Genomic DNA, 118,365 nt, shown 5'->3' with positions numbered 1-118,365 from the left:
CTCTGCTGGATGTGATACTTCATGTCTGTAATCTTCAGGAAGTTGAGGAAGAATTGTCATGAGTTCCAGAACAGCCAAGGCCACGGAGTAACATTCTGCCTTAAAAAAAGGTGGGGGGGGGTGGAGAGCTGGAAAGAGGGCTTAACAGGTAAAGGTGCTTCCACCAAGCCTGCTGACCAGCCCCTGAGAACCAGACAGTGGAAGCAGAGAAGCGATTCCTGAAAGCCGTCCTCTGATTAGTGACATGGCACAGTCCATAACCTGAAGTAAAGAAATGCGAGAAAAAAATCTCTCCTCCAAAAATTAACACCTTTTAAAGATTTATTGATCTTACGAGTGTTTTGCTCATGAGTGTGTCTGTGCTGTATGTCCACGTGTGGTGCCCGAGGCAGTCAGAAGCGGGTGTTGGATCCCGTGGAACTAGAGTTACAGATGGCTGTGAGCCACCAGTGGGTGCTGGGAAGTGAATTTAGGCTTGGAGCAAAAGGTGTGTGTGTATGTAGGTAGGTATGCATGCATTTAGGGACCTGCGAGGCAGAGGGGCTGTGCAGACAGTAGGCTAGAGAGTTGACGTCTCAGAGCTGTCAGGCAATGTCATCTGAAAACATGAAGTGAACTATAAGTAACACGAGCTACTTTCCTTCAGCCCAGTTTCTAAGCAGTTGTGTGATAGGTCACTTTAAACCCCGACTGGCTGTCTCATCCACCTTCACTTCATTTCTGCCGCCACGGCCACCTTCCGCAGGGGTGGCTTAGCTCAGCTTCAGGCTGGTAGGTCTGGCTGGGTCACTGGAGCTGGAGGAGCAGGTGGTGCACATTGGCGGCATAGGGGTTCTGTGGCTCGGTGGGCCCCTGCAGCTGCACCGGGTGAAGGCTGGGGTGCGGGGCTGTGAACTGCTGCACGGGGCAGTAGAGCTCATGCAGGAGGAGCCAGGTGGAGTCGGGGTCTACTTTCATCAGGTGGAGGAAGACACTGTGGAAAGAGGAGTTCGTGAGGAAGGGGTAGGAGAGGATGAGGGAAGGCTACTGCTTATCACAGGGGTTGTTTACTGGACTCTCTGAGAAGGAACTGATCACGATATCAAGTCACTTCAAACAACAGAGGGAACCCACTTAAGATCCTAAGACAGGGCTATTAGGATGGTTCCAAAGCCTAACAGAAACAGGCGAACAGCTTCTGGTCCCTGATGAGAAGAACAGTAATTAGTCCAAGGAGAGAAGTATTGACAACACAAGCTTTTCAGTGTAAAGCTGGAGTCTGAGAGATACGACAGGCCTAGCCCTGCATCATCAGCTCTGTCTGGGCACCTGGGCAAGCCCTAACTTTTCTTCAAGGTCCTCATGTGCCCCTAGATGAATCCATCCTGGTCACTCAGAGCCATGACTTCTCAGAGGTCTGGGGTACTGGGCCAACAGAACCTGTGTTCATCAGAGGCTGGCCACGGGCTCTTGACGCAGATAGTACTGATGTCCTGAACAAGCAGAACCTGGCGCTCAAGGGCCAAGGCCACGATATGTTGCCAGGAATGAAATCCTTTATCTTGACCTGAACTTTTAGCTGTTACCTGCTCCATTCCTGTTTCTGATCCGGGGCCACCAGAGTGGCCAGCCTCCTGTAAACCCCACACACCTGGCTGTTCACTGCCAGAATGGCTGAGGCTCCCCTGTGCTGGCCCCATCAGCCACACATTGAGTCCCCTGCCAGTGGGGCTGCCTTCCCACCCTGTCCAGGTGGTCCCCATCTTTCCCTCTCCCAGTACTCTTCTACACTTAATAGTTGCCCACTTATAGCTGTCCCAGTGCTATGGCTGTGGCTGCTGTTTCTCCTGGCTCAGCACACTGCAGTCAACACATTGCAGTCAACGAATGTCCACTGACTAACAGGCTCTCACTTGCCTGAGGACTGCGTGACGTCAGGAGGCTAGCTAATGACTTTGAGGGATGCCCCTTCCTGGAATCTTTACAATGTGGGAAAGGATCCTGGGAAAGGTCCTAACGTCATCAAGGAAGAACAGGAACTGACTTATCATGCACTGTAGCTATGCAGCCATGGAAGCTATACACCTGGTCTTGCCTCAGTTTCCCCATTGCTTTCCTTCTTCTTTGTTTTTCCCTTTGAGTCAGGGTCTCAGTAGCACATTTCATGTAGCTGACTTCAAACTTGCTCTGTAGCAAAGGTTGGCCCATCTTCCTGCCTCCATTTACCAGTGCTTGTGAGCTCCTTTAGTACAACCAACCACATCCATTTTTCGGTTTTCTCATTTCTGAGGGTTTTGCTGAGGTTTAAAATAAGGATCAGTCCCTAATGACTCCATTTACACATTTATTTATTTATCCATTCATTTATTTATTGCGTGTTCTTGGACATGTGTATACCATAGCATGTGTGTGGAGGTCAACTTGCAGGAGTGAGCTTTTTCCACCGTGTGGGTCCTGGACTGAACTCAGGTCATCAGGCTCCATGGCATGTCCCTTCACAATCTCCCTCCAATCTCCAGGTATATTTTACATTTTTTTGAAGTTAGCATATATAGTAATGGGTTTTATTACAGAGTTTTCACACACGTGTGCCATTGTATGTTGTTCTTCCCATCTCCACGTGATGTATATTTACTAGCTAAAAATGCTACCAGCCCCTGTATTAGCATTCTACCACAGATTTAACTAGTGCTGGATTAAAACAAATTCATCTGTACAGAACAAGCCCTTTGTCACCACCCCCTGAACACAATGTAACAAACATTCTCTGTTTACACACGCCAGGTGATCACCACGTGCCCAGGCTTTGCAGATATGCTGCCATTTCACAAAGGGACCTCGCACCTACAGGTCCCCACAGTTGGTCCCTCCTGTGTATCAAGAAACAAACATCCATCATCTGTCTGATGAATCAAATCTCATTCTTGTCAGTTATTTCTAGGGACCGCTAGCATACTTTTCGAGTGTCAAAAGGGAATAAAATGATTGCTAAAGAAAATTTAGTTTTTGGTTCTTAATCTCATTAATCTGAAAAACCAGTGCCCCAGGAAAAGCTGAGCCAAAAAGTTTTGCTTTTTTGCCTTGTGTGTGTGTGATAGACCTATGTCGGGGTGGGGGGGGGTGGGGGGAGGGAGCAGGTGTTGCACGCGTGCACACATACACACACACCCACACACCTGCCTATGTGTAGGAAGGCTCTGAAAATGTGCTGGGCCTGTGCTGGGCCTAAACAATTTTAGGTTTCTTAGCTTAGAATAATCTTGTGTTTATAACCTGTGCAGTGGTTGCTGAAGAAGTGATTATAATATTCTAATTCATCGTTTCCACTTCACTGCAGAAAAGAGATGGGGCCTGCGTGGGAGACAATTTTTGTTTAAAAACAAAAATATCTTTGATAATTAGAGTTGTGAGGGAAATGATAAAAAACACACCAAAAACCGGGAAGCACATTTCTGTTTACACGTGACACCGTTGACAGTTTTCCCTTGGTGCCAAAGACTGTTAGAATGCAAATGATTTCATTTGATTTTTTTTTTTTTTTTTTCTCAAGAACTGGAACAATTTCTCAAGCTGCAGCTGCTCTTCCTTCAAGGAATGCTTTTATCTGGGCAGCAGTCAGCAGAAGGTGCCATGGCCCAGCTCAGCCAAAGCTCTGCTTTGCCTACAGGCTCCAACACATCAGGCTGAATGGGATGCTGCATTCACTCTCGGAGATCTCGAAATAAAATGCTGGCAGGGAAGCAAAGAAAGCATGTACAGAGCTCACCTACTATTATTAAGCAGAGTCAAACTTTTAGGAATCATTTTGGATGTCAGTGCTTTGCTCCTGAAAGGGTAGAGAGCATGCAAGTTCCTCTTCCAGGCTCAGCAGCTAGAAGCAAATCATCCCACTTCCAGCACCTGCACTTTCTCCCAAAGATGATCACAGCCTAGCCTCCCCACGGGATTGTTCTGAGGGGAGGAAGGGCCAGGGAAGCACTCTGAGTATCTAATGAAAGCACTGTTCCAGAGACAGAGTGAGGTGGAGATAGAGAGATAGAGAAAGTGGGGAGAGGGAGAGAGGTGGGAGTCAAGGAGAGACAGAGACACAGACACATACACAGAAGCAGTGGAAGGAGAGGGGAAGAGTGGAAGTGAGGGAGAGGAGGGGAGGGGAGGAAGAGAGGGAAAGAATGAGAAAGTGAGAGATGGGGGGGCGAGTGCGCACCCGAGGAATGATTACTACTACCAACCAGCCACATCATCTGCTATGGACAATGCTCAGTCTGAAAAGGGCAAGACATTTGTCTTTTGTTTCACTCAACTCCACAGTGCCTTGGTGAGGCCCAATTCTCTACCACAGTGTTCTAGCTTTGCCCGTTATTTCAGGGACAGCAAAATGCTACAGTGTATTTTACCTTCTGCTTGCCTGAGGTGGGGATGAACCCTGTGCCATGTGAGCAGATGGCTGGCAGGCGCAGCTGTACTCTTGCTGGGTGGGAGGCATTCGGTCTGCTGAACCCTAAATACTGACAAATTCTTAACCTGAGCCCTGTCGGCTCTGTCGCTAGGAGCCGAGCTTGAGGCCAGGCAGGCTGGGTGTGAGGGCTCCAGAGGCCTGGCTTTGATTCCCAACTCTGGAGCACCTTGCTTGGGGCCACTTCCCACCCAGCCTTTCTGCATGATCAAGCACAAGACAAAGGCAAGCCCCCTTGCTTTGAGTGACCAGGACAACTGCCTGGAACACATCTCCAGCCATGGCAGGGACAGCTGTTGAACATGCCAAATGACCAGTTTCATCTTTTTTTTTTTTTTTCCAAACCCAAAGAGAAACACTTTCTAAAAAATATCCAAACACCATTTAACTCCTAAACAAAAACTCCTTTCTCCTTCCCCTAGGCCCAAATTGGTGACTCCTGGGAGCACAGTCATCAAGAGATTCCCTGGCTCCCAGAGCACAGGAAGCACTCAGCTGTGCCTCATGCTTCCACATGTCCCGAGGCAGGTGATTATCTCTCAATAACCTGTAGGGCCGTGTAGCTTAAATGATAACTTGACTTTAAAAAATTTAGAACTCACCGTTAGGCAGTTTCTAAGCAACCTCTGTTTCCATGGCAAAGAAGCCTGGTGTTTATACTGATTTTTCACTTAAAATGCGGTTTTATTGAATTTTACTTCATGCAGGCAGCCATCTCCCTTCACTTCAGCCCTATCTACAGTTGACGGTATCAGTCCGTACCTAATAAACTCCAGAGGCCAAACCAACAGAAGAAAAGCATTCCTTCAGGATCAGCGCTGGGGTGCTCCAGTGAGCCACCTGGGGTTTGGTGACCTGGGAAGGCAGGGCTAATGGAATCTAGTTAGCTGAATTGGGGCTTATCTTTGTGGTTCAGACATTTACAATTGTCCAGTCAGCACAGACGCTGTGCTGGGTCTCTGGGATGCTACAAAGGTGTGCACGACCTGTGGTGACTCCAGGGACAGACAGTTCCAAGGTGCTGTCCAGCTTCCACAGGCTACCACAGCTCTGCAACATGAGCGCTGGATTATCCCCACCCCCTCCCAGTGGCAAGACCAAAAAGAAAGGTCTGTGTTGCAGCAACACAGAGATGTCTTCACCGTCTCTGTCTAGACAGCATCTGCTCAAAGGTGACTCTAGAACACCGTCAGCCAATCAGGGTCCGGTATAGCTAAATAAACTGTAACTGACGTCCAGGCTCCCAATTCTCCTGGGTGACAGGCTATTCTTTCTCTGTCAATTACTTGCTTGAGGGATCTGATATTCCTTGTCTCCTTCTGGATCTATAAATTGTTCTCAGGAGTTGTCAGGGCAAATGCCAGAGGTAAAGAACTTGAGGCTTTGTGACCTGTTTGTTTATTCCGGGCGTCTAAGGAAGCGGTTCTAGGATATCTCCTTAGGATACTCTTTCCATATGGGCCTGAGCAAATGTGACCAAAAAGCAAACCCACTTACTGGGAAGCAGGTCTGTTTTTCTCTCTCTGGCAGAATAGCTTCTACATCCTTCTTTCTCTGGCCATCTCTTTCTCCATTACTCCGAGCATGCCAACGGTGCAAATGAGGCTGTGTGCTTCCTTTTAAACAAATGGATGCCAGAGTGTTGACTTGTCCCAGCCAGCAAGCAGTGGGGCTATGTTCCCATGCTCGGTAATTTACTCTAATGGGTCTCGGTTCATTGGTTAACCAGTATTTCAAGCTTGTCCTTTTCTGCTATTCAATTTAGCTATCTTCCTCTGCACCGAGGCTGTTTTTTGTTTCTAAATGTTGGGAATGGGGGATTATGACTGGAAGCAACAATTTACTCTCCAAATACATGCTACCAATTACCTTTTCAGCTACACTGACTTGTTAGGCCTAACTATATTTACCTGTTCAAAACTATTCATCCATCGATCGACCTCCAACACACACAGACTCCTATTAAAAATATGTAAATGCATCGAGGACAGGACTTAAAACCATAAATATCAGTAGAAAGCTAATCATGGCTTTCAAGTACCACAAGACAGAGTAGCACAAATGCAGTAGAATGCTTACATTGCTTCATGCATATTAAAAGGACAAGACACAGAAGAGGCCCAATCTATTAGAGATGATTCAAAAGAAAGCCAGAACGTAGAAGGGTCTAAGTCCTGCTGGGTGGGTTTTAAGTGCAGCTCTTTCCATCTGGTTGGCTCTTCTACCTCTCTGCCCCCAGGCTATGAGGGTCCCATGACAGTGCTGCTGGCCACTGGCTTCAAAGCTGGTCTCAGCACTGGCTGGCATATTCAGGCCATGTGCAGTGTTTCCTGCCCCTATGGGAAATATGACACTTTTTGTGACAATCTACATGTCTTGCCTTCGCCTACTCAAATTATTTTTCTGTGACCCATGCTTTGGTACTAGGCCAGCTGCTCCTACCCATGGGCACCATAAGTAGCTCTAGAAATGTTATTTCTGCCGTGGCATGATGACAAATGCCTGTGATCTTGGCACTTGGCCTCTGTGTGCACCTGTACAAGCAAGCATACCACACACATACACACACACACACACACACACACACACACACACACACACACACTGGGCAAACTAGCAGGTTAGCAATCCCATGACACACTACAGGACTGGCAACACATGGTTTCAGTAGTAAAGATATCTGTGCTTTCATATCAGAAACCCAGTAACCTGCTTTGTTTGTAATCTGCATGGCAGATGTCTCTTATCTCTGACACCATGAAATCATGCCTCTATGTGCACAGTGAACAGCTTCAGATCTGAGTGTATTTTTAGAACAATGGCCTTGAAAAGAAAAGCAGCAGTGCCTGTCAAAAGATGGATAATAGGAAAGCTAACTACTTGGGTCTGGATTTGTCAACTATTAATCAAATGTCAAAAGGAAAAATATGAGGAGTGTCTTCATTTCCATGCTGGGTGCAGTTGCGGGGAGGGAAGAAAACAGCTTTGTAATCAGGCCTTAAATGAGCTGCCCACCCCTTTCAGGGGACCAGCTATTCATTCTGAGCTAGCCAAACTAGTGGATCACCTCTGTGGCTCCTGATCTGTTCAAACAGACAGGCCTGTGTGTGGTGTAAAGAGGAGTCGGGCTCTGGTGGGGATGAAATGAAGGAGCCTGTGCTAGTCTGTGTTGTCCAGGGTTGGAAGGCACCAGCTAGTTCTTTGATGGGCTGAAATCCTACTGCTAGAGAGATAGCAGGGAAGTCGGTTGATAATGAACCTTCAAACCTGGTCCTGAGTTCCCTGACAAATGGAGGTGGGGAGAGGTGCCCCAATTAACATGAAAAAGACCCTTTTGAGAAGAAAGCCCTGTTCAGATTTCAGTGACAAGTAGATGCATCCAGATGTATACCTGTGACACATGCATTTCCTACATGTGTACATACATATAGAAACATGTTTTAAAGCACATGCATCACGAGGGCAGAGACCTCCTGTCTTCTCTCCTGTTTTCAGCACTCAGAACAGTACTTAGAATATAGGGGTTCACCACACAATTTTCAGAGTTTGACTTTCTGCCCACATAAAAATAACTCATCTGTACAAAGACCCTGTGAGGAGGGCATTACCATCATTCCCCTCAGAGTGGGAGGAAATGGAAAGGAATAGATCCTATGCAGCCACATGTTACAGGATGTAGGATCTAAACCCAGGTTTGTCCAACTGGTGCTACTTGCTCTCACACAGAGGCCAGGTGAAGGAAGGAGAATGAGCACTGTGCTGCCCCTCCCCCCCAAGCAATAACAGCACCAGCACTTGCATGGTGGCTACCTGCATCCCTAGCTAGGGCCTGGGGTTGGCAGATGTGGGCAGAGTCAGACCAAGCAGCCTGGGAGCTTTGTTCAACCATGAAAATTATTGGACACAGGCTTCATGTTTTCACCAGTGGATATTGCCTAGTTTTATTTGCTGTTGGTCCAGAGTGATATCAGACCTCACTGCAGGAAAGAGAGCCTTAGAGGCTAGTAGCTGGCCCACCGAGTGCACATACTCAAGGGAAAACTGAAACTGGGACAGGGCAGTGGGAGGAGGGTTGCTCTCCTCTAGAATCTTTTCAGTATGAAATTGCAAAGCCCCAGTGGTCAGAAGGGCACAGAACTGCATGCTTGGGGGTATCCTGGAGGCTTCTGGACTGCCTGGGAATTTAGATCAGTTAAGTTTGCCTCTGCCTTGGGGTGGGGCCAGACTGATCCAGGGTTTACTCTTACTGACACTGCTCTCGTTACTGCCCTAGGTTCCCTGGCCACTCTTCCCACACCCTAAATATGATTTACTTGTCTATCATCCATTGAAGTTACTTAATTACATGGGATCTGAAGAACCCCTCCCCCATCCCCAGTTAACAGTGACATCTGGTGGTAATAAGCAGCAAGGCTATCTCCTACCCCCACCCGTCCCCCAAGTTTTAAGATTTATGCCCCTCCTTACAAGGCACATTTGCCAGATAAAAGCATTAAACTGAAATGGCATCTCCACTCTTAGCATTTACAGCCTCGGTTATATCAACCATCCCCTGATCAATTTCCATTTCCAGAGTTTACAACCTAGATGTAAAAGCCTGCCACGAAGGCTATATTTAATATGACAAATTAAAAAAGCAAACAGAGGCTTGGTCATTCTTTGGAACCAGGAAAAGCAAACAGGAGGAAAGAAAGCCCAGCTGTGATGTGGATGAAAGGAATATTCACCATATGGAAAACTCTTGTCTGTTTTCCATATCACAATGGCTCTGAGGCCCACAAAAGCACCTACTTGGAGGGCATGTTGTACAAGGTAGGGGGCTCAGAGCAGTCCTTGGCCCTCAAAGCTTCCCTTACTAGCTCTCTGGCAGACAGAAGAGCAGGGTAGGGAGCTCACCTGTTCTGAAGGGAGCTGGGCCATCTGTGGACCCTGTTACTTCTCGAGTCTACACTGAGGTTCATAAAACCTGCTACAAGCTCCCTAAACACAACAGCTTTCCCTTCCCCCAGAAGAGTGTATTGTGTTACTCTGACAACTATGTGGTGAATACTGAGTGGCAGAGGTGGAGGCAGTAGCTGAAACGGAGGCTTTTGTGATGGCTCAGGTCATGGGGTACGGTGCCCTGACTCTACTGGTATTTGGAGCGGAAGAGGAACAGCAAGCTTTCCAAGCGGGAAGATAGTCATTCTCTTATTAAGGGGAATAGGAGTTAAGGAAAGAGAAGTAAGGACAAACCAGCTGGGCCTGAGGCTTCCATCTCACTCTCTCCTCAGGATGACCATGACGACTTGAGGATCATCAGCCCCACCAGGGTGCTCACTCCACATGATGGGTGACTCAGGACACCAGGCCTACCTGCTGTCTTGGGCAACGCTTCCCATTTAGAGAGCTCATTAATGTCTGAATCAAGATGCCAAATCAGCTCCTGATCAAGGACAACACTGATTCCCACCCCCAGCCCCTTAAAAATAAGTTTGCAGATGAAGTGTGAGTGAAGCAACCAGACTGTACTTCCTGTCCCGCCCACAAGGCAGGGAGAGACAGGCCATCTGACTTAACCCCTGGTGGAAGAGAAGGTGCTGGAGCAAACAAAGGGAGCCAAGTGGTCAGGCTGGAGTCTCCTCCAGCCACCTTGAACACCAACTTAAGATTCAGCAAAGTCCAAATCCGGGTTTAATTGCTTTTAGTGGCAAAAGGAATTAGAAATGAAAAGATAAATGTATTATAACTATTAGCTTATTTGGTGGCTCTAAACTTGAAGGATGGAATGCAGTGGATGTAGGAAAATCAGATTTTTATAACTCAAAAGAATTTATTCCAAGATAAAGTCATCATGTCCTTGGGTTGCACCTTGAGTCACATCACAACCAGCTACAGCTTTGGCCCAGGGAGGACCACTTTTACCTCAGGAGTGCCCGAGGATAAGGAGCTCCTTGGGATGCACCTCCATGCTCCAGAAACCATGACTGATTCTGGGTCTAAGTGATCTGACAGGAAAGGGACAGAAGGAAACAAAGCTACCAAGGAAATCAAGAGCAAAGAATTGCAAAGACAATAAATCAATTCCAAAAGATATTCCTTTCACTGGTAGGGAGTGCAAGGTTTATAAGGGAGCAAGCTGCTCTCCTCATTCTACAGTCAGAGAAGCCTTCCCAGCTCCTTGAGTGGAATGAGTAGTGGCTTGTCTCCCACCCCAGCATGGATGATCAGGGCTAATGCCAGATACCGGAAGGAGGGGCTCTGGCCACATGAAGTTGGCAGGCCAGGCAGAGCTGGCAGCAGGTGTCCAGGGGCAGGTGGCTGCAGAGCACAGGCTGTTCCCAGCAGGCAGGAGTGCTGGGCAAAGGAGGCCAGGGTGCACTTTGGTCTCAGGTTAAGGATGCTGCTGTGCTCAGTTTCAGCTTATGAGAATAATCACTCAGTCCTTGAGGAACCGAAACAGCTTGTGTTAAAGGCATAGCTGTTCTCTAACAGGAATGGCCAAAATTCTGGGAAACTAGATTCATGTAATTTTGGAGTCAAAAGGTTTATCAAGTTGTTCTTTGGGTCAGCTTCTGCCAGAAGCAGCATGGGCTCTAGAAAGAGGCACACATCTGCCTGCATTGCACCTAGTTTTGCACACTATCTTCTACCATGTGAGACTGTGGAGTTAGTCACACCTACTGCTTTCCTTTGGCTTTGCTATGGAGGGAGCAGAGACAAAGAAAGGTGCTGGGTCACTAATCACAAGGAACAGAAGAAGTGTGGAAGCCCTCCAGCACCAGCCTTTCTGCTTTGTGCCCCTCTAGAACTGCTGCTGACATTGCAGCACAGAAAAAGGTCTCGTGCAAAGAGAAAGCATGTAGTCAAAATACCATCTTTGGAGTTGGCACAGCTAAAGAAATCATCTTAACTTGGCAAGGAGAGAGGAAAGAGAGCAGAGATTGCCTCAACTCTGCCTGCCATTAGCAAATCATCTATAATTTAAAACAAACGTAAAGAGATGCGGGTGATGAAGCAGACGTACCTCTTGGCAGCCTCTTGTAATTTCATGGGCTGTTTGGTGCTGAGGTAAATCAAGCAGGCATCAGCCACTTTATTCAGGTCACCCTCACCTGCAGGGTGAAAAAAACAAAACAAGCCTCAGGCCTTTAAACTGCATTTGGGACAAGCGATAACCAACCATTGTCTAGGGACTTAAGATTAGCCATGCAAGGTTACTCTGTCCAGCAACCAGGAATACCCTAAAGTGAAAGGACAGATAGGGGGCCAGGGTAGACCAGAGAAGGTGTTCAAGAAGGGAAGTAAGGGACACAAATACCATTAGGCACAGGATGCAAAGCAGGGGCAGAGTGCAGGCTCTCTGGCCAAGAGACCCATGTGGTACCTACCTAAGTCAAGACTCTCACAGAGGGGACCCAGACCCTGCAAGACAGCCAGTTGCAGCTTGAAGGCCAGTGTGTGAGAATAAACTGGCCCAGCCCTGGCACTGATGGGGGCCTGGGTGATTAAGGAGCTGGCCAATTTTGGCAGGACATCTTTGCAGAACCGGCTTCGTAGAAAATCACCACATCGGCTTCCAAGCGTCTGTAAAACCTGCAGAAACAGTCCCCACCTTGGTGACTGCACACTGCTAAAGCAGCAAGAGGGCTGAAACATGCTTGGTAATTCAATTCTATCTAGGTCTCTTCTTAGGGAAAAAACAGAATTACTGCTGTTAATTCCTTGCCCATGGTTTGTGATTCTGACAGTTATGAATTCAGAGGTCTCTCCTTCCAAGGCATGGATGCTTCTATTCATAAATACAGATTACATGGAGAGTAATTCAGAGGGAGCTTGGTTTGGATGAATAATGTGATTAATACCTTGATTTCCTTTCCTTTTTTGAATAAGAGAGCAAGAGAGAGAGCGAGACAAAGAGTGAGAGAGGAGTCCTTAAAGCAGGTCACATAGATCATCTCTGGAAATCTTCCTAACATCCCTGGAGAAGGCTGGGGCTTTTAACTCTCACTAGCTGAGCAAACATGAACTCAAGGCTCAGCAGCTGCCATGTGCAGGCATCAGGAGGATGCCTGGCTAAGCCAAGGCTGGTCCTTGTGGCTGGAGCCATCTCTGTATTCGACTGCATAATCTCTCATGTACATCACCCCCTTTCAATCTTTTACAACAGGCAGTCTCTTTGCATGTGTGGTTTAAACTTTCTGTAGCAGAACATATTGAAATGTTTTGCCCCGCTGCACAAGACTGAATGAACAGGACAGGAATTTCTTTAAGAATCAGCAAACAAGGCATAATGGGCACTCAGCCAGTCCAGCCTGCAGAGTAAGGTCCTCATCTCTGGGTCCTTAGTTGTATCACATGACCTCAGGTAAAGCACTACAAACATGTCTGCATGTGGAAAAGCAGCCTCGCTTGCAGTGTACACATCTTTGTACGTTTTCATTTTTCTGCACTGGCTGTCATTTCAAATAACCTATTAATTTTCATAAAGGGAAACAGTACATCTGAATAAGATTTAGTAATACCTCCCTCCTTCCCTCTCTGCCTCCCTCAGGCTCTCTCTTCCTTCCTCTACACACACACACACACACACACACACACACACCCTTTCATGTGTTTTGCTTTGGAATTAATGTTAACAAGTATGTCATTTGAATATAAGCTGGTATTCTGGCTTAGTATCTGTTGGAGAATCTTACAGAAAGCAGACTACTTCTGCTGGGCATACTGACTATGTTCCCAGCTGCCATCTGCTGCCCCTCCACATATCCTCCCTCTGTCTCATCTTGCTCATCCACTTCTAATTTATGCTGTTTTGCATGGTAAACGTATCTCTGTAGGATGATGTTAAGTGCTTTTTAGAACAAGGGAGGATATAAATAAATAAGTGAGAATTCATGTGCTAATATAAGACAACCTAACCAGGGAGAGTGACATCTCTACAGAGCTGTAGCTTTTTCAAAGGCCTTCACCAAAGTTCTATTTTATCCTTGAGAAAACTGTACCTAAGACCCTCCTGGAAATGGCTGACTGTGGGCTTGGGCTAGGCAGAAGTGGGCCCTACCACCCTGATTCTCAAACTGTTCACCCGAGCATGAGCCTGACTTGGGTTCTAGCCCTTACTAGAAGTACAGTCCCAAGGTATGTTATCATCTCTGAACTTGTTTCCTTCTTGGCCAAAAATTAAGGTAGTTAGCGCCTTGCAGGTTACTATAAGTTTCCATGTGGGCAGTGCCAAGATTGCTGCCTGGCACACAAGAGATGCTCAGTAAATACTGGTGGCCTTTGCTTTACAAGATCACTAAGCTTTAAACTCTAAAGACAGTGTCACTTAGTCTCTTCTGTGCTTTTCTTTTTTCTTTTTCTCTTCTGTATTTTCTTTAAGGTCTGTGCCCAGAGGTCAGAGAAAGACAAGTGATGGAGCGGACGGAGCGAACTCTGTGCTTGGGATCTGTATCCTGTGCCAGATGGGGTGCTGGTACCTTGAAGGCTCTGAGCACTGCTAGGGGGTCATCACTTGTGAGTCGGTGCACGAGTGAAGGCCAGGCCCGATGAGCCAGGGGAAGGAGCTGGTTCTTGTGGGTCTGTAGAACCACCACACACAAACCCAGTACATCCAAGACCTGAAAGAAAAGACAGGATTTCAACAGGCAACAGAGCTAGAAGCCAGATGCCTGGGACCAAGTCACAGTTCAACAGAGTGAGCCTGAGAAATGCATTAAGATGGTAATTGAAACTAGATAGACTTTTTGGTTCCGAAATAACATGAACCTAATTTCTCATACTTTTGGCCACTCTTGTTGACCTCGGTCCAGGCTAGGTATTAGAGAACACAGTACACAAGGACACAATACACATGCTTCCTCACCGTTTTGGAGTTTAGAATTAGCTGGGAAAGACTTTGGATAACATTCAATACAGAAAAGGTATTCCATTCTATCCATGAGGCAGAGCCGTACCAAGAAAGACTGAAAGGGTGCAAGGCAAAGAAATGAAGAGACACCTCTAAAGCACAGACTTGGCTTCTAAAAGGAGACACAAATGGTTAAGCAGGCACTCAGCACACAGGGAGAGTTCCTACAGCTAATCGCAACAAAGAAGACCCTGGGGCTAGGATGGACCTTAATGGCAAGGTGCTTATTGAGCATGTGCAGTGCCCTGGGTTCCATTCCTAGCACCAAAAAACCCCAAACCAAACTAAAAAAGACCCAGAGTTTGCCCTGCTTAAGGAATGAGAGTAGACACAAGAAGAATGAGACAGGGCTGGACAATAAAAGGGCACGTTAAGACTCTCTCATTGCTAAGTGTACTGGGGCATTTCCAAGTGTCTTAGCAGGGAAATGACATGACATAGCCATGTTTTCTGAAGGTCATCCTAGCTGCTGAGTAAAGAAGGCATTTGAAGGGAGCTAGGAAGAAGTGATGAGGCACTTAGACCACAGCAAAGACGTGCAGTCATATGATGCTGGCAGAACCATGAAAGGATTTGAATCTGTTCTGGAAAGGATTTGAACCCTGTCTGACTTCAGCAGAACTTTGTGACAACTGAGCTGCTTAGTCAGGTGTAGGAAATGAGTAGCAGTGCCACTGAAGGAGACAGGAAGCAAGGAGGAGCAGGCTGGGAAGCTGGTGGTGTTGAGTCTTGCTGCTGCTATCAGGAAAAGCAGGCAGGAAGCCGAGGGCAAGCCAGTTTAGGCTAGCCTGGATGTATACTGACTTTTAGTCTACTACTGAACACGAACAACCAGCATCAACTGTAGGCACTTGATATAGGAGACTACACAGGCTTTGCAAGGATGGGGGCCCCAGAGAACACAGAAGATGGAAGCCCTCAAGTCAGAAAGGCAGGCTGAAGCTGGCCAATGGAACAGCTTTTGCTTTGTTTCAAAGATTTTATTTATTTATTTATTTATTACATATATAGTGTCCTGCCTGCATACCAGCAGAGGGTACCAGATCTCGTTATAGATGGTTGTGAGCCACCACGTGGTTGCTGGGAATTGAACTCAGGACCTCTGGAAGAGCAAGCAGTGCTCTTAACCTCTGAGCCATCTCCCCAGCCCTTAAAGGGAATCATTTTTCCAGGTCATTTTTTCTTTATTCTTCCCTCATTTCTTTTCTTTTCTTTCAATAGTTTATTTTTATTTGATGTGCACTGGTGGTTTGTCTGAGTGTTCGTCTATATGAGAGCGATAGATCTTGGAGTTACAGACAGTTGTGAGCCAATGGGGTCTTACTAGGAGTTTCCTACAACCAGCTGACCCCACAGCGAAGGCACAGACTAGAAGAGGCCATGGCCCTGGAGGAAACAGTTGGCAGGTAGAAGAGAAAGCTTAACAGGACCCAAGAGAGAGGTGCAGCACCAATGGCTGCATTTGTCTTAGACAAGCTACATCTTATTTCGTGGATTCAAAAATGCCCATTTCCCCCTCTGCCTGTTCCCCACAATGCTCTCCTTGCCTTTGTCCCTTTGCATACAGTTCTTCAACCTTTAGAAATGCTGCTGCCTCAGAGGCCTGCTTGGCTGGCTAGTTGGACCCAGAAGACATGGATACATTACCCTTTCTATCACAGTGCCTGTTAATTATCTCACTAGCACCTCCCAAGCTTGGATATGTTATTGCCCTCACTCCAAAACAGATAGAAAGCTCTATGAAGTCAGGGCTCACATCTGTACCTGTCTTCTGCGTGCCCTGCATAAGGGCTCAGTTGAGGGAAGGAATGAATCAGCGTACATGCCATACATCAGGATCTTTTATCTTTTTAAAATTGTTTTTGTTTTTCGAGACAGGGTTTTTCTGTGAAGCCTTGGCTGTCCTGGACTAGTTTTACAGATCAGGCTGGCCTTGAACTCAGAGATCCACCTGCCTCTGCCTCCCCGAGCACTGGGATTACAGGCGTGTGCCACCACACCTGGCTGAGGTTTTCATATCTTTGTATGAACAATCTTGTGAGGGTAACATCCTTGTCCCCATTTTCCTCATGCTGATGTGAAGGCTCACTCAAGGTCACACGACTAGTAAAGGGCAGAGGTATCGTGTTAACTCAGCTATGTGGGTCTATTGTAAGGCTTCTAAAAGATTTATTTATTATTATTGTGTGTGCATCTGTGTACCAGAGTATGTGTGCCACAGCATTAATATAGAGGTCTTGAGAGTTGGGTCTAATGTATGGCAAGTAGCTTGACCTGTTGAGCCATCTTGCTAGCCTAACTGATACTCTTCTGGAACTTGCTTTGTAGACCAGGCTGGCCTCGAACTCATGTAGATCCATCTGTCTCTGCTTCCTAAGTTCTGGGGCTAAAGGCATGTGGCACCAACTGATACTGTTGTTAACTGCAGTGTGTATATAGCAGCCACAAAGATGAAGAGTGTATAGAAGGCTGCCAAACAGTGACTAGACACCAAAACTGAAGCTGTGCAAGTCACATGTGCCCTGCTCCAGAGGCTTGTGGAATGTGGAATGGGAAGACGCCTCAGAAGACTAAAAAAGGTCGGTTTCACAGACCCCAACAGTGCTGCTAACATGCAGTCAGGGTTCCCTGCCTTTGCCCACACCGTTTAACAAGGCCACTGGGCAGCTAAGGCAGTTGTTTGTCCTCCTGCTTGGGGTGAGGAGAAGTGGTGTTTTGGCGCTTTTCTTTAGCTTCAGAACTTTTCTGGAGTGCGTATGTGATTCCCCCTCTTCACTGTTCTTTCACTGAATCACTTTTGTGGTTCAGTCCTTATGATGGGGGCTTGCCTGGGAACTGCTGACATATGAGGAAGTCAAATTACAGAAAACGCTAGAGTTTTTCCTATGATGAAAACAGAAACAGAAACAGAGATAAGGGTCAGGCTCAGAAGTTACTAAAAGCTGCATCCTGCATTAAGGCAGCACAGAAATGATAGCCTTTCAAAGCACATGGTATTTCTTGCCTTGGAGACCTGTCAGGCTCCACAGTTTTCAATGTAGGGGACTCAGTTCCTCTTGGCATTCGAGCTGTGATACAGAAAGATGTTAAAACTGATGTCCCACAAGAAAACTCCTCTTGCTGCTTCTCATGGACAAGGAGATGAGGGAATCTGCTTGCTTATCTTGTCACCACTGACCATAACACTTCTCAGACCTGCATGATGGGCCACACACTGACCTTCAGGCGGATTTTTAGATTTTTATCTGCTGACAAGTGGATGCATCGCTCCATCACATCCTTGGCTATCTGGATGTGCATTGGCAGTGCTGGTTCCACATCTGGAAGGGTGTCATTCTCATCCACTTTGGAAGGGGCTGACTGTTCCTCTGAAATGACAGAATTGGAAACAATGCTTTAGAAAGGTATCCTACCCAGCTTGACTGCCAGCTTCAGACTCCAGAATAATACTTAGAGGCTAAGCTGTCCAAATCAAAAGTTTGCCTGGTGTTGTGGTACACACCTAAGATCCCAAGAGCTCAGGAGGCAGGTGGATATCAGAGTCTGAGGTCAGCCAAGGCTACACAGTGAGTGGTACCCCATCCTCCCTGCCCCATCTCCCCACATTTGCAGATACAGCACAGACTCCATGATATGAATTTCTGCATGGGAGGAAGAATAATGGATAGGTAATGAGATAATGTGGCTGTCTGGACTTGCTTGTAGATCAGGTTGGCCTTGAACTCACAGAGATCCTCTGCCTGCCTCTGCCTCCCTGAGTGCTAGGATTAAAGGTGTGTGCCACCACACCCAGCTTGACTTAAAACCTTTCTTAGAGATAGTTCTGACTTGAAGCCCCAGCTGGGCAGTGTGGTCGGTGGCCTTGTCTCTGTTTTTTTCCTTTCTCTTTGATTCATCCTTTGACCACAGATGGCCAAAGCTTATCAACTCTACTAGCTTGCAAGATCTTTGGGGATGGCTAGCACCAAACACTTACTTATCTTTGTTTGAGAGCTGACATTATAGGGCACCTGGTACAGTACACACGTGGGGCTTGGCCAGGTGACTCCACAACTGTTAGTACTTCCTTCCACTGTACATCACTGGCACCAAAGGGATAAGGCACTTGCTGCTTAGAGAGTGAGGGAGGACATCACAACTCTTGTCATTTCTCCCTGCCTGAGACCCAGGCCAACCCCATCCTGCAGGACCTTCCTGTCTCTACAGTGGCCCTGTCCTGACCCACTATCCCATCAACATCTGTGAGTAAGCATTCCCACTGAGCTGGATACTGCTTCCGTAACTTTTTCTGGGTTCAGATTCCTCTGCCGGAAAACCTGAACCTTCGAATAGAGGCCGTACTAGTCTCCATTGGAAGCTGAGACTGTTTGGCTTTCTCAGAGAAAGAGAACTTGGATGTATAAGGTGCCTGTATGTGGTGAAACAGAATGTTCTTGTCAAACCTGTTTCAAAACAATCTCATAAACTCAAGGAAACCAAATACCCATGAAATTATAACTGCAAGAGTGATAGGGCTAGACTGCTTTTCCTCAGAGGAGGGTCTACTCTTTGAAATTTGCCTGATGTGAGGTGCTGTTTCAGGGATGTGAGCTTCTGTTTTTTTGAAGACTGATTCATTCCATCTGATCCCAGCAACTAGACACTAGAACCAGATCTTTGCATGTTTATATATGCCCATGTGGGTGCACGTGTGTGTGTGTGTGTGTGTGTAAACATGCATGTAAAGGCTAGAAGTCAAACTTGGGTTTTGTTCTTTAAAAGTTATCCAGTTGTTGCCTGTGTCATGGAGACCCTGTAGTTTTAGATCTCTAAGATCAGCTGTTGCATGGATCTGAGCCTGAGCTGGTCGGCCTGCTGGCTCTTCTGCTCATAGGGACACACTCACCAGCAGCCAGGGCCCCTCCCAAACTAGGGCCAGCTCTAGTCTGCTGCCCTGGTGAGGGTCTGTTCTCCCCAGTATTGCAGCTGGTGAGGGACATGGCCAGTTTTCCCATGCTCATGACCCTGGGACCAGCTCTCCTACCTTCCATAGATGATGAGAAAGGAGGAAGGGGAAGAGGGCATCTCTCCCTTGTCTGTGCCACCCCTCAGTAGACAAGAAGCAGGGCCGTTTCTCCTATGCTTATGCCCATGGGACTGGCTCGCCTGGCTAGCTCTATTGTGCTGTCCAGGTGAAGTGCAAGGCCTACTCTTCCAGGTGCTACAGCAGGTGAGGGGCAGGGCCAGCTCTCCTCTTGTCATGACCCGTACGGCCAGCTCTCTTGCCAACACTGCTACACAGCAGACAAGTGGTCGAGTTATGGGGCCAACTCTCCCACATTCATACCCTCAATGCCAGCTCACCTGTGGCCCCTGTCTCCTGCTCTCATGACCCTGTTAGGGCCAATTCCTACCCACTTCTAGTGGTAAAAGCAAAACAGAAGAAAGGGGATCTGTCCCTAGTTAGTTCCAGTATTGATAGAGTAGCAGAAGCCAGAGGCATCATACCAACCCAACAAGTCATTGTCATGAACATTTACAAGCAAAGAAATGTGGATTAAAGGGTATACTCTGGGATACATTGTGATACACCACATCTTCCACAATGAGATCTTTTTTTCTTTGTTGGGGAGGAGGTTGCAAGGGAGGGAGCAATGAGTGGGAATGAGATACATGATGTGAAATTCACAAAGAGTTAAAATGTTAAAACAAAACCAGAAGTTATCCACCTTGTTTTCTTGAAATAGGATTTCTCTTCTGGTCTGGAGCTCACTAAATAGACTAGGCCAGCTGGCTAGAGAGCTCTGGGACTTGCCTGTCTTTACAAGCCCATGCCACCATGCCAGGCTTGTTATATGAATTGAGGATATGAAACCCTGGTCCTCATGCTTGCACTTTATTGGCTGAATTATTTCACCAGCCCCAGAACCAGAGATCTTAATCACAAAAGAGCAAGTTTATTGATGGGGCTTGGATTTTGGGCAAAATGGCAACCTTCATCATGAAAGGTCCAGTCACCCCCAATCTTCAGAGCTGTAGGTTTAGGTGAGGTTGGAGTATGGTTCATAGAAAGGTTTGAGTTGGCTCAGCAAAGAAACAGAAGACAAAGCCTCGCAGGTTACAACCAGAGCACTTTGTCCATGGCAACCGGCTCAACTGCATGAGCCTTGTTTGGATCTGTGCTGCTTCCCACTGCTCAGAAGGAAATCTGTTGCATTCACTGCAGCGAGCTATCCTTTCCTGTTTTCCTGGATGTGTTGGCTCCAGCTCACTGGAACCAGAGCACAGATGGGAAAAATGAAAAAGAAAAAAGGAATCTGCTCACTTCCAACCTAACAAACTAATTTGGGACTCAGTTCGATTTAGGATAGTCCTGGGACCACCAAGCTCATTATGACTTGGCATTTTATATTTGCAGAGGCGATTCTAATAATTTATTAATCCTTCCGTGACCTGAAGCTCCAGATTGAGTTTGTGAATAAAACAAGAGGCCAGAGCTGCTCCTGGCTTGAACTCTCTTTTTCCCCTCTCATATAAATAGGTAAGAAAAACACTGCAATCTTTCTCTACCAATAAAGAAAGATGAAGCCTATGAATAGACAATGGATCTAAGGGGAAAAAAATGCTAGGAAGGAGCATAAAGAAGTATGTTCAACTTGCATTAATCAAAGACATAAAAACTGAAATAATAAGTCATTTTTAACTTGGTAACATAGGAAAAAGTGAAATAGGTAATTTTTGCACCTTTGTCATTGCTGGGAAGGTGCAGGTATGACTGTCTGGAAGGCAATCGGGTCAGCATTACACGATGCTCATATCTTGGACAGAGAAACCCCACTTGCAGGAATTTATAGATATGCATGTAGGAGGAAGGGGTCACCCACCCAGAATCATCTCTTGCTACAGTTTATCACAGAAAGGCTGGAGGCAACTCTAGCCTCACATGGGGGATGGACTCTCTGTAGCTGCCTCTCCAACACTGATGATGAAAACTCAGTGTCCTTTATAACTGAACACAGGAAGGACATGGTACATTTAGACTCTGGTGCAGGGCACAGGGTATAGACCAGTGGTAGAGTGTCCTAGGGTCAGTCCTCATCAACACAGATAGACAGATAGACACACAGACAGACACACACACACACAGCTGTGTGCACAGGGTGAGTTTTGGGACAACCTTTCTTTCACTTTCTGGAATGATATTTTGTGGTTTTCACAATGTTTCAAGATGGAACCAGTGAAACAAAAATAAATAGCAATTACCTTCTTCAGTGTCAAGGTCAGAAACATTGCCCTCTGCCACATCCTTCTCTTTGAGGTAGTTCAGCACAAACTGCTCGATGTCCTCAGCTGTGGTACCAGCCTCGAGATCTGCTGCTGTTTGCCTTCCCTCCTCTCCTAAACAGCACTGCTGGCGTTGCCCCGTAGAACCTGAGTCTGGGAACCAGTGGGCTGAAAGAAAACATCATCACAATGACCCTGCTCGTTAGTGACAGCACTAGCACTTCATAAGTAGAATGAGCTCTTTGGCACGGATGGTACAGCCCTATGCTATACAGACACTACTGCTCGAGTGAGTTGCCTGACAACTTCCCCTATTCCAGAGGCGCTCGTGTGGGGCATTTTCCTTCCTCAGAACTCTTAAACGTGCTACTCTCGAATGTCCTGAACACTTTTTCCCACTTTACACCTGGCTGACTCCAAATCGCTTCACATCTCAGAAACAATCAGAGCTTTCCCGGTAAACCCATCCCTTGCACAATATAGTACTCTTCCCTTCGTATTTTGTGCTGTATTTGTGTACTGTTTGGTACGAGAATCTTCACCATGGAACTCTTGACTCAAATATGCCCACAGCATAGGGTGGGAACTCGAAACATATGCAGATTGAGTACCACGAAGACTTAACGGGCAAATACAAATGTGACTCTGAGGACAAGACACACAGTTTATTATAAGCCGAGCTCTGCGCAGCTGCGAGAATGAGCACTCTTGCACATGGGTCTCTAACAGAAAATGCCTAAGCCAACTGTGCCTCTGCAGGGATCCCCATGGAAAAACCAGGAGGCAGGAGGTCAGGGTGAATACGGAGTGTTAACCAGGGTCCAAAATCCTTATTCAACTACAGAAGTTCTAATCTCAACCCCTCTTGGATATTGAGGCCCTTTGAAGTCTTTAATTAAAAAAATGTCTGACAAAACAAAACAAACCAACCCAGGTTGGGCAGTGGTGGTGCACGCCTTTAATATCAGCCCTTGGGAGGCAGAGGCAGGGAGATCTCTGTGAGTTCAATGACAGCCTGGTCTACAGAGCAAGTTCCAGGACAGACAGGGCCACACAGAAATCCTGTCTTGAAAGAAAAAAAAAAAAAAAAAGGTTCTGAATACTTAACAAAAAAAGCAGTAACACCTCTAATGCCATAGCTCTGGTCCAGTGTTCTCCCTTTTGTAGACAGCAAGACAAGACTTGTCACTTTTAGTACCTGCTAATCTCCTTTCTATTAAGAAGCAACTGTCCAGAGCCAGAAGAATGGCAGAAGGCAGGTGACAGGTTCAAGCAACTGGGACTATCACAAGGCAAATGCTTGAGATGAGTTTCCTAGCCACTCCCTAGATGTTCTTACACGTGGAGTTAAGCATCCTTTTAATTTTTTTATGACAAGGCAGAGACCTATCTGCCTCTGCTTCCTGAGTGCTAGGAGTAAAGGCCTGCTAAATAATGTCATTTCTTCAGTGCCCCATCCCCTGGTACAAATTAGGCCCTGGGTACATTCTAAGGTGTTGGTCCCCAAGTAGTTAAAGCCCAGCCCCAGCATTTTCACTGCTGGGAGTCTACACACTGCAGATTATTTCTACTTTCAAAGCTGGTGTCAGATTGGAAAATGTCTTTGCTCACAAATGGGCTTTAAAGGTATGAAAAGCTCAAACTCACTCTTAATGCAAATTATAACTATAATAAGGTGCTATTTTTCTCCTATTCGATTAGCAAAGATCAAAAGCTCAGTAATAAAGTATGGGTGAGGGTGTGGCAAAATTGGCACTTTTATATTGCTGATGGAGCTTAAATTGGTACAGCCTCTTAGGAGAGCAATTTGATACTCTCAATCAAAAATTTAAATGTAAAACTCTTTGAACAAGTATTTCTTGTAGGAATTTATGCTACTGACGCACAGAAGGCAGAAGACAATGCAGCAATTTTTAAAGTTTTCTGCAGTGGTGGCAAAGGACGAGAAAGAACTGAAATGTCAACCAAGAAGGGTCTGGTTAAAATCAGTGCTACGATGACAGCGGGATGTGAGGCAGCCGTGGGAACACCACAGCCCCGTGCATACGGGGCACATTCCCCCAGTGTGGAGTGGGGTAGGAACACTTCCTGATTTGTCCTCACTGGGCACCTGCTGTTTTTTAGTCAATGCATAGAAACTGTGGCCTAAAACATGGACCTGATTTGTCTGCGACTTTTCGGAAGTCCTTTGAAAGCAAACCTCCAGTCCCATCTTCAAAGGCCATTCATTATGCAATGTGATGACAAACAGCATCAAGTGCTTCTGATAGGTGAGTGAGTGGTAATTTCATTACTTTTCAAAATGCAGCTATGTATCTGGGTTGTTTCAAAACTTTCAAAGTTTTTTCAAATTTTGCTTCACTGGCCCCCTCCCCGCAATGTTCTAGTCCCTCTTAACCATCCTTATTTTCCCTTTTGCAATGGAGTCCCACTCTTGTACTTCAATTTTAAAAAGTGCTACATAGGACTTTTGTTTTGACTTTTCCTCTTTCAGATGACCAAAGACATTAGGAATCCAAGAAAATTCAATTTCAAAATCCAAATGAGCTATTTCCTGAAAAGACACATTTCCTATGCTTTTAAATTTGTTATCTTATGTGTATGAGTGTTGTGCTTGCATGTATGTATCTGTATACCATGTGTGTACCTGGTGCCTGTGTTAGTCAGGAGAGCATCAGATACCCTGGGACTGGAGTTACAGATGCTTGTGACCTACTGTGACTGCTGGGAGTTGAGCTTGGGTTGTCTTCAAGAGCTAAAAGTACTCAAGCACTGAGCTATCTCTGCAGCTTCCTAAGCCTTTTTGTAAAATGTTTAAATTTCAAGCTGCAAAGTTCTCCAGTGTAGCGGAGATGGGACATCTAGCCCACAGAGGCTGGTCCCAGCCTGCAATGTCTAAGCAGGTAGCCGTCTTAGTAGGAGGTCCAAGCCAGTCTAGACTTGGGTGGGTCTTGTTCACAACTGCTTTGCCAGTGACTATGAGCCACAGATCAGTGTTATGGTTAGGATCTGAAATGCCCCCCAAAGCCATGCCCCTTAGCTGGTGGTGCTATTGGAAGCTAGTGGCAACTGTGAGAGCTGGGAGCTGGGTGGAAGAAGTAACCAATCACTGTAGGTATACCCAGGAAAGCTGTCTCTTTGTTACCAGCCCCTTTTCGCTCTGCCTATGTGTCTTGATTGCCATGATACAAATAGCTTTTTTCCATCATGGCCCTTGGCCAAAACGCTTCTACATTATCACAGCCCTAAGAAGCGCAGAACAAGCTGACTCTGGATTGAAACTTCTGAAGCCGCACGCCAGATAAACCTTTCCTTCTTTTGGATGTTTTAGCTTCAGCTACTTTGTCATGGTGCTGAGTGACTGCAGTAAAGCCAAACTTCTTCTCTGGCCTATGTGCCCCATAGGATTGCCCATTTCCTATTTAATCCTACTGCACTCTCTACAACACTTTCTCCAAACACCTCTTCCCTGCGTGTCTGTCCTTGGAGCATTCACATCACACCCCTCTGCCAATAGTGTTCTCAGAATCTCGGGAGAAGTGCCGCGGCCAGCCTGGCAGCCTCCTCTGCCTTCAGGTCTCAGCTTTAGTGGTACTTCCCAAAGAGGCCCTCCCTCACCATGCAACTTAGAGTAGCCTATCCCTGTTTCTCCCTTGCATGAGGTTTTCATTTCCTTCAAAGTGCTTATCAGTGGCTCCCTGAGCTTGCTTAATGCTTTCATTACTTGTTTATCATTTCTCTCTCAGTAGCAGAAAAGCTCCACGAGTTTATCTTGTTCACTGCCGTATCCTCACTACTTAGTGCAGCACCTGACGTACAGCAGGCTTTATGAGTGAAGAGAGCATTCATGCTGCATGTGAATGCTCATGAATGAGTAAGTGAACACTGGAAATATCACCTCAGAGCAGAGCACAGTCCTTGTCCCAGTCACCTCTCCTGAGAAAGTTTCTCACATGATCCTGTCCTTTCAGCCTGACAGAATGAGGTCAAGGACCTTTTCTTTGCCTCAGAGGCTATTAAGAGCACTGGAGATACATTCTTTGGGTAAAGGCAACAGTATATAGTCCATTGTTTTTAATTTAATAATTAACTGTTCAGTTGAGGGATTTATTTATTGACTAGACATGGTCTTGCTATGTTGCTCAGGCTGGCCTTGAAACTCCTCCTGATTGAGTTTCCTGGCAGCTGGGATTACAGGTATAATCTTACCAAGTGTGGCATTTTTTCATGGTCCAAAATTGTGCCGTGCTAATGGTGGCTAATACTCCTAGCAGGCACTCAACAGGATCAAAACAGAGATGAGACAATCAAGTCAACGTGTACAATTAAAAGGTTAAAAGGAAGGGCTGGTGAAATGGCTCAGTGGTTAAGAACACTGGCTACTTTCCCAAAGGACCCAGGTTCAATTCCTAGCACCAACATGGTGGTTCACAGATACTTGTAGGTCCTGTTCCAGGAGACCTGATGCTCTCTTCTGGCCTTTGAGAGCACTGCATGCATGTGGTGCACAGGCACATGCAGGACCCCCCCCCCAAACAAACAAACAAATCTTAAAAAAAAAAAAAAAAAGATAGGCATAGTGGAGCACGCCTTTAATCCCAGTACTCAGGAGGCAGAGAGAGGCAGATCTCTGTGAGTCTGAGGCCAGCCTGTTGTATAGAGCAAGTTCCACAACAACCAGAGCCACACAGAGAAATCCTGCCTCAAAAAGTAAAATAAAATAAAACAAAGGGCAAAAGGCTGGAGAGATGGCACAGCAGGTTAAGAACACTGGCTGTTCTCCCAGAGAGCCCAGGTCCAATTTCCAGTACCCATATGGCGGCTCACAAGCAACTGTAACTCAAGTTCTGGGAGATAGAGTGCCCTCTTCTGGCTTCTGCAGGCACCAAGCACACGAGTAGACATACAAACACATGCAGGCAGAGCACTCACACACATAAAATATAAACAAATGGTTTTTTAAGCTTCTAGATTACTGCTGACCAGTATGGTCCATGTGGCTATAAAAGTTGAAACAATTAAAATTTTAATCCCCTGCTAGGCATAATGGATTACACCTGTAAATTCAGCATTTGGGAAGCTGAGGCAGAAAGAATGCTGCCAAGTTCCAAGTTTAGGATATATAGTGAATACCAGGGTAGCCTGGCTTACAGAATGAGACCCCACCCTTAAAACAAACAAATAGCCCCAAACCAAAGTAATGAGTTCCCAGAAGTTTTAGCCACACATGGCTACTGGCTATTGCTTGGGCAAAAGAAACAGCATTACCATCATCAGACAGCCTATTAGAGGACTGAAGATGGAGCTCAGTGGGAGAATACCTGCTTAGCATATGTAGCCCTGAGTTCAATTCCCAGAAGCAACTCCCAACCCAAGGAAAAGAAAACAAAGGTCCTATCTGCTGCTCCAGCTCTCTGTGGCTGAGCAGCAACTGCCTTCCACCAGCACAGATACTGCCAGCTCTGAGAAGCACCAGCATTGGCGTGGGAAGAATAAACTTGCCACAAATCCAACTTTATCCCTTATTAATAGTATGACCCTGGCTGAGCAGGATTTCATTGAGCCTTGGTTTTTTCTTATTTGTAAAATAAAAAATGCTGTTTCTACCTGGTCTGTGTGGCTTATATCCCTCACATAGAGCAGGGCTCAATAGATGGCAGAGATATTTAAAGCATAAAAAATAAACAATGGAGCCGGACAATCCCCTGTGGGGTTGGAGAGACAACCTTTCCAATGTCCACCATAGCACATTCACGAACATGGGATAAAAGTAAGAACAGGGAAACCAGGATCCTCGGTCCTATCTCAACTGGCATCAAAAAGGGCTTTTAATGTACCTAATGCTGCCAGCAGAGCATGTAGAACGCTGACAAAGGAAGCAGCTCTCTTATCATAAAACTGGTCCAGGGTGGCCAAGACATCTTGAACCACATCTGCTACCAAAGGAAGTAGGCTAGCATCTGAGTTCCGAAGCATGACTTCCAAGACTTTTGGGGTATGAGGGTGCAGAGCGAGGTGACGCAGATTTAAAGAGATGCCATTTACCAAATAGTCTGAATTTTGATTGATCAGGTGCTGTACGGAGTTATAGCCACAAGCATGGCAAATATCTACCATGGTGTTAGTAGCCACTTGACTAATGAGCAAGGTTTGGTCTCCAGCCTTCTCCAGTACCGGATAGAGAGCTGACATCAAAAGCAAACGAAAGTCTTTTCCTAAGGCATAAGCAAACTGGCCAATCCCTTCCAACTGAATGCATATCTGCCAGATGTTACTGTTCATGGAGCAGATAGTGGGGCTTGGCTTTGACAAGGCTGGAAAAGATACAACTTGGCAGGTGTGGGCACCAGATGTGATGGCCTGGAGGCCTTGCTGCTTCATCGTCACCTCCTCCCCCTCCTCAGCTTCAATACAAGTAATCAAGTACCAGTTTTCTTGGCTTGTGTATTCCTCCAGGATAGACTTTACAATCTCTCTCAATTCCTCTGGGCCCGTGCTTGTACATTTGTTATGAATATCTTCTACATCCAGCCCAGCAGCCCCTACAACCAGTTCATTGAGGATCATGGCAGCTTGCTTCCGGTAAACGACAGATGCCTGGTACAGTTCCATAAAGTGATCCACAAGCAAATATAGGTCTCCATAGTAACCCAGGAGCTGGCAGATCTGCCGCAGGAGCAGGAAGACCCTCTCATCAGTGAAGCAGCGGAAGTACCTCCTCTGGACTCTGCTCCATGGCCGTGCAGCTGAGGCCTCTGACGTAGCACTCAGGCTATCAGAGTTCCAGCGCCGCTCTTCCACCATCTTGACGTCAGCCACCTCTAGCTCCAGCACTTGAACGAGTGCTCTGGAGAGACGCTGCATATGGGCCACAGAATTGAGAATCACATGTACTTTGGGGCCTAACAGTTTTAGATACCCCAGTAACAAGGAAAGGGTAGAGAATTTGCCCTGATCATCTTGTGTGTTCATCAGGCGGGGAAGAGACGTGGCCAGTGAATGCAGGCTTTCTGACAAGATGTCAGCCAAGGCTCTGCTGCCCACCACCACTTTCTGATCTGCAAGACACCTTAACACTGTACTGCACTGGGCCTGGACTTCAGGACTTGCATCATTCACTAGGCCAACTAACACCTTCAGAAGGGGACCCGTGGATTCAACCAGGGACTGAGTGCACTTCATGAGCAGGACCTCCACAAACTCCACCAGCTCCAGCCTTGCCTTCCAGTGCGGGTGAACAGAGACACAATCCATTATTTTTTTAATCAGAATCTGCAACTTGTCGCCAGTACTCTTTACCCAGCCTGCTTCCCTGTGAATCATCAGTTGAGCCACTCTGTGTTCAACCGCAGGCTTTGCTTGGGCCTTTGGGATCCTTCTGAGCTGTTCATCAGCCATGATGAAGCTCACTGTCTTGTAAAAAACCTTTAGGGAAGACACGACAATGCTGTGACCTTGTTTAAAGTCTCCTGTGATGATTCTGGTCAGTGCAGTTGAGATTCCGGGTAAGAAAGATGCCAGCAAGTCCCCTAGCTGCTGCTGCTCCAGTCCATCCAAGGGCCTCGAATGGTCCTGACAATCGCATTGAAGGAGGAGAACCTGTAGACACTGTAAGGCAGCAATTTTAATCTGTTTTGATTTCTCCTGCTCTGCCAAGCCCAACAGTAAAGACACAGCAAATCCTAAACGAGGCAGAATAGAGGGCTCATAAAAAGTCAGAATGATGTCCCTGTAAGCTGAGTGCATTAAGGTGTTAAGTCCCTGGATCACAGCCAATTTCAACTCCTCTGATACAGCTGCGGGTTTCTGGGAGTTGGGAGAATACAGACAGGCTGAAAGCTCTGAGAAGAGTTCCTGGAGAAGCTCTTGCTCTCTCACACATGTTGAAGAGAGGACAAAGGTGAGGCACTCCACCACACTCTGGATTAGTCGCTCTCTTTTGGGTCCTGGGGTCTTCAGGGCAAATCGCAAGGGGAAGAGGATGTATTGCTGTAGTTCCTGAAGGGCAGCGTCACTTATGGCTTGTAACTGTGTCTGCAGATGTTCCACATTCTCCACTGTCTGGGTCTTTGTGAGCTGAACACAGACTGGCCGTAAGACGCCAAAGGCCTCCTCAGGAGTATCAAACACCGCCATTGCACAACCACCTTCCCCTCACCGAGGAAACATCCTGCAGGCTAGAGCAGGGAAGCTTCTCAGTAAAAAAGGTCAAGCTCAAAGCAGATATAAAGTGAAGGTCCATCTACCCACCCACCCACCCACCATCTACCTGTCCACCCACCCATCTATCCAGCATTTATGGGGCTCCATAAATGAGCTCAGCCATTGCAAAGGGAAGAAAGGAAACTGCAAATAACTGACTCCTATTCTTGGGAGTATCTCTAGTGTGGTGAGGGATGTAAGCATACACTACAGTCTCTAGGGATTAGGATAGACCTAAATTTAGGTTCTAAGTGAGCAGGGAGGAGTCACATCCCAGAGGAAGCCAGAGTTTCACAATAGCATGCCTGAACCATGACCTGGGGGCAAATTCATAAGGTTCTGGGCTGGGCTAGAGTTTGGGTTCTAACCCTGGGCTGCTGAAAGAAGAGGCATATACAGAGCAAAACACAGTCTTGGTGCACAGGTCAGTGAGGATGTACAGACCTACTCGGAGCAAGACAATGTTTCTACCACCTGAGAAAGCTCTCTCATGTCCCTTTTGAACTGATTCCTTTTTCCTCTGCAACTCAGACTTCTCTCTCAAGATTCCCTTTGTCTGTGCTTGTCACTGAGAGGTTTCAAGTGTGTGTGTGTGTGTGTGTGTGTGTGTGTGTGTGTGTGGCATTGGGATCAACTTTATATGGATGGTAAAATGGAGGAAACATCAGAGCTGGGTGAGACTGATAGCAATACAAAAGGAAAAAGGGCGTGCCCAGAGAGAAGGAAAAGCAGGAGTGCACACTGCCACAGACATCATGGGAGAAAAGATTTCAGCAGCACACAAAGCTGGATGGCACACAGGAAAGCAAAGGAGACAGGTTTAGAGGTAACAAAGAGGCTGAGCATCTGAAAGCTTTTCTTTTCTGTGAGGAGAAATTCAAATTTAGAGACTGACAGTGAACAAAAATGAGGATAAACACAGAGCTTAAAGAGAGAAATAAAAGTTGCAAGCAAAATCCTTGTGGGAAAACAAAGCATGCTGGGAAGATACAAAACTGTGGCCCAAGGGTACTAAGGATTGACCTGAAGCTGGAGACTGTAAGTATGTAACACTGTAAATGATGGCATTGGATAAGTGATCACCCCTCGCTGCATTAGTGATCATCCAATGTGGTGGGCTTGCTCTTTTCTCCTTGGCTGTGCATCTTTATCTGCATGAGTGAGTACCCCTAAATCCAGTGGCCATAGAAGCATGGTGTATATATGGGCCAAGACCTGGCCATTCCAGAGAGCTGTGCTGGATTGTGCCTATGAACCAAGAGAGGGCTCCAGTGCACAGATACCAAGGAGAGTCTGGCCTTTGGGGTCCCACAAACCCTGTGAGGAAGTCACTAATAGTCTTTTTATATATACTCTCTAACATACAAGATGATGCTTCTTAGCATGTGAAGAAACAAGACCATATAACTGACACTCCACAGGAAAGACAGTAAAAGCAGACCCCCAGACAACCTCAATAGCCAAGGTCTTTAAAAAACAAAATTAGGCAGGCAGTGGTGCACACACCATTAGTCTCAGCACTTGGGAGGCAGAGGCAGATTAGCCTGGCCTACAATGTGAGTTCTAGCACAACCAGGGATACTCAGAAAAACCCTCTCTTGGAAAAAACAAATATAAAATAAATTAAAAAAATAGAGATTAATATATAATCAAGAAACAGAAGATGCCTCTTTTCCTTTCTTCCTTTTTTAATTAAAAAGATAGGTAGGTAGGTTGAATAGATAGATAAACACAGGGGATGCATGCCTGTGTGCACGTGTGCACGTCAGTCAGGGGGCAACCTGGAAGAGCTGCTTCCCTCCTTCAACCTCTGGCAGCAAGCACATTTACCACTAAACCATCTTGCTGGACTAACTTTCCTGAGGTAGCTTCTCTGTTTATCTGAAGGCATTACTTACTGCTGCCTTCTTTTTAGTAAGTGACTTGAAGATATTAAGGCTAGAGCTAGAATTTAAAAAGTTCTGTGAATGCAAGAAATTTTGTTTACTAGAAGCTAAATTGAACTCATTTAAATATACTTAAAAGTTGACTGCACAGTTATTAAATCCCAGGATATATTTTATTTTAGGTAGACTTTTAAACATACTCAATAAGAACTTTTTGGTTCTTGACTCACACATCTTAACTCCTTTTAATTTTATATAAAATGTCCTCTGAATACAAATATTATTCTTTGTTTGTTTTGAGAAAGGGTTTCCAATGTAGTTCTGGCTGTCCTGCAACTTATTCTGTAGACCAGGCTGCCCCTGACTCACAAAAATCCACTGGCCTCTGCCTCCCAAGTGCTGGGATTTAAGGTGTATGCCACTATGCCTGGCTAAATTACTGCTTTTACTTAAAAAATAATTTTCTGCTGGCATATTCTTATAGGACTGCAATCTCAGTACTTGTGATGATTAGACAGGAAAGTTATGAGTTCAAGTCTACCCTGGGCTACACAGTGACACCTCACAAACATCACCAATGCTTTAATGTAAATCTTTCTTTTTTGAGAAAATGTTCCCCTCCCCCCACCAGAGGGACATATAGAGCTAAGAAATACAGTACTTATACACACTGGACGATTTAGTAGCAAATGAAGAAGACAAGATTAATTATGTAAATCAATAAAAACTGCCTAAACTCAAGCCAAGAGAGAAAAAAGAATGGTAAGCAAGGCAATAAAGGTACCTGGGAGATCCTGAAAGTTCTCATGTGTGATAAAGTCCCAGAAGGAAGAACATAAAAAGTATGACTGAAAGGTCCAAAACAAAGAAATTGACCCACAGATTCAGGAAACTCAGCAAATCCCAGGTTGATTGGGGCAAGAGGAGCATATACAAACCCATCACAGTCATTCTGCTGAAAACCAAGGGGCAGAGAAACAAACTTTTTCTTGTAGTGGGATAGGAGCAAGAGCCGGTCTCCCTGTGTAGCTTAGTCTGGGCTCTTGACTATGAGCCTCCTGCTTCTGCCTCCTAGTGCTGGGGTCACAGGTGTGTATCACCATGCCTAGCCAACAAAGAAAATCGTAAAAGAATGACAGATGGCTTCAGACAGCATGACAAAAACTAGAAGTGACTAGGGTAATATCTTTAATGGGCCAGAACACAACTACCGACCTTGAATTTTATGCAATACAAAAATGCTTCAAAGAATGAGGGTATACCCAAGCCACAGTTCAGTGGTAGAGTACCTGCAGGCTCAAGGCCTCGGGTTTTAGACCAAAGATTGAGAGAATCCATCACTGTGAGGATGCACGAAAGGAAAAAGTAGAGTGGGAAAAGGAACCTAGAAAGAAGCACGGAAAGTAGGTAGAATGAAGAAAATGGAGCTCATCAACATAAAATATGTTAAATGGACACATCAGTCATCATCAAGTCTTGTAGTTTACGCAGATATGAAACTAAAATAGGGGTGGGATTAAGTGTTTTAGAAGCCTACAAGTGCCAAGAAATGGTAGATAATTTGTACCAGATATACTGTGTCAAGATGTCAAACACGTGTGGAAATCTGGAAGATGTGCTCTTAAAAGAAGTATAAACAATTGTCTTCTTTACCACAGCAGTAGAAATGGGAGAATACAAATTCATGATTCACCTAAAAGAAGGTGAGAATGGCCAGGTGGAGGTGGTGCACGCCTTTAATCTCAGCACTTGGAGGGTGGAGGCAGGCAGATTCCCTTGAGTTCGAGGCCAGCTTAGCCTACAGAGTTCCAGAACTATATAGTAAACTATATAGGGCTATATAGTAAAATCCTGTTTCAAACAAACAAACAGAGGTGAAAATGAAAAATAAAAGCAACCAGTGAACCACTTAGAAAACAAGAGTAAGATGGCAGACAGGACTCAACTAGAGCATGTTCCTTCAGAGCTTCCTACAGCAGTGCTACCAACATTTCAGCTGGGTGATAATTTGTTAATGGAGGGCTGCCCTGAGCATTGCTGGGTACTTAGCAGCTTTCTTGGCCTTTTGATTTTAGATGCTATTAACATTCTCACTGCTATGACAACCAAAAATGTCTCTAGCTATTGCCAACTGTCTTGTGGAGGCCAAAAATCACTCTTGGATGAGAACCACTAGGAAAATCCACATGATCCCAATCAAAACCCCAGCAGGACTTTTCTAGAAAGTGATGCCAGTCATGGTGGTGCATGTTGTACCCTAAGTACTACTGCAGCAACAGCAGTTTGAATTTGAGGCTGGTTTGGATTACACTGCGAGACCCTGCCTCAAAGCAAGTAAACAAACACACCAACAAACAAGAGAGGAATGTGCTTCTGAATGGTTATGGGGATGCAAAAGACCTACACTATCAAAGATAACCCTGAAGGATGTAACTGGAGAACTTACCTTACCTGATTTTAAGATAAATGTACCTGGAAAAATAAAACCAACCAACGAACCGCTTGGAAAACAACAGTAAGATGACAGACGAGGCTCAGCTGGAGCATGTTAATTCAGAGCTTCTTACAGCAGTGCTAGTAGTAAAATGGTACAATCGTTGCATAATGGCACAAACGAAGACATCTAGACTTCTGGAAATGAATAAAGTCCAGAATTAGGATCTTACGTAGAACACTGCCCAAATTTAGCTGTATGTACGTACTTGGCAAAGGTGATAGTGAAACACAGTGGAAGAGTAATCTCTTTCTTTCTTTCCTTTTTCTTCTTCTTCTTTTCTTTGAGACAGGGTTTCTCTGTGTAACCCTGGCGGTTCTGGAACTTGCTTTGTAGACCAGGCTGCCTCAAACTCAGATATCCATCTGCCTCTGCCCTCCTAGTACTTTAGAGTGCTGAGGTGCCATTTCAATTAAAGATGCCCCATCACTTGGCTCTCCATATGGGGAAAAGTATAGTCATTTCTACTTATCTATAGGAAATGTGCTATAAGACCCCAATAGGGTCCTAAGACCAAGATTATATCAAACTCTATACATATTTTGCTTTTTCCTACAAATATTTACTCAGAAGGTTTTATTAATAAAGTAGGCAAAAATAGATTAACAACACCAGCAATAAAAATATGAGAATGTAGTCTATAATACATGAGTAAGTCTACGAATGTGCTCTCTTGTAAGGACCACACTTGTGATCACCAACTTGATACAAGCTAGAATCATCTGGAAGGAGTCTCAGTGAGGGAGGTTTATTTAGATCAGTGTGGCCTAGTGTAATTTCTGTAGGAATTGTCCTGATTGTCTTAAGTGATGTGGGAATATCCAGCCTACAAGTGGGTAGCATCATTTGCTGGCTTAGGGCCCAGCTTTTTTAAGAGTAGAGAACACTAAACCGGGCGGCATTGGCTTGAGCCTTTAATTCCAGCTCCAGGAGGCAGAGGCAGGTGGATCATTGTGACTTTGAGGCCAGCATTGTCTACAGAGTGAGTTCAAGGACAACCAGAGCTACACAGAGAAACCCTGTCTCCAAAAACAAACAAGAAAGAGCTGTCTGAGCACTCCAAATGCAGGCACTCACTTCTACTTGTTCTGGACTATGGATGTGATGTGACCAGCTGCTCCCTGGCACTGTGACTACTGCAATGAAAAACTGTGACCTGGAAATGTAAGCTAAAATATGCTTTCTTCCCTAAATTGTTTTTTTTTTTTTTTTGTTAGGAATATTTTATCCACAGCAACAGAAATGAAACTAAGACAATATCTTTGAACTACGAAAGGCAGAATTGTAGATTAGGGGGATTTCTTTCTCTCGTACTATATTTAAATGTGGAATGGAAAACAAAGAACAATACCTCTGTGACTCTGAAGTGGGCAAACAGTACCCAACCCAAGTTCTTTCCCCTCAGGGTCTTACTATATAGCAGAAACTGGCTTTACCCTTCTTGTCTTAGCTTCCACAATGCTGGGATTAGACATAACAGCCAGCTAGCAAACATTTCTTAAAGCATATCTAAAAGCCTAGTGTGGTGGCTCACATTTATAATCCCAGTTTTTGGGAGGCTGAGGCTGGAGGACTGCCCCAAGTTCAATGTTGGCATGGGCTCTATAGGGAGTTTAAGGTTAGCCTGGGCTACAGAGTTAAGACTGTCATAAAACTGGACAAAATTATTCCCCAAATGCCAGGATATAAAACAGGACACATACAAGAAAAAATAAAACAAAACACCCTTATGTGTTGACGAAGGTCATCAAAATCTACTATTAAAAGCTGGGAGGCTGGATCGAGAGCATGGCCGTTAAGAGTACTTACTGCTTTTGTAAAGTTCTTCAACTCGAGGTCTAGTGCCTACATCATGGTTCACACCTGACTGTAACTCCAGGTCTAAGGAATCCCATTCCTTTTTCTGGCCTCTGTAAGCACCAGGCATGTGTGTGGTGTACATACATACATGCAGTCAAGACACTCATACACATAGTAATAATAAAAGCTGGGTGGGGTGGTGTACATGTTTAATCCCAGCACTCAGGGACAGAGGAAGAGGAATCTCTGTGAGTTTGAGGCCAGCTTGGTCTACAAAGCAAGTTCCAGGTCAGCCAAGGCTACCCTGTCTTAAATAACCACAACCACCACTATCACTGTGCATCCGTCGGGGGGGGGAGGAAAGGAAAATACTAGATGCTGGTAAGGATACGAAACAACACAATTACTCATGAAAACTCTTCAACAGTCACTAATTCTGCAGGAGAGCTGTGCTCCATGATCTAGCCATTCCACACTGATATACACCCAGCAGAAATACCCACATAAGGTCCCCAACAGATGTGTTCAGGAATATACCACTCACCGTCAACCTGGAATGGAAGCTACCCACAATGCATACCTTTGGATAAACAATGTTATCATCCCTCAATGGAATGCCATCCAGATTAAGGTTTACCGTAGCCAGACATCTAAAGAATGGGCTAAGGATCAGAAATATAAGCAGATTTTTGTAAGGAAGATAGTATAACACATTGCTACTTTGATATGACTATAAAAGGCAATCATATAGCTTTATGGGCCAATTGTGAAATTGTGCTTGCGTGACAGCATGTCAATTATAGAAGGAATTGTTTAGAGATTCAGAGCTTCAGAGTCCTGGATTCTATGCCTTTAAACTGTAGCCCTGATTATTTAACATGAGGCTGTTGCTGCAATTTCCAGTTTATATAACAGGATGGGGCATCTGGGCCAAAAAGTGACACTGGGATGGACAGGCAAGCAGAACAAGTAAACAGTTAGGAGTTCAGACAGTAGCTGAATAAACATAAGCAGGAGTGCATAGCCATGTCTGCCAGTGGCCATCTAAAGCCTTCCTAGTTTAATGTGTCCTTTATGATCTTAGAAGCGCCACTGAAAAGGGGCCAGAAGAGACTTGCAACTGGCAAGTGTGAATCATGTCCTCCCTCTGCCTCATCTCAGAGACGTGCCATAGCAACAGTGGGTGACTCCAAAGGCGCACTCTGTACAGAGTGCACTGTTATCTTTTACAGGCACTGTTTGTTTCAAAACAAGATCTCTCTATAGAGCCCTGGCTGCCCTGGAACTTGCTCTGTAGACCAGGCTGGCCTGTAGATCCACCTGCCTCTGCCTTCAAGTGCTGGGATTAAAGGTGTGTGGCACCAAGCTCGGCTCCTTTACTGACACATGAATGATAAGAGGGCAGATCACAAGGCATTTACCATACACAAGCTAACAATGGAGAGAGAGAAAAGCGATGCAAAAGGAGCTTGGAAATTGAAAGCCAAGAAAAGTGCTCCCAGAGGGATAGGACTCATGTTGAAGGATAACCATTCCTAAAATCCTGTCACAAAAATAGGCCAGATGGAAGTAGAGACATAACACCCAATAAGAGGCCATAGTGGTCTATACCAGGCATCACACTGTGGTGATACTGATGAAGTCACATGCTCAGGCTTTCCACTTCCTGTCCCTGAGTATGTTCACATGATGACCCTAACCAGCTGAAAGTTGTAAAAAAGACCTATGCCCCTTCTCTCCACTAACCTTCTTTCTCTCCTATCTAGTATTGAGGTGTTGGAAGGTATTAGGAAGGATAAGGGGTAGAGAAGGGAGGTAGAGGCATATGAACACAAGTAAAATAGAATAAAAAGTAGCACCAACAAGAACCAAAAGGTAGACTTGAGTTCTACCGTATCAAAAATTATGTTAAATGTAAAGGGCCTAAATATGCTAATTAAAAGGTAGAGACTGACAGAGTGGATTTAAAATTGTGATCTAATTACATGACTGTTTATAAGGAATTTACTTCATGTAACAACAATAAGGCAGGATGAGAGCCAAAAGATGGAGAAGATATTACCATGCAAATGTTAATTAACCCAACAGGAGCTGTATTAGGTACAGGCTTCAGACCAGGCTACCTGAGCCAGAGAAGAACATTATATAATAGTTAAGGAGTAAATCTACTAAAAATAGCATTTCCAAATTACATGCACAAAACAACAGCTGACAAATGTGTGAAAAAGAAAAATGCTACAAGGTGGGCGAATCCATAAGCACTGGTGGAGAGATCATCACTCCTCTCTCAGCCAACAACCAAGAAATAATCGGGCAGAACGTCAACAAGGAAACTGAAGAAGTCAGACTATCACCACCCACACGATCTATGCTATGCATACAACACTCCAGCCCACAACAGCAGAAAATACATTCTTTTCAAGAGCCCACAGAACAATACTAAGATAGGTCATGGGGCTAGAGAGATGGTTTAGCAGTTAAAAGCATGTTACTCTTGCAGAGGACCTAGGTTTAGTTCCCAGCAACCATATGGTAATTGAGAACTATCTGCAATTCTAGTTTCAAGAGATTCAACATCCTCTTCTGACCTCTGTGGGCACTAGCACATGTGATACACATACATACGTGCAGGCAAAACACTCATATGAATAAAAGTTGAATAGGTATTTAGGACAAATCCTTTGTTACCTGCTCTCTGTGGGCCTCACTTCCCCTTCCTGAGGCTTGGACTCCTCATTTTTCGGATGAGGCTGGGAACTGAACTCAGGTCCTCTGCAAGAGCAATGCAATCTCTTAGCCACAGAGCCATCTCTCTGTTGTTTTTAAACAAAATCTCAAACGTTCGATTTTACCAATGAAGACTCAGGAGCCAGAGGATGGGGTGAAGGCCTACTAGCTCAGAGAGGCACAGAAAGCACCCAGCTGACCTTTCTACTCCACTAATGTCCCAGAAGGAAAAAGGGGTTTCTCTTTCTTCACACTGTCTTAAAGACCTCTCAAACTGAATGTCTCGCCTTTCTTCCTATGCATCTCTCTATCCCTTCTCTGGACTTCCTTTTATTCTCTACGGCTTTTTCCTATGCTCATTCCCTGTCAAATGGTTGCTTGCTCTGCCTTTTAACTTATGGTTAACTTTATTTATTTAATCTTGTTTACAGAAAGCTCTTGGATTAAAGGTGTGTGCTAGGACTGAGCTGCACACCACAACTAGAAACAGGTTTTTCCAGTACACAATCTGGGAGTTCAGAATGTGATCAAATATCCTGAAACATCTTTCAGCCTCCAACCTCAACAACTTTAAAAGATCTGAAATCATACAAACGGTATTCTCCAACCATAATGGAATCAAGTTTGAAGTCACAAAGAGGGGTATCTGGAAAAGCCTCACAAATGTGACAAACACCCCATGGAACAAAGAAAACATCTTCAAAGAAACAAAACCAAAGAAATAAATGAAACAAAAATATAGTGTGTGTGTATATACCCCTCCACCCCCGGTGACATATGTTTGTAACTCAGCATTTAAAAGACCGAAGCAACTGAGAGTAGTGGTGCACACTTAATCAAAGCACTGAGTCTCTTTGAGTTCCAGACCAAGCAGGCTACATAGCTGTAGCTTAGCATGCAACATGGGTTCAATTTCCAGCACTGTGGGGAGGGGCAATGACACCCAAACCACAGAGAAAGAGACAGAGAGAAACAATAAAAATGAAAACATCTATAACAATTATTTTTGTGGAAGCTATGAATTGAACTCAGGGCTTCACACATGATAGGCCAAGCACTCTGCCACTGAACTATATATCCCCACTCCAGTGGTAAATTTATAATACTGTTTTATATTAGAAAAAGAAAAAGGCTTCAAACAACAACAAATCAAAACTCATTTCCCAAGAATCTTTGGGGAAAAAATGGTAAACTAACCCCAAAACAAGCAAAAAGAAGAAAATCACAAAGATCCAGAGCAAAGGTTAATGAGAAGAAAACAGAGTCAACAAAAGTTGGCTCTTTGAAAAGCTCAACAAACTTCCAGCAAGACCAAAAGGGAAGACTGAGAAAAGAGGGAGCAACATAACGCTAACAATAACAACAAGTTCGAATAGGAGGACAGGCTTTACAGACATCACAAGGATAACACAAGAACGCCACAAATAACTTTTCAAATTAACCTGAAAACTCAGACAATATTTATCTGATTTGTTACTACAACAAAATCCCAGAAGGCAGACTTCCCCACTGCGGCTGTCATCCACGATGAGTGTGACTTTGTAGCGATTCTGTTGTTTCCTTACCGCAGCCTGAAGGTTGGCTTTCCCCAGTACTATCTACAAAAGACCTCTGGAGCCATCACTGCAGCCCACCCAGGTTTGCACACTGTGGGTCCTGTGCTGCCTATGCTTAGGCACAAATGGGTCCAACTATCACTGGGTTTTTTTTATCCTTGGATCTCCATATCCTGTGCTCTTTCATGTGCTTTCCCATGTGGACAGATAGAGGGCACCTCTGTATGACCTTCATATTGACAAAGAATTTTCCGGGGAGCTATGGTAGATGGGAATGCCTGTCATGTCCCTGAACACAGATGATGATGAGCAGAGTCTGGAATGCATTTACCTTATCCATGGGTACCCACAGGATATATTTACCATTATTCCTGTGCCAGAGGAGCTCTGAACATGGATTTGGAAAACTCTTATCCAATATGTAGTGGATTCCAGTAATCTCTCCATGCTCTTTTTTTCTCTCTGGTTTCTGCTCCTGGAGTCCAAGATTTTATTACGGTTACTATGCTGAATCCCAGGGGGAGACTTATAGATCTCTTGAATTTACAAAAGTAAAATGGCAGCATTATAAACAATTAGATTGTTTCTTTTAGTAATTATTTAAAGAAATACTATAACACTGTAGGAGGAAGACGTCTCATTGGGGCATTATTATTAAATGTTTTCACAGAAGAATGCATGGGTTCAGTTGAGCCAGTAGAAGGAAGGCTGGCACAAAAACATTTTAATTAAAAAAGCAGACAGTGGGGATGGAGAGATGGTTTAGCAGTTAAGAGCACTTGCTGTACTTGCAGAGGACCTGAGCCCAATTCCCAGAACCCACACTGGACAGCTCAAACACCTCCAACTCTAGCTCCAGGGGACCTAACACTTTCTTTTGACTTTTGCAGACACCTGCACTCATGTGTCTATATTCTCACCTTCCCAAATATACAGAAATAAAACAATAAATCTTTTTTTTTTAAAGAGATAACAGTAGAAAGGTACAATTATGGCAGGCAGTGGTTTTTTTTAATTTTTTTAATTTTTTTTTGGCAGGCAGTTTTTTGACAATAACTCAGAAAGCATTTACCATACCCTAAATTGGTACTCTTTTTGGACTTTAAATTCCACTTTCAGAAAAGCTGTGAAAACTGTACATAGACAAAAAAATGGGCAGCTTTGTTTTTGTTTTTTTAGGGGGGGGAAGTTCAAGACAGGGTTTCACTGTATAGCCCTGGCTATCTTGGAACTCACTTTGCAGACCAGGCTAGCTTTGAACTTACAGAGATCAGATGCCTGCCTCTGCCGCCTGGGGCTAAAGGTGTGCAACACCACTGACTTGCAGAAGCTTTTAAATAAAGAAATTGCCTTAATGACTGGGGAGATGGCTCCACTGAGACCCTGAGTGTGAATCAGCACCCACTTAAAGATGCCTACAGTAGCAGCGACAGTATGTAATCTTAGTGATCCTACAGTGCGAGTGGGAGGTAGAGACAGGAGAATCCCTGCAAACTTTTGGGCCAGCTGGTCTAGTCCGCATACAATGGTAAACAATTATGAGACCCTGCTACAAACCACAAACAGACTCCCATCTCAACCAAAGTGGAAGACAAAGCCTGTCACCTGAGATTGTCCTTTGACCTCTGCATGTATACTATGGCACCTGATACCCAAATTCACACACATGAACACGAACACACCACATATACACCATACACAAAGATTAAAAGTTGCATTTATAAATGATCTGAATTAGAATACAGCAAGCCTGCAGTTACAGAAGATTAAATATTCATGTTGTTCAACCGACATACATTTCAATTTTTAATAAAACGCTACACATCTAAAGCACATACCCTGAGAGGTCAACTACTGTGTTCTGGCTCATAGCTCTGGGAGGTACAGGGTCTAGAGGCTGTGCTAGGAGATGGTCTTCTTGCTAGCAGATTCCCTGAAGTGGTACAGGGCACCAAACAACGGAACACAGGGAATGCATGTGTGCATGTGTCTGGTATTTTTTTTTTACCATATAAAGCTACTTCAATCAGGGAAGCTTCACTTTAACACCCTTAAATGTTAACAGTTTCAGTGCTTCCCAGAAGCCATACCTCTAAACACCAAAAGTGCCCAGTCTCTCAACGCCCTACGAGGGAGATTAAGTTTCAATACCCAAAGCACTAGAGGATCCTCAATCCATAGCCAAACCACAGCACACACAAAATGGCTTAAATCAAATCGCAGCAATTACATATTAGGAAAGATTACTGGGGATGCTTTGCAAGTTTTGTGGAAAACAAGTTTGTCATTTAAAATTTCACCAAAAAAGAGAAAAAGATTTCATCGGCAAATTCTAAACAACATTTAGAGACAAATGAACACTAATTCTGCACGTTAGAAAGAGAAGAGACAGAATCACTTTACATTTTCTGAAGTCAGTAGGACTCTGGTACCCAAAACAAACACAAAACAGTAACAAAACTAAACACCAAGGTCTGGATCAGGCTTTTAGTGGCACAAACCTTTAATCCCAGCACTTGGGAGGCAGAGGAAGGTGTATCTTTGTGAGTCTGAGGCCAGCCTGATCTACCACGAGTTCAATCCCTGGACACAAAGGTAGGAGAAGAGACTTAACTCTGAAAAGGTCTTCTGACCTCAACATGGATATGCACATCCATACATACCCATGCACACACAAAATAAACAAACATAAACAAAAACACTTCAAGGTATGTAAGTGGGGAGGGTTGCTGAAGAGCTGGCTCTGTGGGTGGAGGTGCTTGCCCCCAAGCCTGACAACCCGAATTCCAGCCCCAGAATCCCCACAGTGGAAGGAGAGAACCAACTCCCACAAGTTGTCCTCTGACCTCCATAGGAGTGCTAGGCATACATGTGTGAACTCATACACACAAATTAATTAATGTGAACAGCAACAACAAAAACCTAAAGATAATTTCCTTCATGTTTACAGACAACCAAGTCTGAAACTAGATACAGGACATACAGTTGGCAATACATAAAAAGCTACAGATTACATCACAGTGAAGTGACTTCAGAGAGTCAAGCTGGCTCAACATTTGAAAATCACTAGAATTAATATTAAAAGAGTGAAGAGGTTAACCTGCACAGTCACATCACTCCATCTTCCAGACTTCTCAATGGTGGCGTATCCTAAGCGTCAGCCTCTTTGTACACCTTCTATCTTCTATCTTTTTATCTGTAGCCCAGAACTTGCCCTTGAGCTCCAGAAGGAAAAAAATCCAATCGCCTATGCAATTGTATAGTCCACCGAAACCTGGGAGCTCCAAACCACCAATTCAACCAAGAACAGACCAAAATATTTGGTAAAAAAAAAAACCAACAACAAAAAAACCTGCAGTTGTACTGGACACGTACTCTGCTCCTTAGCGTTATCTAGTCCTTAAAAAACGGTGTAACAACCTTCACACACCATTTACGCCGTACTATGTAAACTAGAGATGATGTGACAACTGTGTGTGGGGTGCAGGTGTTCTAGAACCAAGTCCCCAGACTCTGAGCAGGGACTGCTGACTGTTCCTAGAAACACATTTTTAATCAAACATGTCTACTCTGCCCCTTTCATTGCCCAGCCCATTTTTGTTCTTTCTTTTTTAAAACTGAACAAACAGAAACTCCATTCTCCTAGTTGCTTAGGTCAGTATTCCCCGAGGCCACCTCAACCCTTGCCTTTTTGCATATCCAAAACCAGTCTTTCAGCAAATCCTGTTATCTCTTCCTTGAAAATATCTTCATATTCTATCCCTTTCCCCTAGTGGTGCAATTCTGGTCTGAGTCATCCTTTTACCTGGATTATTCCAACAGCTGACAAACCGGTCTTCCTAGTACTATGATTGTCTCCTGTACGACAACCTTGCTTATGTAAGCAAAACCTGTATGCAAATGTACGGACAGTACAGTGCAGTAATAAAATGCTCTGCCTTTACTTTCTACTGTCCATTCTGAGAAACATTAAATTCTTACTTGTGTCTGTTATGTTCTGCAGGCAATTCAACTGGTCAGCCCTTAGGGACCTTTAGGGTCCTGACAATGCCCTGTTAGTACCTGGATCCTATGACATCATCTGGGCCAGGTACTTAATGGCTCTCTCTCTCTCTCCCCTTTCTCTGTTGAGGCACCCCCCCAAGTCTCTTGTTCTTCTTCCCTCTCTCTTCATCTCCACGTAATAAACTCTTTCATGTAAGAGTTGTTATGTGCATGTGGTATCATTTTTAAATACTAACATTGGTACACTGGGCTGGGAAGGGCTTGCCGTTCTTTTCTGGCTTCCTGTCTAGCTATTCTTCTGATTTCCATCACTCTGGTATACTATATTCTCTGTTCCTCAAAACTGCAAACAAGGGTTTGAAGTTGGTTTTCTGACTACCTGGAAAGGCAGTTTATAGCATATTTTCTAATTCTTTACAAGCGACTAAATGTTACTTTATCCTCTCTGAAAGGCATATATATAACTCCTATGTGACAAACATATATTTCTCAACACCATGCATTCTCGACCTCCCTGGTTTCCTAGATTTTTATGCAAAGCCCTCATCATTTTGACTCATTTTATACTTTGCATGCCTGTTTACCTCTCCAGCAGAAGGTAAGCTCCCAAGAACATGGGCAATTGGGATGTTTAACCAGAACAGTGCTTCAGACACAGGGCCTCAAAATCTATTTACTAAATGAAGAACATGTGAAGATTTTAGGATCAGGCGACCTTGAATAAACTCCAGTTTTGCAGTTTCCTGGCTATGCTTGAGTAGCCCTGGATAAATTACTCACCCATGTTTGTGTGTTCAAATTATCAAATGGTGATACAATCCCCAGCCCAGAGCACTGTTGTTAAGGACTGAAATTCAGAAGTAGTAATGTGCTGTACATGTGCTATGCTATACTAGGTTTGGTTTTTTTTTTTTTCCACTTGTAGTTCTAGCTGGTCTGGAACTCTCAGAGACCCACCTGCCTTTGCTTCCCAAGGGCTGGAATGAAAGGTGTGTACCAACACACCCACCTTAAACTTGAGGCTTATAATTAGGAGTAGGTGTTAACTTTTATGTTAATTCACTCAATCACCTATGATCCCAGATATTGGGACACACTAAGATACACTCTCTTCATTCAGATCTTGTGTTCTTGGAACTTCTGTGATCACTGTAGCTCTGTTTCCTCATTTGTTAAACCATGAGAATACAATACATACGTCCTTCCTAGCTTTTGAAGAGTGTTGAGCACACAGCAATTTCTCACTGAGCTGGCTATGATCATGATGTAGTTCGAGTGAAGAGTCAAAGCGTGTGTATACTAAGAACAGAGCAGTTAAGAAAACCAGGCATTAACTATAGGAATGTCTTCTAGGCTGGGATGGGCCCAAAACTAAGTTCCACAACAGTCAGGAAAGCTGTAGGTATGAGTGTATTTGGGGGGTGGGGAGGAGGTGCACGCACTGAGGCCAGAGGAGGATGTCAGGTGTCCTGCTCAATCACTGTCCATCTTATTCCTTTGAGACTCAGTCTTTCACTGAACCTGGAATTAAGCTGGCAACTAGCAAGCTCCAGCGATCCTGTATAGTCCTGGTCACCAACTGGGGCTTTTAATGGTGGGATGGGAACTCAGGTCCTCATCTTTGCATAGCAAAGCACTCTTACCCTTGGAGCCATTTCTCCACACCCCTCAAAAAAAACTGTTTTTCAACCTAGGTCAACAGACGCAATGGGAGGGAAACAGGACGTTAATCCATGATTTAAGCAAGCAATTGGGTCAGAGTGCAGCAAACAAAGATGTGCTTCAAAGAGGTAAAGCTGTCAAAGAGTAAACCACAGAACTGGACGTGAAAGGGTAGTCCTGGAGGCTGCGCAGTTCCACCAGGTGAGAAAAGGGGACCTCACTTCTGAAGACAGAACAGGAACCAAGGTGTGGAGGCCTGCAAAGGGTACGTGTTTTGAAGGAACCAGAGGAGCGCGGGGGAGGGGGGGGACGGGAAGACATGGGGCACTAGGCACGGTGTAGCCTGGGCCAGCCACCTGAGCGACGCGGCCCTTCCCACACCCGGGTCCCGCGCTTCCTGCCTCAGCGTCCCCTTAGGTCCGCTTCTGGACGCTCCTAAGCTGCTGAGCTCCCGCCACTCTTACCTCGTCTTCCAGTCCTTCCCTCACTCTCCCGCCTTCTGCACCCTAGACGGAAATGACGACTAAGTAGCGCGCCGCGCCAAAAAGGTTCTGCAGGAGCGGGAGAAAAGGTTCCGGCAGGGCTCACTGCGCCGGCGCGCAGGCGCGAGCGCCTAAAGCGCCTTTCGGTGTCCAAGGACCTAGATTTGTCCCCTCGGCCTGCCCCGTTCAAAGTCCTCTGAGCGAGGCCAAGAGAGACTGCCTCCACCTAAGGATCATTTTCCTCCGGCTCAGAAGCCTCTCGGCAGCAGGCTCTGGCCCTTGCCCTTTGACCCCGTGGCGGCGGGGTGAGAGGTCGGGTGGCCATCTTGTGGCGGCGGCGCGGGCGGCTGTTACTGCGGAGACCTGTCCCCTCCCCCGCGCCTGGTACCCCTAGCTGTCTGTCAGTCGCCGGAGAGCCTTGCAGCCTGTCAGGAGAGGCCTGGGCCGAGTGCGGTCGCTCTCCCCGTCTCATCGGGCGGCCCAGGCCGCTCCTCACCACCGCCACCATGTCCTCCTTCTCAGAGTCGGCGCTGGAAAAGAAGCTCTCCGAGCTGAGCAACTCTCAGCAGAGCGTGCAGACCCTGTCCCTGTGGCTCATCCACCACCGCAAGCATGCAGGACCCATCGTCTCGGTGTGGCACCGTGAGCTCCGCAAAGGTGATCACCCCCACCCCTGTGCTCTCCCGCGGGTGTGTTCTCCGCTTTCGCACACCCCTCTTAGCCTCTTAACTAAGCCTCGCTTTGCAGGCCTGGGTCTCTGATTAAGCTTCTGAGATTGGCGACAGTCTTATTCCATTTCTTGGAGAGGGAAACTGAGGCCCAGTGAGGTATGAGATAGTCGTCTGGGGTTCCAAGCATGCAAATGCCCAGATTTGAAGTTATTATAAAGCTGTTTTCCTCCTCAGGCTCCCCGTCACACTTGGCGACAGTTGTTTGTTTTGTTTTAAATCTTGGCTGTGCTTGGAGCTGGAAGCATTGTGTACCTGACCCTGTGTTATCCAGCAGTCCCTGGTCAGACTGCCTAGGTTGAGAGCTGGTGCAAACACTTTGAAGCTAAGTGATACTAGGCAGGTTTCTTCATATTACTGTGCCTTTGCATTATCATCTGTAAAACGGACACAAAGTTACCCATACTTACAAAGCCTTTATTTACTCCATGTTAGTTACTATCCATAGACTTCAGAAGAGCCCAGCGAATTGGCTAGCCATCTGCACCTGCCACTAAATTCAGACTCAGAATCTGGCATTCACTGTTACTTGCCAGGCCCTGTTTTGGATACTTAATAGCCAGTTGTTTGTGGCAACTATCTGGAAGTTAAGCCTGTCTTGTCACTAACCCAACAGCTTAACCTCTGCATCCTTTATGTTTCCTTATATGGAAAAATGGAGATGGTGGTAGTTTGTATTACTGTGGCTTTATCATCTACCACTATCTATGTAGGTTTTGTTTTTAGGACAGGGCCTTACTATTTAGCTGCCTGGAACTCCCCATGTAGACCAGGCTGGCCTCAGAGACCCACCTGCTTCTGCCTCCCAAATGCTGGGATCAATGGCATGTGCCAGTATGCTGAGCGGTTCTTTTTGTTGCTTTGTTCTTTAAATTCCCAGGGCGTTTTGAAATAGGAACTTTACAGATGGGGAAAACCCAGGGGTTCAATGAAGCAGATTGTGGTAAGAAGCCAGGATAATCCAGTAAATATGTCAGTGTGCTGTGGGCACAGTGCAGGCTTTCAGTAGAAGTGGTAGGTGTTGATCAGCCAGTGTGCGGCTTGGTCTTTGCCTTCAGGTTACATCTTGGTATAGAGCAACTGGCCCATACAGTGCTAACTCACATTGTGCTGGCTTCCTTAGCAGAAGGCTGAAGAAGTGAAGCTTATTGGGAAGTAACTGCAGAGTGTCTGTGCTCTCTGAGGCTTTAGCTTTGTTGTAGATGAGAAAACGGAAGTGGAGAATGGTATGGGATCCAGAGTTTTTGAACTGGTGAGGCTGCATGGCCAGGCACCAAACTGGAGGCTGGACTCTAGGTCTCTTGCAGAGCCTCCCAGTTCTAATTTGCTATACTGAGACAGGAATCCCTTCAACCCTCTAGGGCAGTTAGGTAGAGCCTGGGGTTCCCAGTCTGCTTTGCCAGTCAAATATCAACGGCATCTGTGGAGACAGGAGAAAACTATCAGTGTCCTCTGCTGAATTCCCTTTGGCAGAATCTCTCCATCATCTTGAAATTGTCAGCACATCTCAGACTTGCTTTTGTGAAGCCTTCCTTCTCAGTTCCTCACCTTACCCTATTTGAGTTCCTGAAAAATAGCAACTTAGAGAGTACTTTCATTGCTGATGCTCCTTAATCTCTAGGCTTATCTGATAGGACCTTAGGTAGGTCTGTATATTTTAACTCTGTTTTATTGGGGTTTCTTATACCTCTTCCTCCCTTCTCCCCAATCTTTTCCAATATTCCAGTACCAGGTAGGAGAGAGAGAAGGTTAGTGGGGAGAGAGGACGTAGTTCTCTTTTGCTTCTTCCTGCTGGTTAGGATCGTCGGATTCCTTGGACAAGTCCAATCTTCATTTCAGGATATCTCTAACTACTTCTTGTCAAACAGCATCAACAGCAACCAAGAGCAGCAGTGGGAAGCACCAGCATCTTCCTTCTTTCTCTGAGCCCCCTTCCCTCTCTGGGCTCTGGCATTTATTCTCTCTCCAGAGTCCTCAGAATTAAACTATCTGCAGCTGGCAAAGAGCCCCTCTCAGAGCCCGCATGAGGCAAATAGTGTGCTGCTGTGGACCATCTGAATCAGCTTCATATCCCACACCTGGGATTAAAACAAAAACATGTTTACATAACTGAAATTTTAAAGACACCAAAACTTCCCCTATAGCCTTATGTAGCAAATAAACTGGCATTCTTAGCTCCAATTTATAGAAGATAAAGATGCAGCAAGGGCAGTGGTTTGTTCAGGGGTATAGCTAAGACACGGACCCAGGGAGGACTGATACCCAGACTTGTGCTTTTTCAAGTACCTAGTGCCTCAGGGATCTTCATATGTGGCACTGTCCTCTGCTGAGTACTCTGTCCCCCATCACACCATTACCTTTACTTCATTGTTAGTTGTGTCTTTTTCGCTAGGTTTGTCTTGATCAGAGCCCTCATATACTTGTGTCAATTATGCAGTTAAAATTAGTTTAGCAGTGCCTCTGATAATGCTTCATATTTGAATAAAGGATCTAAACATCACTGGTTCAGCTAACTGTAGCAATCTCAGTATTGTAGTTACATGTGGCTTTTGGGCATTTAAAATGGTGGGAAAGGAACTACAGTTTTGAATAAACATAATCGAAGATTCAATTCCTCAGTTTTATCAGCTTCATCAAGTGTTGCCTGCCCATCACAGCAGATGGCTATCAGATTGGACCTTGCCGAACTAGAGTTCTCCCCCAAGCATCCAACTTCCTTTGTGAACTGAAAATGTCCCCATACAAAAGTAGAAACAAGTTTTGTGCTCTGACGTTGAAACTGACTAGCCCACCCTGAGTTTTTAAAAGTGGCCATTTGTGCCTATAAAGAAATTCTTTTCCCTGTCTAAGACATTACCACTGTTTTTGAGTTGTCATCAAAGTTCTTATGGGATTTACAAAAATTATTTCCCATTATTTAGGAATTGCTTCTGTTTTTAAATGGTATTTTCTTTCCATTTTCTAGGATTAATACTTGGTCCATTTAGATTGTAAGTAGAACTTCTCTCCTTTATGGACTGGTTTGGTGTTACAGTGCTATTAGATGCTTGCTTTATTTGTTTATTTATTTGAGACAGGGTCTCACTGTGTAGCCCTAGCTGGCCTAGAACTTGCTAAGTTGACCAGAGTAGCTTCAAACTCCCAGAGGCCTGAGGTGAATTATTTTGAATAGTGTTTGTTTGTTTGTTTGTTTGTTTTACTGTAGCCACAGTGTAGGTAAATAGTTCCTTTTTTTCCAGAACACTTTGTAGCCTTTCACTACACATCAAAACTTTTTTGATTAACCAGCCCTTTAAACTTTACTCAGCAACTTGTTCTTCTGGTTTGGAATGGGCTTTGGAAGGAGGTGGGAAGATGCATTTTGTCATATTGTTACTCAGAGTTGAAGTAAGGAGATGTAAAAGGAACTTTTTGTCTCCTGCTTCAGTTGTTGTCTCTCCGAGGCTTACTGCCTCTGTCTGCTAACCTACGCCTAGTCCTGGCAGCTTCTAGCTGCCATACAATCTAACCTAGGCCTAGAATGTTTTCAGCCTCTGAGACTTACTGCTGAATAAGCCTACCCTTTCTAGTTCTTTCTGAACTCTGGGCTGGTTAGTTCACCTTAGCTGTTCTGGTTCAAACTCCTCTTTCAATCTGACTTTTCTCTCAGCCTATGAATTTTACTTTTTGGCCTCAAACTAACTCAAGCAGTTTGCTCTAATCACCTAACTCCTCATTCTCTGCCTCATTTGGTCTTCACCTGAGTTCTCTCTCTGCATCCTATCTATTACAGTCCAGATGAAACTGCCTCTCCTCTTGTTCATTGCTCCCTAAGTAGCTTCCCTTTCATCTCTCTACTCATGAGAGTTGGGCATATACTATTCTGTCAAGTCTTTCTCTGATTTCACTGTCACCTTTCTGCCATTCAATTAGACACCACTTTAAAACATCGGTGCTTCCTTCTACAAACTAACTTTACCTTAATTGTTTGGGATTAAAGGCATGTACCACCACACCTGGACTGAAGCTCTTCTTTACCTGAAACTTGCTCTATTTGAAACTGGCCTTGAGCTCAGAGATCTGCTTGCCTCTGTCTCTTGGATTAATGCATTTTTGTATTCCAGCCTGATCACACAGACCTAGAAGGTCTTTGACTGTGATCTCTTGCCAGAGCAGTCATGTTCTGAATTAATATTCCTGTACAGTGAGATGTGTGTGCTGTGTGTTAGCCTTATGACAGTGCCTCTACACACAGGATACTTGTATTGCTCTTTTAGGATACTCAATGTGATGTAGGCCAGAAGAAGGCATTGGATCCCCTGGAATTGCAAGTGATAGGTGGTGTGATCTGCCATGTGGGCATTGGCAACCAAACTTTGGCCCTCTGGAAGAGCATTGAGTTGGCTCTTTTTTGAGATAAGGTCTCCCTATGTAGCCGTGGCTGGCTGGGAATTCACAGAGATCTGCCTTCCTCTGCCTTCCAATTGCTGTGATCAAAGGCATGTCATGCCCAGCTGTAGGAGTGATTTTTTTTATTTGTTTATTATTTATAGAGTATTTGACCTGCATATATGTCTGCATGCCAGAAGAGGGCTCCAGATCTCATCTTAGATGGTTATGAGCCACCATGTGGTTGCTGGGAATTGAACTCAGGATCTTTGGAAGTATAGCCAATGTTCTTAACCTCTGAGCCATTTCTCCAGCTCCCAGGAGTGATTTTTTTTCATCAAAATAATAGTTTGTTATTATTTCTTAAAAATTATAAGAAGAAAAGCAGTACTAATCCTGATCTGAGTGACCATAGCTTATATACTGAGTTTTGGGTTACAGAATTAGATGCTTATCAGAACAAGAACTTTTAATGTGTCTAAGTAGAGTGTTATATTCTTCTTTTCTATTTTTACTCTTGATTTTATTTGTTTAACTTATGACATTTTAATTGCATTATTTTGAAAATTAGTTTCTCTGTTTTGAGACTATAATATAATCATATAATTTCCTCTTTTCCTCCCTTCAAACCTTCTCACATACTCCTTCTTGTTCTCTTTCAAATATGTAGCCTCTCTTTTTTATTAATTGTTGTTACATACCTATATGTATATACACATATATTTCTATATGTAACCTGCTTAGCCTCTATAATGTTATTCATATGTATATTTTCAGGACTGACCATTTGGTATTGGATAAACAGTAGGTATGTTTGTCACTGGGGAAGACTGTTTCTCCCATTCTCAGAATTCCTTAGCTGCCTATAGGTCTTTGTGTAGAGTTGAGACCTCATGGTCTTTGCTCTGCCCATGTTAGCATATCTCTTTTGTCCTTGTTCTGCTCATAAGTTTAGGCAGTCATGTTGGTGAGACTTTACTAGTACAGCCTTACCAGTGTAGCCTCCAGCTCTTTTTGTTGTTTGTTTTCTTTTGGGGGGGGTTTGTTTGTTTGTTTGTTGTTTTTCAAGACAGGGTTTTTCTGTGTAGCCTTGGCTGTCCTGGATTCGCTTTGTAGACCAGGCTGGCCTCAAACTCACAGAGATCTACCTGCCTCTGCCTTCCTGAGTGCTGGGATTACAGGGGTGTGCCACCTAGCCCTGCTGCCTCCAACTCTTAAAAGCTTTCCACCTCCTCTCTCCATCCCTGAACCTCAGGTGCAAGGGTTATTTTGTAGATGTAGTCATTGAGACTGGGCTCCACAACTGCATTTTGATTGGTGTGGTCTTCTGTGATGGTCTCTGTCTATTGCAAAGAAAAGTTCCTTTAATGGGGGTGAGGATTGCCCTTATCATGCCCTGAGAAGGATATACAACTATAGGAGTGTTCCTAACTGCTGAGCCACCTTTCCAGTGGTTTCCTATAATCCCACATTCATAACAACAGTAAGACACTGTTATCAACTACTGATACTTTCATCTTTTCTTTTCTTTTCTTTTTATTTTTTTTTTATTTTTGAGACAGTCTCAATATGTAGCTCTGACTGCCTTGGAACTTGTTGCTAGCTCTAGGAAGACCAGGCTGGCTTCAAACTCATAGAGATATATCTGCCTCTGCCTTCCCACTATTGGGATTAAAGGTGTGCATTACTATGCCTGGTTTTGTTTTGCTTTTGAATAGTCATTATGACAGCTATAGGTTTGTCACAATCTCCTCAGTTATTTATCTAAATTAGCTTATTACTAGATTGCTAATGTGTGCAGTTCAATATCTCCCTGTCTAATTTTGTGAGCATTTCAGGGTATAGTTTAAACTATAATATGAGGCAGGCATATTGAGACCCTGTCTCAAAACAAAACAAAACAAAACAAAACAAAAATGTGCTTTTTAAAAACCCTGTTTTCAATTTGGCTTATTTTGTAGCTGAGTTTTGAAATGTCAGATCTTCTGCCTGCTGTACTTTTCAAAAGTGTTTTTTAAAGTTTGTTTTTTTTTTTTTTTGAGAGCAGTAGAGCAAGGACTAGGTACACAGTTGTTTAAAAATTGACATAAATACTGCTAGAGTCAAAGAAAACTTAGTGTTTTGAAACATCTTATTAGATTTATATTTATTTCTTTTAAAAGAAAGCTGAGACCAAAAATGGTGGTGATATAACTTTAGGGTTGAGAACTTATGTGCACAGAAGCCAGAAAATTCAGTAATGTTCCCCCAAGCAACTGTAACTCAGGTGTATTGCATGAAGCTTTTATGGTTTAATATATGATACCATGTAGAGTAACAGAAAATAGTACATTTTGTATGTGTAACAAAGAAGAATTATGGTTTTTGTGGGAGCTGTAATTTTGCATATTTAGATTTGAGATGTGTATAAATTTTCAACAATAGTACAGCATTTCTGCATGCCAGCGTTTGAGATAAACGTTCATCGGTGTATCTAGAGAACCATCTGGGCTGTAGAGTCACTGTCATTGGCCGACTGGTTATTAGCTTCTCAGAGAAAGAGTGTCAGTTGAGTCGCAAGGTCATCCTTCGAAGTTGAAACCTAACTCAGTGCACTCTAGAACGTTGGGTCCTGAAGATTGGTTCAAGTTAGATGTCCTCAACAGTGTAGTGAATGAACACCTTGATTTAGCATTAAGCTTGACAGCTTATCTTTAAGAATTTTCCTTAAACTATCTTTGTTTTTGTTACTAATTAATTACCCTGGATAAAGTGAAATGAAGCTTACGTTTTTCATTTTTTTTACCCCAAGATTGTATGCCCAGGTGTGTGAGTTAGAGACTTCAAGGCTTTTCTGTATTTTATTCCATTGCTTTATTCAGAGGCTTTACTTGATGACCCCGTTTTACTCAGATGACTCTGTAAGGTAACAGTCACCTTAGTATTTTTTTGTGCAGGTAGTGTGTATGTGTGTGTGTCTGTGTGCACCACCTTGTTGTATGAAGGTGTATATGTGTGTGGAGGCAGGGGGTTTATGCTTAGTCACTGTCCACTTCATATAGCAGGGTAGCATTGTTAAAATGAAAGAAAAATCCCAATTGTTTGATTTTACCAATGAAGACTCAGGAGCCAGATACTGGGCTGAAAACCTGCTAGCTCAGAGAGACGAAGAGAGCACCCAGCTGACCCTCCTACTCCACCGATGTCCCAGAAGGAAAAAGCCTTTGCTACTCAGCTCATACCCCAGAAGGAAAAGGCCCTTCTCCTTCTCCACACCGTCTTAAATATACCTCAAAGTGAAAGTCCCTCCTTTCTACTTCCTGTGCAGTGCTATCATTCCTCCCAACTTCCTCTCGCTCTTTATGGATTTTTCCCCCATATTCACTTTCTATCAACTGGTTGCTTGCTCCGCCTCTTGACCTAGGATTTATTTATTTTAATCCTGAGTACAGAAAACTCTTAGATTAAAGGTTCGAGCTAAGGCTGAGCCACACCAAGACCACCTGTTTACAATAAACAGGAAGTTCTGGATTAAAGGTGTGTGCTAGGGTTAAGCCACAACTAGAAACAGGTTTTTCCTGTACACAACTCAGGGTTCACAGTGTGATCAAAAATTCTACAACAGGGTAGGACCTCTCACTTAAACCTAATCACTAATTAGGTGAGCTAGCTGCCAGCTTGCCCCAGAGAACCCACCTCCACCTTGCATTTTAGAGTTCTGGGGATCCAAATTTCAGTCCTCATGTTTGTGTGCCAAGTGCCTTACCTGCTAAGCTGTCTTATCTGTAATATTCTTTAGGAATATCCTAACAAGCATTAATCAGAATTTCTTTGCTATGTTAAATTGTCCTTTCTTCTTTCTTTTTTTTTCCAGCCAAATCAAATAGAAAGCTTACTTTTCTGTATTTAGCAAATGATGTCATCCAAAACAGTAAAAGGAAAGGACCTGAGTTCACGAGAGAATTTGAATCTGTCCTTGTGGATGCTTTTTCTCATGTTGCCAGGTATGTTTTCTATTTGGGGGTTTTTACATTTTCTACCTTTTTGTCCTGTTGTTTTTGTGATATCCTTTGTAAATTGACAAGTTTGTACTTTACAGAGTGTTGTGAAGGCCAAATTATGGTTTTATGTTTTTTTCTGGGCCCTTAACTATCACCCCAGCATGTAAGCATTTTGAAACACTAAAGAGATTTGTTCTGGTACCAGAAACATATCTTTCTCCCCTGAGTTCACCTACCTGATTTCTTTCTTGAATATGTTTTCCATGCTGAGTTGTCTCATTAGCTTATGATCAAAAACCAGAGCTAGAACTATGAAGGAGCCTTTTAATAACGCCTCTTCAATAGCAGAAATTGGTTACTGAGACTTCTTTATTACTTCTCAATTTCTAGTTTGCTAAAAATAGCAGTCATTATGGTCACTACAAAAAAAAAATAGTCATTATAAATGTGGAAAACTAGATGCTTGAACCGAATTGTAGTAAATGTGTTACTCAAATTTCAGAGAGTACTGCATTGTGGAGCCCAAGCAGCTCGGTAGAAAGCTGAACACTGATTAACACTTTCACATCACTTGTGCTTGTTTTCACATCTTGTTGTAGGTATGAGTTAGCTTCCCAGGAGGAGAATTTTGGTGAATGTTTGTTTGATTGTTTGTTTAGACTGTTATATTTGTAAGTATGCACAAAAACACAGGGATCTTTGCAAAAAAGAAACCAGGAATCGAGAAAATGAGACCAGTAGGTTAAAACCTTCGACTAGGGTCTAAGAAGGTGTGAATGAAAGATCTTAAATGGAAATTGAAGTCAGTATTTCTTGAAGGATTTGAAATGTGTAAAAGAATAAAATTAGGAGTTCAAAATGTTTCTTTTTAAAGATTTATTTGTCATGTATACAGTGTTCTAGCTTCATGTATACCTGCACACCAAAAGAAGGCACCAGATCTCATTACAGATGGTTGTGAGCCACCACGTGGTTGCTGGGAATTGAACTCAGGACCTCTGGAAGAACATTTAGTGCTCTTAACCTCTGAGCCATCTCTCCAACCCCAGGAGTTCAAAATGTTAAAAACCACAATGAACTTCCTGAAGCTAGGGGTTTCTACTGTGTCTGTGGTGCTGACTTCTGATGAACTTGGACACTGAAGTTGTGGAATGTATTGATAACTTGAAGAAAATTACTGAGTCTTCAAACAGCTGCTAAGCTGAGAGTAGACTGTTGGAGCAACTATCTGAAACTCGATCAGGGATTTGTTGTTTTGATAAGGTTTAGATAGGTGCCTTAGATACTGCTCTGTCTCAAACACCATGTGAGTGTTGAGAGTACTAAGTGTTGAGAGTACTTCTAAGCTGAGAGTAGACTCTTGGAGTAACTATCTGAAACTGGAGTCAGGTTTAGTTGACAAGGTTTAGTTAGGTGCCTTAGATACTGCTCTGTCTCAAACACCATGTGAGTGGCCTTGGGTGTGCAAGTTAAGTTTTTGAGCCCAAGTTTCCTACCTAGTTAAAAGTCAGGGAAACTTGTTATTGCTTTGTTCTTGTGAATGCCAGTAGGGTGAGAGAGGCTCTGGGGGACCTGCTCTGGGTTTTGCTCATCTTTGTTTCATGTACACACTGCAGGTAGGGAAGGGCTGTTCTCTTCCTCGCACTCAGGCTACGTACCTTGCAGTGCCTAGCAAGCCACCTCCAGTGTAGGGAACGGATTCACGTAGTCTTTCCCAGGGTGTCCCAAGACCTAGCAGCACTGGGCGCTGTCCTGGTGCTGAGCCAGGCTTTAGTAGATATTTGTTGATTCAATTAGAATAATAGTGACAAATTGGGGAAAAGGTCTGGTTTAAGGGTTAATACTGTCACTACCTTATAGGGTTAGTAAATAACACTTTTATTTTAAAATTACAGTACTATTGACTGTTCTAAGTTAGAAAAGGATGAGTAGAAAGGGGGGTGCAGAGGGCTTGCCTAGCTTGTGGGCACATGTTAAAACTATACCGAAGCCAGGCACGGTAATATGCTTCTGTAATTCCAGCACTCGGGCCGGCCAAGCTATGTAGTGAGACCTTGTCACAAGGAAAACAAACTAAGAAATGGAAACAGAAGGCATTGGTAAAATACTTGAGCACGTTTTGCTGGATTTTCCCAACTCCTGTCTGCATTTCAGTCTGTTTAAGGTCCAGTTCAGACCAGGTTTCTTCTCTCCTTTACCTTCACTGGAACAGAAGGTACAATAGCCACTTTAATACTGGTGTACCTCATCAACAAAAGCAATTTAATGTGGCTCTTGCAGTGCTTTTGCTGTGGCCAGACAGTGAACGAAAGATAGCTGACCCATCAATCCTCATATTGATTAGCTTTATTTTTATGATGCTTCTCTACTCCATCCTCAAGCAAAAAAAAAAAAAAAATCTTTGAATTCAGATGAAACACAATGCTCCTAGGATAGATTTGGTTTGTGTAGCAGTTTAATTAACCAGATTATGAACATGTCATGCTTCCAAGTACCTTGTTTTCTTTAAAGTTTGGAGGTAGTTAACACATCCATCATTCAACATGTATGTTGTGTGTATATACTCATGTGTACATGTTATGCACATGTGCTAGAGCAAACCTGGAGGTCAGAGGACATTTTTTAGAAGTCATTTCCTTCCTTCCACCATGGGAGTCCCGGGATTGACTCAGGTTGTCAGGCTTGGTGGCATGCACCTTTACCTACTGAGCCATCTTTCCAGATCCTAGACTTAATTTCTTGAGAGGTAAATCACCAGTTATTGCCAAATACATAATTCCTTGTTTGTGGGTCTCCATACTTCCCCCAGGTGGGTAACTTCCTGGGAGGACTCACGGCTGTTGTGAGTTATTACACCTGGGGATACAGAGTAGCAAAGGGGAAAGGTACTTGGGCAATTGGGACAGCAGATATGGAGTTCATTCTAAAGGGAAGAGACTCAGCACCCAGAGCTTTCCGTGAGATTGGCGGAAGGCACCACGGCCATTCTCCCTGGAAAGTAAACTTAGAACCGTGTTTACACAGGTGAGACACAAGCCACCCGGATGATTAGAGAGTGAAGTTGCATCCTGGAATTCCAGTCTCCAGGTGCTCTGCTGTCTTAGCTTTCTGTAACTGTAGAAGAATGCCAGAGACACACATAAGAAATCAGGGATCCATCTGGGCTCATGGTTCCAACAGTTTCAGTTCATGCTGCCAGCTCCACTTCTTTTGGCTATAGGAAGGCAGAGCATCACAGCAGGGAGTGTGATGGAGCCTTCACATTGGCCAGGAAAGAGGAGGAGGGGGAGTGGCCTCTCTAAAGTACATCTCCTAATGGCCTAGTCAGCTCTGAGCTCGTTGACGGTGTTAGCACCTTCCAGTCCTCCTCTCTCCACTGCAGCCCCACAGCTGCACACGCAGTCTGCAGTTGAGAGCAGGTTTTTCTAGAACATAGCATTTGCATTATTTTTTTCTTGAGGTTTACTCTTAGTTTGTGTGTCTGTGGGGTTGTATGTGCATATGAATTCAGGTACTTTATGGAAGCCAGAAGCACCAGATTTGTCTTGGAGCTCTTACAGTTCATGTGACTAAGTGTGCTTACTGCTGATCCACCTCTCCAGCTCATCAATTCACTGAACAATTATGAAGGAATTTTCTGTTCCAGCTTTGCATGAGGTGCTGCAGGTAGAGCTAGATATAGAAGAAAGAATTCAACTTCTGCTGAGTCTACCATAGATTTGTTATATATGGAATAAGAGTAATGTACAAATACACACACACAAACACACACACACACACAAAGAAATATCATTGAAGCACAGCAAGGAAAGTCCCCTGGCTACCTTGGCAAAGGCTTGGGTATCTGGCTGACACTTAAAGAAGCAGTACTGTGCATGTGTGTCACATACTATGGCTTGGTCAGTTTTGGACATCTGTATTAGAAAAATGAGGAGTGGTTGAATTTATAGTTAGAATTAAAATATACTTATTTTAATTTAACATTCAGTGTGCATGCTTATTGTGTGGGTGATTGTTTCTCCCCCCCCCCATCTTGAAAGCAAATTTTTTTTTGCTTCTGTTCCTACCTCCCCCCACTTCTCCCACTCCTCCCCCAGACAGAGTTTCTCTGTTACATAGAGCCTTGGCTGTCCTGGACTCTTTTTGTAGACCAGGCTGACCTTGAACTCACAGAGATCTGTTTCTGCCCCCCAAATGATGGGATTCAAGGTGTGCACCACCATACCCAGTCTGTTAGCAAATATTTCTAAAATACTTTTTTATTAGATGTTTCTCATATATACACTATTTCTTTCTTTGTTTTTGTTTTAGAGAAAGGTTTTCATGTAGCCCAGGCTGGCCTCAGAATTTGGATGGCCAGAGATGGATGACTTTGAACTGATCCTCCTGCCTTCACCACTAGAGTATTGGGATTACAGGCATGCACCACCATGCCCAGTTCATGCAATGCAAGGGATTGAATTCAGGGCTTTGTAGGTGCCAGGCAAGCAACTGCCAAATGATCTACATTCCCAGCCTCAAGAATTCTCAGTGTAGATTGAAATTTGTGTAACCTGAAAAGGTAGTGCCCTTCATTTGTCACATTGCTTTCTTATTCTACCCACATCTGATTCTGGGTGCTAAAGTGGCTTCTACTTCACTGGAGTACTTTATTTCAAAACTGGTTAGTTAATTTGTGGCTTGAATGACTTTGATGCAGAAAACTTGGAAGTCAAGTATATTTGTATAAAATTTTTTTATTAAATTTTTTAAAACGGTTGATTCAGCCAATTTGTGTGTGTGTGTGTGGGGGGGGGACAAGCCTCCTCTGTCCAGAAATTGCACTCAGAAAGAATACACAGGTGTTCGGTAAGCAATGAGAGGTTGGTTCTGTGGGACAAAGAGGAGGTGGAGGAAGAAGTGAGTCACTGTGGGGACTGGAGAGAGAGGGGACCTGAGACAAAGCTAACTTCAGGCTCTAGGCCTTATGAGCAGAGTGGGCAGCTGAGGTCAGAAAAAGCCTTGAGAGCTGTGGAAGGACCTCATCTGTTCTGAGAATAGAAAGAAAGAAGAGGCTCCTTTGAAAGACAGCTAGAATTATATTATTGAAATTGGAGCGTAGGCTGGAGGAGGACAAGGCTGGGAGCCGGGAGAGAAGCATGGGTAGAATTGGCCACTGCTCGGGCCAGGCTGTTAGCAGATGAAGGCCTGAGAGTAACTCACTTTGTACTTTGTTTTTCAAGACAGGGTTTCTCTGTGTAACCTTGGCTGTTCCTAGACTCACTCTGGAACTCGCAGACCTACTTGTCTCTGCCTCCCCTGGTATGTGCCACCACATCTGGCTTCTACACACATTTTGAAGGTAGAGTAAGAATATCTTAGGATAAAGTACCAGAGTGCTTGCTTATTGCTGAGCTCTTTAAGATGTAGCATTTCCCTGTTCTCCTAGTGCTTAACTCTAAATTGAAAAAAAAAAATTGTAAAAAGTTACCTTATATTTCCTATCTTAGTACTTTGAAATCAGTTTAGTGGACTTGCTACTAGTAGTTTATAAGCAGGACAGCTGGGCAAGCCAGGGTAAGCATTAGCATAAGCTTTGCGGAAGTGCAGTCAGCGCCGAGGGTGGGCAGAGTTCCTGTCCTGGCTGGCTTTGGTATTCTTGATGGTCCTAGTAAAGACATTTCTCTTTGACCCTAAGATGTGGAGGTCTTTTCCCCTCCCTTTTGGGCATAGTCTCATATATCTGAGTCTGGCCTCAAACTCACTGTACCTAAGGATGGCTGACTCTGAACTTGTGATCCTCTTGTGTTCACCTCCCCAGTGCTGGGATCCCAGACATCACCATCTTGCTCAGCTTATCCAGTATTGGGGGTTGAACCCAGAGCTAGGGAAGCATTTCACCAGCTGCGCTACAGCTCCAACCCAAGATCTCCCTTTTTTTTTAACAGATGCATTTTAGTTTATTTATTTATTTGGAAAGAGGTGTGGCCTACTTAACAGAGAGGAAAACTTGCAGTAATTGGTTTTCTTCTTTTGCTGTGTGGTCCACTAGGTATGGGTATCAGGTTGTCAGGCTTGGAGGCAAGCCTGTTTACTTGTGGGCGCCTGGGTGTCCCTTCTTAAGGTGCTCAGCGTTAAGATGTTGGCTTTTGTGCACTCTCACTGAACAGACAGTATATGGGAGCACACAGGTGCCTAGGAGCTAGCGCTCTTGAGAATGGCTGGCCCCGCTTGTCTGCTGCATCTCCTATGTTACAGTAGGTAGAGGTTCACACTGTGTCAGCTCTATCCTGTTCCCAGAGCAGCAGACCAGGAACAATTTACCTAACTTTTTCTTTCAGGTAGAAATTATGAAGGACTGCATTATTTCCAGTGTATTCCAAGATTATCCGTTAGATACATGAGTCTGAACATGGAACTCAGACTAAGCCCAATGTTACAGTCAATACGAAGTTATTACATGGCTGAGACACTTGGCACATATATGTTCACACTTCTATTTATACCTGTAGAGGTGTTGGTGTGTTAATGTAGGTAATTTAAGCATTTGTGTTTTTAAATCTTAAAGGTTGGCTAATTTTAATTTCCAGTATATGTCTAGGACTCTATTTATAAATTGATGACTTCTGAAAAGACAAGTTATCATAATTGATACAGTCAGTTTTGTTTGTTTTGTTTAATTTTCTGTCTGTTAAAACAAGTCATATAGGCTTTACCCCATTCCTTCCACCTTTCAAAGTGGAAAAAGATTCCTTGGGGAACGGGATGCCTCTTCCCACTCACCATGGGAGAAACGTAGTTTCTGTAAAGATTGAGCGTCCAAGTAGCACAGGGTGTACCACATTCTTGTTTTAAGTATGTAAATTATTTTGGCAGCTTTTAATTTTTTTTTTTTTAAGTAGACCTCTCCTAATTAAAAACAAAAAACTTAAGCTTATATGTATATCTTTTCGTCTTTTCTGGGCAGAGAGGCAGATGAAGGCTGTAAAAAACCTTTAGAAAGATTGCTGAACATCTGGCAAGAACGAAGTGTGTATGGCGGCGAGTTCATACAGCAGCTGAAGCTGTCTATGGAGGACTCCAAGAGCCCTCCCCCCAAAGGTAGAAACATCACCACATGTTTACAGCTCTTGGTCTTTGCTACTCCCAGTCCCACATGAAAAGCTGCAGTGGGGGCTGCTGTGGCTGCTGGGATCCAGCCGCGTTAGGACTCCAGAGCGAGATGCCCTGAGTGATGGTGAGGATTTATGAAGTGCTCGCGGAGGGCAGGCCTGCTTCCTGTGCTCATGCTGCTGTGCCCTCTCTCCCTCCTTCCTCCCTTTCCCCTCCCTCCCCCCCCTCCCTCCCTCTCTGGGTGTTCTTCACGGTCCTCCTTGCTCCTTCAGGGACTGTCCTTACACAGGGAAAGGAATAACCAAGTCTTTTAGAATTGCGGTTGACTGAAAAGTGCCTTGTCCTAGCCCTGACACTGACCACACAGGACTTTGGATAAGTCCTTTGCCCTTTTAGAAGTCGGCGTTATTAATACTGAACCTAGTTTTGTATGCTTTTATGATTGTCAGATTATTGTCTATATCGATTGGATCTTTACTGAGACCGGGGTATTCTTGGGGAATATGTATGTGAATTGTGTAAGTTCTTAAGAGCTCGTGTTACTTTCTTTAAAGAATAAGATGCAAACGTGTGGTTGTTTAGTCTCTGATTAGCTGGGCATTACACCTAGCTGGCATGACCTGCTCCCAAGCTATCAGTCTGTCCCGGCTTCATTTATACTGCTAAGGAGCAAGTGCACGCTCTAGCCAACTTGAGGAGCCTTCCTGATTTGAGCTGGCCTACTTCAGAGACTCTTCTTCCTCGCACGATGCTTGTGGCTCTTTAGCCAGCCCGAGTTTCTGAGCGTCCCCTCTGGATGCTTTGCTAGCCCCTTCTCTCTGCCCCTGCTGTACTTCTTCAGAGCATATCCTTCCGCTCCTTCATTGTGATAATGCAGTCTCCAGAAATGGCACTCTGGCTCCCAGCCTTCCTTGCTGTGGGCCATGTAGCCATCCCCTCCATGTTCTCTGGGACTGTGCATACACCTCTGCTGTTGGACCTCCCACAATAACATGCCTTCAGCCCTTTATTTGTACTCTCCACAGTCTCTTCAAGTCTAAAATTATATACACTTTACAATAAACTGCAAGAGGCTTTCTAAGAAAGTGTGTGAGGCTTCAGGCTAATGTTGTTTTACTGAAAGCTTAAAAAGTAATCAGAAAAGCAAGCTGTTTTCTGATTTGGGTTTATTGTGACAGAATCGTGGCCTTTGGAAGTTTCTTTCTACAGTTTGGGAAAAATATCCAGCATTTTTTTTCCTGTACCCTGTTTTACAGTTCGTTCGGTAGATAGTGCCTGGGTAAGCAGGAAAGCTCTTGCCTTAAAGAAAGCTTGACTGTCCAGGCGTTGCTACACACATGTGTTAGGCTGTGCTATGTGCTTTGGAAAAGAGCACAGAGGAGTGAGAGACAATGGTGCACCCCAGGGAGCAGTCACACATGCAGAACAAGGACAGCCTCTGTCATAAAGGTGGCTGTTTTCTCCTTTGTGTCCAACAAACAAAACCAGAAGAAAAAAAATACAGTTCATGCTGTTGACTGGGCTTTCTGTCTAAACTTAATGTGTAAGATAGAAAACAGGAGCTACATGCTTAGTTCCAGAAGAGGCACATCTTCCTGGTGAGTTCCTCTGTGCATATAACAAATTCCGAGCTGAGGCCTGGTAAGGGTACTTGTGCTTAGTTGCTTGCATAGAGTGGAAAGAGTACAGGCTTGGGTATTGGGCCAAGGAGTTGTTTAACCTGCCTGTGTCTTTTCCACTTGTAATGGAATGCTTTCTCTGTTAGAGTTGTTGGAGAGATGAAGGCAAAGAAACCATTGCAATTCTCTGCACATACTTGGTGTCCAATATTTCTTTTAAATGCAGATTTATCATTTAGATTTATTTCCCCCAGTTGTTAGTGCTTGTTTTGTGTTGCCCAGTGTGATACAATAGAAATTATTTCAGAATTAACACATCTATCATAATCATGTAAAAGCACTGGGGACAGATAATAAAGAATGCAACTTGCCAGCCTCAAAAGTAGTTAATTCTAGAATGGAAACTTAAATAATTTCTTCCAATAGCATCAATCACATTTCTCAGTAATAGTTTTTTTTTTTTTTTTTTTTTTAATTTTTACAGTAGAGTTAGGTTTATTCCGGTTTTAAAGAAAGAATTTAAAGAATATTTGTACTTGAAAGCTATGACATTTTTATTGATGAATTTGTCCTTCCTATTTATTTTCAAAAATGATCCTTGGGAAGCATAAAGCTGCTTCATATGCATGTGTTCTGTGTCACCCTCGTACATGTTGGTTTACCTTATTGTTTGGCCTCAAGCTTCTTACCATTTTACTGTTTACTTCTTTTGAAGAAAGGAAGGTCCTAACTATGATAACTTGGGACATCTCACTTCCAGGAGTGTTTTCTTAGACTCAAAGAGTTGATCTGAGATGATGGACTGGGAACTTTTTTGTCTCTTTAGTAACGTAAGAAGCTACCAAGTTAAATAGCTGGCCAGAAAGTTAGCATGAAGCCATTTCTGAAAATGAACACCCCCACCCCACCCTCCAAACCCCCAATTTTACCTGTGGCCATTGTACAGAGCACTGGTGCTTACGCAAGACATGCAGCTCACATTTCTCATGTTATTTTCCCCAGCAATGGAAGAGAAGAAGTCTCTAAAACGGACTTTTCAGCAGATACAAGAGGAAGAAGATGATGACTACCCTGGAAGCTACTCTCCTCAAGATCCTTCAGCAGGCCCCCTCTTGGTATGTGACCCCTGGCACAGAGTGCCTCCGGGTGACCTCTAGATGAAGATCATGGCCACAAGGTGGCGCTTGTTTCCAGTAGTGTGGCTGTCAAAGGGCAGCAGATGCAATAGCATACCCAGAGCTTCCCAGACATCTGACTTCACCCTGCTTTCACAGCTTGACTTCACAGTGGGTTTTTGTTTTAGAAAGTATTTGGACTTGGTTTTTGTCTCCTAAAAGTTAAAAATATTCTCTAGAAGAAAAGTATGTGACATAATAAGAATGTTCTGCAGCACTTAGCTGTGCCTGTTGCTAATAGCATTCTTATTTATAAGCAAACAGCTTATTACTATCTAAGAACAGTCTTGTAACCGCTGATAGTAAGTTTACTACACTATAGCCACTGTTTCAAGTATGGCAACAGGGAGTTAGTCTTTAAGGAGGCATTCCCCTCACAGAGCTCCTTATGAAACAAGTTTGGTTTGGTTTATCTGTGTATTGTCAAAGAAAATGAGCCAAAAAAAAAAAAAAAAAAAAAGACCTGGATTAAGTAGCATTTAAGTAACTTGCCAAGTATCTTAATTTGAATAAAAATCATAATTCAGAGTTCATGTCCTTTTGTTCTATTTTTAATGTTTTGAGATGATTCTCACTGTGTAATGCTAGCTGACTTTAAACTTGAGATCTTCCTGCTATGGCCAGATCACACCTGTAATATTAGCACTAAGGGAGTCTAAGGCAGCAGAACTAGAATCCATATTCCTTTTTTTTTTAATAATTTATTTTATTTTATGCACATTAGTTTGAAGGCATCAGATCCCTTGGAATTGGTATTACAGACAGTTGTGAGCTGCCGTATGGGTGCTAGGAATTGAACCCAGGTCTTTGGAAAAGCAGACAGTGCCCTTAACCACTGAGCCATCTCTCCAGCCCTAGAATCCACATTCTTAAGTTGTCAAAAATATGCTCTTTACTTTTTTTTAAAATAGATCTCTGTAGAGGTATATTTTTGTGTTTGTAGGCTTAGAACAATAGATTTTATGTCATTTAGATTTCTTATCATTTCCATCCACTAAATCCTAGAACTAACAACAGTTTGTGTGACTTTTGACTTGTTTTTAATTCTAAGGGTGACAGTTTTTATAATTTGCCTCTAATTTTCTTTAACTGCTTATGTCATAATGGATAATATTATATCTCTTTGCCTTTTATAGACTGAGGAGCTAATCAAAGCTTTGCAGGATCTGGAAAATGCAGCATCAGGGGATGCTACTGTTCGACAGAAGATTGCTTCTCTGCCCCAGGAAGTGCAGGATGTGTCGCTGCTAGAAAAAATTACAGGTGAGAATGTAGTTCGGGTGAAAGATAGGAAAGAAGGAGCTATCTAGAGTCATACTAATATCTGTGGGTAGAGACTTTCTATGTAATGTTGGGCATTCTGCCATCTTGGCATATGAAGCCATTCTCATGCTAAACAAGGAAATTCTCCGAGGGCTGGGCAGCTAGCTCCACATTAAGAGCGGTTCCTGTTCCTGCAGGGGACCTGGGTTCTAGTTCACACACATGCATTGGGCAGCTAACAGTACCTTTAACTACAGCTCAGGGCATCTGATGTACTCTTTCGGCCTCCGTGTAAACTCACACACATATGGCATACTCAAATACACTTATACATATAAATAAAAATAATACAAATAAATCTTGGGACTGGAGAGATGGCTCAGTGGTTAAGAGCTCTTACTCTCCTTTCCTAGGACCTGGATCTGGTTCCCTGCACCCACATGGTGGCTCAAGTGCCTGTAACATCAGTTCCAGGGGATCTGATGCTGCACTCTGACCTCTTTTGGTACCAGACACACAGCTGGTATATTTATATACATGCAGGCAAACACTCACACAAATAAAAACAAACAAAAAATTAAATAGATAAAAATAAACCACAACAAAAAGAAGCTTTTGAAACACAATTTGAGTAGTGATTTGATTAATTACAGTAGAAATGCTGGGGTGCCATAGCCTGCCACTTTCTGAATAAGATCATTTGACAACGTGGTGCAAACTGTGTTTATGTGGAGCAATGGAGGTCAGGAAGGATAGGCTATGAACTCAGGACTTTTAGGTAAGAGGACAAAAAAAAGAATGTATGGTATATAGCTGTGATGTTTAATCCACTGCACACTGACAAGCTTGAAGGTTGATTTAGTGCCAAGAATTCTAGGTGTGTGGTTGGGCTCATCACAGTCACTCCAGTTAAACAGAAGAGTTGAGGAAGGGAGTGAAGTATGAGCTCATTTGTTAAAGTGCATGTTCTCTGCCTGGCACTCCGTGCCTCATGAGTCTTTAAAGCATTGTGTTCTTGTGTGTAAGAGGAGATTGAGACTTTGCAAACTTAGATATCTTGGCTAAAATCGCAGTCTTCTTGCAAAAGCCATTGCCCCTCCATCCCCTTCAGCTGGCTGCTTCTTTGGCTTCCATGTTCACCTGGAAGAAGTGAAAGCTATTGAGGCAATGACTTCCTTCAGTTGGCAGAGCTTTGAGGCTCAGTGTGTAGCAGGTGTTCCTGGTGTCATGCCCATAGCCTTTCAGGGATTAAATGTTAAGGAGGAGGCAGAGTTGGTGGGCAGTGAATCACAGGAGATAAAGTTGGTCAGGGAAAGCTTTCTGATGTGGGAATCTTTGATCCTCCCTTCCTTTGGGTCTGTATTCTACCACCTCTGTGAAGCCTGTTTCACCCCTTATTGAAAATGCTGACCTTTCACGCCAGAGCCCCACTTTCTCCTGTGTAGCTCTGATCTTCAGCTGATGACTAACCCAGTACTACCTACAACTTCCCTTCCTACTGAGAATACAGGCTTGAAGACAGAGGCTATTTCTTGTCTGTTGTCGTCTGTTGTCGCCTGCTGTCTGACAACCAAGGCACGAAGGAAGAACTCAGGTATTTTCTAGGTGATTGGAAGGTCGTGCACTGAGAATTTGGAAAGCCCATTGGGGTGAACTTCTTGACCTAGGAGAGAGGGGCTGGATACAGGGATTGTACATGCCTCTTGAGTTTGCTGTTAAGGGGAGCAGGGAAATGAGTAGCTGAGGAGTGCTAGCTGGTAGGGAGACAGAGCTAGGGGATCCCTTCTGTGCTGCTGGTTCTTAAAAAGGAGCAATGAAGGAGACAGGGCAAGCTTAGGGGACTGTCAGAAACTGATTATTGGAGCGAGTTGGCCAGGAATGGAGGATTCTTGAGCCCTGGTGGAGGACTGGTCTTAAGTGACTCACAAAGTTATGAGGAGAGCAAGCCCGAGCACAGCCATTGTTGGCCCCAGGCAAGATCTGCGCCTGCATTTGAACTGCAGGTTTTTGTTTTTGTTCTGTTTTTTGTAGCCCCTCCTTTTTAATTATTTTTTTTTCATACAGTATATTCTGATCACAGTTTCCTCTCCCTCTTCTCCTCTCATATCCTTCCCATCTTTCCACCAATCAACTCCACACCTTCTTTCTCTATTTTGAAACCAAACAGACAAATAAAAGAATAAACCAGAATCTACTAAAAAACCAAAACAGACTGAGCAGTGGTGGCACGAACCTTTAATCCCAGTATTTCTTTTATCCTCAGGATTTGGGATGCAGAGGCAGGTGGAGCTCTGTGAGTTTAAGGTTGGCCTGGTCTACAGCACTAGCTCCAGGATAGCCAAGGCTATACAAAGAAACACTGACTCAATAATAATAATAATAATAATAATGATGATGATGATGATGATGATGATGATAATAATAAACGAAAGCAGGAAAAAAGCATCAGAAACACGTATTCATACAGATACACATAAAACCTATAAAAATAAAAAAATCAGAAACCATAATATATAAGCAAAGACTGGTAAGATAGATAAAAGTTGCCCAAACAAAGCGTTACAAGACAAAGCATCTCCTAAAGTACCGTTGAATTTGTTTGTGTTGGTTTCTGCTGGGCCTGGGGCCTGCTCTTAAGTATAGTTTGGTTTGTGTATCCATTGAGATTCTTGGCAAGTGTTTGACACTTGGAGATAGATAGGCATGGGAGCTCTTGTCCACTTCCTCTCAGCACTGGGACCCCATCTGGCTTGGACCTGTATAGGTCCAGTCCATAATACCACCCACAGTCACCGTGAATTCATATGTGCATCAGTCCTGTTGTGTTTGGATAACACTTTTTCCTTGGTGTCCTCTATCCCCACTGGCTGTTATAAGCTTAGAGTTCCCTGAGCCCTGATGGGAGGGATTTGATGAAGACATCCCATTTAGACCAGGGTGTTCCAAAGTCTTGCTCTCAGCACATTGTCCATTTGTGGGTCTCTATAAGTTCTACAGGAGGAAGCTTTGCTGATGATGGCTGAGCAAGATGCTGATCGCTGATCTGATTTCCAGCCAGTATGGCTTTGTGTAATTCTTGAATGATAAAAAGCTGTGTTTCTTGGTTGCAATTACATGTATAAATAGATCTGGTTTTCTTATGCAAGTTCTTGAGGGTGAGAATTGACTTTCAAATTTTTAAAAAATTATTGGTATATTGTTTCCTTGCCATCTTTTTGCCACAAGAACTTTGACATCTTATTTGTTTGTTTCTTTATTTGGTTGGTTTTTTGAGACAGGGTTTCTCTGTTTCAGCCCTGGCTGTTCTGGAACTCTGTAGACCAAGCTGGCCTCAGACTCATACAGATCCACCTGCCTTTTCTCCCGAGTGCTGGGATTAAAGGCATGCACCACTGCCCAGCTAACTCTGGCTGTTAGAAAGAGATCAGTAGTCAAGGGCTAACCAAGCTCAAAGCAGCCACACTCAAGCTTATTCACAGGCAACACCGACAGTCTAGAGTACTGCATTGGTCCTTGCCCTCTATCACACAGGCCCTTATCCCACTTTGTTTTGCTTATCCCTTCTAAGTATGTGTTATTCTCTAATCCTGATGCCAAAGTCTGCTCTTTGGCATCAGTTCCAGCAGAGGGGTGGGCCCTCAGCAGCTCATTTCCTGGTGTTACTAGAGGCAAGTAAGGATCATATAGCTGTTCTATGCTAGAAATTCCTAAATCTTTTTGCCTCGAAAATGCTGAGGGCTCTCAGATTTGTGTCACCAAACTGTCTGGGAGCTCAGGTGCCCTTTGCTTCAAAGCATCAACCTGCTATTTTCATCCAAAAGACCTATTTTATTTATTTTTAATACTTAATTTGTATTTATGTGTATGGATGTATCTGCATGAACTTATATGTGCCACATACATACATGGACGTGTCCAGATTGGGTTGGAGCCTCTGGAACTGGAGTTAGTGATTGTGAGCTGCCTGATGTGGGTGCTGGGGATCAAACCCCTGTTCTCTACAACAGCAGTAAGTGGGCTTAACCACTCAGCTATCTCTTCAGCCCCCAGAAGGCCTTTTAAAGCAAGGTGCACATGCGCAGACTCCTGCCCCCACACAGCTGCAGCAGTTCTCTGTGGATCTAAATTCTCCTTTGTCTTCCAGCATTTGCTACACCAGGCTTGTTTACCGCTTCTTTTCTTTTTTGTTTTGTTTATTTTGCTTTGTTTTAGTTTTCAAGACAGGGTTTCTCTGTGTATCCTTGGCTGTCCTGGACTTGCTTTTTAGACCAGGCTGGCCTGGAACTCTCAGAGATCTGCCTGCTTCTGCCTCCCTGAGTGCTAGGATTAAAGGCGTGTGACACCCGCGCAGCTAAGAATACCTTTTTTTATACTTCAGGGTTTGTTCATTTTCCCTCCCCATAGCATGGTGACAAGCCATTATTTGGACATGAAATCAGTCTGGTCCATGATGACCAATACTTTAGAAATACAACACATAGTAACAAAAATGTTTTTCCTTCTTTTTTTGTTTTTTTTTTTTTTTTTCAGGATCTTGCTGTGTAACCCAGGCTGAGTGTGAGCCACCATACACTTGGCTGTTGCTTATTTTACAGACTGCTTCCACTGAGGGCCATGTTTAGATACTTTTCAAAGGTCCTCTATTTTACAAGTGTGTGAGACAAGCTGTTCCCAGGTGCTATGCTCTTTCTCTGGTGAACAGGGTCCTGCCAATCGGCTTCTGAGACCACATTTAGAGCCTCTCACAACTGCTGTTTTCTCTCAGGCTCTGCACACCTAAGACTTGAGTGCTTCCTCTGTTTCTTCAGAACAGTGGGAAGTATTTTTAATGCAGTAATATAGGCAAACACACTTCATCTTCTAAGAGGCCAGGAAAACCATTTCACAGATGACCCCAAGTACCTTTCTGCTGCTTTTGTTTGGAGAGCTTTTGCTGGAAGCTCTTTTCAGCCTGCCAGCTTTCCTGCCCCGTCCACTTGCCTCACTTCAGGCAATTCTAAAATGTGTTGTGTTAACAGAGTTGGTGCCTTTGCATTCTTGGCTAGGCAGCATTGTTGGTTCACAGGGTCTGGTTTATTCTTGGGCTCTGTGAATCTTCTCTCAGGAATGTTTGCAATCATACCTATGTGATTTGTATGTTGTCCCTGTTTTCTGCTCTTATTTGTACTCAGACAAAGAGGCAGCTGAACGTCTTTCAAAAACAGTAGATGAAGCATGTCTGTTACTAGCGGAATATAACGGGCGCCTGGCAGCAGAGCTGGAAGACCGGCGCCAGCTGGCTCGGATGCTGGTGGAGTACACCCAGAACCAGAAGGAGGTTTTGTCAGAAAAAGAGAAAAAGCTAGAGGTGAGTGCATTGCAGGGCAGACCCAGACTGCTTGAATAATCACCCTTCCTATAGCTCATATTATTCTTGGACTGACCTTTCTTTATCTTTTGAAAACAAGTGGAATAGGACCATCCATCTGATAATTGCAATTACTGGAGCCTAGTTAGAAGTTGAAGTCATGTTCTTACATGTCCAGGAAAGAAAAACTCATATTTTGAAAACAGGGACCTCTTAGTCACCACTTTTAGGATCTTAAAGCTGCTTCAGTTTAGTGTTACAGTTAAGAAATTATAAATTGAGGTACAGAAAGGTCAGCAAAACCAAAGGGTATTTAATTGGCTATTTTTTGGGAATCTGAGTTGTTTTGAGGTTTATAGACGCATGCTAAGGCCTGTAGGTTGCCTGCCTATAAGTTCTACTTATACATATTCCAAAAGTTCAGTTGTGCTTATGTAGCCTGCCTTATACTGTGGGCAGCAACCCATTTTTTCCTGAGTGTAGGGCATGTTCCTTAGTGTCTCCAGCAAAGAGGGTTTAGAACCATCCCCTGCTGTCTGTCTTCTTAACTCTTTGTCCCTGGGAGCAGAGCCAGGGATATTTGGGGTTCACCTGTCCCACTTGTTTGTTTCTTGGCTTCCTCTTGGTTTGTTCTCTCTGTTTAAAAGATACATGAAAAGGAGTAGGAAGGGAAGGGGCACTGAATTGGAGAATAAGTCATAATGATCATAAATACACCTCAAAAAGCCTCTTCAGTAGATAAGGGAGTAGAAGGCTACCCTTCTTCCAATGCGGAAAGTTCTGTGACCCAGAGGGAGGGACTACTGGGCTAGCTCCAGTGGTTATTGAAGAGGGAATACCATATCCTTACATACAATGATTATGGGGGCTGTAATGGCTAGAAGTACTGGGGACTTCGTGCCTAGCAGCTGGAGTGTGGAAGACAAGGGACAGCTGAGCAGCCGTGTGGCTTTCCTGTAGATTCAGCACTGACCAGAGGTCCTACCGGGAACTTCATCAGCAGTAGCAGACAGCCATTTATCTGCAGCGCTCATCTTTCACAGAGGAAGCATTTCAGCACTGTACCCTGGGACTAATAAGAGATTGTAATTAATGATTCTGGTTGTAAGTCATCGTGCCATCTGTTGAGCTGCCCCTTGGCGACACATTAAGGGCTTTCTCTGATCTGTCAGACATTGATTATCGTGAGCAGCTGTTGTTGGGTGGAACATGGCACGCCATCCTAGAGGACGGTCTTTGAGAAGGAGACTGTTGGTGGAGCCAGTTAACTCTTTGTTCTACCTCTTCCCCAGCTGCCATTAGCTATCTGTTTCAAAGGAAGGGGTCTTCTCCTACAGACTAGGTAGCCTCCTGGGTATCCCGAGAAGTTATGAGGCATAGAAGGTCATAGGTCAGTCATTCTGTAGCTTTGCAGCTCCCATTGTTGCTAGAGCACCGAATGGCATGGCATTGGAACCCAGCACCTGAGCATGGAATAGGAAGATTCTAGCACTGCAAGGGAGTCAGAACACAGGGTTCCTGTCCCACACCATATCAACCAGCCAGTTGGGCAGGACCATTCATTGTGAAATAAAACGAAGTTTGCTGCGTTTTAAAAAGCAAATGACTAGGTAAAATATAAGAGGCTGAGGGATGGCATTAGCGCTTTATCTGCGCTTGCTGAAAGCATGAACAGTTTGCTCTTCTGAATCTAAGATTTCCTTCCACCCCTTATAATAGACAGATCTTCTTCCATTCCATCCTGATGGCTATGGTTACACCCAGCGTGCAGCTTGAGGGAACCCCGAGTGCTGCGTACCTCTCCACCTTCCTTTTGTAACAGTCGGTCCTTAACACTGCCAAATCAGGAGGCCACTTACATGTGATTGGAAACCTCGTAGACAAACAGTTGTTTTCTTGGGAGTTTTTCTCCACAGTTCTAATTTGTTGTTAACAGTTAAGTTTTTCTGTATTTTATTTTATTTTTTTACCTTTGTATTTTCCTTTAGACAGCAAAATCTCTCTTTTTCATTGAGAACTTATGTTGGGTTTCTAGTAGCTTCTGAACCTTGAAGTGGAGGTGCTGGGTCAGTCTAGTGGGGAGGACTCATTCTGCCTCACAGAAGGAAATTGCGTTTCAAAGAAATCATAGTCTGTGTCAACAGCATAGGTAAACATACAGCCAAACAACTAATGGACTTAAGACAAGTAACAGTTCAGCTTGTGGTTTATGATAATCTCTGCTGGGAGTAAAGCCTTTTTGTAAAAGGAAATGGCAATTGAAGAAGAGAAATGTATGTTTATAAAAGGGGATCAGCCAGAGGCCTGGACAGGTATGTGAAGAGAAATAAAGTGTGTGGACATAGGCACTGGAGACCCTGTGGGGAACTGGGGTCTTGACTTCAGGGAGTCACCAGTCTGTACCTGTTGACTGATGGACACACGTGCAAAGATGGGTAAGATGTGTCTCCTCAGCGGGAGGTGCTTCTCAGGGTCAAGAGGTTTGTCTGCTTCCTTTCCTTGATGACTTGCCCTCCAGGGAGTGACCTGTAGCAAGCAAGGACCTAATGGGTAGTGTTGAAAAGCTTAGACGAAGCAGACTCTTCTAGCTCATCATGTCTGCATTGACACAGACCAAGACAAAACTCATTATTAATAACATTAATTTGAGCAGATGTTTATTAAGGATGTATGTAAAGTGTCAAATGCACATGCTTTCTGAACACCAGATGCCTCCAGCCAGCCCCTTGGAATCTGCTGGACACCATGCTCTTTAACTCAGAATTCTCAGGAGAAGTCACCTACCTTTTCCTTCAAAGACAGTTACTTCTAGGTTCCATTAAGTGGTTTAACAGATTTGCTTTAATATCTGGTTATTTACTATCTGGAGGGAAGTATTAGTAAAGGTGACTGTAGTAGAAAATCCAAGCACTTTGTGCGCCTGCTTTTTCCTTTTAGTAGAATTAGGCTTCATTTAGAGATGATACTTCTTGTTGTTGTTGTTTTGAGACAGGGTTTCTCTGTGTAGCCTTGATTGTCCTAGACTCATAGAAATCCTACTGCCTCTGCCTCCCAGAGTGCTGGTTAAAGGCATGCACCACCACGCCTGGCAAAATGATACCTTTTTAAAAACCATTTTTATGCTTCTGAGTGTCATGGTTGGCACTATATCACTTTCTTTTTAAACTCTAAGCAAGGTTAAAGGGAAAGCTGATGAAAATCGGTAATGCTTCGTGTTGTGAACACAGAAACTGAGAAATGGAAAAGAAAGCTGTGGGAAGGACCGGTGTTACTAACAGCTCAGAGGTCAAGCTACAGTGTGGGGCCGAAAGCAATGTTGACTCAAAAAGGTAAAGCCAAAGGTGCCAGAACAGCTTTCAGCTTTCAGACATCACTGTCAGAACAAGGGGACTTTGTTTCCTGCTGACAGAGGTGACTCTTAGGCCAAGCAGCTGCTTAAACCTCACAAGCCTTAGTCTGGGCAGGTTGGTCAGAGTGCCTGTCCTGTCATATTGGATGAAACGTGGTGTGCATATGTTCATCAGAGCCATCAGAAGGGGGCGGGGGTGGAGGAGAGAAGCTACTTGTGCAAGCTTTAAAGGAAGACAAAACATAGGGTCAGGTGCCTGCAGTCTCACCTCCCTAGCACAGCAGCTTCGTGCATTAAATCATGCTGTGTGTCTGTCATCTAGACTGAAAGGGGCTCTCCGTGCTGCCCAAAGACCGCAAAACAGGAAAGAGCTCTAGATGAATTCCCAGCTACAGACTTGTTCATAGATTGAGGTGAAATTATACAGCATCAAGTTAGCCATTTGAGAGAGCGTACATTTCAGTGACAATTAGTACTTCATAGTATGGAGCAGTTATCCTCTGTAAGGCTCTAACATTTCATCACTGCAGAGGGAAACCCCATCCCTATTAGGTAGTCAGTCCCTGGGCCCTCGCCCTCTGCTCCTGGGAACCACTAATAGGCTTTTTGTCTGGATGGTGCCTCCCCTGGAGATTTTAATGTCTCTTCTTTCAATTAGGGAATAGTTTGAGGTTTATCCACAAAGTACAATGATTAGTACTTCATTCCTACTGAGAATGAATGTTGGTGCAAATATTGATAGTTATTGCAATAGTAAATAGTATCTATTATATGGATCTGCCAGAATTTGTCTATTCACTATTATTGACATGCATTTGAATTGCTCCTACTTTTTAGTTACTGTGAGTAATGAATAATGCTGCTGTAGATAGTCATGTACAAGTTTTTGTAGACATGTTTTCATTTCTCTTGGGTGTGTGTCTAGGGTTGAGGTTGCTAGGTCAAATGGTGATTCTGTTTAACCTTTTGACACCCACACGCCAGACTATTTCCCACGCCAGCTGCCCTATTCGCTGCTGCAACTACCAATGTACAGGCTTCAGTTTAGTTGCATCCTTGCCAATATGTACCACTTTTTCTAACAGCATAGCAACTTTGAACTCATACCTGTGCTGATTGATTTGTGATTTTCAAAGTAGCAGTGGCGATGAGCATCTTTGCCTGTTCCGGGACCAGTTTGTTGTCCTTGTTGGAAGCATGACTATTCAAGTCCCTTTGTCCACTTTCAAGTTGAGTTGTTTGCATTTTGAGTTTTATGCATTTTTTATGTATTTCAGTAATTAAGTACTAGATAAGATTTACACACATTTTCTCCTACTGTGAAAGTTTTTATTTTAATGAGTTCCAATTTTACTCTAATTTTTCCTTTTGTTACTCTTGTTTGGGGTATTGCATCTAAGAAATCATTAACCAATTCCAAGACATGAAGATTTCTCACTGAATTTTTTAGCTTTAGTGTCTGAGCTCTTACATTTAAGTTGTCATCAGTTCTGAGTTAGTTTTGTATATGTTGTAAGGAAGGGAACCAACTCCTGTCCACTTGCCAAGCAGTATTTTTTGCAGTGACTGTTTTTTCCTCCAGCTGAGTGTGACACCCTTGTCAGAAATAATTGGCCATCGTTGTATGTGTTCACAGTTGTGTGCCACTGATTTCTGTGTGCCCCATGAGAGTGCCTCATTTTATCATGCAGCTCTTTAGGAAGTTTGAACGTGAAAAACACAAGTCTTCAAACTTTTTTTTCCCCATGTTTTGTGCAAGACCCCTTAAAATTCCATATGCATCTAAGAATTTGCTATCACCTTCTCAATTTCTGCAAGGGGAAAAAAGCCATTTGAATTTTACTAGTAGTTGCATTTAATACTTATTGGTGGTAAGATCTTGTTTCTTAGTCTGTGAATAAGAGCTAGATGGCCTTGCACTAAGCGTTATTCTCTGAAGCAGAATTTTAATAGACATACCAGAGTATCACTTACTGATTTGGCATTGTGAAAGCCCTGTCTAGGCACCATAAGTCTCCTTGGTCATAGATTAGGGGTGGAAACCTACTTTTCAGTAGCCAGTGATACTCCTCATCTCTAGAAGGCATCATATGTGCCCTCAGCAAAGTTACCGAGGTCCCCACATTACAAAGTAGTGTGACATAAATGCTTGGATGTCCATGTAATAGGATTATTGAGCTAAAGGAATTTTAGTGGCCATGTGGTTTGAGTGGCCAGAGTTGAATGATTTAAAACAGTCTCCAAAGCATCTTGTCATGGTGCAGTATCTTATGCATGGAGGTAGCAGTGATTGCAGACAAGCATACCAGAATGACCTGTGAGTGAGTGAGAATCTACTCTGCTCCTTGCTGCCCTCAGTGTGCCCATGCACATGCGCTGGTGGCCAGGGAGAAATGACTCAATGAACTTGGGGCTGTTGCTTTTCTCCACACTTGGCACCTCTTTCTAGCCTCTAATGAATCCTTAAGAATTTGACTTTAGACAACACAACTGGGAGGGCAGAATGATGTAGAGTCCCGCCTTGCTGTGTGACTGTGTATTTTTGTGCATGGCAGGTTTTAACAACTCGAGAAATTCTTTGGCTCCAACCAAGGGGCTTCTAAACCACACTGAAGGCCTGTTGATTTTGACAGCATCTCTCCAAGGTGCAGACGGTTTAAAAGCATTTGTTTCTACAGTGGGACAGACAGTAGGTGGAGATAGAGAGCTCCCCTTTGTCAGCTTTGGAATGCATTCTTCCCATTTCCCATATGATGAAAGCCAGTATCTTCTCTCACTGTTCCTACAGTATGTGCAGGCAATCTAATCCTTGTTTTTCATAAAAGAATTAATTTCTAGGTTTATCTTAGGATCTCAAGGTCACGGTGTCAGTGTGGGATCTCCTGACCCTAGGGAACATGGCTAGAGCTGGCTCACGTGGAGATTGTCAGGATATCTGAGTGGCCTGAGATAGTCTCAAGCTGACCCCACATATCTGCCTTTGCAGACACAGTTCTGTCCTCACTAGACCAGCATTATCAGCTCTAAGGGCAGATAGAACAGTTACTGAAGCAAGGGGTTCTGCTTATGCCTGCCAGATGTTCATGGGGGGCTGGTACCTGGATCCTTTCCATAGCAGGCCAGAATTACATCTAGAGCAGCTGACTAGCAGGATGTGATTGTGTGTGTGAGTGCACCTGCATGTGGTGCTCGGGTTGGAACACTGCCGTGCCATTGAGCTGCACCCCAATCCACTGTTGGCAGCATTGCACCTCCTTCTGAGCAGCCCTCCTTACATTCTGCTGTTGTAGGCGGCACCTACAGTGTGCGGGTGCAAACCAGCTCTGCCTCTCCCCCAGCCTTCCCCTTACTCTTTTTCTTGATTGTAAAAGTAATAAATCAGGAAACCCAGATAATACATATAAGGAAAAAAAGCTTATTAGTTTATAACCTACAAAGTATTGGTTTTAATTTGGATCTATTTCCTTTCTTTTTCTTTCCATTAAAGTTAAAATGGAGAGCCAAGCATGGTGGAACACACATGTAATTCCAACAATGAGAAGGTTGAGGCAGGAGGATCATAAGCTGCAGGCCAGTGCTAGACTGGCCTGTATGTGGGAGACACCGTTCTCGCTAATTTGTGAAATAATGGGTGATGTGTAGCGGCTTTTAATCTTGTTGTTTTCACTTTGCGTAATTACTTTTTCTTGCTAACAGAAGCTGTGAGCAGTTCGATGCCTGTGTTCCTTGTGAGCGTTTCTCTTCTCATTCTACCTCTCCATTTCTTGTAACTTCTCTGCCAACTCTTGGTGTTTGGATGATTTTCCTCTACATTTCTAGAAGTGTTTCTGTGTAGACGTGCAGGTGTCTGTACACCGAAGGGTATTTGTTTCAGGGTCTTCTCCCTACTCTGCACTCCTTTCTTAGGGGCTCTTGTTCTCTTCTGAAATTTACAGATACATCAGGTCGTTCTGTGAGTCTTTCCCCCTCCCCACCACTGCAGTTAAGGATCACCTTTGTTTTGTGAAGGAGCAAGTAGTGAAGAGTTAACTAGACAGTAGGCTGTCTTCTGGCCTTTACGTGAGCTTGCTTACATCTGTGACAGCTGTGGGAAAATGCAGATACTTACAACACTGACTTGAGTGAGCATAATTTCAAGAGCAGGGTTCAGATGACAGACATTTGAGCTGTGGTAGCTAACTCTGTTTGCCTCATTGAGTGTGTGCTATTTTAGTCTGTGTGAATGCCCTGCTGTTAAGCTGGGCCTCTACTCTCACTTCAAGCTGGTGCTTTGGAAAAGGGAAAATTGGAGAGGATGGTTGTTTGCTTTGTAGCCTTCCTTAGAAGTTACATCTCTATTTTTTTATTTTGGTTTTTGTTTTTTTTTTCCTGTAATGCCAGGTATACAAGGCTGTAATGCCTGCATTCAGAAAGCTGAGACAGGAGGACTGTAACTTTGTAAATTTCAACACAGCCAAGTCTCCCAGCAAGGAAGGCCTCTGAATACCCTTAAGACCAGCGTCGTGGTTATGAGCGGGCAGGCCCAGTTCTCTACACCGTCCCTGGAGGTTGCTCTGTTCAGGCTCACTTCGATGGGGCATAGTCTGGCTGGGAGTTGTTTCCATAGAGACAGACTTGCCCACTGCGGTCATCGATCCCTTGGAAGGGAGCCGCATGACCTCTTCCATGCCTTCCCTGGCTTTTACCATTGTGGTTACTTCAGCCTTTTAGCTTTAAAGTGATTTGTTTTTTTGTTAAATTTTATTTATTATTCACTTATGTGCATGTTTGTGTGTTTATGTATACACATATACACGTGTGTGTGTGTGTGTGTGTGTGTGTGTGTGTGTGTGTGTGTGCATGCACTACATATATACAGGAGTCCTTGGCAGCCAAAAGAGGGCAGGGCATCAGATCTCAGGAGCTGGAGTTGTGGGTGGTTGTGAGCCACCTGCTGTGGGTGCTGGGGACTAAACTCATGTCTTGGAAGAAGCTGCAATTACTCCCAACTGCTGAGCCACCTCTCCAGCCCTTTGATGTGAGTTTGTCTTCTGTAAAGGAACAGTTTTACTTCTGAGGCAGTTGTCTGTCAGTGTGCCTCATGACTCTGCATTCTGACCCTCTCTGGAGCATTTAATACTGTGTCTTCTCAGTACCTGGTGTTTTCTTTCCCTGGTTTTGAGTCACCCTCTGATGGTTCTAGTCTACTTTCTCTAGGATGCTCTTCTCCATCTCCATCCTGTAGCCTTTCTCTTATTGTAGACCTTTTCCCCAAGTGACTTCCACCTCGTTTGCTTTAGTTGCTGCCTGTATGCCCTTGCCTTATGCAGCTCAAGACAGTTCAAACAACACGGGGAGGCCGAGCTGCTCCTCCTTCTCACGGAGTCACACAGTGGCAGTGCCACCCAGCAAAACAAAACACCTGTAGTCTTAGCACCCAGGAGGCTGAGGCAGGGGGTTGGTGAGTGTGAAGCCATGCTAGGCTACATAGAGGCCCCCTCCCCAGTATTCTCTACTCACCCAGCACTTTTCCCAGTATCCCACATCTCAGATGTGGCACTTAGCCTCCTCATGCCCAACATCCTGTTGTACTTCTTGGTTTCTCAGATTGACCTCCCAGCCATGTTCAGTGGCTCTGTTTTTCTTGAGTTTGCCCCACTCTGCTGCCTGTCTCCACCTGTGCTATCACCTCTCCACTGTAGCCTTACTTGCTGATTACTTGCTTTTGCCCAACAATTCAGTCTTTACACAGCAACCTTGTCATGTTTTCAAAATGCAGCTCTGAGTATACCATTACCCTGCCTACACATTTAAGTGGCTCTCATTGCCCCTGAAATGGTCCAAATCATTATTCCCACACACACACCTGCCATGGCTTGCCTCCTCCCTCATCACTTATGGCTTGCCTTTTCCTCTTCCCCATCAGCCATGGCTTGCCTCCCTTCCTTGCCACCAGCCTGTGCTCTGGTATTGCCCATGCTGGCCTCTCATCTCTGGCTTTAGTGGGTTGTTTCCTCCCCCTGCTTCTCCCTTACTTTGCACCATTTCCCCTCACCGGTCGGACCCTACTCATCATCTGTGAGTACCTCACTGTCTCTTTGGTCAGGATGCCTTCAGATCCCACGCTGTAAAGCCAAGTGCCCTCTCTGTGTATGTTACCTCAGCCCCTACTTTCCCTTCAGAGCTCTGCATCTCTTGTGGATTCACAGTTATTTCCCTGTATGTCTAAATCCTTTCTGCATTACCATTCTCAACCCTCTTCAGCTCAACAGTCAGGGCAGGTCGTAGCTGGATGAGAGTCTAAGTATGGTTCAGGGTCTTCTCTTTGGCAGGGAACTTCCACTGACTACCCTGAGGGTGTCCACATGAGGTCTTAGCTAACTTGTAGACCAATTCCTTCCTCTCTGCAGTCCATAGATGGATGGTTTGGAAAGTGGTGCCATTTAGTTGAAATTTTCTGGTTTTTGTTTTTCCCTAATTTTGGACGTAGGCATTGAGAGAAGAAAGGATGCCTCTAGTCAAAGGACCTTCTGTATGCTTAAGGCCCCATCTGATAAATTCGCTTGACTTTAAGGACAGTTGAATGGCTTGTGAGAAGAGGATTTTATATTTCACTAATAATTCTTTATCTTCAAATTTACATCTCTCTCTTAACATATAAATCAAAAAGATTAAATATTACTCATAAAATGATAGAGACTAGGAGGGCTGGGTGTTCTTTTACCTCAGATCTGTTAATTCATGCTAGTTTTGTCCTAACCACCCGCAGTACAGGAATGGTTTCCATTCCTGTTATAGACCTGCAATTTCAAGAGTTGGAAGATGCAGGCAGAAGCATCAGTTCAGGGTCATCTGTAGATGCATAGCAAGGGCTAGTCTGAGCTACATAAAACCGTGTCTTTAAAAAAAAAGTTTTAATATTTTTATTTTACTGGTATTATATATTATGAAGGGTCCCATTGCACAGGTGCCTGTATTTTGAAGGACCCATGAGTCTTTTCAAAGTGCTTTATAGATTTTTACTAAATAATTAATGTATGTGTTTTCTTTGTTTGTTTTACCTCTGGGGAACTGGAGGTTAAATGTAGGACTTTGAATATGAGGCAGTTTACCACTGAGCTGTGTCTCCAGCCCTCTTTTTATTTTAATTTTGAGGCAAGGTTTTAGTAAGTTACCCAGGCTAGCCTTGACTTCCCTCTGCAGTTCACCTATCTTTAAAATCATTTTGCAGGTCAAACTGGCCTTGGACTTGTGATCCTCTTATTTCAGCCTCCTAAGTAGCTAGAATTACAGGCCAATCATGACTTTAAATTGTAAATGTCTTTCTTTTTTCACCACATTGAAATTATTAAGAATTGCTTTGTCTTAAAATTAATTTTGTTTTGTCCTTTACAATGTTGTTAGTGTGTGTATAGGCACATAACTTTGTGTTTTCCCCTTGTTTGTGTAAATCCCTATCAGACTTGGGTTTTTTTTAATAATTATTTACTTTTTTATGGGTATGTGTATCTGTGCGTCATGTACATGCCTGGTGGCGACAGAGGCCAGAAGAGTGTGTAGGATTCCCTGGAATTGGAGTTACAGCTGGTTGTGAGCCACTATGTTGGTGCTAGGAATTGAACCCAGATCCTCTAGAAGAGCAGCCAGTGCTCTTAACCTCCAAGCCCTTTCTCCAGCCCCAAGACTGGGGTTTTTGTTGTGGCAGTAGAAACACTTTGAGGATCCCCAGAGGGAAAAGAAGCACCCAGAGAAGCTTTGTGTATGTTCTAATGTTTAAGGAGCCCACCACCACATGACAGATGCCCTGTGAATGGATGAATGTTCAGAGGACACTCCTCTGTGGTCATTTTGCCATTTGTCCTTTTAGAGGGTTCTGTGTGCTCTTTTATCAGTGGCTTTGGTAATGAAGCTGACCAGGCCCCAAGCTTGGGGAGTGCAGCCACAGTTTCTTCTCTTCTTGTAACTTCTCCACCATCTTACTCAGCAGCTCCAGCCCCACTCTGGCCCCCAGAATGTGTCATTTTGAAATGTAGTAGCTGGAGCTGGCTGGGAGAGAGGTACAGGCTAGTGATGTCTTTTGTTCCATGTGGATCTTTCCAGAAAATTTAAGGCAGCGTTCTTAATTCCAATATGAAGACATAAGTGCTGTTCTTTCAGCCAGATGGATGGTTGAATAGAGTTGCTTACTGATGCTGTGATTTTAAGTGCCGGTCCTTTGAGCCTTAATGGAGGATAAAGCTTTGGTGGTATGGGAGGGTTGAGTTAGGTTAAATCATACCCAGGTAAAAGTTTACTTCCTCTTTTCTTTTTCCACTTCCTTGTGCTGGCATTGGAACTGAGGCCTTGTGCATGCAAGGCAAGTGCTAATTTTGTTTGTTTTGAAAATGAAATTCCTGTAGAAAGGTCACTGTGCTGTCAGCCCCTGTCATTTTTAACCCGCTTATCCCAGAGCTCATCTTCAGCATGTCAGGTCTGGCTTACTGCCCTGGCCATAAAAGGCAAAGAATGTACCAGGCCCTGTTTCCTCAGCACTTCGTTCCTTGTGCCATGAGTTCACAGTGTTAGCCAGTGCTGTTAATGCCCTTTCTCTTATAGTTTGTGGCTGTGAGGCAAGACTCCAAAGCTTTGTCAGTAGTATAAATCCTAGGCATTATCTCAGAACACACCTTAAGCTATCTCATTTGAAACATTACTTGGCAGCCACTTTGGAAGCTCATTACAGTGCCCTGGATCTTGACTCCAGTGGTGGCAGCGGTCAGATATGGCTTGATCTGTTTCAGGTCTCTGCACTGATGTTCTGTATGCAGGCTGGCTGAAGCATGCCCAAGTAGGAAGGAAGGGGGTGGGGCCGTTGGGTTTGCCTTGGCTTCTCAGGGGAGGTACTTGTGAAGGGAAGCAGCAAAGGCCTTGTGAGTTGTGGCTGCAGGAGAGACCACAGCCTGCAAAGTACTGAAGCAGCAGAATTCTGGGGTGTCCATGGGGTGGCCCCTAATCTTCTAAGTGCATGGGCCAAGCAGGGAAGTGTGAGTGGTTGATTCTGCACTTGGGTCAGGATGAGCACACACAAGCTTCTGTCCTTTACCTGTTCAAGTGGTTCTTGGTGTGCTAGAGAGACAGGAAAGCTGCACCCTTTGGGAGTCAGCATGCTCCCAGTGGGCCTCCTCTCAGGAAGCTGGTCTGAGTTGTATTCTGGTTACTCACTGTTCTATTGCTGTGAAGAGACACAATGATTAAGGCAACTGTTTGTTTGAGGTGTGTATGTGTGTGTGTGTGTGTGTGTGTGTCTGTGTGTGTGCAGCTCTGGCTGTGCTGGAACTAGCTCTGTAGACCAGGCTGGCCTCAAACTCACAGAGATCTGCCTGCCTCTGCCTCCCAACTGCTGGGATAAAAGGCTTGTGCCACCACTGCCCTGTCAAGGCAACTCTTAAAAGAGAAAGCATTTTACTGAGGTTTGCTTACAGGTTCAGAGGATTAGCCATTACCATCGTGTCAGCGAACATGATGGCACACATGACACTGGAGCAGTAGCTGAGAGCTACATCCTAATCTGCAGGCAGAGATAGAACTGGTCCCAGCATGGGCTTTAGAGAGTCCCAGTCCATCCCCAGTGACAACATCCACCCCAAAGGGGACACCTACAACAAGGCCATGCCTCCTAATCTTTCTCCAGTAGTGCCACTCGCTGGTAACCACTCATTCAAATATATGAGCTTGTGGGGGCCATTTTTATTCCAATCTCCACAGGTGGCATTGTGGAAGGGGACAGGAGTTGCGAAGAACATTGTTTTCCAAGGGAGCCTTTCAGCAACAGCTTGAGAACCACACTGCCAAGAGGAAAGGCATGCGATTCTTAGATTTTTCCTGAGCTCTTATTGTCCCTGCTCAGAACCAGAGAAAACTGGGAAGGCAGCTCATGGGGGAGCACGCTGCCCTGCCTTGCGGAGCATCAAAACAGAATGAGGAGTGTGAACTGAAGTTGCACTCAGAGTGGTTTTTCTTGGGCTTGTTCTTGAATGTTTTGTTAGTCTGTGACAGCATTTGGAAAGCCTAACTCTTCAAGAAGGGAAAAGATGGAGTCTGCTTAGTGACCCACAAGAGGACTAGCCCCAGCTTGACCCACTCGCCTGTTCGTCACTAAGCTGCGTCATTCAGCTGCCCTGTGAGGCCTTTCTAAGGCAGTCTTGACTTGCATTTAGGTACTCTGAGGCTATGGCTGTTTGCCCATTGATTATTTAAACCCCTTGACCTGCTAGGTCTTTCATTTGTTTCACTTTTGAGGCAGGATCTCTCTGTGTAGCCCAGGTTGGCCTTGAATTTGTGATCCTGCTTTAGCCTTCCGAATGTTGTGATTAGTAATGCATCATGTCCATAAAGAGACCGTTGGTCTGATGCTTTAGGCAGATGTCACTTAAGTATTGGTGCAAGCAGAGGCAGGGGACCTTGGCTTTGTAGAGCCCAGGCTTGAAGGTGGCTTTCACTGCCTGAAGTCTAAGTATGAGGAAGATGGCTATACCATCTGTGTGTGGGCCTCTGTGTGTGTTTCTCTGTTGCTGGTTTATCCAGCTACTGTGCTGGGCACTGCAGGGTGTGATGGATGTGGAGTGAGGCCTATGTATCCAGACCTTTCTGGTTTGACAGAAGAGAATCCTCATTAATAGTTTGCATGTTTCCTCAAGCTCATCTCCCTAGTGTACCAAGGTATTTGGCACTGAAGAACTGAGTTACTGCTGGGTGCACACTTTTAATCCCAGCACTTGGGAGACAGAGGCAGGTGGATCTCTGTGAGCTCAAGGCCAGCCTGATCTACATAATAAGTTCCAGAACAGCTAGGGCTACATAGTGAGGTTCTATCTCAGATGCCCCTAACCCCCAAAAGAACTGAGAATTAAAGAAAGGTCTTTATGTCAGGTTGTGGTGTGGTGTTGTACGCCTTCAATCTCAGAGATGATTAAATCTCAGGAGGCAGAGGCAGACAGATCTCTGTGAGTTCAAGGTCACCATGGTCTACAGAGTTCCAGGACAGCCAGGGCTACACAGAGAAACCCTGTCTGGAAGAACCAAAAAAAAAAAAAAGGAAGGAAGGTTGGTTTTCATGGTGAAGGCTGTTCCTGCACTTCAGGAAGAAAGAGGAAACTGTCTCAAACAGGATTGTGTAGGCAGAAGCATCGCTAACCTTGGGCCTCTGAGTCTTCCCAGCACTTTGGATGCCTTCCTGTATGAAAGTCTGCGCAGCATAGGCCCAGCCTCAGGAACCCCCTTATCCTACAGAATGCCTTGGCGGTAATAAGCCTCTAGGAGTCTCTAAGCTTCAGACCTCACATAGCCCACTATTTTCTCATACAGATTTATTAGAAGTATTGTGAGCTAAGGACAGAAAAAAACTGCCATATTTCTATCATTGGGAGTCGTAAGCTAGAGGAATGTGAAAGTCCAATGTGACTGAGGTGAAATAGAATTGGGAGCTCTGTTGCTCACCTAGCAAGGGAGGCCTGTAGGGCAAAGGTGGGGGTGTGACCCCTGCTCTCTGGGCACTGACTGGACTTTTTTTGAGGCAGGTGGAGATCAGTCAGTAGGTAGAGGGGCAGAAGCAGGCTTTGCTAGTTCCAAGGGAAGCAGGAGACCCCTCCAGTGCTTTGGGCTCTGACTCATGGTGATAGTGGGGTGCATTGTACCTTCTCAATGGGAGGGTATGGGGAGAGCAGACTGGAGGAAAGGCTGGCAGCACCCCTAGAAAAACTAACAGAGGCTCCCAGACAGTCTCTTCAAGGACTGGCAGTGGAGGGGTCTTGGAACCAGGTGGTGGCAGTTGGGTACTTTGAGATATGGAGAGCTTGTTTGTGAGTGATTGCTCGACGGTGGTCTGTAAGCTCCTAACAAAAAAGTGTGCTTTTCCAATGATTTGTCCAGCTTTGTCTAGAGCATTGGTCCTCAACCTTCCTAACGCTGCAGCCCTTTAATACAGTGTCTCATGGTGTGGTGACCCAAACCATAAAATTATTTTTGTTGCTCCTTCATAAATAATTTTGATATTGTTGTGAGTTGTAAATATTTTTGGAGATAGAGGTTTGCCGAAGAGGTTGCAACCCACAGGTTGAGAATCGTTGATCTAGATGAAGCTCTCAAAAATTTCAGAAGCATATAAGCACCTGCATTGTTATACAACCATTGAAGACTAGGTAAAAGAACACAAATATGTCACTGCTTTTGACTTCCTCGCCTTATATGCTGGGCTTGATGTCCTTCAGGCTTTCAACATGGCAAGCTGATGGTCTTTGATAAATCTGGACCTTTGGGTGCATGGCAGCTGAGCCTTGATTGGCCTGAGGAGCAGCCTGATTGGGGAATGCAAAGCAAGTGGGTGGGACTAGCTGACTGGTCCATGGGCCAGCCCAGCAGTGTAACCCAGTGTCTCCTTTTGTCTTTCTAGGAGTATAAACAGAAGCTTGCTCGAGTAACCCAGGTCCGCAAGGAACTCAAGTCCCACATTCAGAGCTTGCCAGACCTCTCACTGCTGCCTAATGTCACAGGGGGCCTGGCACCTCTGCCCTCTGCTGGTGACCTCTTCTCAACTGACTAGGACAGGTATCATGCCCCAGATTCCCTTGCGTGCCAGAGAAAAGAAGCAAGTCACTGTTGGAGACAGCCTTCTGGCCCCAGCTCCATCTCTTCAGCCAGCATCTGCCTCAGTCATGAAGCCGGGGGGGGGGGGGAGGTTCTGACTTCTCGTTCTCCTCCCACTCCCTCCTGAGCACAGTTCAGAACCGTGCAAATGGACTCAGTTTCAATTCGTATTTGTAAGAATACAGACTCTCCCTTCCACTCATGTTCTCATGCCCCTGTTGCTTTTCCATTCTTAGCTCTATATTACACCCATAAGCCATGAAAATCATGTGTACTTCTGGAAGCTTTTGAGAGAATCTTGCTTCAAGTGACAGCACATGTCATGGAGGTCTGAGCCAGTCTTGGCCAGGTTCGGAACAGGTTCCCAGTGAGGGATCCAAGCTGCAGGCGTTGGCTCACCTGGCCACCATCTGCCCACAAGGTCAGCAGCACAGCTTTGCCACAGAGAGTTTGCCAAATTGCTGACCCTTCCCAACCACTACTTATGCTAGAGAAGTGTTGTCAAGGTTAGGTGTGTTTGTTTTGCAAGCATTTTAGAGAATCTAGTAATAAGATTCAAAGCTGATCTAGGTCATAGTCACAGTGCAGGTGCAGAGTGACAGGGATCCCAAGTCATTTGCCTGGTTTCTCCCCACAGCCTTCCCGTGCCATACTTCTCAAGGGTCCCCAGGATCAGAGTTCCTTCCTAAAGCATGACCCTGTGGCCCGCTGGTGCTGTGAAGATAGCTGTTGAGATAGCATGCCCAGGCCAATGAATGCTGCACAGGTAGAGTCTAGGCTGTTGTGCATGTTGCTCTCACCCTTCTGTCAGGGACAAGAGTATACACTAATGTTGCTCAAAGGGCATGCATCCACTGTGTGGTGACTAAACTTGAACATCTCTGCAGATAGGACACTGAGCATGCCAGGCACTTGATGCCACTATGTTCGTCTATGCTCCCATGCAAGGAGAGGAGAATTCTCCCCTCCAGCAGAGGAAGGGAACAGAGGGAGGCTAATTTGGGTTTTAATTCCATTATCATGCCAGCTGACGTTATGACTGAATGATGTAGTTAAGATTTTTATCTTACGTCTAGTGAGGATTGGGCCTGGACCTGGAAATCATTCTAATCTGGCAGGTTCATTTTTGACATTGGAAAGGATAGGGCAATCATTTTGCCCTATTAGCATTATAGGAATTGTATCCGGAGCTGAAGTCCAAAAGCCGTAAGAAGGAATTCAGTGAAGGGGATTTGAGAAGTTTCATTACTTTGAGTTGCCGTTCTCAGGATTACTGACAAAGCACACACTGTTTTACATGTTAAGGCAAACCTGTGTGTCACCAAGTAGGCAGGCCTCATTCTGAGAAGCCGCCCCATCTGTAAGAGGTGGGAATGGTAGTACTCAGTTCCACTGTGCAGAGCCAGGTCTCGTGGGAGCCGTGGCATTCACGTCGAATGCAGGCTGCTATTTGCTTGTTCATTCTACCTGTTCTGTCAGCATTGTTTTCTCCAGAGGCCGCAGGACAGCACTTACTTCGGTGACAGCCCAGTCTCTGCCTTGAACCCCCCTCACACACAAACACGGTGGCCACTCTAATGTCACATGGGCACACCGTTTCTAAACACCTCCCTCACACACTGCTTTCCCACAGAAGCAGTTGTTTGCCAGCCCCAGACCAAAGGACTGAAGCAGCCCTGCTCTGATCACTAGGAGGGAAGATGACAACATAATGGATTTAACTCACTGCTGTGTTTTATCCTTTGGAGTCTGATCAGCAATCAGTGCATAATTCAGGACACGAACCTGTAGCGATTATGTAAATGGATGTGTTGGCCTCTTAACACCAGTTACTAGCAGACTTCCTGTGAGGAAGTTAGTTTCCTTTTAATGAAATGCTTCTGTTTTTTAATCCTCCTTGTTGTGTGCCCCCAGTCTCCTGACTGTGTGCTTACTTTCCTTGTTTAATTTAAATGAAACTTCTGGTCCCTGAGAGTTGATCTGGCGGGTGGGGTGGGTGACTTTTGGTTTTGTGTTTATTTAGGGCATCCATAGGCCTCAAGGATTTTTCCTTTAGGGTCCTATTTCTCAGAAAGTCTTCAGTCTTTGTTTTTGTTTTGTTTTTCTTAAAGGATATTTTTAAAGCTTAAATTTGTATATTAATTTAGGACTTTATTTAGAAGTATAGGCTGCTGTTGGTGGCAGCAGTATATTCTGAAATGTCTCATAGATATATATTTTTGAATAAAGATGGTGTTGTTGAACAACATGTGATGTTTCTTCTCCCTCCCTGTGTGGTGCTTAGTGATCATCTATGGAGAATGTCCTGTCAGCACAGGGTGAACTCACCCTCAGTTCTTTCTCGGAGCTCAGTTGGCCAGTTAGCAGTCTGCACTGCTGCAGTGAGGGCTGACCGCACTTGATCCTTGTGCAGGAGTGAGGGCTGGCAGGGCCAGTGACCCCCCTGAACACACCGAGGACAGCCTGGCAAGCCTGGGGCTGCAGTATTTTCATGCACACCGTCAGGCCTCATGGGAATGGTTTGATTTGCAGTATGCTGAAGCTGCTCTTGGAAAAAATGCAAAATAAAACACCGTCTTTTAAAACCATTTTCATGGATTTCTGTTTGGTGTTGACATCCAGTGGAAGACCGGGTGACTTAGTATTACTGGCTAAAACTCAGAGTAATAGAGAAGGTCCTAGAGATGGAGTCCTCTGAAGCAGCTGATGTGTTTGGAAATGGCTGGGATCTTCCCACTAGGTTACAGTGGTGCCACCTCCCAGGTGTGGGTCATCTGTCTCATGATGCAAGGGACTTCCTTTTTAGTAATGGTGGTCCAGGCTCGCGGTCAGGAAAGTTGAGACACATTACCTGTGTCCATTTTCCCCCTTAGATTTTTTTTTTTTTAATGTGTGTGAGTTTTTCCTGCATGTATGTATGTACCCCATGTGTATACCTAGTGCCTGTAGAGGCCAAAAGACAGCATTAGGTTCCTTGGAACTGGAGCTAGAGATGGTTGTGTGCTGGGAATCAAACCTGGTCTCCTGCAAGAGCCCCAAATACCCTACTGCTGAGCCATGTCTCCAGCTCCTCCCACCACCGCCACCCGGTATAAAGTGTGAACCTCATAGACAAGCTCTCCTGTATCCTAGCTGGCGTTACCTGGTTATGCCTTCACTCCTGCCTATAAAGAGTATGTCCGTAGTTCCCTTTTGACTTCAATTAGCACTTGAGATTATGACATGGCTCTGAGGTCCTCACAGCTGGAGATGGAGCATGAGTTGATGCATTTGCCAAAATGCATCCCTTGTGTGATTAGAGCCTTTAACTCCATGTGACCTTTCTGGATCAGGTGCCTCTCTCTCTGGGCCTCAGTTTTCTTATCTCTGAGATGTATGGTGCTAGGTTATTCCCAGGCTCTCTGCCAGCCTACATAGCCTTTAAGAACTCTGGGTAGCATATCCTGGGATGCCAGTAAGAGATAAGTGAGTAGGCTCCTGAACCCGCTAGATAGGCGTCAGTGACACCGTGGAGATTTGGGTGTGCAGGGATAAGGACCAGACAACGCGGATGAGGCCGGGATGGTGGGTGAACATCGTGGCTTGCCAGCTGTCAGCTATACTGGATTTATTTGGGGTCTTTTAGAAAAATCCTTTCTTTTTCTGGCCTGGTTTTGCTCTTCTGGAATAATTTATCTGACTGAACTTATTTTTTTACCACCTCTGTGAGGTTTTCCATTTAAAAATCATTCTTCCACTCTCAGGCACAGATTCAATTAAGAATCCATTATTCCTTTGCACAGTAGGTTCAGATTCATACAGCTTTATGCAGCGTTGAAAGCCCAGTTTGTTCAATTTTTTTTTTAGACCAAAGTAGTTATTTTGCATTAAAAATTTATTTTCACCAGTGGTTTGATAAATATTAAAATTAGCATTATGAATCAATTCATCTTTTTTTTTATTTTTAACAAACAAAGCGATGATTTTGGAAAGTGCTGTCTTGTGTCTCCTGTGATGACCTTGGGCAGGTCAGTCAGTCACTTAGGGGCCTGGCTGCTCTTCACAGGAAACAAGTAGGTTAGCCAAGTGACTGCTAAGGTCCTTTCAAGGTCTGAAGTTCAGTGCCTGGGCTTCCAGAACCTTTCTGCCTACTGAGACTCTTACCCGTGAGCTCAGTCCCTGCATAATGCCCTCTGAGGGTTCTAAGTGCTGGCTGGCTGTGTGTGTTCTTAGTGATGAGATAGGTGAGGCAGTCACAACCCAGTGGGGCTAGTGCCAGTCTGAGATGAATGAGGGGCTCAGGGATGCCTGGGACTGTTAAATAATATATGTAGGTATTCACACACATACATCACGAGAGGTTAAAAGTAAGGTGTGTTGGAAGGCTGCATACCATAGGTGGTATTTCTAGTAATGCCATATTCTGAGCCCCTTGCCTAGGGTTGAGTATTCTCTCAAAGAGCACCACTGGTCAGTGTGAGGAGTCTCCCAACAGGAAGCAGCGTTGTCGGCAGTATTCCCCCAAGACTGGGATAGGAGGCCTGCGTGGGCTCAGAGTTGTCCCTGTACGGAGGCAGTCCAGGAGACTATGATGACCCCTGCCTTGCAAAAACTAAAGGATGCGGTGCCAGCAGCTGGCTAGGTGCAAAGATGAAGGATCAAAGAGGAGATGTGCCCCAGCCTGGTGAGCCCTCCAAAATGGGTGAGAGCAGCGGCCACATTCTGGAATGTTCTGCCAGGACATGCTGGGGAAGGACCACGTGTGAGCTAAAAGCCAAAAAGGGCACATCATTCTGAGAGACCCTGGGATGGGGTGAGCTTGGGGGACTGGGAGAAGAAGGTGAGCACACCCCAGAGGAAGTTGTGGAGCCTTGGCCAAGCCAGGTCATGTCACAACCCCTCAGAAAGGGCTGTCTCTCCCTTCCCTGGCACTGCTCAGGCCCTGGAGGGGTTAAAGGAGGTCTCCCTGCCCTATGCTAGTGGCTTACATGCAGCACACCTGGGCCAGCCTTGCCGCTTGCACGGCAGCTGAGCCCTGCGTGTATAAACAGCTGAGTTGGAGCAGCTAGCTCCTTCGTTAATACTCTGAAGTCGGGCGTTTGCCCACTCACTGGATCACAGCGCTGCAGTTACTGGAGCTCACCAACCTTCTGCTTGTCCTATTGGTGGTTTACTTTTAGGATTCTCCGTTCACTGTTCTCTGTTACTCAGTTTCATTTCCACAGCATTAAGCTGTCAGCTCAAAAACTACCCTTCTCTGTGTATATGTGAATACTTCTTTTAATCCTGGTAAGATACAAAAAACATGATTAGTCACTTGGCCCATTTTCCGTGCTATTTGCTGCATTTGTGATGTTGTGCAGCCAGTACCATACCACTATCCAGTTCCAGAACATTCTCAACCCTGTTTAGGAAACCAGATAGCCATGAAGCGGCCACTCCCTCTATCCCTCCCTCCTGGCCCCTGACAAACAGCCTGCTTTCTGTTTCTCTGAATCCCTTAATCTAGATATTTAAAATAAATAAAATTATACAAGTGCAACCTTTCGTGTCTAGCCTCTTTTCACTTGGAATGGTACTTCCTGCTTATTTTACCTGCGTTTGTAGCAGACGTCAGATTTCATTCCTTTCTAGAACGGAATGGCATTGTTGTATGGACATGCCACATTGTGCTTGTTGGTTAATTTGGATATTTTTGTTGTTGTTTTGTTTTTAACCTCTTGGCTTTGTTGATTGAGCTGCTGTGAACTCATGTTTCGGTTTGCACACCTGTTCTCAATTCTTTCAGGTATGTGCCTATGAGTACAATGGCCAGGTCACGGGGCAATTGCTTAACTTCTTGTGGAATGTGTCAGTTAAGTACTCTGAGGATTAGAACCTATAGAAATAGATTGAGTTGTAAAATTTGGCTTACACAGCTGGAGGCTGGCTGGTCCTTGGCAACACGCATGCGAGAAAACCAGAAGACCTAGGATCTGCTCACCCCAGTAAGCTGGAAGCCTCAATAAAAGAGGGACCGAGTTGATACAGTGACCCAGTTAGAGGCTGAAGAACCGGAGGCTCCCCGGAGTCACTGGTTTGGAGCTGAAGAAAGGGGTCAGTTGTCCATGGATGATGGTGGCCAGAGTAGCAGCACTCGCTCAGACAGAGTGGTGTCCGAATGTGGTGGGTGCTGCTCCCTCCTCCTCCCTCCTGGTTCCATCTGGCTTTGCTTCTCGTGCCACCATCCACATTCAAGCTGGGTGCTCACCTTCGCTTGCTCTCACACAAGCCATCAGTCTCCTGAAAAGCTCTCTGTCAGAATCTAGAACGCAAGCTACTTTCCAGCCAGTCAGGGTGACAAGATTGGTCATCATGAGTAGCTTTCCACAGCGCCTGACCGCTTCCATCTGTGTGAGCATTTGACAGCGTTCCTGTTTTTCCATATTCTCCCTGTTATATGTAATAGCCAATCCAGGGGCGTGAAAACTACTTCTGTGTTCTTCTAAGATTTAATATCTTTATAAAGAGTATATGGTCATAAATCAAATATGTATGCGTGTGTGTGTGTGTGTGTGAGAGAGAGAGAGAGAGAGGACAGAGGGGATGGAGGGGTTGCTTTTGTTTTTTTAATAGATGGTTCCTTCTTGTGCATGGAGACCTTCAGCCTTCTGCTAAGGCCACCGTGGACCTATTATGGAAGGTGGCCTGCTCTAACTTGCTCAAACTCTGACTTCAAGTCTAATGTTAACTCAAAGATACCTTCACAGAACTATCAAGAATTATGTCTAAGTATCCAAGCTCTGTGGCCTAATCAAGTTGATACAATTTTTAAAAGATGTTTATATTTTAGGTACGTATTTATTTATTTACGGTTGTTTTGCCTGCACATGTGCCTGGTGCCCTCTGGGGTCAGAAAAGGGCATCACATCTAGAACTGGAGTTACAGATGGTCTGAGCCACCTTGCGTGTGGGGGTGCTCTGCCTCCTGAGTGCTGGGATTAAGGATGTGCGCCAGGACTCCTAGCAGTGCGAGTCTATCCATTACCTCAGGTATTTGTTTTGTATGTGTGTATTTTAGAAACCTTAAAAATCCTCTCCTGATTAAATGTGCACCACAAGTCACCATACTGTGTCAGGGAACACGAGCTGTTATTCTGTGTTCTGACTGAGACCCCAGACCCATCTGCTGTCCTCCAGCCCTCCTGCCACTATTCTGTTCTCTGTATCTATGAGGTCAGTTTTTTACCTTCCGCATGTGAATGAGAACATGCAATAGTTGTTGTTTTTTTATGTGGATACATCACATGTGTGTGTGTGTGCATGTGTGTGTGTGACATTCATGACAGTTATGAGCTGCCATGTGGATGCTGGAAAGTGGACCCAGGATGGAAGGACCAATTGGAAAAGTAGCCAGTGCTCTTAACTGCTAAGACATCTCTCTGGTTCTTTAGTTTCTTTTAAATAATTGTGTTTCTTACTTTTTGTATGTGTGTGTGTTGTGAGGGGTAGGGTCATGTGCCATGGATTGCTTGTGGAGGTCAGAAGACGATTCTGTGGAGTTGGTTCTCTGTGGGTTCTGGGACTTGAACTTTTCATTCTAGGCCTGTGTGGCAAGCACCCTTACCTGCTGAGCTGTCTTACCAGCCCTAGCTTGAGAACCCTCCATGTTGCTTCCCATTATGGATGTACTAATTTCTGTGTTCCCAACAACTCAACTATGTGTGAGCACTCTCCTTTCCCCACATTCTTGTCAGCATTTACTATTTTTCCTTTTCTGTAAGAGCCATTCTAACTGTGTAAAGTGTCATCTCATGGGTTTGATCTACATTATCCTGATGACACATAATGCTGAATATTTTCTCATATACTTATTAACTATTCTGGTGTCTTTTTTATTTTTTTTTTTGAGAAATGTCTATGTAGAGCACTTGTCAATTTTTAATTAGATTATTACCGTTTTGCTGTTGAATTTCTGTTTGTTCTGGACACTAACCCCTTGCTGGATAAATAGCTTGCAAATATTTTCTCCCATTCTTTAAGCTGTCTTTTGTTGATTGTTTTTAAGCTTTATGTAATCCTGTAGGTCAATTTTTGGAGTTGTTTCCTGGTCCTAGCAATATTTGTGGAAGAAACTATTTTCCCCCTTGAATGTTTTGGCTTTCTTCTCAAAATCTTGAACTTGTTTTTCTTAGAACTGTACCCCCGCTGTTGGACTGTAGAGACAAGGTCTTACTATATAGCCCAGGCTGGCCTCTGATTCCCTTGTCTTTGCCTCCTGAGTTCTAGGGTTATAGATGTGTGCACTACCACATCTGGTGCTGAAGTCTTGAACACTTTAAAATGGGAATTTAAAAGTTTATTTGGCCACGTGATGACTTAATCAGCCCAGATTAGCCTTAAGGATCTTCTTCTCCAACTCAACACTTAAAGATTTTCATAGCACTTAGCTTCCTGGTGTAATTGTGAAACTCAAGAATATCCACGAACTAACTTCAGACACGCTTTTAAAAATAATATCTCTACCCATCTTCAGTAAGGGCACCATCTGTTAGTTAAATGGCATCTTAAATAAAAATAATGAAAAAAAACCTAATCTTTGAAGAATTACTTCTATGGTTTAACCTAAACTCAGTCATTCTAGTAATTACAGAAAATACAAGGAGTTTGAACATCTCGGAGGACAAAAGCAAGACCCAACTATATGCTTTAAACAAAAAATTTAAACAAACTAACTGTAAATAGACAAGTAGTTTAAAAGTAAAGAATGGGGTCTGGGAATGTAGATCAGTTGGTAGAATGCTGCTTAGCATGGATGGAGCCATGAGTTCCATCCCCACGTCTGTAGTCTCAGCACTGGGACAATAGAGGCAGGAGAATCAAAAGTTCAGTGTTATTCTCAGCTGGGATTTGTTGTTGTTGTTTGAGACAAGGCTTCTTGTGTAGCCTTGGTTATCCTGGACTCACTTTGTAGACCAGGCTGACCTCAAACCCACAAAGATCTACCTGCTTCTGCCTCCCAAGTGCTGGGATTATAGGCGTGTGCCACTTCGTCCAGCCTGAGAGTTTTGTTTATTTATTTTGGTTTTGTACTGAGCTTATGGGCAGCCTGAGATATATGATTGCCTTTTGTTTGTTTTTTAAAGATTTATTAATTATGTATACAGAACTCTGCCTGCATGTATGCCTGAACACCAGAAGAGGGCACCAGATCTCATAGATGGTTGTGAGCCACCATGTGGTTGCTGAGAATTAAACTCAGGACCTCTAGGAAAACAGCCAGTCTTAAACTCTGAGCTATTTCTCCAGCACCCCGCCCCCCCTTTTTTTAAAGGAATAAAGATGATAAATACATATCATGCTTATCTGAGCAAATCTAGGTAATAACATTGGAAAATGACATTGACGAAAAGAATATTCTTATTGATAGAACAGTTCATTTTGTAATGGTAAAAAATAAAAGCTAAGGTAATAAAAAGATGTAATCCTAAGCATTTGTGCATTTAATAACAGCTTGAAAATGCATAATGCAAAAGCTAATGAAATTGAAAAGAAAACAGACAAATATACAATTGTAATAGAGATGTCAATACCTGTCCTCAATGATTAATGGGATGAGGAGTATGGAATACGTGTTTGTGTACCCGAGAATCTCATCTGTTAAAACCCTGGTCCCCAGTGTGATACTGAAAGTAAAGTCTGAGGAGGTGTTGCTGCCACCCGAGTAGCTCGGGTCCTGGAATCCTGACCAGAGTCAACTAGAGAATAAAGGACAGACACAAACGTACTTACAGGAAGCTGGGATCAAGTGTCACCGCCTGGAAGCTTAACGTGTTTATTCGGTACAGCACTGGGGGATGGAGCTAGGGGATAAGGGGCAGGGAGTGGAGGGCAGGGCGTGGGTAGCTAGTCTTGGTAGGCAGTCACCATAGGGAGCAGTATCAGGCTGTGAACACCCTGGGGGAGGGCACTGCAGTTGCCAGTCTTTGCACACACTAAGCAGTTGTTCATAACCAGACTCAAACCCTCAAAGGAACACTCTGCCACTCCCTTTGAGGCTGGGCATGTGGGGAACTCATGGTGCACAGGCCTTGAACCCCAACGACTTAATGGCCAAACAGTGTTTCAGAGTTCACAGCCATGCTATACTCCCGACTGTCCTGCACTTTTCCAATAATCAGCTGCACATGCTCCAAAGACCCTATAAAAGCCCACCCCTCTGCTCAGCCCTTTACTGTCTGTCTCTCTGGTCACAGCCATTCTGTATTTTCCCCCAGTGAATCTCTAGGGTGAGGTTTGTTGCCTGGTGTAACTTTGTGGTATGCCTTGGTTCCCAGTTACCAAGATACGCTTGCGCCAGAAAAACACTTTTTTTGGTGCCATGATTTGGATAGATTCTCCTGATACCTGTGCTCTGACACTCTGGGTCTGAGCCACCCTGGGACCCTATCCCTCATCTCCGGTCCACTATGATGAACTCACCTATCGCTCAGCCATCACACCCACTGGTAGTAATTCGGTAAGTTTCCGTATCAGGTGTAAATGCTTCCCTGAGCCCAAGGAAACAGACAAATATTGGATGTCAGACTGTTGGATGTCCGACTCCCCTCTAGTATTATTAGAAGTGGAGGTAGCCCCGGCCATGGTATTCAAGGCTATTACTGGCCCTCTTCAGCAACAACAACCCCTGCCCTTACAGCCCTGCAGCTTCCTTAGGCCTGACGGGGCTGTGTTAACCCTTCCCTGCCCCTTTTCGATTTTCCCCTCCTCCTTGAAGCTGCCTGTAATCCCACAGCTTCTCTGTGCTCTCCTGGCTTTTACGATACCATTGGCTCTTATTCCCTGTCCCTTTCCTGTTGATGAGCCCTTGCTCCTGATCTTGTTTCTCTGTTGCCTTCTGGCAAGCCTTTGGACCTTGTCGAAAGTCCTGCTCATCATTCAGATCCTGAACCCTGGGGAAAACTACAGGCTGCTACAACCTTTATTTCTACCTCCCCTCCCCACCCCCGATCCAAGGGATGCCTCCTAGAAGACCTCTTACCGCTCCACCTGGCACCCCGTATCAAGAGCCCTAAACTTATTTGCTTTTGCAATCAAACTTGGCTTCGATATCCCTTTTAGAACCAATCTGAATGGCAGTCTCGTGGCACCCTAGATCCTAGTATTATTCGAGACCTTTACAAGCACCTCGAGCAATCAAGGAAATGGGAAGAGGTTCCCCATGTTCCAAGCTTTCTCTTCTCTCCAGGCCCTCTCTCTATCTTCCTGTTCCCCTGCCCAGCTCTTCCCAGCCATTAAGCCCAAATCAGATGATTCCGTCAACACTTTTGATCCAGCTGGCCCACTCTCCAGCTTCCCCCACCAGACTCAACCCACAGCTCCGGTCTTCTCTGGCCCCTCTGGTCTCCCCTCTCCCACTTCTTCTATGGGCCACCCTAATCAAATCTCCCTGGCACGCACTTTCAGCCCACCGTCAGCCCTCAATCCTCCCAAAACTGCTTGCTACCCCACCATGGGGTGCTCTCTCGCTCCCCTACAGGACCTAAGCTGGCTGTGGTTCTCCATTTGCAGGAAGTCACTGGATGGCTTGGTCCGGGTACGTGTCCTCTTCTCAATAAGTAAACTCAGAGAGAAAGGGGGTTAGGGTCCCTATCACTAACTCTTCCACCTTTATTAAAGAATTCCAGTATCTACCCAATCTTACAACCTCATTTTCCATGCTGTTTAAATGAGTCTCACCAACAACTTTCATGAGGGGCAGTAACAGGTCTGGGAGTAGACGAGGGCACATGCAAAGTCCACCACATTAACACTGCCCACTCAGTCGGGGCTGAGGTCGTCCCCGGATGAGATCCTGAACGGAACTACAATATGGAGGTGAAGCATTTTAGTTAGAGATCAATTCATAGCTTGCCACCTGGCCAGGCTCTGTAAGGCTGCCCTAAAAGTGGTAATTTATGAAAAAATCTAAGCAGTCATTCAGGACAAGTACAAAAACCCACCTAGGTTTCTGGAATTCCTTACAAAGGCCCTCCTCCAATATTCCAGTATGGATCCCAAGACCCTAGACGGGCAACAACTCCTCATAGCCCTATTTCTTCTCACAGTTTCCCTGACACGAGAGCCAAACTTAATGCCTAGAGAGAGGACCCTGGACTCCATAGACAGAAGTCTTAGCAGTGGCTTTCAATGTGTACTGTGGGAGAGAGGAAAAAGCCCCAAACCAAACACGCCTGATGTTGGCTAAGGCCTTTCAGCTGGCCATAGCAACTACCCAGGCTCCTTTGCCTCCCAAAGCCTGAGAACCTCTGGGTCCCTGCTTCAGATGGTTGGAGGAGGGGTGTCATTGGGCCTGAGCCTGCCCAGGCCCTCTTAAACCACTTTGTCCAAAGTGCCATCCTGTTGACTGTCCCCATGTTCTTTGCAGTGTGGGGACATCAGGCCCAGACTGCCCTCTAGTGACCTCTTAGGCCTGGCCATGGATGACTGAGAGGGCACAGGCTCCCTTGGCCCAAACACCCGCAACTCCAACAGGTGCTACCAGTAGTCATTGTGGTATCAGGATGACTAATCTCCTTCCTTTCGGACATGGGGCCACTTCCTCTGTCCTGATGGAGTTTTGGGGACCTAACTCCCCTTCTCATTCTCCTGTTATCAGGGTAGAAGTCTCAACAACTTCATCAAACCCCACCGCTCAGATAACTCTTCAGGTCTTCCCCTGACCCACTCCTTTCTGGTGTTAACCGACCTGTTTTGTCCCCTTGCTCAGAAGAGACCTCCTAGCCAAAGTGGGAGAAAAAGCAAGACATCATCCATCCACCTGCCCGCCCACCTAGTTCTGATTGTTTCGAAAGTTGTCTGTCTGTGTGTCTGTGTATGTAGATGGGTCTGTGTTTTCCAGTGTGTCCATTAGTCTTGTGGCAAACATGGGAGCTGAGACAAAAATAGGTCAGGCCCAGCTGAACGAATGAATGATAGTGGCCACCACTTGTTTTGTTTCTGACTGGTCTCCTCTGAACGTGTGATCTTTCTGTGTTCTGTGTTTACTGGTTTTTGTTTTTGCTTTCTCTGCTGCCACCAGCCACCATTGCTAATGCTGCTTGCCATGGCTGCTTTGATGGCCAGGGCTCAGCATTTATCTCTGAGCTTTCTGGTCACTGCATTCTGTCTAGCAGGGATTCAAATGTCTTTTAATCATGTGGGTCCTCAGATTTTGTGGATAAGACTAAATTTGTTTTATTTTGTTTGGCCTTATTGGAAAGCTGGCTCTGGAGTCAGTTATGGCTTCCCATCCTCTAGACCCAAGCATATTTATTTATAAGTTTCCTCCAGAATCTCTGTCCTATGTCAGGTGGGCCACCTGACCAGGACAGAGGAAGGAGAGCAAAACAAGACAAAAGGATTTAAAGGAACTTACTTTGCAGTGACTGCTCTCGGCAATAACTACTCTTGTCTCTGGTAAATGGTTAGATGGAAAATGTGAAAGCTTAAGTAAGTTCCAAGGGTCTAAGAAAGTGTCTAAGGATGTGAAAACTTGTCTTTTAAGGTATGTAAATGAAAATTGTAAAGGTATAAGAAAGTGATCTAAGGTAATGAAAGGTATTTAAGATTTCTCCTTCTGTTTTGAGGGTTCAGAGCTTTACTATTCATCAGTTCTGATAGCCTGATAACGCGCTAACTGTTATAATCTGTCACAAAGTCAAGATTTTGTCTTTTCTGTTGGTTGTCTTCAAAGTATAGATATAAACGTTCTTCTCATTGTGCTAAGAACATCTCTGTCCAGTCTATGTGCCCAGCCCTCTGGACAGAAGAAAAAAGTTCATGCTTTTAAACCCAAAGCTTCTGCTGTGACTCGAAGGCATAAAAAACCTGTTGGCTGCTTTTCCTACAATGTGAATTTCAGTAGAGCTTACAATCAGTGCTAATGCTAATCTACTTAAAAGTTTCATCTCTTCTTGTAAACAACAAATTCACATAAGCTTCAGGGAATTGAGGGAGTCATAAGACTTGGATCTGCCTCTCACAGGTCAACTAGACTCCAGATAAGTACAGGCTAACTTTTCTCATCTGCCTCTTCCTGAGGGTGGGATCTCTGTCCTCTGGTCTTGGGGTTCCCCCTCCCCCCAACTATGAGGACGATGGCCCTGAGACTTCCAAATATATTATTTTCCCTTTACATTCCTAAACTTTAACTTCTCTCCCTAGTCTGTATCTGTCTCAGCAGAGTTTCGCCCGGCTGGTGGACACAATCAGCCATGGACTGCAAACTCCTCCAATGGCTGTGAGCCCTGGACCTGCTGAGAGCTGATAAGAACCAGTGCAGCCAATGTGACTGGTTTCTGTCTTGTCAGCTAGGTCAGTGAACCAGATAAATGCCCAAGTGCCTAAATCCTCTCTTGGCCTTTGACTAGCATTCCAGCCTTCCTGAGCCCTGACAACGACATCCTAGTTTCCATAGGAAGTAGTTACAGAACAAAGCATGTTGCCTCTTTGTCCTGAAACAGGCTGAAATGTCAGGTCAAAAGGAAACTCCCTGGCACAGGGAACGAAATGGCTACCTATAGTGCCTAATGCATATCAGGAAAGGTACCTGTTAAAACCAAATTTACCCAAGGTAGATTATTTAGATGAAATAGTTCTACAATAGGATAAGGCACTCCACCTGCTTTATGCAGGACAAGAAGGCTATTGCGTGGCTTTAAGAAAATATTCTTGCTCCATGCAAACCACTGGAAAACCGTTAGAGAAAATCAGCTAGGATCAGATTTGTGAGAAAGGGCAGCCTTTGCCTCTTCCTCAGGGAGCAATGCTGCTTCTAAGCCAACTGATCAAGCGTAGTAAAAGACAGGATCTGACAACTCCAGACAGGTCTCCAAAAATATAAGGAGCAGCTCAGCGCCTCTGACCAACCCATCTCTGACGGTCTAACAGGGAGGTGGAGATTGTCCTTAAGCCCCGTCTCCTCCCGTTCCTCATCCTGCTACCTGTTGAGCTCCACAGATACCTGGACTAGACCTGGGAAACACGCAGCCTTTTGTTTTACACAAGGAGGAAACCGAGGCCCGGAGGAAAGAACCCTTCCTCTGAGTTCCTGCAGCTGTGTCTTGCCTCCAGATTTATTGTTTTATTGCTCCACTGTCACAGCCAACCGGAGGTGAGCGGCCCAATGGAACCCAGCTTATCCAGTGTAATGTCTGTGTAAGACCTGGGGTCTCACAGCTCAGGAGTTCAAGATAGCACCCTTCCCAGAAACTCCCCCAGACCAAGACTCGTTGCAAAAGCAAGAGGTTTATTAACCATTGCACAATGGGGTCACCCCTGCCGGTCAGCAAAGAGTGGCACCAGGAGACAAAGGCCTTTAGGTTTTTAAAAGAAAAATTGCGGGAAATTTGAAGTTGCAGTTTTGGCAACTTAGGATTGGATGAGGAAGCTATAAAGTAAGATAATTGGTTAGTCTTAGGTGCTCAAGCTTGGCCAGTTATGCCAAGTGTGGGTGCAGCTGCAATTTAAGGTGGGGGTGGTGGTTAGTTCATTCTTGAAGATTAGGGGCTGCGGACTTTTGGCTGCAGGTCAAAAGCTACTCAGAAGAAGTCTGGGTTTATTGCTAAGAAATGCTATCTCAAAGACAGGAGTTTTTCTTTTTGCTGAGTGAAGGTCATTGCTTGCTTGCCTTTTTTTTTTAATCTGTCCTCGTAAATAGGGTCACATTTTTCCATTCTCTGGAAAGGTACTAAGAGGCTTTAGCTTAACCTGAACCTAAAACTCAAAACTATAGGCTTTAGAAGACATACAGGTTACAAAGTTAGTCTAACCCTTTCATCTGCACGGCACAGATGACCGCTGTTCCAAAAGAGATCATGGTATTGCTGTCAGCGGTGTGAGGGAAGAGCGGTTGCTGAGCAACAGAGTATGTGTGTGTGAATATGTATGTGTGTGTGCAGGGGTGTATATATAGCTATATTTTTGTGTGTAGATGTATATGCATGCTTGCAGGTGTGTGTGTGTGTGTGTGTGTAGAAGTGTATGTGTGCATTTATGTGCTTGTTTGTGTGTGTATGATAGGGAGGTGTGGGGGGATGTATCTCTTTGAAGGGGTGTGTGTGTATATGTGTGTGTGTGCATATGTGTGATATACTGCACACGGGACACAGGGACACAGAGGCGGCCCTTCGACAGTTATCAGTCAATTCCAGGGCCTGGGTTATGTGTGTTGCCCGTGCCTGGGCCTCCAGAGTCGCTGCCTCTCACATGAGAGGGCTGTGCTCTGCCCACTCCTCAGAGCAGGGTCAGGGGCCAGGACACTTTCAAAATGATAGGAAAAAAAAAAAAAAAAAAGATGCAGGCACAGTTTGATGACAGGAGGACTCGGCTGAAATCCTCTTTTTGGTGCTCTGGTGTGTGCTATGTGTATGGATTCATGTGTGGTATGAGTAAGTGTGTGTTTGGTGACTTTTTAAACTTCGTGGCAGTTATGGGTGCTGCTGTGGTGCTTGCAGAACTCTTCTGAGGAGGCCCAGCCACTGTGAGACCTGACTCGTTCAGTGATTCTTCTCCACAGCACAGCGGAGGGACCACCCAGCTTCTCTCCCCTGCTTCCGGGAGCACGTTTCTCCAAGAGCACAGGCCCACCTGTGCACTTGCATTTGGCGGCAGCTGTTTCGCCCCATGGCCCAACTGGATGGTTGAGACAGACACTGCGTATCCCACACACTCTAAAATGCCCTGTCAAGCGCATGAGCCCTGGTGCCACGTCCCAACGTGGATGATAGCAGTTGGCACTGTGGCTGCTGCGAAGGGCAGTGATCTAAGGATGTCAGCCACACAGAGGCTGATAAAAACCACACCCTATACAGGTACTGGATACAGCAGTATTTTACACAAGAATAGTCAGCTCTGCTCCCTCAGGACGCTCTGGCCCTAGTTCTGGGCAGTGAATTGAGCACAGCTCAGCCCCCTCTGCAGGGGTCCTTTACAGGGCAGGCTTTACCGAGCTCTGGCTCTTTACACCAGCAGCGACTGATGGCCCTGAATCATCTGGATATTAATTAGTGAGGTTCATGTGTTTCCAACACGTGCAGTTTCAGACTCTTAAGTACTTACGGTGGGTACGTCTCTGTCCTCTGGCTTAGGGACCTACTGGGTAATGCAATGGCCTAGAGACCTACTGTGTAACACAGCCTGTAGGTATGCACTGGGCTCAGAGCCAGGTCCAAATGTGTTTCATTTCCCTGGAAAGGATCTCAGTGGTATCGCCTCCCTGAGGGATTTGTTTCCACTTCACTGAAATCACATGAGTCCACTCAGAATGCTTCAGGCTTGAGGCAAAGAGCCTGGAACTTGGACTCCAGTGGAAGCCCCGCTGGGTGACTGCAGAGCTGATACTGTTCTTTCAGACCTCCCTGGAAGCTCGCTCTGAAGGTGAGCACAGCACACCGGGCAGAGAGGCAGTTCACTTGGGAGTCACTTCACTCTAGACCCCGGGGGGGGCTCTCAAATCTCAACCTCATCATTTAAATGGCCTCCGTGTGGCTCTCGTTCTCCAAATGATAAAAATGATGATCAGTCCTATCATGTAGGTGTGTGTGGCGGGGGCTGGAATTCATACTGCTCACATAAGCTGAGCTACATTATTACTGGAGGAAACGAATTGCTTGCTGATGCAGAATGCTTGGGGAGAGGGAAAGCAACCCAAAATGAGCTTTGGCTAGATGCAGTCCTTCTCCTCTGGAGAGGCCGCTGCAAGAGCTCCGTGCTTTTAAGGTCACAGCTGTTGTGACAAGATGCTTGAAAGGGACGCAGGCCAGTCATAGAGTGGACAGACCTCCAAGGAAGTGCTAGATGACCTAGAAGGTCAGAGCCTGCCGAGGAAGAGAAAACAAGAACGGTGTGCTCAGAGGCTGTGCGTGTGCCTGGGTCACGTAAGGCAGACACTGTTACTCGGAGGATAAAACTGGGACCAAGAGCTAGAAGTTCTAGAGGGAAGAGCTGAGAGGGTCTGGATGGCAGACCCTCCTCAGTCAGGGCCTCTGACGGAGCCTCTTGCTAAGAGAGAGTCAAATAGATTACAACAAACAAGGCCGCTCCCAGATCCAAGAGTCCAGACCCCTAACATTTCTGTTGGTTTTGAGGTGAGGGTGACTGATAAGCATGGTAAGAACCAAACCGCTTCTACTTGAAGACGGGACGCTCCCCAAGGACTTGATAAAGGCTGTCCTCACAGATTTCCCAGCCTGCCGCCCCATGAAGTGCTCGGCGCCCTGACCGAGCTCGGGATCTGCCCATTTCTGACAGGGTTGGGAGTCAGCCCAGATCGGCACCATATGGGAAACTTGGTCATTTGTCAAGAATCCAGAGGAGGTCCTCAGACACTTTTGATATCTGCCGAGGTTGCCTGCAGAACTTCAGAAGGGTCATCCAGACAGGGCCCTGGTGTGCCCAAGGCGCAGCTGCATCTGGACTTCATTGTCATGGCCTAAGTCATCCCTAGTGTTGGCTTTCTTATCTGCCTCAGACTACATGATCAAGAGATGCCGACAATGAGGCAATCACAGTTTATGAGGCCTGGATGGAACAGCCTTCTGCCACGACCTGTTTCCGATAAGCCATGGCTTACACCAGGTGCTCCCTTGCCCTTCCCCCACCAACTATCTGAACAAGGGGACAAACCAGTAATGGCCTCTGTGTTGCTAGAGGCATCCACTCAAGCCAATGCAAACTCAACTGGGCGAAGGTTCAGAGGGAGAAAAACGAGTCTCAGCTGGGGTCGAAGAGGGGCTATGCCCTAGAGCTGGGGAGGTAATAAGAATGGATAAAGAGAATGCGGTACTGGCTCACAATGGAGTTTATTCTGTCATAAAGAAGAACAAGACTGTGGACTGCGGAACAAGACGAGCTGGTGTGATCGTAGGCCAAATGTACCCAATCCAAAAAAGACAAAGTGTTTTCTCTAATACACAGAATCTAGATGTGCATGTGCGTGTGTGCTTGTGTGTGCTTGCAGGCATGTGAATGGCATGAAAACATGAAAGCAGAGGAAGACCTGTTGCTGAGAAAGAAGAAAAATGGGAGTTGAGCAAGAATGGGTTAGTGGGGATGAAAATGAGCCAAGGAGGGGATGTGCCTGTGTGAAGATGTTCTAACAAAACCCGTTATTTTGTATGTTCATTAAAAAAAAAACAAAAAACCAACCATTTCCTTCATGATAATAAACAGATGAAAGAAGGAAGCAAGCAAGCTGGAGAAGAGTATGGCATGTGGCTGCTGGACACCCAGCCAGGCTCAGTCCAGCCAAGTGTCTGAACTGAGCACGCTGGTCTGATTTCCCTAAGGGAGGCTGGACCCCTGGGTTTCCGCGTAAAGACACTCAGTTTCAGAATACCAGCTTGCCACTCTTGTTAGAAGGCTCCCCTCACCTGGGGGTCAGCGGCAGAGGAACAGCTGACCTTGGAGCAGAGCTGAGTTCCTACCTTAGTGCACGGGGGCCCTGCTTGGAGCTCAGCCCTGCTTTCAGGGCTCATATCCCCCTTTGGAGTTGACCTAGAATGTTCCAGGTCCCAACCAGCTCTAAAGGTTTAGAACCTTCTTGGAGGGGGCTCAAAGGGGTAGAGTTTATAAATGTGGAGGTAGCTCCTGATTTGGGGCAAAGCAACTGTTTCCTGACTGGTTGCATATCTTCAGGTAGTGCCAACACTGCAGACAGAATCTGCCAGGAGGAGGCTGTGTCAGTGGCCTAAGGCTGACGGAGTGTTCTGCTGGCATTTGTCGGGCCCTCAGGGAAGGCTCGGCAGTGATGGATGCAGGCGGGGCTTGTGACTTGGAAATCGGCAGGGCAGCCCATCACACCAGTGGCCTGGCTTCTTGTCAAGAGTCTTACTGTCCACAGCACTAGTAGCTCCGTGCTGTCTCTGGGTCTCACTTTCCTCTCCTGAACATGAAGAGACAGCCGGTTTCCGAATCCCCTCTTCACCCCAGAGTTGTGTCATTCCAGTGGGCTTATGTTTCCCACATTGTTCTCTATCGTCAGAAAGACTTCAGCTGTTCATGTATGTAAAAGAGTGTGTTAGTGTGTGTGTGGCTGTGTGCATGGCTTCATGTGCATGCATGTGAAGGGCAGCCTTAGATGTCGTTCCTCAGGTATGAGTCACTAGGGTTTTTTTTTTTTTTTTTTTTGAGACAGGGTCTCTCATTGGCTGGAGCCTTCCCAGAGGGCTAAGCTGGCTGGCCACCAAGCCCCAGAGATCTGCCTGTTTCTGCCTCCCTGGCACTGGGATTACAAGTGACACATCAGCCTAGGGTTAGATTCAAGACATCACGCTTGCAACACAAGAGTCTTAGCAACTGAGCCATCTCCCCAGCCTGCTTGGTTTGTCTGTTTGTCTCTCTGTCTGAGATGGGGTCTCCCTATGGAACCCGCTTGGCCGGAACCTTGGCATCTCTCGGTTTCAGCTCCTCCAGTGCTGGCATTCCAGGCAAGTGCCCCTGTTTCTTAACCAGCCACTAGTCCACAGGCGTGCTGGGTACCGTTAGCAAAAGTAAACGCAGCTGCGGTGGAGATGTAGCGCAGTTAGCGGAGTGTTGCCCAGCACCCATACACGGAAACTGCTGGTGCACGCCTAGAACCCCAGCACTCAGGAGGAAGTGGCAGAAGGATCAGAAGTTGAAGGTCATCCTCGGATACAAGACAACTTTGAGGCCAGCCTAGGCTACATGAAATCCTGTTTCAAAAAATCAAAGCAAAACCTGAAGTCCATGTTTGTCTTGAGGCAGACGGGATGACCAGTCCCCTAAAGCAGAAAGGGGGCTCACGGAGCGTACCGTGACGAAACAGATAAGTGTTCACAGGTAACTCAAACCTGGCTGTCGCAGGCGGGGACAGCTCTTCTGAGGAAGTGAATCAAGCTCAGGTCCAAAGGGCAGTTAGGGATTAGTCAGGACAAGAAAAGCGACCCTGGGAGCAAGCCTGGCTCAGGAGGGTGCAGAGTTAACTGAAAGGTGCTCTTGTATCACTCGGTGGGAGAAAGCCATACAAGGCATGGCCTGTAAGGTTTGGGGAGAGCAGGCCTGGCAGAAGTTGGGGTCCAATGCCTGTCTCCCTGGAGAGTGCTATGAAGATAAATCTGTCTCCAATCTCTGCGAGTCCATGGGCGCCAGCAACAGCTCCCCATGGGGTAGGCAGCCTCTGAGGTGGCCCCGTGAACCCCACTTTTTTGTTTTTTTTTTTTTGAGAGAGGGTTTCCCTGTATAGCCTTGACTGTCCTAAACCAGGCTGGCCTCGAACTCACAGTGATCTGCCCGCCTCTGCCTCCCAGAGTTTTTTTTTTGTTTGTTTTTGTTTTGAGACAGTGTTTCTCTGTGTAGCCTTGGCTGTTGTAGACTCACTTCGTAGTCCAGGCCGGCCTTGAACTCACAGACCTCCACCTGCCTCTACCTCCCAGAGTGCTGAGATTACAGGCACACACCACCACCCCTGGCTGTTTTCATGCCTTTTTATCATTGTCTCCTCCTGAACACCGGTTCACTTGTTGACTGGAATCTAACCAACTAGAGGCATGGCATGATGAGGTCAATGTTGGGATGACACGTGACAGGCTTGGAAGTGATCTTCTGAGGCCTTTCAACAGCTAGTGAGGAATTGTGGAACCTGATCTCGCCCCAGGCAAGCCTTGAGGTGACTGTCGGTAAGGCTAATGCCTTGTTTGCAGCCTCTCAGAACCCTGGCGAGTCAGAACCAGTCACCTAAGCCGCGTTCCGCGTTCCGATCTGACCCTCAGAAACAGATGGAGTTCGTTCACAGTTCTGGCTGCTGTGTCCTGGGTGACTGATTAGGCCACAACAGAAGACCACAGCAGCTCATCCCCCTTGGGCTGTGCCTGGCTCTGCTGGCTGGGGATGGAAGGGGCAGCCCTGAGGCCTGTCCTTGGCAGGGAGGCAGCTAGGAGGTATGCAGAGGCTAGAAGCGTTTGGTACTGTGGCCAGCCAGTCCCAGCCCTCCCGGGGTGCTGGCCAGGGGAGGGGCTCTTGTTGGGGAAAGGGACATTCTGAAAGCTGACATTTATTAGTTGGCCTCACCTCCGTCCATCTGTCAATGACAGGCCAGCTGTGAGCAGAGCCAGGGAAGCTGCCTGGCCTATGTCCCCAGCAGGCCATCAGCTCCAGCCCAAGGTCTGCTGTGTCAAGAGTCAGGAGAGGGACTTCAGGGCTACCCCTGGTGCTGAGGGCATCAGAGAAGGAAGCCTCTGGGAGGGGAAACTCGTACCCTGGCCAGCGCCACCAGTTCTCCTAATAACCTTGGGGAAGCAGGCACAGCCATAACCCATTTTGCAAGGGAGGAGATGGGCCATGGGTCTCGAGGCTGCAAAATTTAGGGCTGTCTGTCAGTCTGGCCTCAAAGTAGTTCAGCCTCCTCAGCCCTTCCCTAGTGAGGATTGGTGTTTTAGCTGTTTGCGGGTGGGGGAGAGTACTTTGGGATAAGATGGGAGAGCTGTGGAGACAGGAATCCTCACCCACACCTGCTCTTATGAGATCAACTGGGCCATGCCATGTCATGGAAAGTTCCATTTGAAACAGCTACAGAACCCCAAACCCAACCAGGCAGCACGACATTTTCAGACGTGTGGGCTGATCTGAGGATATTCCAAGTCTCAGGTCTCCGAGCACTGTGTGACCTGGGAGCTAAGAGCGGTTCCCAGTTTCTGGGATTTATGATGGCGGAGGCTCCAGGAAGTCAGACATGAAAAGCTCTGAGCACAGAGCAATGCACGGGGTCGGTGTGGGAATGGCGCTGCTGTTTGCAAAGCTCTGTGCAGGGGTGTGCCAGGGAGAGCTTTACTCTTTACACAGCAGCAGCTGTGACAGAGACTTCCCTGTAGTTTACACTTGTGGAGCCTTCCAGGGCCCAACGCCCACCCTCCGACAGCGCACACACTCAAGCTAGGAAGCAGATCTGGTGTGGTGGGGGTTGGTGGAGGAGGATCACCGCTGGTGGCACACACACTTGAGCTAGGAAAGAGCCCTAGTAGATGGGGGTGGGGAGGAGGGAGGAGGAATGATCTGGGGGGGTGGTTTCCCTGTAACCCAAACCCCATTAGAGAGGCTTGATAGAGGATTGCTGCCACCACTTCCTGGAACCATAAGCCATGGCTCATTTTACTGGCAGCATCAGGGAGATTAGGCAGATCCTGAGAGGAGCCAGGGGCAAGCTGAGGTTGCCTCCCAGGGTTTCTGAAGAAGCGCTGAGGGCCTGCCTGGGGGAAGACCAACTCCTAAGTTAGCTCCCAAATCCACATCCACCAGCGCTGGAGGGCAGCTGGTCCTGCCCCCACCTGAACTCTTCCAGTAATGGTTGCTTGTTTACATGTGGAGTCGTCTGTCTCCACAGGGTTCACCCCTAAATGTTCACAAAAGTTAGTGTGCTTGCTCCACACAAAGGCTTCACCGGCAGCTTGCTTGAGTTACCTACCAAGTCACAATGGGCTAAGAGGGGAAGGGCTGGGCGCTGAGCAGGCCTGAGTCTGTACTCTCAGGGAGGAAAACACATGTATTCAGTCTCCTGCCCAGGATGGAATTTTCCAGCCTTGTGATGGTGTGAAAACAAAACTCTAGACTCTACTTTGGACTTTGCAATTTGTTATTTTGTGGACTCGCGATTTGAGGTGGAGCTTTTTCCTGGGATCCTGGGCAGTGATGGGGGGGGGGTGTCACAGCTTGAAAGCAATCACACCATCACAAACAAAGGAAGACGGTGAACCCCACTAAGCCTCCCTGGGTTGAGGATCGTCTTAGTTACTTTTTATTGCTGTGATAAAACGCAATGACCAAGGCAACTTCTGAAAGGAAAGTAGTGAACCTGGGGCCCACAGTTGCAGAGGGCTAGAGCCTGTGACTGTCATGGCAGGCAGCATGGCAGCAGGCAGGCAGGCATGGTGCTGGAGCAGTAGCTGAGCGCTGATGTCCTGATCCACAAGCACGAGGCAGAGCTAACTAGAAAAGGCATGGGCTTTTGAGACCTCACAGCCGGTCTCCGCACACCTCCTAATCCCTCCCAAAACAGTTCCACCTACCAGGGACCCAGGCATCCAAAGAGATGAGCTTATGGGGAGCATTCTCATTCAAACCACTACAGGGACGATCGGAAACATTTTCACCTTCGGTGGCTTAATGTGGTTGCGATGCTGTTGTGAACTGTGGGCAGCATCAGGCAATAAGTGCAATAAGGAGGGAAATTAGAACAGGTGAGGACTGTAGATGTGGCCCGGCTGAATCAAGAGATGGACCAAGTTCAGAACTCAGCACCCGTGTAAAAAGCCAGACCTGAGGGCACGCGCATGTAATCCCAGTGTTGCAGAGACAGAGTCAGGAGGATCCCCGAGGCTTGCTGGCAAGAAGTCTAGCTGAATCAGTGAATTCTAGGTTCCGGGACGTGGTGGCAGCAATCCTCCATCATGCCTGTCTAATGGGGTTTGGGTTACAGGGAAAACCCCCCCCCCCAGATCATTCCTCCTCCCTCCTCCCCATCCCCATCTACTAGGGCTCTTTCCTAGCTCAAGTGTGTGTGCCACCAGCGGTGATCCTCCCTCCACCAACCCCCACCACACCAGATCTGCTTCCTAGCTTGAGTGTGTGCGCTGTCGGAGGGTGGGCGTTGGGCCCTGGAAGGCTCCACAAGTGTAAACTACAGGGAAGTCTCTGTCACAGCTGCTGCTGTGTAAAGAGTAAAGCTCTCCCTGGCACACCCCTGCACAGAGCTTTGCAAACAGCAGCGCCATTCCCACACCGACCCCGTGCATTGCTCTGTGCTCAGAGCTTTTCATGTCTGACTTCCTGGAGCCTCCGCCATCATAAATCCCAGAAACTGGGAACCGCTCTTAGCTCCCAGGTCACACAGTGCTCGGAGACCTGAGACTTGGAATATCCTCAGATCAGCCCACACGTCTGAAAATGTCGTGCTGCCTGGTTGGGTTTGGGGTTCTGTAGCTGTTTCAAATGGAACTTTCCATGACATGGCATGGCCCAGTTGATCTCATAAGAGCAGGTGTGGGTGAGGATTCCTGTCTCCACAGCTCTCCCATCTTATCCCAAAGTACCCCTCCCCCCACCTGATAAAGCACCAAAGTGACAGTACACGTGCCATTCTAGTGTTTGGAGGAGAGTTCTGGGGCTGGTTAACACACAGAAGCTCAAGCTAGACAAGTTGAGCAAGTGCTATCAGACCAAGGGTGCAGTGAGCTTTCTCCTGTCCTGTCTTCGGGGATCAAGAGGAAGAAGAGGAGGCAGGGTGAAAGCGACCAGGAAGAAGCAGCCAGTCAGCTCCAGGGAGAACCAGTGGAGTGCTGAGCCCTGGCATCCAACAGAGGGAACTATTTCGAGAAAGAATATGGCCAGTCAAATGCTGCAGGCAGGATTCACCTTAGCAAGGATAGAAAACAGTAGACGGTAGACCTCAGGGAAGCCATTTGACACCGCTTCCTTCCCCTCCAGGATATAAGGCTGGACCATATCTCTTCCTTTAGCTAACGCAGCATGCACGGAGGCTGCATGAGTGCTATCTGTACAGCAGTTTACAGGGTCGGGGAGGTGGCTCTGAGAATAAAGTGCTCGCTGAACAAGTCTGAAGAGTTCAGACCCTGCATGCTCACGCAAAAGCCAAGCACGGCAGCACGTGCCCGTAACCCCAGCACTGTGGGGTGAAGATAGAGACAGGAGGCCCCTGGGGACTTGCTTGCCAGCACTCTAGCTGGAACACCAAGGTCCAGGCTCAGTGAGAGAGAGAGTGATGGGGCTGCAATGTACATCCTACTGGTAAATGGTCACGGGCTGGTTGAGCACACGGAGAAGCTGTTTCTGGAAGAGGGGTTGGGGTTAGCGAAGAGCACCTGTTGGTGCTCCCAAGAGGGCATTTCAGAGAGGGTTAGCTAAAGGGGAAAGAGCAGCCCTGAACATAGCTGGCGTCGTCTGACAGTTGCAAAGTGCAGACAAGCAGAAAGCCCAATGGCCCAGGCATGCTGCTCTCTCTCTCTGTTTCCTGGACGCTTCAAGGAAATCTCACCACAGTGCTCGCCAAAATGGACCCAAAACCTCTGATGCCATGCACCATCATGAGCCCCTTTCTTTAATGTTGTTCTAGTCAGATCATTTCTCATAGCAATGAAATGTTTCACTAACAAATGCATTTTAAATGATTATTAGCTATAAGAGGTAGGTCTCCCCTGCCAGAGTTAGTAATCCTTGCCTGCCTCCACCCACCCTGGAGGCAAGCCCACCTCCTTAAAACAACTGGCCAATCACACTGGAAATTAGCTGCTTTCCTCATTTGATCATTTTGTGTTTACTTTAAAAAAAAAAAAAGGGGTATTTCCACAGTGAATGAATCAGGTCTGGCATGTTCCATGAGGAGCTCATCTCTTGAAGGTAGGTTGATGTGAGAAAATGGACATTTAGAGCGAATCCTCCACACATTTTTAAAGATACCATTGATAGCTAGCTGGGCAGTGGTGGCACTCACCTTTAACCCCAGCACTTGGAGGCAAAGGCAGGCTGGATCTCGGAGTTTGAGGCCAGCCTGGTCTACAGAGCATGTTCCAGGACAGTCAGGGCTACACAGAGAAACCCCGTCTCAAAAAATAAATAAATAAAGACAAAAAATAAAAAAAGTAAATAAAAATAAAGATGCCATTGTTGTTATTGTTTGAATGTGAAATGTCCCCTGCAAACACATGAACTTGAACATTTGGTTCTTAGCTTATGGTACTGTCTTGTCAGGAGGCTGTAGGCCTCTCGTGGAGGCTCATGGGTTGTCTCCTTACCTGGTTTTAGCCTGAGCACACTTCTCCCCATCCTACTCCTGATCCACTGAGGTTTGAGCGAGCAGTCTCTTGCCCTTCATTGCCATGGACCCAGCCACTACCAAGGGCTACGGTGACTTTTCTGCAGAGGTGGACTGTACCCTCTCAAATTGTGAGCCAAAACAAATGCTTCCCCTTTAAACTGCTAAAGGTATCGAAGGTGAGAACAGTAATTAATATGGGTGTCTGTTGCATGCTGGTCCTGATGGTGCTCTCTGGGTACTCAGAGGGCAAAAAGATACTGTCTTCTGTCTCCAAAAGTGCACGTTAAAGTAGCAGAGGCAAGGTGAGTGCTTAAATCACGTGAACCATAATAAATGTCATCAATCCCAGGGGTGCCCTTTAAATCCTCCACTAGTGAGTGCTGAGCAAGAAGTTCAGAGGACAGATGTGTGCTCCTAACTGGAGTCTATTGCGGAAGTCCTTGTAAGGGCCTTTGAGGTGGGTCTTGGAAATCAACAACTTCTGTTCATTCAGAGAAACAGAAGAAGGTGGCATTGACTTAGGTAAGATGACAGCCTGAACAAAAAATGCGAGTACCTTCTTAATTTAAGATTTTAGTTTTTAATTATATGTGTATTTGTGTGCCTGAGAATAGATATCCATGAGTGCAGGGCCCATGGAGGACAGAGGCAGTGGATCCGTCTGGAGCTAGATTTTTCCAGTGGTTATGAGCCCCCTGATGTGGGTGCTACGAATGGAACTTGGGTCTTCTGCAAGAGCAGTCTGCACCCTTGGCTGCTGAGCCATCTTCTCATCCCATATCTTTCTATTTTAAGATGCTCCACCGAGATGATGAAATTTATGAACCACAACACTCACCCCCCCCGAAGGGGTGTGGACTCCAGTGTTTTCAAGTCATCTTTAAGTTTACAGGATTTTCATCATCCCCAAAGAAGGCACTCATTAGCAGTCTCTCTCTGCCCTCACCCCAGACACCTAGGACTAAACTACTTTGTGTCTATTGGTCTGTTTGGGGATGTTTCACATACAGTGTGTGGTCTGTTACAAGCATCTTTTTTCAGGTAGGAAAATGTTTTCAAACCATATCCATGCTGTACACACATCACTACTTCCTTTCTTATCACAGAGGGATAATATTCCACTGTGTAGCTGGTCCCCATTCGGCCCCTTATCAGTTCATGTGGGTTCGGGCTGTGTCTGCTCTTTGGCTGCTGTGAGTGTTCACGTCCAACTTCTGTGTGGAAGTGTTCTTCGAGTTCTGGTTTCATCCAGAGGGTCAAATGTTTGCTCTGTGCTTCTTAGCCTTATGTGATATATGGAATTGTTTCCCCAAACAGCTGCACCGCAGAGAGTCACCGCAGAGCTGTGAGAGCGTTCCAGGCTTTCCACATCCTGCCCTTGCCTGTCATTATCTGCCTTAGGGTCACAGCCTCCATGTGGGTGTGATGATGTATCTCCTTGTGGTTTGGGAGTAAAAACTTCCCAGTGATGCAAAAGTGTCTTTCCATGTGCTCAGTAAGCCCTTTAGATAGAGCCCTCCTTCCTTCTCCCCTGACTTCGTGTGTGTGTGTGTGTGTGTGTTTGTGTGTGCATTTTCTGCAATGTAAGACTTCAATAGTATTTGAAGAGGCTGGTAAGAGCAACCAATTCCAGCAGGCATGGTGGCACACACCTTTAATCCCAGCACTTGGGAGGCAGGGACAGGTGAATCTCTGAGTTCAAGGCTAGCCTGGGCTACTACAGAGGAACCCTGTCTCAAACAAGACAAAACAAAAGAAAACAGAACAATTTATTCCTCCTCTGGGTTATCGTGATGGCTGATGCCCGCACAGTGACTCAGCCTGGGTCCCACGTCACTTAAAGCCAGCACACGGCTACTGTTATTGTGATTATTGTTACAATCTAGCTCTGGGCCGGGAAGATGGCTGGAGAGCACTTCATGCTCTCACAGAGGACCTGAGTTCGGTTCTCAACACCTCTATCAGGTGGTCCACAATCACCTGTGGCTTCAGTCCTAGGGAGTCTGACATCTTCTTCTGGCCTCCAAAGACATGTGTATGCATGTGGAGCCCATATACACACTTAAGCACATGTGTATACATATAAAATAAAATAAAGTCTTTTTTTTTAAAGTTGATTTAAAAAATAACCCAGTGCTGACCATTATTTGGTGGCGATTCGCTTTGCGGGGCTTCATTTCCTCTCTCCTCCCCACCCCAGTGCCCATCACCAGGGTTCTCAGTAACAGACATCAGCAGCATCAAACTTAGGGGTCCCTCCCCCCACAAAAGAAGTGGGCCAAGGAAAGAGGAAAAAGAAAGCAGGGGGAGACTTCTCTGTGATGGACAAGAGACAAATTTCTGGGGCTGTTAGGATTTGGCACTGCCAAGCTTTGGGTGTGGGCCGCTTGTCAGCCATGAGCAGGGCTGGCCAGGCCTGGGGAAGAATGGAGGGGGAGTTGGCAAAGAAAATTCTTCAGGGGGCACGGGGCCTGGTGGTGCCTGGTGGGGCTGGGGCCGCCAGGGCTCCTCTTCAGCCAGCCCTGCAGGGCTGGATCACTGTAACTATGGAAAGCTTCAAGCCCAGGCTCCCTCCTCCTCAGTCCCCACCATGGCCCCTATACAGTTTCTTCTTCCTGGCTTTGCCCCAAACCTCCCAGCATGCCTCCTGTCTGCCTCTCCTCTGCTGTGTCCACCATGGAAGGCTTCTCTGCGGCTCCCCAAGGTTCACTTAGCAGCTGTCCCTCCCAGGTCTCTGTCCTGGCCCAAAACCCTTTCGCTGGACACAGCGTTCTAGAGCAACAAGATTGGCTGCCACTGCTGTCAACCCTCAGCCCTCCAGGGAGCACCAGTCATGACATCACAACTGTTCCCTGCCTGAGGGGAGGCTTCAGTGACACTGCAGGGCAGCATTCCCCTTTGGGGTTGACGTGTATATAGAAACAGCCGAAATCATCAGTGTGTGGGGACCCAGGTCTGTAATCCGAGCAGTTGGAGGGTGAGGCAGGAGAATTACTGAGAATTTGAGTCCTGGGCTACATACTGAGTGAAACCATCTCAAAAGAAAGGGTGGAGAAATGGTTTAGAAGGAAGAGTGTTTGCCTAGCCGCTGCGAGGGACTGGAGTTCATAGCCCCTCATGTAAATGCCAGATGGGCCTGGTGACCGCCTAGAATGCCAGCAGTGAGGAGGCAGGGACAAGGAAGTCCCAGAGTAAGCTGGCCAGCTAACCTAGCAGGGATTGGTGAGCTCCAGGCCCAAGGGGTGTCCGCGCCCCAACAAATTAAGTGAAGGTTGATGGAGGAAGACACCCAACGTCAACTTTAGCTCCCCTCCCCCATGCTCATGTGCAACATGCAAACACACACATAAAGGCAAGGGTAGGGACGTAGCTTAGTTGACAGAGAGCCTGCACGTGCACAACGCCATGGAGTGCATCCCCAGCACTGCGTGCATACTAGGGAGCTGGAGGCAGGAGGATGAGAAGTTTGGGGTCATCCTGTACCCCAGAGCAGTCTGAGGCCAGCCTGAGACACAGGAGAGCCTGTTTTAACGAAGACTTTTCAGTTACTCTGATAAAATACGACAAAAGCAACTTAAGAGCAAAGGCTTTATTTCTGCTTACAGCTCCAAAGTCCACCAACGAGGGAAAGGCATGGCTACAGGACCAGGGTGCAGGC

General features: G+C 45.4%; 2 protein-coding genes across 9 annotated transcripts; one reads left to right on the top strand and one right to left on the bottom strand.

Moving 5' to 3' along the window:
• Window positions 1-303: 303 nt before the first annotated feature.
• Tti1 (TELO2 interacting protein 1) lies at window positions 304-46,510 on the bottom strand. 8 transcript variants are annotated; one of them, XM_060382918.1, is made up of 11 exons: window positions 46,387-46,468; window positions 40,619-40,730; window positions 38,661-38,744; window positions 34,125-34,309; window positions 27,428-29,767; window positions 21,570-21,758; window positions 17,547-17,695; window positions 13,897-14,037; window positions 11,806-12,010; window positions 11,442-11,529; window positions 304-973 (listed from the first exon to the last, which is right to left on the bottom strand). In XM_060382918.1, exons 5-11 carry the CDS (start codon window positions 29,724-29,726, stop codon window positions 787-789), a joined length of 3,258 nt encoding a protein of 1,085 aa, XP_060238901.1. In that variant the 5' UTR covers window positions 29,727-29,767; window positions 34,125-34,309; window positions 38,661-38,744; window positions 40,619-40,730; window positions 46,387-46,468; the 3' UTR covers window positions 304-786. The 8 variants fall into 8 exon arrangements, with proteins under 8 accessions (XP_060238901.1, XP_060238902.1, XP_060238904.1 ...); XM_060382919.1 differs by having other exon boundaries at window positions 34,130-34,309; XM_060382921.1 differs by lacking the exon at window positions 34,125-34,309.
• On the top strand, window positions 46,505-90,513 carry Rprd1b (regulation of nuclear pre-mRNA domain containing 1B). Its single transcript, XM_021663930.2, has 7 exons — window positions 46,505-47,061; window positions 55,354-55,483; window positions 62,427-62,560; window positions 65,194-65,306; window positions 66,503-66,629; window positions 71,801-71,976; window positions 87,732-90,513. The coding sequence occupies exons 1-7, from the start codon at window positions 46,911-46,913 to the stop codon at window positions 87,879-87,881; spliced, it is 981 nt and encodes a 326-aa protein (XP_021519605.1). The 5' UTR covers window positions 46,505-46,910; the 3' UTR covers window positions 87,882-90,513.
• The last annotated feature ends 27,852 nt before the right edge of the window (window positions 90,514-118,365 follow it).

Source organism: Meriones unguiculatus, chromosome 4 (assembly GCF_030254825.1).
Source record: "Meriones unguiculatus strain TT.TT164.6M chromosome 4, Bangor_MerUng_6.1, whole genome shotgun sequence".
NCBI classification, from domain to species: domain Eukaryota; kingdom Metazoa; phylum Chordata; class Mammalia; order Rodentia; family Muridae; genus Meriones; species Meriones unguiculatus.
The sequence above is the reverse complement of the archived record's forward strand: the minus strand, read 5'-3'. Positions and strand labels throughout refer to the sequence as shown.

Excerpts from the sequence above, each read along its gene's own strand:
- Tti1 (XM_021663963.2), bottom strand. The coding sequence starts at position 29,726 with ATGGCGGTGTTTGATACTCCTGAGGAGGCCTTTGGCGTCTTACGGCCA. Across the intron at positions 17,696-21,569 it reads TGACCTTGACACTGAAGAAG|AGGAACAGTCAGCCCCTTCC; the intron begins GTAATTGCTATT and ends CTGTCATTTCAG. Across the intron at positions 14,038-17,546 it reads ATCTAAAAATCCGCCTGAAG|GTCTTGGATGTACTGGGTTT; the intron begins GTCAGTGTGTGG and ends CTTTTCTTTCAG.
- Rprd1b (XM_021663930.2), top strand. The coding sequence starts at position 46,911 with ATGTCCTCCTTCTCAGAGTCGGCGCTGGAAAAGAAGCTCTCCGAGCTG. Across the intron at positions 47,062-55,353 it reads GCACCGTGAGCTCCGCAAAG|CCAAATCAAATAGAAAGCTT; the intron begins GTGATCACCCCC and ends TTTTTTTTCCAG. Across the intron at positions 66,630-71,800 it reads GCTGCTAGAAAAAATTACAG|ACAAAGAGGCAGCTGAACGT; the intron begins GTGAGAATGTAG and ends ATTTGTACTCAG.